Source organism: Eumetopias jubatus, unplaced genomic scaffold, assembly GCF_037043125.1.
Source record: "Eumetopias jubatus isolate StellerSeaLion01/CBP00866 unplaced genomic scaffold, mEumJub1_p1.0 scaffold_6, whole genome shotgun sequence".
Taxonomy (NCBI): domain Eukaryota; kingdom Metazoa; phylum Chordata; class Mammalia; order Carnivora; family Otariidae; genus Eumetopias; species Eumetopias jubatus.
The window spans coordinates 146,362,474-146,502,990 of record NW_028274812.1 but is presented as its reverse complement, the minus strand read 5'-3'; the positions used below and the strand labels follow the sequence as shown (position 1 = coordinate 146,502,990).

Below are 140,517 nucleotides of genomic sequence, written 5' to 3'. Positions count from 1 at the left end.
AAATTGGACGGGCCTGGGGTACCAAAGGGCACATGCGCTGACTATTGTAATATGATTGCGCAAAATAGGTTAATTATTTTTAAGTTGCCAAATGAAACCACAGAGATAAATGCTCATGCATTTTCACAGAAGCATAGAAACGGGGCAATTTTCCAACTCCTAGTGATTAGAAAAGGCTTTCAAAAGAAGTGATATTTGATATCACTGAGATGAGATTTGATAGAGGAAAAGAAATACATTGGTGGAGGAGAGAAGGGGGATCCGGCACCAGGAGCAGTATGGTACGTCGGGGGTCAGAGGAGATGTCCTGGGACCTAGAAATAACGAGGATCCATTCACTTTAGTCAGTAGAGAAAGAGGATTTCAGTTAAAGACAAGACACTTCAGTGAAGACATACCGGTGAATTTCCAGATCTTATTTGGGATCAATTTGTAGAGAACAAACACTCTCCAGTTATTTTATTTAAGCACTCACCTCTCCCAGCAGTGTTTCGTATCACTGTTTATCACCTTCATTTCTTACAGTAGCCAGCATTCCACTCCGAGAGATCTATAAAATAAATCTTCTGACACACAACATTCCTCCCAAATGGCTCACGAAAGGAGAAATCAGCCTGTTACACCACTACGGGAAGAAGCAAGAAACTCATTGAAATGAAACCCATTGTTTGAGAAAGGCTGTGCACCATGAGTGGGACGGAGAGCATGATTAATAAAAGTATTTCTTAGAACATCGAAGAAACAGAGCACATAAGAAAATCTCAAGTCTCGGGGTTTATTTTGTTTTTATTTTTTCCAGGTTTACTATTTTTTAGAGTTAGGTAACTAATAAATGCACCAAGAGTTTTCAGGTTTATACTTTTATTTCCACTTGCCTCCAGCATTCTTTAAAGGAATGTTGTGTGCTTTGCCATCAATTCTTCTTTCTTATCCTCTTCTCTGCCTTCCAAAGTTTCTGGTATATCCTCGAGTCCCTTACCGCATGAAAAGGAGAGAACAGTTATAACACTACTTGATTTACACTAATTTATATTTGAATTTTTACCTTGTCCTTTTCTTTCATTTCTTTTGAATTGGATTTGACAAAAGGCAAATGAGTAAGCACAACCCCAGGCTCACCAATGGGTGTGGAAAGTGGCTATAAACGTATAAAAGAATAGAACCTCAAAACCACAACCATTGAGGTGCTGGGAGAACCGGACAGCCACATGCACCAGAATGAAACTAGACCATATTTACACCACCCACAAAAAAGAACTAAAAATGGATTAAAGACTTGAATGTAACACCTCAAGCCGTAAAATTCCTGGGAGAAAATATAGGCAGTAAGTTCCTTGACATCAGTTTTAGCAATGTGTTCCCGGATCCGACCCCAAATGCAAGGGAAACAAAAGCAAAAGTAAACAAATGGGGCTACATCAAACCACAAAGCTTTTGCACAGCAAAGGAAACCATCCATCAAAATGAAAAGACAACCTACTGAATGGAAGAAGACATTTTGGTGGTGATCACTGTGCACTGCATACAGATGTGCACTTGGAAGGTATATAATATTACATGCCAGTTTTACCTCAAAAAAAAAAAAAAAAAAGCCACAACCATTGAAACGATCACTAAGTCACTAGTCTTTCTACACAGAATAGGGTCCATGTACCAGCAGAATAACTATCAATTACCAGGGAGCTTGTACAAAGGCTGAATTTCAGGCCCCATCAGAGATGTAATGGATTAAATCTTTCATTTTAATGGATCACCAGGTAACTCATGTGCTCACTAAATTTTGAGAACCATGGTGCACTATTCAGTGGGCCAAAAAGCTATTTGGTGCAAACTTGGGGCTGGGGGAGGGGGAAATAGCTATTCAAGGAGCCATTCAAGAAAAATAAATGTGGGCAGTGTTCTAGTTGGTAAAGATTCTAGGAGGCAAAAATAATTAAGACAGTCACAGAGATCACATAAAACCGAAGTGGTGAGTGCCTGACATTTGATTTCAAATGGTAGAAGAAGACCAAGAAGCAAACCTCACTTATGCTAGGCAATTCCAGTGCTCAAAGCATAACAGTAGAACAAGCTCTCTGAGTTTTTCAGTTCTCAGCATAGATATTTTGGTTTTTCTATCACTGTACTCTTGGGAGAGATTTTGTTGTTGTTATTTTTTTTTCAAATAAGATTCTTCATCTGACTCTGTCCCTCCCACTTCTGGGGCTTTAGGGATGTAAATTCAAATTATCTCCAGTTCTCGGACTACTAAATTACAAAAGCTCACATTGGAAGGCCCCACTGGGAGTCGAACCCAGGATCTCCTGTTTACTAGACAGGCGCTTTGACCAGCTAAGCCACGGAGCCCACACCAGAATGTGGCTCGCTTGCATATAATTTGAGGGTGACTTCACTGTTCCGTCTGACTGCTGTGGTTCCCAAGAATTTTTGACCACCAGAAGTGCATCCAGACTAATTCTCAGGATTATTATCATTTTTTTTTTTAATTCTCAGGACTTTGATCAAGTTTTCTTACTTTCTCCTGAAAGGTGCCCAGCAGTTATACACTGTGCAGGGAAGAGAGACTGCCTCAGCCCCCGGAACCCTTGCAGCAGGCAGCCAGACCATTGGCCTTCCAGGAGCGTTTACAGCTCCACACGGAAGATGGATTCAGCTTCAAATCTGCAATAGGGAGACAATGGTGCTTCTCAGCTACACGGGCTCAAGCGATGCGGATTGCCCTGAGACTTCCCTGGAATGACATGTAAATCACTTGGCAAAATGCAGTTTTCTTCTTTTTGTCCCTAAGCGGTTGCTTTTTAATCCCACGTGAAACTGACCATCTTCTGTATTTTCGGAGACTGGTAATTTGCTGTAGCAAAGGAGATGCATTAAAAATACACAGCGCTTCTAAAATTCCACACCTGAAACTAATGTTACGTTGTCTGTTAACCACCTGAAATTTAAATACAAACTTGGAAAAGAGTTGTTTAAAAAAGAAATTATATATAAATATCAACACACATTAAAACTTCACTGGTATATTAGCATCCTTACATTTTTCCCACCAAGCAATATTGGATAGATGTCTTCTTACTCTCACCTTTTTCCTGATATTGATATTAAAACTAATAATTATCCCTTTCTTTCTGAAAAACAAATACTAAAAATGATCTGGAAAAGGCACACGTTCTCATTCCAAGAGACTGGAACTGGACAAACCCTTTAGATGATCTCGTCTATCCTTGAGACAAACGTTGGAGGAGTGTATTGTAACAAACACCAATTGAACACACATATCTATAATAAAATTCCACAAACTTCTATAAAAAATACACAGTGCTTTGTCGGGAGCAGCCTCGCTGGGCTGTCGCTGCTTGCTGCCCCCCACACCCCCTTGCCCCTGCCCCCTCCACCCTCTCCGTTTCCCCTTCCACACACCCCCACCCTGACCCCCAAGCCAGTGTAGCTGAAGAGGCACAAGATCAGTAAGGGCGACATCCAGTCCTGGTCCTGCAAAGACGAAGCTAAGCTGAAAAATTTGCAGCCCTTCCTGGGGGAGAAAAGTGCAAATAAAACAGAAAAGAGTGACCCCAGGGAAGCAGAGCAAAGTGATTGACCGAGAAACCAAGGGTTGAGACTGAAAATCAGGAGCGTCCAGAGTCAGATGAAGCAGGAGGGGGCCAAGACAAATCTGAGGATCCCCAACCCACATGGAGTCTCAGCACTGTTCCCTGTTATCCTGATGCTTGAAGAGTGCAATCAACCACTTGCAAATGTAAATAACAGCCTATAAATACAGATATAATAATCAGGAAATTCCACCCCCCCCCCCCCCCCCGCCTCATATGTAGAGAAATGTAAATGCTTTTGACACCGGTGGAATCAAGTGCTTGTTGTCTTCCTGTACAACCAGGAACTAGTGGATCTGGGGGTCAAGAGAGGCTTTGTCTTGCGTGTGAACCGTGCACTGCGCCGTTCACTGGGGTCGGCATCAGGAGAGATGAGGGTTCAGCCAATTCTTCTCCAGGTTATTCCTTGGACCACGTAAGATCATTTAGGAAGACATGTATTTTTTAAAAAGGACAAGAGCAAGCCAGCCAGTTGTTGAATCTGGAAAGTTTGGGTTGATTTTTAGATGACATACCCACTGTGTCACTGAACCTCATCCAGGAAATACCTTCAAAACGCCTTTTTCATTAGAAACCTTCAGTTGAGTCCAGGAAGAAGTGACTGGCTTCGAGATGGAGACAGACACGAGATGCTCAAATGTATGATTCCAAGACTCAGACCAATTCACTTTAGGCTGTTTCCAAAATCCACATTCATTTATTTCTTTCGTAACAAAAACAATCTGTGTTACCCTTTAGAACATTTTTACGTGTGATAGGACGGGTGTAGTTCCCTGAAGGTCTTTTTGCTTGTCTATATACTTTTGTGTCTGTCTACTTCTGAGCCTGTGAAATATCATTCTGCAGTTGGTTGATCTCTGTACTTCCACCTAAATTCCGTTTCTCATATTCTTGAGAATGTGGATGAATCCTTAATTCAGACCTACGGTTTTTAATTCCTAATGGTAACTCTCAAGTAGAGTTATTTATTTCGTTGGTATTCTATTAATTTAAACAGATCAAATACTGCAAACAGATAGCATCTATGTTATTCCAACTATCGTTCAAGAAATTAAACAAGAAATAGAGCTAGCACGCAAAAAATTGTAGCAGAGGAGAGAGAAATAGCATATTTTTCAGTGGACTACGACATGTGTGGGAGAAAACATGTTTTTTAATATGGTAAATTAAATAACAATTCAATATCATGGTGTTCTTTTTTTTTTTTTTTTAAAGATTTTATTTATTTATTTCAGAGAGAGAATGAGAGCTAGAAAGCACGAGAGGGAAGAGGGTCAGAGGGAGAAGCAGACTCCCTGCTGAGCAGGAAGCCCAATGTGGGACTCGATCCCGGGACTCCAGGATCATGACCTGAGCCGAAAGCAGTTGATTAACCAACTGAGCCACCCAGGCGCCCTCAATATCATGGTGTTCTATCCTTTGTGTTTATCTGTAAAACTCTACTGCAAACAGAGAGGCCCAGAAATTACATTAGTATCCTTCCCTCAGTGCATTCCTGCATATAATGGACACCAAAGACATTCAAATATCTATAGCTGGTGAATAACATCAAAAATTTTTAGATGCACAGAAAAAATAAATAAGAACCCTCAATAGAAACCTTCAACATTCCAGCCTACACTGAAAGTAGTCATATTTAATGTTTTTTTCGGAAGTTTCTTGAACTATAGATCTCACTTGTACAGAACTGCCTTGACTGATTGAAATTAACTACTCGAGTTTTATAATAAATGATAATCGCAAGTAGAGAAACTGCTTCTAATAAAAATACACAAAAGAAAGAATGCCTAACACATAAAGGGAAAATGCAGTTGCTTAAGAGATCCTGATATTATTACATACAAAAAGCAAATAAATGGAAAAGAGAGGTTAAGCAGTTGATAAATCATGTTCATTCTTGAGTATTATCGCAGTAGCTCAATGGAAAAAGATTGGCAGGAGGTGTGAGTATAAGTGTATTTTAACTATTTGAAATTCAGTGATGTTTTACAAACATTCCATCCTCCTTTTCAATTTGTTCTTCCTTTCTACATAAATTGGAGTATTGAAATAAGGCACTGTGTTTTCTTCTGTTGTACATTTTTACAAACTATGCTATCCTTCCGAGGATGTGGGAACTCTCTTTATGAGATTATGGGTCTTCTTGGTCTGGGCCTCTGTTGAGCCTCCACGGGCAACCCTGTTCTTCCAAAATTCATCTTTCTCACTACAGCATCTGAAGTTCAAGTGGCCTCCACTTTGGAAGTTGTACTTCTACCACATTGATTAAAGCCTCCGCAGTCTTTCCTAGACTTTCATTCTAAAAGGCCAATTTTCCCCGTCCAGTGAAAAGTGCCCTGCCGACTCTCGCCTCTCCACAATTTAACTTTATTTCTGTAATATGGATGTCTTGAGACAAAGCACGTTTTGGAACATGACATGTGCTGAACTACCTGTAAGGACTCCATCACGTCTTTGGCTACTGTTACAGTAAAAAAAAGCATGACCTTACAAAAAAGAAAAATGCTTGCCACTACTTATTTTAAAACAGTGTGGCAGATAAAGGCATGAAAAAGGAAAAAAAGAAACAAGATAAGAATTCAGCAAGGTCTGTCTGACTTATTTCACTTAGCATAATACCCTCTAGGTCCATCCATGTTGCAAATGGTAATATTTCATTCATTTTTTATGACCGAGTAATATTCTAGTGTGTGTGTGCGTGCGTGCACGTGTAGTATCTTCTTTATCAATTCATCTATCAAAGGACACAGGTTGCTTCCATATCTTGGCTATTGTAAATAATGCTGCGATAAACTTAGGTGTGCATATATCTTTTCAAATTAGTGCATTCATTTCATTTGGGTAAATATGTAGCAGTGGAATTACTGGATCACAGGGTAATTCTATTTTTTAATTTTTTGAGGAACCACCATACTGTTTTCCACAGTGGCTGCACTGATTTAAATTCCCACCAACAGTGTATGAGCGTTCTCTTTTCTCCATATTCTCACCAACACTTGTTGTTGCTTATCTTTTTGACACAAGCCATTTTGACCGGTGTGAGGTGATATCTTACTGTGGTTTTGATTTGCATTTCCAGGATGACTGGTGATGTTGAGCATCTATCTCTTCATGTGTCTGTTGGCCATCTATATGTCTTCTTTGGAGAAATGTCTACTCAGGTTATATATAGGATTTTCTACACAGAAAATCATGTTATTTGTGAACAGAGAGAGCTTTATTTCTTCCATTTCAATCTGCACATTTTGTTTTATTGTAGTAGCTAAGATCTCTAAGTCTTTCCTTGACCAGGAAAAGTGAGAAAGAGGACTTTTTGCTTTGATTTAAATCTTAGAAGGAAGCATTCAGTCTTTCACCATTAAGTATGACGTTGGTTGTAACTTTTTCTTTCCTTTTTTTTTGTAGATATCCTTTATTTGATTAAAGAACCAAAGCTCCCTTCTATTCCTAGTTTGCTGTGAATTTTTATCATGAATGGATGTGGAATTTTACTAAATGCTTTTTCTGCCCCTATTGATACGATCATATTGTTTTTTGTATTTAGTTAGCTTATTAATATGTTGAATTAAAAAAATATGGTGAATTGCCCTGATTGATTTTTGAATGTTAAAACAAACCGGGATAAACTTCATGTAGTAATAATGTATTATCCTTTTTATATATTTCTGAGTTTGATTTGCCAATATTTATTTAGGGATTTTTTGTGCCTATATTTAAGAGAGATGTTGGTCTATAGTGTTCTTTTAACGGCTTTGTCTCATTTTGGTATGCATATTTTAATATATATCCTAGAGGTAAATAAGTCCGTTTCTATCTGGGACCATTGGAGAGTTAACCAAATATACTGGTTCAACACTAAGTGGAAATTTCCCACAGACAGACAGTGTTTCTATCACTCAGTGGCTCATGGCTGAACGGGTGTGGACACATGATGTGTAATGGATATGCCTTCATCTCAGACTGGATGTTCTCAAATTCTGTCTCCTTCTGTGTCAATCCGCTGCTACTGCATAAGAAATCACCCCAAATATCACCAACGTAAAACATAGTTATTTATTCCCAAGAGACTACTGGTTGGCTCTGGGTCACTTGATGTAGGTTGGACTCAACTGGATAAATCTGATCTCAGCGGGGCTTGCTGAAACATCTGAGGATCATTTGATAAAGACTCAGACTGGGGTAGAGGGAGAGTGCATTCTGTTCCACGTGAGTCTCATCCTCCTCATGGAGCTAGCAGACTGGCTAAGGCATGTTCTGCTGCCTACGGGAGCACAAAGAAACAAGCCCAACAGCACAAACATTTGGTTATGTCAAAGCGGCTAACTTTCTATAGTTAAGGCAAGGCATATAAACAACCTCAAGACTCTTTCAAGAGGTCTGCAAGTTCTAAACTAATTTCATAGTAATACTAGATACTGATGATGGGCTTGATAGTGATCTTAATAAATGCGTTTGTTGATCTTGTGAACTGAAATGTGCAGTAGTTTCAGGACAAGGGGCAAAGGAGGAGTTAATGTAGTTAATGTAGTTAATGTCATCTCAAGAAGGGATTTTTTTTTTTTTAACTATGTATGTACTGTGTATCCCAGAGCCTTGAAAAGTGTCTGGAGTATAGTAAGCTCTCAATAAATATGGGTAGAAAAACAACAAATGTTGACCAGACTAAGACTGTTCCAGGAGAATGGAAATGGAGAAGTCATAGTACTCATTGAGACTTTCAAGGTTGTGTATGTGAGATGCAGATAGTTCATTTGTTCCACACATCCTCCCTGGGCCAAGTTCACAGGAGTTAATTCTTAGTCATAATAACAATTGTTACCTAATTTTGGTCTTCTTTTCTCACCTTGATTCTAGTAAGAGCTCTTAGGAAACTAGGTTGTCTTCAGGTTCCATGGTGTAGTGGTTAGCACATCTGCCTTACACGCAGAAGATCCTGGGTTCGATTCCCAGTGGAACCACAAGGTTACCTTTGGCTTCTGCTCAAAAGAAATTTGGGGAGTTTTCCTTTTCCCTCCAGATACTGAGATAACCTAGGGCCCAGTGGGTTGCGTCCTCAGTTTCCCCTGCTGGACACTCACTTGACTGGGCACGCGGTGTGGGGCCACGCTGGCTTTCACTATCAGAGGATTTCTCTGCTTTTCATGATGGCCAGGGAGAAAACAAGTTACAAGCAAGGCCTGATCAACAACAAATATGGATACTTTAAAATAGTACACAGCCAGGGCCTGATTGAAAAGATTATTTTAATTCTGTGGTAGTTACAATATTAAGGACTTATAATTGCAGAAACAGCATCTACTTTGGCAATTTTAAGCAGTAGAGGTGGAGAAATGTAGTTAAAGGAAACCCCACGTGTTTGATCTCAGAAACTGGAAGACTCCAGTTTTCATGTAATTAGACATGTGCGGTTTCCCACAGAACCAGATTTTAAGGAGGGTAGATCAGACATTCTTTTGTGGTTTTGTAAGGAAACACGAACATTCACATGCTTGTGGACAGAAAGTTGCTACAGGACCGATGTGAGAAAATTTGACACTATTAAATAAAATGGAAAGCACACTTTTTTTTTTTTAAAGCACTATGTAATTTTTAAATGTCTCATAATTTGGGTAGTGATTTAAAACCTGAGGATAGTAATAATCGCTCAGATCTGAATTTCCCAACATATTAAAACACACGCACACAACAATAAAACCATACCTTCTCCCAGACTAGAAGAGAGAACACTACAAACTTCAGGTTACTTGTCGGGAGAACTAGAAACATCCAATCCAAGCAGACCTATCTTTCGGGAGCTCCCAAAGGCAAGTCTCTGCAGAGATTGAAAGAAGGTCCAGAAATCCATCTAGAAGTAAGAAAATGGCAACTGAGATCTTAAGAATCAGGTAAAATTCCCCTCCTTTCAAATAGAAATTCCACTCTGAGTGAGAAAACATGAAAAGGGCTCCTGGTAGATCAAAGCACCGTTTACAGGGAAGGAATGTGAACGTTAGCCAGAAATAAGGCAGTAGCCACACAAAGGAAGGACCTATGAGTGAAAAGAAAACAGGAGGGAGAAGCTCCCTTTGGAGATTGGTTGGTAAAGGAAAACCAAAGAAGGGGATTCAAAATCCTGCAGGACCAAAGGAGACAAAACTCCGAAGACACAGCAACTTCTCCCCTTGGGCCCCTACTCCCTCTCCCAAAGACATCTATTAAAGTTACTGTATTTTTATGTAGGGATAGAAGAGGTTGGTCTTGAACAAGGAATTGTGTAAATTATCCTAAATCTCTTCACACAATATCTGAATAAACGTTATACCAATCAAGTATAAGAAAACACAAAATCAAAATATTTTAGCTGTTGAAAATTCTTCCCAAAATGAGAAAGCAGAAGAAAAATTTAACACAGCTCCCGTTTGAATGAGACATTTTCCTTGTTTTTTGCATTTCAAAAGCAATTTTAATGAAAATATATGAAAACAAATGTACAAATTTGTATCATGACATTACTGAGTATTAATAACTATAATTTTATACTGAAGAAAATAATCCGCTAAAAATAACACAAAGTTTATTTTCTGAAAATCAAAAACGACTTGTGCATAAAAAAATAATATTATAAAAAAACATATTCTAAAAGTATAACCTAGTTTCAAAGTATAGTATTCACCTAGTTAACCTAGTTTCAAAGTGTAGTGTTTCTCAGGAACAAATTCATTTTGATTAGACTATTTTCATGTATACATCATCTCCCAATAATGTGAAGTGGCTATAAGTATTATTCATATAAGTATTGAGTAAAGAGCCATTTTAACTTAAGCCATTATTTTCATATAAGAAATATTCATGACATACAATAATTTCCTTTTTTTAACACTTAAAGAAAATTTTACATTATCACTTTAAGATTTCATAGAATCTCATTTACTGAAGGAAAAGATAAGGTGCACCAACAAACTAAAGTGAACATAAATAACATTATATACTTGTTAAATATATGTTGCATTTAGTAATTAAGAAAATCTCACTTTGTGATCCTTTTATTTATTTCACCTTTTTCCTCTTTTTCTTTGATTTTTATTTTTTTAATTTAAATTCAGTTAGTTAACATATAGTGTATTATTAGTTTCAGAGGTAGAGGTCTGTGATTCATCAGTCTTCTGTGACACCCAGTGCTCATCACATCACGTGCCCTCCTTAATGCCCATCCCCCATCCCCCCACCCCCCTCCCCTCCAGCAACTCTCAGTTTGTTTCCTATGGTTAAGAGTCTCTTATGGTTTCTCTCCCTCTCTGATTCCATCTTATTTTATTTCCCCCTCCCTTCCCTATGATCTTCTGTTTTGTTTCTTAAATGACACATATAAGTGAAATCATATGATAACTGGCTTTCTCTGACTGACTTATTTCACTTAGCATAATACCCTCTAGGTCCATCCATGTTGTTGCAAGAGACATTTTCAAACAAACATTTTTGGATTAAAAAAAAAATCACAGATTAGAAATTCAAAAAATTAAAACAAATGGACAAAAATGGGAAGACATGAAATGAAAGTTGGTTGAATGTAGAAAAAAATGCAAGAAAAAAAGAAAAATCACATCAGAAATGAAGACTACATTACAAGGCGCCCAAGGGACAATAAATTTACAACACAAATGTTTGGTAATGGGAATTGAAGAAAGAGAACCCGCTGAGAAAATGAAAAGGAGAGAAAGAAAGAAGTAAAATGGGTCAGATAAAAATGATTTAAATAAAAAGCAGGCAAAGAAATGCCAATATATGAGTAATTGGAGTTTCTGAGAGAAAGAAAAATGGTCAATAAAATATAAATAATAATTAAATCTATAATCCCAGAAGTTTCTATAAATAGAAGAAGCCTAGCATCAGACTTCTGAAGAGCAATATAAAAAAAATTAGATTAGCATGAAAAAAATAGAAATAGAAGAGTGAAGCAAGAATTCTATATCTAGCCAAGCTGAGACCTTCAAGAATCAAGACTATAGAAGAGCGTTTTAAATATGCCCATACGGGACTCTTCTTGCAGAGTATACGATAGGATGGGTTCATTTAGTTAAGAAATAAAGAAACTTCATTGGGTGAACATTTAATATATTTAATTGTAGATCTTCGACTAAAATAAATGCAAGGGCAGAGGTGGGAGCATAATTTTAAATGTTTCTCTTCTGGCACAAAATAAATAATGCATGTAAAAATAGGAAAAGGAGGGAAAGGAAAGAGGAAACAAAATAAATGTACAGACCACCACATAGACAGTGAGCAAGAGTGAATGGCCAACAACAACAACAACAACAATAAAACTGGGGAGAAAACAAGTTAGATAAGGTAAATACACGGGGAAACAGGAGAATTAAGGTAACTGCTAGGACAAAAATTGAAACCAGGCTAGACGTCACAAGAACCTCTTTCAATGAGAAAAGAAATACCAAAAAAGAAATACAAGAAATACACATTATAATGATAAAATGTGACAGAGTTAAGAACAAATGTATCGATCATATCATTAGATATTAATGGGCTTAAGTCATACGTTAAAATGTTTTCAGATTGGCTCGCAGAGCAAAATGTAACAATATATTGTTAAGATGTACATCTAAAGCAGAATTGTTCAGAGAGAAGAAAATAAAGAAATGGGCTACACCACATCAAAAACTAATGGAGTACTGTATGGTGACTAACACAACATCATAATAAAAAAATACGTTCATTTAAAAAAAAAGAAAAGAAATGGGCGAAGATACACCAGGAGGAAACCATAAAAAAGCAGGGTTCATGATCTTGACATGTGATAATTTTGAATTCAAGGCCCCCCCAATTAAACATGACAAAAGAGATCAGTTTTGAAGGTTAAAGGCTATGAATCCAATAAAGTCAGAACACTTACATATATAGTTGCGTACTAAAGAATGTACTAACTACATTTATAAAATAAAAATTACGGAAGATACAAGAAATAGCTTTAAAAGCAGGAATCATAAAGACTTTAAAAGGGCACCTTCAGCACAGGATAGGCGAAGTGAACCTAAAATAAGAAAGGATATAAAGAACCAGGGCAGCATAGTCAAGAAGGTAGACTTTTTGGAACCTCGTATAGAGACTATGCATTTTTCCCCGGGGAACACTGACAAACATGGTGACGCGGCATGTCCCAAAGGGGGCGTCAATGCAGAGGAGGGCCATTAAGCAGAACAGTTACAGCCCCCACTCCGGTCCTACCCCGAGCCGCTTTACAGGATCAGCCGGGCCCTTGAGGGGTCTTCTGCCACGTGGAAGCTCGGCGTAACTGTGCGCTAACACGAAGCAGACACTGGGCTCTGCCCCCAGTTCCTGGCACAGGGCTCCTGAAGCCCTTGTCACTTCCCGGGGGACGGGAGTGTCTTTTGTTCCAATGAGGCGACTCCGGGGGGGCTCCTGGGGGTGGGGGTGGGAGGGGTCATGGGAAAGACCAAGCCGTGCCTGGAAGCTGGGAATTCTCCGTCCCACCCTCCATTCGCTTGAGAAGGGCGAAGGGCTAGAAATGGAATTAATGATCGCGCCGACCTGATCGCGAAGCATTTATAAGACCCCAAGGTGGGGGTTCAGAGCGCTTCCAGGCTGGGGAAGGGGCGGAGGTGTGGGAGGGGCGCCCCAGGGCAGGGCGTGGAGACCCCGTGCCTTTCCCACACACCCGATCCCGCCCGCCCTTCACATCTGGGTGTTCATCTGCCTCCTTTATCACATCCTTTAATAAACTGGTTCGCTTGAGCTCTGTGAGCTGCTCTAGCAAATTAAGGGAACCAGAGGAGGGGGCCATGGGAACGTGGGATTTTAGCCAAATCGGACAAAAGTGGGGGATGACCTGGAGTCCTTTGATTGGCACCTCAGTGCGCTGGGAGTGGTGTGGGACTGAGCGCTTAACCCGTGGGGTCTGAACTATCTCCAGGTAGACAGTGTCAGAATTGAGTGAAATCGCGAGACACCCACTCGGTGTGCCAGAGAACGCCTTGTTGTGGGAGAGACCTCCACACATTCGGGGACCAGAAGCATCAGAAGGGGGGTGCTTGGTATGAGGGGTAAAAGAGACCCGCAGGGGAAAGACTCACGGTAAGGAAGAATGGGCTTTCTTTACACAGAAATGAACAGTGACTGCGGGAAGTTGGGCTTAGCTTCCCAGCATTGCCGGAATCCCTGATTCTCTTCGAGGTGCTTCTCTCTTTTCCCGTTAATAAAACAGATCGGAGATAGTGGGAGCTAGGTTTATCTGCTGGCAAATACAGAATAAAATAAACCCTGGGTCGTTGGATTATAGTTGGAGACAACCCTGTGAAATCATGGTTCTATCTATAGATAGCTAGATACCAATATTGAAATAGACATAGATATGCACGTGTACGTGTGTGCAGATTTCTTGTCTCCATCGGTGAGAGGGCCTGGGGGCAATGAGCTTATCCAGAACCTAGAATTTGATCTCTAAAAACCGTTCCCTGGTAAGAGCATCCGGAGCTCCTTTGAAAAATAGCTGATCTCAAGATTGGGGCCCCCCAAATTACAATATAAATGTGGGGCTTTTTCTTGTCCCCCAAATTAAGAACTTCCTAAAAAACTATGATACATGTCAGGAAGACACAGAAGTTAGTTTGAAGGGTCCACATCGGCCAGATTTGTAACAATCTGAGCATCAAAATACATGATTAGTGATTATAATTCTTTGAGCAGGAATCTGTGAGTTCATTTGAGATAGATAGACAGACAGACAGACAGATGGCTGAGAAGGGGAAGCTCTTCCTTATAATGGAATTTCAAACAATCCATGTAAAAAGAAAAATAGGCTTTTTACATTGTTGATTTGAAATGATTGCAGGAACAATTGATTCATACTAGAATTATGAATGGATGCCAAACTGGTAGGTACAACTTTGAGGAAGATGAAGCTATTTACATAGTTCTCAAAGACTCTCTACAAATTTCTTTTTAAAATACTGATTTTTTTATAATGATAAATTATACATAACATAAAATGGATCATTTTAACAATTTTAAGTGTACAGTTCAGTGGAGTTAAGCACCTTCCCGTTGCTGTGCACCCATCACCAGCATCCACCTCCAGAACGCTTTCATCTTCTCCGACCAAAACTCTTACCCATGAAACACTAACTCCCGTGCTCCTGCTCTCCACCCCCAGCACCCAGCTCTCTGCTCTCTCTCCCTGTGATTTTTACGATGCTAGGTACCTCATATAAATGGAATCATCCACTATTTTCTTTTAGTGACTTGTTTATTTTATGCATAATGCCTTCAGGTTTCATCTATGTCATAGCAGGTGTCAGAATGTCCTTCCTTGCTGGGGCTGAATAATATTCCATTGTATGTCTATAACACCTTCCGCTTATCCATTCATCCGTCAATGGGTACATGGGTGGCTTTGTGGTTCTGGCTATTGTGAATAAAGCTGCTGTTAAAATAACTGTACAATATCTGTTTGAGTCCCCCCTTTGACCTCTTTTGGGTGGACATCCAGAAGTGGAATTGCTGAAGCATATGGCAATTTTATGGTCAATTTTTTGAGGAGTCACTATATGGTTTTCCCCAGAGGCTGCACCATTTTATGTTTCCACCAGTAATCCCTAAGGGTCCCAGTCTGTCTACATCCTCACCAACATTTGTTCTTTTCTGTTTGCTTTTTTTTTTTTTTTAAATAAGAGCCATCCTAATGGGTCCACATATTACTTTAAAAATATGCATAGGATAGCCATATAGATTAATGGGACACAATAGAGACTTCAAAAATAGAGGTATACATATAAAATAAATTGACTTTTGACAGAGTTGTCGATATAATGGATGGAACAAGAACAGTCTTTAAAAAAAATAGTGCTGCAAGGTCAGGATAGCCATATGGAAAAAAAAATTAACTTTGATCTTTATTTCAGTATCTGTAAAAGTTATAGTATATGTGAAAATTAGATGAAATTAGACTATATGCCTAAACAAAAGCCTAGTTTATGTAATTCTGAGAAAAAAACATAGATCATCATGACCCTGGAGAATATCTTTGCATGAATTATAAAATACAAACATCTGATCAAATGTTCTCCATCAAAAAATGAAAAGGCAAGTCACAGACTGTGAGAATATTCAGATACATAATTAAGAAAGGACATGTATCCAGAATATATAAATACTCTTACAACTTAGTACTAAATGACAAAACCCAAGAAAAACATTCTCAAAAGACTTGAACACACACTTCAAACAAGAAGATATATAAATAGCCAATAAGTATATGAAAAAATACTCATTATTAGTTATGGCAAATGCAAATTAACACCACAATGAGATAATACTTCAAATCCAGTAGACTGTCTAAAATTTAAAAGTCTGACAGTATCAAAGGTTGGAGAAGTTTGGAACAAATGGAACTCTCATAAAGTATTGTTTGGAATGTAAAATGGTGGTACCATTTTGGAGAACATTTGGTGGTTTCTTATAAAGTCAAACATACATTGACCAAGAGACGCAGCAATTCCACTCCTAGGTATTTTACCCCAAAAGAAATGAAAACATATGTGATGGTTAACTTTATGTGTCAACATGGCTAGGCCACAGTATCCAGATATTTGGCCAAACATTAGTTTAGATGTTGCTGTGAAGATATTTTTCAGATGAGATTAACATTTAAACCAGTGGACTTTGGGGCACCTGGATGGCTCAGTAGGTTAAGCATCTGCTTTAGCTCAGGTCATGATCAAGCACCGAGTTGGGCTCCCTGCTCAGCGGGGATTCTGCTTCTCCCTCTCCCCCTGCTTGCACTCTCTCTCTCTCTGTCAAATAAATAAATAAATTAGTATTAAATAAATAAATATTAAATAAATAAAATCTAAAAAAAAATAAACCAGTGGACTTTGAATAAAGCAGATTACCCTTAGTATTGTGGGTGGGCCTCGTCCAATCAGTTGAGGTCCTTAAAAGAAAAAAGACCTTCCTTTCCTGAGGAAGAGGGAATTCTGCCAGCAGACTGCCTTTTGACTGGAGCTACAACATCAGTTCTTTTCTGGGTCTCCACTCTGCTGACCTACCCTGCAGATGTGGATTTGCCAACCTTCACAATGGCCTGTGCCAATTCCTTAAAGTCTCTCCCTCTCTTTTTCTGGAGAACCCTGACTAATGCAACATATGTCCACACAAAGATTTGTTCCATTAATCTTCACAGCAGCGCTCTTCATAATAGCTAGAAGTGAAAATATCCATTTATATGTGAATGGAAAGCAAATGTACAGATGTATCTGTACAATGGAGTACAATTCGGCAATAAAATGGAATAAGCTACTGGTACATGAATGAATCTCAGAAGTATTGTGCTGTGCACAAGAAGCCAGGAACACAAGAGTATATAGCCTATGATTTATAAGATATTCCAGAAAACGCAGAACCATCATGACAGAAGGAAGACCTGTAGTTGGCTGGGGCTGGGATGAAGGTATAAATCACCGGAAGGGGTATGTATCAGTTTCCTATTGCGATTGTAACAAGTCACCACTAATTCAGTGGTTTATAACAAAATAAACTTACTATCTTATAGTTCTGGAGGTCAGTCTAAAATGGGTCAGCAGCACTGCATTCCTTCCAAAAGCTCTAGAGGGAAATTTGTTTCCTTGCTTTGTCCAACTTGTAGACGCTGCTGGTATTCTTTGGAGAATAGCCCCGCGTCTCTCCAACCTCTGCTTCTGGGTCACATCTTCTGTGACCTGGACTCTTCTCACAGACCCTGTGATTACATTGGACCCATTTCAGATAATTCGGGGTAATCACTTCCTTTGAAGATCCTTAACTGCATGTGCAAAGTCCCTTTTGCCATGAAAATAGCATATTTGTAGACTTCAGGGGTTACGATGTGGCCATCTTTGGGGGAGGGCATTATTCTTACTACCGCAGAGCACGAAGGAACTTTTGGGGATCATGGAAATGGTCTCTACTTTGCCACGGTTGTTACTTGTGTATATAAATATATCAAATTCTATGCTTAAAATGGGTGCATTTTATTGCATGTAAATCGTCTCATAATAAAGCTGATTTTAAAATAGAAGAATCAGAATCTTATACAAAGCGTTTTGAGCTTCTGCTTTTTTCACATAACAATATATCCCCAGCATCTACCAGACACAGAATAACAGCTAATTATCACGTTCTAAAGAGTGGAGAGATTTTTAAAAAAATGTTAAATAATACATAATTTTCTTTTGGGGTTCTTTTAATGCTCATAGTTTCGGCAGAACGTACTTTGAACATTATGGAGGTCATCTTCCCCCGTGCTCTCAAGTTTCCCGAAGCCTCCCCCTGTGCACATTCCCTCCATCAATGACGCAAAAGGTTAGAACATTTCAGATTCAATTTCTGAATATGTCATCCCTTCGGAAAATAAGCTCTAACGTTAAAAAGCGACTTTTTCAGAAATTAAGCATCTAAATAAAGGCAGTGGCCCGTGCGGGGATCGAACCCGCGACCTTGGAGTTATTAGCACCACGCTCTAAGCAGCTACCGAGAAAAAAACAAAAAACAAAAACAAAAACAAAAGCAAGAAATAACCTTTCTTAGTCTTTACTGAAAGTGTAATATAAGCCAAAATCATTTCAGCTTTTTTCCCAACACAAAACAGGAAATTCTCCAACTCTTCCTATCCCCCTCTTGCCTAACTGTGCCCGCTCTACTTTTGCTCAATTTCCTTTAAAAATACTCTCCACTTTAGCTTTCGTCGGTTACTTCTTAAAAAAAAAAAAAACAAGACCAAGACGCTAGGTCAAAACAGCCCTCACAAGAATTTCGGTTCAGCAGTGGTGTCCTCTGGGGAGGATCCTTGGGGACTTCTGCTCAGAAACGGTAAAACGGGAACAGACGTGGCCCGTACGGGGATCGAACCCGCGACCTTGGCGTTATTAGCACCACGCTCTAACCAACTGAGCTAACCGGCCCGCTGCTGACGAGACTTCCCCTATTCCGAAGATGTAAACAAAAATCGAGGGCACCACCGGTTCTTCAAGTGGGGGGGGGTAGGAGAGAGGGGAGGGGCACCAAAACAAAAACCTAGAAAGATGAACAATTTTTTTTTTTTTAAATCCCACATCCTTCCTAGTTCGCGCTCCCCCACTGTGGATGACGGGAAAAGGAGAGAAGTTTGACATTTGGTTTGAGGGAACGAACCCTCTCGCGCATCTTCCTCAAATTCCAATTCTGACCCGAAAAGATTCTGACCAAAGTCGCCGAGCGGGGCTTCCTCTCTCCTATTTGTTACTGGCTCGTCTTTTTAAAATTGATTTCCAGGAATTCTTTAATCTGGACACAGATCATTTGCCAAATGTATGTAGTGTGCATGTTTTCCTTCAGTCTTTTCCTTGTCTTTCCACTCCTTAATGTTTTTTAATGAGAAGTTTTCATTCTGATAATGTCAATTTATCCCTTTTCGTGTATCTTACGCTATTCTTTTCTCCCTAAGAAATACTTGCCTACTACAAGATCATAAATAATTTTTCTGTTTTTTCTAGATATTTTATAGTTTTAGCTTTATGTTTAGATCTATGATGCACTTGTATTAATTTTTGAGTATGGTATGAGTAGGGGTGAGGTTACATTTTTCCCCCAAGCTCTGAAGCTCAGAGAATGCTGGGGAAGAGAAAACAGCCTAGCAGCACCCAACCCAGACCCATTCAGATGTCAGGTTGCGAAGAAGTTTGCAAAAGAGATTGAGAGAAGGTCTATAATTTATCCAACTGTTCTAGAATCATTTGTTTTAAAGACTTTTCTTCTTCCCTGATTAGTGTTGGCATCTTTGTAGAAAAGTAATTGATCGTGTGTGTGTGTGTGTGTGTGTGTGTGTGTGTGTGTATTTACTTCTGGACTCTGTCCTGCCTCATTGATCTATTTGTCTACCTGTAATGCCCAAACCACATTGTCCTGATTATTGGAGCTTTATAGGAAATCTTTTGATGAGGTAGTACTAGTCCTCCACCTTTGTTCTTCTCTAGATTCAACATGAGAGATCCGTGTCATGTTGAGAGTATGGTCTACAGAGGGTGCGTAGACTAGGCATGTTCACAAGGCCCCTGGAGTTCTCACTTTGGGATAAGGTTATGCCTGCATCCGCACCAGAGCAGAGACCTCCAGAGCAGATCGCCCAGGAAAGAAGCCCTACTTGATCATGTTTAAGGGTGGAATTTGCATGAGACAGACCAGGGGTCTTCAGAGCACAGTGCTTCTACATTCCTCAGAACTGTTTATCCTCATTAGAATTCAAATATTTTCTACGCTATAGAGCATAACTGGTAAATGAAAGTAATAAGCAGGGGAATCATGAATTTACCAATCTTCCTGGTCCTGAGAAGTATTTTTGCAATCTTTGATCCAATTTTGCATTCTTTGAGCTTCTAGAAAAGAGAGTTCACATGAAAATTGATGAGGTTGTGAAACATGGAACCCATACGGGTGTGTTTGCTGGGATGGCACAAGTCCCTCTCTCAGGGAGTGGGCATTCTAGTACAGAGGAGTTGAACAAAAATGAAAATAAAACAAGGTCATTTCAGCTAGTGCTGGTGCCTGGGAAGTTCATAAAACAGGTAATGTGACAGGGAGTGACTGGGACCTGGGAGCAGTCAGGAAAGGCCTCTTGGAGGAGGTGACATTGGAGTTGAGCCTCCATGTTAAGAAGGAAGAAGTCACTTAAAGGTCATTAAAGGGGGCTCCTGGGTGGTTCAGTCGGTTAAGCATCTGCCTTCAGCTCAGGTCATGATCCCAGGGTCCTGGGATCGAGCCCCACCTCGGGCTCCCTGCTCAGCGGGGAGCCTGCTTCTCCCTCGGTTGCTCCCCCTGCTTGTGCTCTCTCTCTGTGTCAAATAAATAAATAAATAAAATCTTTAAAAAAATAAAGGTCATTAAAGGGCACAACCTCTGGGCAGAGGGAGCAGCTAATGTGAGGACTTGAGGTAGGAATTGGCTCTAGATGTTAAGTAATCAAAGAGGCTACGTGGTTGGCATGCAGGGTTGAGAGTAGTAGGAAGTGAGTTCAGAGAAGAGCTCAAAAGCCAAAGTATGTGTAGCCGCGGGAGGGAATTCAGACTTTATTCTGGTTGTAGCTGGAAGCGATCTGAGGGTTTTAAGCAGAAGAGTGACATGACCCAATTTACCTTTTGAAAGCATCACTGTGGTTGCCAGGTAGAGAATGGATAGTGGGGACCAAGTATGGGCCAGGGAGGCCAGGGAGGGAGAGCACCTCAGAATTTTCCATCCTTTTGTAACAGAGACTGATGCAGGCGGACAGTGATGCTGTCAGCACAGCAATCTTGGGTGAAAACAGTGGGCTGCCTGGTCACCGGCAGCCAGCCTGGGGACTCAGGCCACCCCAGAGCCACGATGCACCCCACGACGTGCACCCGATAGTTCAGCCTGGCGCCGCAGGCCCCCTGCCAGGGCAGCTCCGAGAATGCTTGAGAGCAGAGCCTCGCACCAAACCCAAATGCGTTCGGATGTCAAGTTGCAAAGAAGTGTGCAAAGGAGATGGAGGGAAGCTGCATCCGGCCAAGTGGAAGGAAAACCAAAAGGGTGTGAAGAGCTGAGGTTAGACCTCATCCTTTCATTTCCCAACAGGCACTGAGCGCCCCTGATGTGTCAGACCGTGGTGCCGGAGCTGAACACATAAAGGGAGGCACTGAGGCTAGGCCCCGGCAGGAGGGGCTATGGTTCAAGGTCAGTAAGGGGGACAGGGTAGCACCTGCTGAACAGGGCTGGGGTAGCTCTAGGCAGGAAAAAAAGAGTTCGTCCTCAGGGTTTGGAGTCAAGATAGGCAAGGAGGGACTTCCTCACAGGAGTGTGGCCTGTGGTTTCCCTCACCCCTTCTCTCATCCTGACTTGTCTTTACTTCTGCCCTTCCCAGCTCCCCAGAGACGCTGTCCCCCTGACTTGCTACTTCCTGCCCTCCCAAAACCCGGGGCGTCCCTATCAGGATGTCAGGGTAGCGTCTGGTGGTGGGAAGTGATGCTGAGTGAAGGCTTAGGAAGGCAGACTGAGAGAGAGAGAGAAGGAACTGTGAGAAGCAGGGACAGCTCAGGGTCTGAGGTCTGAGCAGGGTCTGAGCAGGACTTGGGCCGGGGCACATTGCTCTGACATTTGGCATTTAAAATACCAATATTCCTTCTGCCGTGCGGGGGACACTGAGAAGACAGCTGAGTGTGAACCAGGGAGCGAGGTCTCACGAGACACCTGATTTTCTGGGGCCTTGATCCCACACTTCCCGGTTTCCAGAACCGTGAGAAATGCCTAGCAGCGGGCCATGAGCCACCCCATCTACAGTGTGTCTTCTCACAGCAGCCGGAACAGACTGACAGAGAAGCTGACTCCTACCAAGACTGCTGTGTTTCTGAAAGTAGGAAAAAAATAAATTGATGTGAGATCGTTCCAGAATTCTAAGACACAAAGCAACTTTACAGAAGATACTTTAAACAATAAAAAAGGATAGCCATGAAATGATTAATAAAATGCTCTCTAAAAAATAAAATAAAAATACCAGTATTCACAACGAGAATGATTCTCCGCTTATATTTATCCAACTCTTGGTTACACAACACATGTTCAGTCAGGAGTGAGGACGTTTGTGGAAACAGGTGCTGAAGCCCACTTCCCGGAAATTTCCTCATTCAACACGAGCTGCTTTCTCCCGTCCCGTGACGACGTCCAGGACTGAGGTGGCCGTGCAGGGAGTGGCAAGGGTACGGGCCCCTCAGCCGCCCCTGCTCCCCCGGCTCTCCTGGCTCTCCTTTGCCGGCCCGAGCCAGGTCTGCAGCTGCTGGAAGATGCTCTGCCAAGAGGTGCGGACAACTGTGAAGGTCAGACTCCGGCCTAGCAGAGGGCAGGTACATGCAAATCGATATGCAAATGACATGCTAATCACCCGAGCCTCTGCTCTCTTACCTGGCGCCCTAGGCGGAGGCTGGGGGAGTCTGAGGGCCTCTTGGGTGCCATGTCCATGCAGTGGGAGGCACCAGGGATGAGAAGGGCTGACTCCGAGGGTCCCGAGGCTTGTGTTACGCTCAGCACGTGCCAGGGGTCTGTGTCCCCTGGTAAGAAAGGGAAGAATGGTGTGCTGCCCCCGGGCTAGGTGGAGATCTAGGAGGCAGGATCTGATGGCAGGCTCACCATTAGTGAACAGCACCTGGGTGGCCCCCGGGGTCTGGCCACCATAGTAGGAGTTGGTCTGGGCCACCGCCTGCGCGATGGATGAGGTTGAGAGCCCGAACACCTGCTCACATAGCTCCAGCTGGGAGGGCAGCGCTGGGAGCTGGGAGAAAGGGCATCTGGGGTCCTCACAGGTGACATCTGTGGAGGGAGATATCTATCAGTGTGGGGCCTACAGCCCTCCCCTTTAATAATCATTTACAGAGCTTTCCCTGGTGATGACCAAAACTGCTCCATACCCTCCCTTCAGTAAGTTCACGGTCCCGTCAGAGAGACACCCCCGCCCTCAGATGGTGACCGCCCAGGAGGTCGTGTCTGTGATGGACAAGGCCTGGGGTAGAAGGAATCCCAGAGGAAGCATGACAGGCTCCAGGAAAGCATCCTGCCAGGGCTAAAACCTTCAGGAATTAGGAAGAGTGAGCCAAGCAAAGACAGAAAAGAGAAAGCCCCATAAAGAGGGGAGACAGCATGTGTACTCAGCTAGAGAGACAAGGGGACATAGGAGCGTGAAGCACAAGCTGGACCACGTCTCCCTCGCTTAAAAATCCCTAGCTCCCCTGAGCCTTCAGCCTACGTCTAACTCCCTTAGCCTTACACTCACTCATTCCTTTCTCCACCATTCATTGAGCACCTCCTGTATGCTCGGTTGCCTCATGAACCATATTGGGAGCCCAGTAGCAACTGAGATAGCCCCAGGCTCTGCGGTGACAGGGCTCAGTGCAGAGGGGAAGATGAGCAATAAGGTCTGTATGATGAGACTGTGGGAAGCGCTAGGGAGAAAAACGCAGAGCTGTGGAGGGGGCAGAAGGGGAGGCCAGGAGGCAGACTTAGCTCCAGCAATCAGGTAAGGCTTCCTGAGGAGGAGGCATCTTGTATTGAGACTTGAAGATGAGTGAACTGTGTGACGAGAGGAAAATGAGTAATCCAGGACAAGTGAACAGTATGGGCAAAGTTCCTGAGGTGTCAGGAAAACTGGTAATATTGGGGGGTCAAAATATGTAAAGTCTTGTAGTAATAATAATAATAATAATAGTAAGTACTTAAGGAGTACCTGCTATGTACCAGTGTTATTCTTAGCATGTGACATATATTACCTCCCTTAATCCTGGAAATAACCTTATGAGAGAAGCACTATTGTTATTCCCATTTTACAGATGTGGAAACTAAGGCACAGAGGGAGAGCTTAGGTTATTTGCCCAAGTTTGCACAAGATCACATAGCTATGAAACCGTGAAGTTAGAATCTGAACACTTTGCTTTAAACCATATCTTCATTGCCTTCAGGCGATGTGGAAAGGATCTGAACTCTGGGGTAGTGTACCCAGATTTAGCAAATAAAATTACAGGATGTCCAGTTACATTTGAATTTTAGACAAATAAACACTTTTTTAGTGTAAGTATGTCCCATGCAATACTTGGGACATGCACTAAAAAAAAATGTTTATCTGAAATTCAAATGTAACTGGGCATCCCGTATTTTATTGGGCAACCCTACCCTAGGGTCACTGCGGAGCCATGGGTTTTGAGTAGAGAAGGGACAAGGTCGTATTTAGAAAGATCTCTCTCGACTCGGTGAGGAAATTGGATTGTATGGGTGAAAAGAAGGCCTGGAGACCAGAGAGGAGGCTCGGTCAGGGATGGAGGCAGGAGGGGCTGGGGGCCTCCACGGGGACAGCAGAGCTGGGAATAGAGAGGGGTTGAGGTGAAGAGCGGGCAGGGCTCAGGGACGGACAGGCTGTGGGGACAAAGGGAAGGAGGCATGAGAAACACTGCCAGGGTTTCTAGACGGTAACTAGGGAGCCCGGTAGGGCCCTTCCTGGGACAGGGACACGGACGAAGCGTAGATTGGAGGGATGATCACCCACCTGGAGGGCTGTGTGTGAGAGAAGGTATGTGAGGGTGCCGGGCACAGGCACACTCTAGTGGAGTGTCTACCCTCCAGCCCCACCCCCACAGGCTAAACAAGGCCCAGGAGTCTGGCCAGTTGTCCAAGCGAAATGATAACCAGTCCAGACCCCCATGAGACAGCTCGTCTGGGCACAGCACAGAATGTCTGTTTTGGGGGTGAGGGTGGGGCTGGTCACTCACAGAAGCCGAACTCTGTACAAGTCTGGTACAACCACTGCCGGTCACCCACACTGGACACGTGGGGGTCTGTGACCTTCAGTTGTGCCACTGTCTCGGCTCGGGAAAAGCTTAGACACCTCTGGCCCAGGCTGTGCATGACAACCTAGGGGACAATACACATACATACATAAATTCCTCCTGTCCCCCCGGCAAGTCAGGGCCCAGGGCCTGAAAGCATACATAGGTCCTTGCAAGTCAAAGGTCAGAAGTCAGAAGAGCTGCAGAGCTCTGGGAGTCAGGGGTCAGAGCGAGTGGGTGCATGGGTCCCTGTGGGTTACAGGTACTGGACAGCTGTGAGACCCTGGGCAAGTGATCATCTCTTGGGCCCGTTTCCTCATCTGTAAGTGGGGATAAAAATAGTGCCTGTCTCCTAGAACTATTGCGAGGATTCAATGAACTAATATATGTGAAGCCCTTCGTACAGCATTTGGTCCAGACAGGGCTGGAGAAGTAACAGCTGTTTGTAACTGCGGATGCCGGGGCTGGAATCCCCGGCTCCAGGGCGAACTCTGTCCGGAGGGCTACATTTCCTCCTTCCTTCTGTAAACGCTATTTGCTATGCTACGCATTTGCTACGCATTTGCTCTGCGCTAGACTCTGTTGCAGGCCTAGGGAAATGGACAGAACAAGATGGGCAAAAGAGGTAACAGTCACAGTCGCTAACACCTGCAAACTGCGTGCTTCTCTTGACCGACTTCACTGCACCTCCCTGAGGGCCCAGAGGTGTCACCCCTATTTCACAGATGAGGAAACTACGGCTCAGAAGGGTTCACGCTGGCCCAAGGTCAAGCAGAGGAGCAGGAACCCCTGCCGGGTGACCCCCCTCCCCCGCACCAAGCCGCGCGCCGGGCCGCTCACCTGCACTGCCCGCCGGAGCCCGTGGTAGGGCGCAGAGCGGCTGCCGTTGCTCCGGCCTTCGAGGAGGAGTCCGCAGAGCCGTTGCACGCTCAGGGGCACTCCCGCCTGCGCGTCATACTGCACCACGCCCCCCACCAGGGCCTGCAGCGCCCCCAGCAGCTCCGCCTGGTCCTCGGTGCGGCCCAGCGACGAGCAGGCGCCCAGCTCCGCCCGCAGCGCCGCGCGAGCCCCCCGGCCCGCGCGCAGGCGCCGCTCCACTTCCGCGAAGGCTGCGGACGCCGCCGCCAGGCACTGCGGGGAGCGCGGGACCGCGCTGCTGAAGACTCGGGCCTGGGCCTCGCCTTTCCTTGCCCAGGACCCGCGTCGTTCCCGAGCGCTCCACTTTCTGGGAGCGGCCGTCTCCCCGGGCCCGCCCCGCTGAGCCTCTCCCTCCTGGTAGGGTCGCCTCCCAAACCCCCCGCCCCTCGCGGAGCCTCACCCCCCTGGTAGGGTCGCCCCCCGCCCCGCTGAGCCTCTCCCTCCTGGTAGGCTCGCCCCCCCCAACCCCCCCGCCCCGCGCGGAGCCTCACCCCCCTGGTAGGGTCACCCCCCGCCCCGCTGAGCCTCTCCCTGCTGGTAGGGTCGCCCCTCAAACCCCCGCCCCGCTGAGCCTCTCCCTCCTGGTAGGCTCGCCCCCCCAACCCCCCGCCCCGCTGAGCCTCTCCCTCCTGGTAGGCTCGCCCCCCAACCCCCCCGCCCCGCTGAGCCTCTCCCTCCTGGTAGACTCGCCCCCCCAACCCCCCCGCCCCGCTGAGCCTCTCCCTCCTGGTAGGGTCGCCCCCCAGGCCCGCCCGCATCAGCCCCGCCCCTGCTAGGACGCCCCGCTTTTCGGTGCCCGCCCCACATCTCTGAGTTCCCGCGTTCTAAAGTCCACCCACCTTCCGGGTCTCCGACCTCCCTCAGACCCCGCCCCCTTGCAAGCGTCACCCTCTGGCCCCCACCTTCCAAGACCTCCTGTCCCCCTACCCGCTCGGACTGGCCCCATCTCCTACCTCCGGAGACCCGCCGACAGCCGTGCTCCTTAGGCTTCTGGACACCACCTGCAGTGGGGCGGCAGGAGAAGGAATCAGGGGGCTCCCCGCGCTGAGGACCCCTCCCGCACCCGCCGCCCGCCGCGCTGACCTCGTTATACTCGGAGAAATCCAGCACGGCCCGCACCGGAGCGGAGGAGGCGACAGAGGCGAAAATGAGGTGGGGGAACTGAGGGAGGACAGCCGTCAGCCTGCGGGCGGGGGGACCCGGGACGCCACGCTTCCCGCTCCCGTGTCGCTCCCGCCTACCCTGCCCTCTACTCGCGGACTCTGGTGAAGACAGCTCTTGGACAGCTCTTCTGGGGGGAGGGGAGGGTGCGGGGGGGACGAGGGGGGACGGGCTACACCTGTCCTCTGAGATGGGCCCCCCCCCCCCCAGCCCGCCGCGAGGGTCCCGGGGACCTTCAGCCTGGCCCAGGCAGCCAGGGAGCCGGCGTACGAGCCTCCGAAGCAGATCCAGGGGCTGGAAGTGGAGACGTTGAAGAGGCGGGCGAGTGCCAGGCGGGCAGAGGCCACGTCCGCCAGCCTGGGGGGCCGAGGGGAGGCTCGGTGGGCCCTCCTGGCCAGGAGTCCCTGGAGATTCCCCCCCTGCGCGGGCGGGGACCCAGAGACGTGACGGGGGCGGTCTGGCTCTTCTCACGGGGTCGGCGTGAGGGCTCCCCGCGCCCCGCGTCCATCTCAGCAAGTGCTCACCTGCGCCAGGGGAGGCCCCCCCCAGAAGGCCTCCACCCTCCTTCCTCCGGGCAACATGCGGGAGGAAAAATCTCTGAGGCATTTTAAGCGGAAAGCTGACAAGTCCCGCGAAGGGCTGGGGGCAGAAAAGGAGAGCTGCTTGGAGAGGAGGGGCCCTAGGCTGGGGGCGGGGCAGAAGCCACCGGAGGAAAGACAGACACAGTTACAGAGAGAGACGTTGGGGTGCGTCTAGCATCCCTTTTCCATCCCAAGTCTTTTCTTTCTTCCCGGACTTTCTGAAACGGTTAGCGCCATCCTCCTGCAGCTAGAAACCGGTTTAGCTTGTGAAAGATGGAGAGACAGAGAGAAAGAAGCACAGAGGCAAAGAGCTAGAGGTGGAGATGGGGAGGGAGGCACGAGGGAGGCAGAGAGCCGCCCGGTGGGAGAGGGAGAGCTCAGTCCTGCGCGGAACGGCGGAGCAGGTGAAGGACCCCCGGGGACCAGAGGGGCTGTTAACCGGGGGGGGGGGCAAGGGTGGGAGGGAAGGAGCCCTACAAATATGTGGGGGAGACCCAGTCCCTGCAGAGGGAAGTTGAAAGGCTCCAGGCAGCCCTGCGCTCGAAGTCTGGGCAACAGCAGGGATCTCTGGGTAGCTGGAGGCCAGGGAGTGTGAGAAAGTGGAGGGCGGAGGGTTCGCTGCGGACCCAGAGCCCAAGGGCCCCGTGTCCTCTAAGTGAGATGAGAGGCATGTGAGAGACGTGAGCGAGGGGGGTGGTGAGCTGGTGTGTGCTCAGCCCACCCCTCGGCTGCATCTGTACAGTAACTGAAGGGCTGGGGGCGGAAGACCAGTGGGTGGGGAGGCTGTGTCCTCCAGGGACCAGACGTGGGCGTCTGGACCAGCAGGCTGCCGTGAGACAGAAAGAGGTGCAAATATGGCCTGAGAGGAAGAAAGGGGCGGGGGGGGGGGGGACAGAAACCCAGATATGGAGAGAGAAAGCATGAGACACTGAAAAAGCGAAGAAAACATGAACCAGAGACCCAGGGGCCCACTTCAGGCGGCACAGGACCACCACCACAACACAGGGAGGCGGAGATACAGACCTCCTCAGGCCCACGGCCCCAGACAACTTCCCGGCCCTCACTCACGCATGCCGGCTGGACAGGAAGCCGAGCTGGGCCACGTCCAGGCCCCCGGCAGGTATACTCAGGCCGTAAAACCTGTGTTCCAGGCCTATCACCAGGGCCCCCCAGGCTGGGGCCAGGGCTGCAGGGTGCCCTGTGAAGAGTATATGGTTGGGGGGGATGCAAGCTGCCCCCGTCCCAGCACCGTAAGGCGCAGCTCCCCTCCCTGCCCCCCGCCAGCTTCCCAGCTGTGTCTCCCCCCCCACCTTGCTTCTTACCTGTCGTCACTGAGCCAGCCCCGAGGCGGCTCTCGCCCCCCAGGTGCAGGAACACGGGTCCACGCTGGCTGGCCCAGTGCTGGTCATTCACCCAGTACCGCTAACAGGCGGGGTGGGCGAGAAGTGGGGTTGAGAGTCCTGACCTCTCCTCTCTTCCCGGTTTGTTGAGGTCTCCCTCCCTTATGGGTCTGTCTTTATATATTTGGTAGTATGTGAAATAGGCTTGTTTATTTATGTGTTCTCTTCTCTCCTGTTTGTCTCTTCAGCTAGAATGTAAGATCTGTAAGAGCCGAAAGTTTGCCAGCTTTTCGGTCCTGTGTCCCCAGGGTCAAGGGTAGGGCTAGCATATTGAAATGAGGACCATAGAATAAGTAAGAAATGCAGATCGATTTGCAAGTGGGACCTAGGTGAGCTGACCTCTGCAGACTGGGCAGAGTAGGTGTGAAATCTGGTGAATTTGTTCATTCATTCATTAGAGCTCTTCAGGTTTCTGTTGTGAGGCAGGTCCCGACGTCTGCTGCGTACTGAGACCCTACATGTTGGTGGTGGATTTGATGCTCGGTCTGAAGGACAGCGCCGGAGGGACAGAATGGGGAGGCAGAGGGCAGAGAGGGAGCCGGGGGACCAAGGGCACAGCTAAGGGCCCCGGGGACGCTGACAGTGGGCAGAGGATGAGCTTGTGGGGCTCAGCGATGCGGGGACTGGGGGCTCCCCTTCTCCTGGCCTCACCTGCAGGAAGGATCGCCTGTCAGACGTGTTGAAGGGGTCCAGTGGCTGCCCCAGCCACCCTTGTTTTGGGAGGGCCCCAGCACCTGGGCCTAAAGTCAGGCTCAGGCCCGAGCTCTCTTGAAACCGCTGAATGTGCTCCCTCAGGCGCCTCAGGAGGGAGGCTGTGGGACGCAGAGGGGAAGGAGTCAGGCCAGGCCCCCCGGGGAGCCCCTGCCTGACCCTCAGTGTCTTCCTACCTGGAGCTGAGGAGCCCCCGAGAGAAAGCGGGAGCAGGAGGCCCAGCCACAGGGCAGGCCTGCCGGCCATGCTGTCCCCTGGTCTGCGCTCGCCTCTCTGCGCTCTGTTCACCCCACGCGCTGAGGCCCTTTGTCAGGTTCCTAGGACTGGGCTTCAGACTTATAGCCTTTCACCAGGAGCTCAGGTTTCTTTCCAGATGCCTCTCCCGGGCCAGGCCAAGCGTCTGTGGGAACCACCGCAGCGGGGCAGGGACGCCTGCTGACGTGGCACCTGCCGATCCAGTTTCTCGCTCGCTCGCTGCCCCTCTGTGCCCCAGCCTCCCCCTTTCTAGGCCTTATTCTGCCCTTCAGATGGCACCCCGGGACCTGACCCTGCCCACTCGCTCTGGTTTCCTCTCCCTGGGCCTCGCCTGTCCTCAGCCCCGGCCCCTCGGCCCCCCTCAGCTCTTCTGTCTTCTTCTTCTTCTTCTTTTTTCTTTTTTTGCTCTTCCGTCTTCTTGAGCATCTGTCTCTGTCCTGATCTCACCCTGTCTGCTTCCTAGTCTCCCCTCTTTCTGCTCCTTATCATGGCCCCATGTCTCACCACTCTTTAAAAGTCTCCTTTGGAGAGGAGAAGGATTTCCCTTAGTTTTAAAGAAACACAAGAAGGCCAACAAACTTTTTACTTTTTACTTTTTTATTTTTTTAAGATTTTATTTATTTATTTGAGAGAGAGAGTGAGCGAGTGTGAGAGAGAGAGAGAAAGAGCATGAGCAGGGGCAGAGGGAGAGGGAGAAGCAGACTCCCCATGGAGCCGGATGTGGGGCTGGACACGGGGCTGGATGTGGGGCGCGATGCGGGGCTCCATCCCAGGACCCTGGGATCATGACCTGAGCCAAATCAGACACTCAGCCGACCGAGCCACCCAGGCGCCGCAACTTTTTACTTTTTTAAGTAAAAAGAGGGTCTGGCCAGGTGGCTGTTAGCTCAGGTGGGTAGAAGGTAACGTTAACAACACTGACGGTTGTGGGTTTGATCCACAGACAGTCCAAGAAAGGCATTCGTTCTTGTGTTTAAAAAAATTAAGTTTGCTGCAGTCACCTCAGGCATTGGAAATAGCCTCTCCAATGTACAACTGAGATTCAATGTGGACTTAATTTCTTAGTCCTCAACAGTGACACCTGCCTTCTCTGTCCCCCGCTCTCCGAGGCAGGGGTGGAGGGAAAGAGAGAAAAAGAAGCAACAACTTGAGAAAAAGTGGCTTAACGCCTTCAGATAGAAATCTGAGTAAAGAAAACGAGGTACCAGAGTAGGGGTGGGACTGGAGGTGACACGGGAGTCTGGTGGCCACTGGCCCCCCCCCCCCAGGGCGCCACGCGTCCTTGTCGGGTTCCCAGAGTCCAGCCCCCGAGTCTCCTCTGGCCCTTCGGTGCTTCACGTACCTGATCGGCTCCTCGTCTTCCCGCTGCCTCTCAACACCATTGAAGTTGATATTTCTTATTGTTAAAAAACTCAAATCGGACACAATGTGTACCTTCCTTTCCTTTTCTTTTTTAAAAAGTTATTGGTTTGCTCCCACCAGAATTTCTTTCTACAAAGACAGTTGTGTTTTTGTTTTTGTTTTTTCTGGATCTCTAAGACCAATAACGGTTTTGAACCTAAGATAGGCATTCAGTAAATATTTGTGGAGTGAGTGTATGAAGCCTTTCCATCAGTGTGTTTTCAAATGCCGGCATTTTGCTTGCTGCGTCTGATTAATACAATACACCTGTATAAAGGACTAACGCCTGCCCGAGTCTCTATTTGTGACAAGGCAATATGTTGGAAAGGCCACATTATTGTATAGGATACGCAAGAATATCAGAAATGAGACGTGAATAAAAAAATATAATCCCAGCAAAAAATGAAGGGCAGATGTTTCAGATTTGAATAAAGGGGCATTTTTAAAGGATGATGAAATCATCACCCAATACTTGAAATATGGAGCCAAAGCTCACTTAGGGAGAGAGCTAGGCTGGACAGGAAGTGGTCCTTTGAGAGAGCCAAGGGATGATGTTTTTTGGGGCAGGGGGCTCAGGGAAGCGAGAACTTTGGGGGGCTGAGTGGGTTGATCTTCCACACTGTGGAAGTGTGATTTTGGGGAGAGACTGCTGTTTTTGGTTGGCACTCAAGGGCCTGTTTCTTGACATGAATGTATCTCTGACTGGCTGATCTTCAGAAGGCAGGGTTGACAGTGATTCCTTGCCTTGAAAACAATTATCACTGATAGACTGAATTGGTTTCAAATCGGTTCTGGTGGCTGTTGATATGGCTACAGAATACTCAGTCTTTTTCTAAGTTTGTGATTAGTTTATTTTCTCAGCATTTTACTTTGACCTAAAGGCAAAATCTCTTCCTTCCTTCCTCCCTCCCTCCCTCCCTCTTCCCTCCCTTTCCTATCTATTTATTTATTTTAATATTCAAGTAATATATAATACAACCGATTTTATCTATGAGCCTCTCAGTCCATCTTAGACACCTTTAGCTTGTAGTTCAGTGATGAGATGAGTAGCAGAGATGGAGTTAAGGACATGTTGAGGGATGGGTGAGGCTTAGGAATGGTGTAACTGGTGGGGATGGGTCGTGATCATGGTGTGGGTGATGGTGGAGTTAGGGTAAGAAGCTGGAATATATGGAGCACATAACCGGGTAATAAAAAAGGTGATTTTTATTTTGATCTTTTTGCATCAGATGAACTAGAAATAATTAACTGCTATAGTGGGCTTATTACATGAATAACCCCAATTCTTCCCCCTTCCTTTCATTCATGTTGTTTTTCATGTGACCTTGTAGTGCCTTCCCACTCTCTCTTGGCTGAGCACAGTGACTTATGGAGGCTGATGGGATATTAGCAAAGTTGACAAAGAAGATTCTTGAATATGCCCTTTGCTCTTTCTGCTTGCTTGTTTTGGTTGCTGTTTAGTTTTTTGTTTTTTAAGTAGTCTTTATTTTTTTATAGCAGTTTTAGGTCCATAGCAAAATTGAGTGGGAAGTTCTCATATACCCCCTACGGCACCACACACACAACCTCCCCCACTGTCAATATCCTGAATCAGAATGGTACATTTGTTACAACTGATGAACCCACACTGACATGTCATTATCACCCAAAGTCCATAGTTTGCATCTGGGTTCACTCTTGTACATTCTATAGGTTTTGCCAAATATATGATATATGTCTACCGTTATAGTATCACACAGAATAGTTTCATTGCCCTAAAAATCCTCTACACTCTGCCTGTTCATCCCTCTATCCCTCCTAATCCCTGACAACCTCTGATCTTTTTACATTTGTCTTTTCCAAATGTCATATAGTTGAGTCATACAGTATACAGCCTTTTCAGATTGACTTTTCACTTAGTAATATCCATTTATGTTTCCTCCATATTTCTCCATGGCTTGGTAGCTCATTTCTTTTTCGTGCTATATAATATTCCGTTGTGTGGATATACCATAGTCTTGAAGTCAGGTACTGTCAGTCCTCCAAATTATTCTTCTCTTCTAATATTGTGGTGACAATTCTGGGTCTTTTGCTTCTCCATATAAACTTTAGAATATCAACTTGCTAATATTCACAAAACAATTTGCTTAGATTTTGGTTGGGATTGTGTTGAATCAATAGATCAAGCTGGGAAGAACTGACATATTGTCAATGTTGAGTCTATCCATGAACATGGAATATCTCTCTATTTAGTGCTTCTTTGATTTCTTTCATCAAAGTTTTATAGTTTTCTTCACATAATAGATTTTATACAAATTTTGTTAGATTTGTACCTAGGGATTTCGTCTGGGGGGTGCTAATGTAAATCACATTATGTTTTTATTTTTTTTTTAATTTTAAAGATTTTATTTATTTACCTGACAGAGAGAGCACAAGCAGGGGGAGCGGCAGAGAGAGAAGGAAAAGAGGCTCCCCTCTCACCCCGAGCAGGGAGCCCGATGTGGAGCTTGATCCCAGGACCCTGAGATCAGAGATCATGATCCGATTTGAAAGCAGCCACCTAACCAACTGAGCTACCCGGGCACCCCTCACATTGTGTTTTTAATTTCAAATTCCAGTTTTTCATTGTTGATAAATAGGAAAGTGATTGACTTTTGTATATTAACCTTGTATCCTACAACCTTGCTATAATTGCTTCTTAGTTCCAGAAGGGATTTGTTTTTCCTGGTTGCTTTTGCCCTGAACTATTGTCTTGAGAACTTGCCTGGGTTTAGCATGCTGGAGGATATGAAATGTATGGAGATTGGCTGATTGTCTGTTGCTCACCACACATGTGAGTCAACCCAGCTGGGACATAAACAGTCTGGTCAATCCTAACCTATATTAGTTAACCACAGACTAGTGAGCTAAATAGATTAACATTGTTAAATTCCCTCCTAAAAAAATCCATGTGACCCCCTCCATCTAAATAGTTGAGTCACTTTTGGGGCAGAGATTTTTAGTGAGGATCAGGTTATAGGTCTCTTCCTAGGTCACTTGCCAGCCCCTGGGCTGGGCTGCCTTTGAGAACTTGGCCCAATCATATGTGGCTGGAAGTTGGGTGTCCACATTACGTGTTAGAAAATACGGCTCAAAGAGCATACAGCACTTCTGTGAATGCAGGCTGATGATGGAGCAGTGTCTATTAAATGAGACTGAAGACATGACAAGCTGGGGGGTTGCCAAGTCTGGTACCATAGTGGACATCTCAGGATTCCTTCAACTATTTTGAATTTTAGCATAGTTCCAGAACCAGTCTTCACGTATCTTTGTCCTGAAAAGGGAAAATAACAGAGAAGAGAAACAGGGAGTCAATATCTATTTGTGACATGTTGCAATCATAGAATTTTGGAAAATTCTTCAGTCTCCTCAGGAAAGGAATTTTCACTCCTGTCAGTGAATTTCTAATGACTTACAGAGAGTTTTATCTGCATTGACTAGAGCAATCTCCTGACTACTGGATTATTCTCACAAATGTTCAAATATGCTATTCGACTCCTGTCTTAAAAAGGCTTCTCTTGGCCCCAAGATTTTCCTCTAGCTACTGACCTATTTGTCAGATGGCTTTTTATAAAATCTGTACAGAACTATACAGACATACGGTCTGCAGTTTCTCTCCTCCCAGTCTTCAAAACCGCTACATCCGGGGTTTTTGGCACCACCACTTCATGGAACCTTCTTGTCAAGATCACCAATGACCTCTAAATGTCTAAAATTAATCACCACTGCTAAGTCCTTGACTTCTCAGGGGCCATAGGCACCTCATCCTTCTTAAAATATTTTCTTTGACTTTCAAGACACTGCTGTCCTGGTTGCATTTCTACCTCCCTGGCTGCTTCTTAATACCCTTTGTTTCCCCTCTTCTCACGCACCCTTTTCTATAATGGGATGTCTCAGGGTTTGGTCCTTGGACCTCTTCTTTATAAACACTCATTTCTTGGTGATTTCATCTGTTCTATGGTTGAATAATGACAACAACTCAGAAACTTGGATCTGTCATCTAACCCGCTCCACTGAACTCTGGGCTTGTATGCTCAACTGATCTCTTAGCATCACCCTGAGTGTTGACAGGCATCCACACGTTAGCCTGTGTCTAAAACAGAACTCCCACTCGCCCCAATAATGCTGTTCCATCCAGTCTTCCCCATTTCAGTCGATGGCAACTCCATCCTTCCTGAGGAAAACCCTCAAATCCATCACTGGTTCCACTTTTTTCACTCTTCACATCCATTTTCTTAGGAATTTCTTTTGCTCTCTCTTTAAAGTATAGCTAGACTGTAGCTACTTTTCACCTGTCCAAGCCACGGTTCTCTCTGACATGCAGCTCGATGGAAGGGACTTCACAGATCTCCTTGCTTCCGACCTTCTCTCCACACAACACATTCTCCACAGAGCCGGCAGAGGGTCCTTCTAAAAAAGGTAAGGCCTGTGGAGTCACTTCACGGCTTGAAATCCAGCGTCCTCCTGCTTTATCAGCGTGAAGGCCGGAGTCCTTCGACAGTGGCCTAACAGGGCTGGACTCGACCCGTGGGCTGGACTCGACCCGTGGGCTGGACTCGACCTGTGGGCTGGACTCGACCTGTGGGCTGGACCCGACCTGTCGGCCTCCTCCCGGAACCACTCTCCGCCGGGCACCTCAGCTGCAGTCGGCTTCTGGGCCCGCCCTGCACGCACCAGCCACACTCCCGTCTTGGGGCTGTTGCCTGTCCCTTCTGCCCCAAGCGGATGCGGACCTCGCTTCGCTCTGAACAGCCCCGCGGCCCAGCGCAGAATCCTCTCTGACCCCCGCCAGAGGATGCAACACGATCCGATGGGGAGAGGAAGCCAGTCCCAGCTCTGCTCTTGTTATAAAAGGTGATTCCTGTAACTTAAAGTTTGGGGCTGCAAAGGGAGCCATGAGCATTTTGAGACTTGGTAGAAAAGTAGGCAAATTTAGGTAGAAAATTTCTGGAACAGAATTTAGAATTTATGGGAAAAGAGGGGCACTTTGTTTCCGCCCGGTTTCGAACCGGGGACCTTTCGCGTGTTAGGCGAACGTGATAACCACTACACTACGGAAACCCGAGCGCTTGCGGCTCTCTTCACTCTCGAATTAGTTAAAATTAACCTTCAAGTTTTCCTTTCCTTGCGGCCGTATCCTTGGCTGAGGCACAGTTTCCCCCTCCACACTCCCTGATTCTCAGAATCCACAGTATCGGAGCCGGACAGTTTCACAGCCAGGCCAGCGCCCCCCGCCCAGAACCCCGTTACTTTGCAGGCACGAGGGGGCGGGGGACTGCAGCAGACGCCCGGGAAATGTCTTCATCTGTCCTCGGCTCGTGCCTCGGACCTTGTAAGACGCCCTGTCCTTCATCTCTCGAGGAAGATTGTCCTGTAGGAACCAGAGCCAACTGGTGAGCCCAGGACTTGTCGCTGGAGCACGCGCTGGGGAGCCACAGGTGGAGTGAGCGGGGCCAGCACCCCAACGCTGGCCTCGGTGAAGGGCTGGGCAGCAGGGACAAGCCGTCTTCCCCGGACAGGTTGGGCTCACTTTCTTTTGACTGCCTGGGGGAGGCAGGGTACCAAACGTTCTTCTCCCTGCCAAGGGGACAAACGGCCCACAGGCTCCTTTCTCTTTGAAGCTGAAGAATCTGGAGAATTGAAATCTCATCAGACAGGACACCCACTCCAGTGATTCTTTCTCATGCCGGCAGCCTGTCGGGAACTTGGTCGTGGTGAGATTCATTCAGACACCTGCTTTTAACACTCCTAAGACACTTTCTTGAGGTTTGAAAATGAAAGATAGGCAGTGCTCATGCAAAGATGTACAGCAAGAAACAAATCGCCTGAATGGGTTTGGGAAAGTTTAAAAAGCACAGCAGAAAAAAAACACCTAATTCATGGGCTCCTCACCAGCGAGGAGTCCTGGAGGAAGGATAGTGGTAGCCAAGTCAGCATGTGTTAGAATTTAGGACGAGTCATCGGAAGTAGCAAGCAGCTTGCAAATGAAGTTGTGATTATGTCCTACAAGACATTTATTCCTTTAGCTTAACCCCATTAGATTGAAATGGTCAGTGGTGAAATGAGAAATGGGGAGATCTGACATAAAAAATTCTTCTCTAGTCTCTTTAGTATTTTGATCCCAATATAAATAGTGGCTCCCTATCACCACCCACTGTTCCAGGAACCCTTTGGGTTCCATAGTGATGAAAAATCATAGTCAGTCAGAGACGGACCTGAGTATAATATGGAAAATTAAGCACAGCATTTGCTTTCTCTCTATCCCAAACTGTGCTAGAAAGGGCATTAGGGGTGTTTGAAGGCATAAATGCACAAGGACAGAAAGAAGAAAAGTGGAGAGGAACAGTAAGATTTTGAGAACCAGGGAGCAGAATGATTACTGGAATGAAGGATAAAAGTTTATTAGGTATCTTTAAAAAAAAAAAAAAACTTTCTTTTTAAGGTTCACAAGTGTTGTTACATGAACATCTAGTCTATTACACCTTATAGTTTCATAACTTTCATGATTATGCTTTTACCACACTTACCTGTCTACTCATCATCTATTACCTATTACCAATGATGGTGTCAAGGCTGAGTCTGATTCTGAAGGACCAAAAATAATGCTGCAATTAACATCCACTTATGACTCGATCTGTGCCTTTCTGAGATTTTTGGGGGCGATGAGGAGTGAGAATCGTATACACCTAGGAGCAGAACGTCTGGATCATTGGATTTGATTGATCTTGAATTAAAATTATTAGACTGCTCTCCACAGTGACTGCATCAGCATAAACTTCCATCAGCAGGACATGTGGATTCAGATATCCTCAGACCTGCAATAATGGACACATCCAGGCTTCTAATTCTTCAAACTCAACGTAGGTAGAGTAATATCTCATTTTAGTTTGCATTTTCATACATTACTAATAATATTAAATGTTTTAAATCTTTGTTAATCTTTTCAGATTCTTCTTTATCTTGGCTTTGATGAGCATCCTGTTCCTATTCTTTACCCATTTTATGTTGAATTTTCTGCCTGATTTTGCTGATTTTCATGGCTTCTTACTACATAACATGGATGAAGCTGTCTTTGTTAAATGTTTCAGATATCTTCTGCCTGTCCATTGACTTTTCCACTGTGGCCTTCATTGAACATACTTTTGATTTGGATGAAGTAAACTATACCAACTGTTTGTGCTTTTAGAATTTTTGTTTAAGTCCTCTCTGACCTCTGGGTCACAAAGACATTTCTCTACATACATTTCTATTGATTTTTACCTCTCACATTTAGGTATTTACACTCTCTGAGTATATTTTATAAACTCTATAGATATTTCTACTCTTTGTTAAGAATCACAATAATAGAGGCAACAAAAGCAAAAGTAAACAAGTAGGACTACATCAAATTAAAATCTTCTGCACAGCAAAGGAAACCATCAACAAAATAAAAAGGCAACCTATGGAATGGGAGAAAATATTTGCAGACCATGTATCTGATATGGGGTGAATATCCAAAAAAATTATAAAGAACTCATGCAACTAATATAAAAAAAAAACAAATAAAGTGGGCAGGGGATCTGAAGAGACATTTTTCCAAAGAAGACAACCAGATGGCCAACAGACACATGAAACGATGCTCATCATCACTCATCATCAGGGAAATGCAAATCAAAACCACGGTGAGCTCTCACCCCACACCTGTCAGAATGGTTATTACGAGAAAGATAAGAACTAACAAGTGTTGGCAGAAATGTGGAGAAAAAGGAACCTGTCAGGGATTCTAGAAGCCATCACAAACTTTCAATACAACCCCCCAAATGCCCATCTGGAACCTGCTTTAATGAGTTCTTAAATCCAGTCCCTTGACTGAAGTGTTTGAGTGTTTTACTGACTTAGTAGATTATGTGCACCTGACTCAGTGCCTAGTTCATAGTAGGTACTCAGGAAAGAGATTTCATTAGTGGAGAGTTAGAACTCTTGGTTACAATACTTCCTTATTAAAACCAGTATCACGTGTTAAACTCCAAACTCCATATGTGTGCAGTAGGGTTTTCTAAACTTACTGTAAGGGTAGTTTGTCTCAGTATTAACTGTCCTCTGGTTCCAGACTCGAAACCCTCACCTGGACAGTCAGAGTCACGGGTTTGGAATGGGGGCTTAGATTCAGCAGGCAAACCAGTGTTGTCTGATGAGTAATGAGCAGTGTAGACACCACCTTTGTAGAGTTATGAGACATAGTTCATGCAGCTGCATTTTCTCCACCTCTTACTCCACTCCCTTTCCTTTGTGGTTTTCTTTCCAAATCCATTAAAAGAAGGGTCTTCTCTTGAGCGTAAGCGGTGGCAAAGTGAGTTGAATCTGACAACGTGAGTATTCCGGTAACATCATGTGCTTTTTCTGTCATAATATTTCTCATTTTACTGCAAGTCTGTGAGATCAGGGATGTTTCAGTCTTTCCCTAACACCCATTATAATGTATGGTACAAATTAGTGATTAGAATAATTGCTGAAAATAAACATTTCTGCTAGTCCCCCCCCCCCCCCGCCCAAGAAGCATTATAAGGACTTGTTTCCTCCCCATACATTAAATAAAGCCTGGTCACAGATTTCCCAGGTATATTCAAAACCTTCTAGGGACTAGGAATTCTATGAATTCTAATTTAGTAATTTTGACAAGAAGGTTTACATGTGCCACCGGGATGGCCGAGTGGTTAAGGCGTTGGACTTAAGATCCAATGGGCATGTGCCCGCGTGGGTTCGAACCCCACTCCCGGTAGGTGTGCTTTATGTGAGATTAGAATTCCCTTGTTAAGAGCTGGGACTCGGTCCAGCATTGCAACCGGGTCTGACTTTTTATTACCAAAAGTTGACAAACTCTATCATTGGTGCATTCAAGTAATCTGCATATAATGTCATCACTGATGTATTTCTATTAAAATCCACTGTCTTCTTAAATTGTTTTTAGGTGTTCCTTTCCTTTATCTTCTTGTCTTTGAAATTTATGAGCATTTTACATGGTTTATTTTTATCTTCACTACACTATTGTGAAGATAAAATTGTTTTTCATGTCTTATTTTTTTTCATGTCTTTTAAAACGATCTGGACTAGTTTCCCAAGGGTTTTCTAGACACACCTGCAGTTAGCCTGGGTCTCCTTTCAAATGGCATATTCCGCGGCTGCTTGTGTGGGGTGAGCAGCTTGCAGCAATAGACTAGCCCTCTCTGTTTTGGGCTATCCTTGTGGTATTTGCTCTTGTGTCTACTGTACAGCACATCACTACTTCTGCTTTATGCAGTCGAGCCTATCGAGAGTGATTAAAATTGGGGACAATACGCCTTCTGTGTGCCTGCATTGTAACCATTTCTGTGGACATTTAGTCCTTCCTATCTCTCTGGCTTCCTGTTCCTTCGTCCTGAATTCCTTCTCACATTTCCTGTGGTGCAAGTCTGCTAGATTTTGTTTGGACATATATTTCTATCTTCTTCATTTCTGAAAAATATTTTTTGCTTGGTAGGGAAATCAGGGTTAACAGTTTTTTGGGTTTTTAAAATTATTATGATTTTTGGTCTCTCATCACTTGGAAGTGTCATTCCCTTGTCTTGTGACATACGTAATTTCTGGTGAGAAGTCTGATGTAACTTTTATCTTTTTCAGCCATATATAATATGTATTTTGTTCTTTGACTGCCTTCAGTATTCTCTCTTTTATTTGTTTTCAGCATTTTGTATAGCAGGTTAATATGGTTCCCCCCCCCCCCAAATATAAAATGCTTAGGGTTCTCTGATTTTGGAGCTGTGGCTTTATTTCATTATTTTGGGAAAGTACTCAGCCATTATCTCTTCAAATATTTTTTTCTGCTCTTTTCTCTCTTGCTTTGCTGTTTGGGATTTCAATTACAAATATATTAGACCACTTGACATTAATCAATAACTCTTCAGTGATTTTTTTTTCTTGCTGTTTCAGGTCAGGTAGATTCTATTGACCCCCCTTCAATTTCCCCTCAGATCTGTGGAATCTACTGATGAGCCATTAAAGGCATTCTGTAGCTCTGTTACCATGTGTATTTTTTTTTTTAATTTAGCATACCCATTTGACTTTCAGTTTCCAACAATCTACTGAAATTTCTCATCTGCTGATGTGTGTGGTCCATCTTTTCCACTGGAGCCTTTAACATAATAATCGTGGCTATTTGAAATTTCCTTTCTGACAGCTCCATTATGTGGGACATCTCTGAATCTCCCTTTGTTGATTGCTTTTTCTCTTGACAGTGCATGGTCTCTTCTTGTGTTTATGAGTGTCTGATGATTTTTCATTAGCTGCTAGACGTAGTATTAGGATGGTAGCCGGTGAGGCAAATAGTATTTAGGCTGGAGATGGATATGTCCCTTTTACTAAGCTATTGATGTGTGAGGTTGAATCAATCTAAGCAGGAGTTATGTTTGTGGTTTATCATTGCTATGATCTTCTGGGCACAACTGGCTTTGAATTCTTTTGGCACTATTTGGGTTTAGGGTGAGGTTGAATTTACCAGAGTCCTATTTCAGTGGCTTTGTGCTACCCTCAGCTTTAGGCCTTCTCTGTGCGGGTTTCAGAGAGGGTTTCTCTCCTGGGATTTCTTGCCTTCCCCCAGGGCTACCCTTCCGTTTCTTGGTAGCTAGTGTTTGCTAGTCCAGTGGGTTGTGCAAGAGGCTTTCTGTCACAGTTCAGCCCCAGACTTGTGATATTCCGTGGGTCTCTGGGTCTCTGAGGTCTGACTTTTTCAGTCAGCCTCTCCTCCTTCCCCCTCGCCCCCCAATCCGGGAGTTGACATTCTCTAATATTCTGGGCCCATATGGTTTTTTGACACTCCCCCAGGGGAGAGATTTTTATTCTTTTGTACTTTCTTCAGTTTCTAACGGTATTTGGTGCTTTTCCCTCAGTGTTTAGGACTTCTTTATTTGGGTGCTGACGCTCCCCTCTGCCAGGCCCCGACCCCTGAAGGAGGCTTTCTCTTCTCTCTTCCGTTGTCCCAGCCTTTCTTGTGAGTGCTCAGCGAAGTGTGTGCAACCTCCCTCCAGTATACCCCTGCCTGCCCACACCCGGACTTCAGCAGTTCATCACACAATGATGACTTTTAGCTGGATTTTTCTTACCCTCTTGCATGGAGGCCCCATCTTCATCCCACGGGTTTTGGGTGAGCCAGTGCTCATGTCCCATTTCTACTTGGAAGTACCTGTTTTCCTTAGATTTCAAACTGTTTGGTTGCTCTGAGACCTCGGCTCTCTCATGGGTTCACAGAAGATTATGAACTGAGAAAAGTTGTTCTTTGGCAGTGATATAGTTCTTAGACATCTTCAGAATGACTAACCAATTTCTCTGAGTGGAGCATAATCTTATTTTGTTTGGGGATAACAAATTATGGAATATTTTTAAGGAAAACTGTTGTATAAAACTCTACCATAGTAACCTTAGACCTTAGAGAGGTAGCTTTGGAATAAAACCTTGGCTGCAGTAGGCTACTTGGGCAAGCCCTATGTGCACATCAGGGGAGAAATCAGTGCAGAGCTAAGAGTGACATCAGATGAGGGCTGTGGGACCCAGACTTGAAGACCCAATAAAAATACACAACTTAAAAAAAAAGATTATGATTTTTTTAAATTGTCCAGATTTTTGGTTGTTAGGTTAGGAGCAACACTCTTTCCAGCCTTCTTCATGTGAGCTGGAAGCTGGAGTCCTGTAGGACTGTCATCTGAACATAAGTGGTGTCATACTATTCATTGTCTATGATATTATTTTACTGACCTCCTGGGTGTCTCGCATGATGAGAAATCACAGTAAGTCAGAGATAGATCTGCCTGTAAAGATGGCATATTTAAGATGGGCATTTGATGTCTCTTTACCCAAAAATCCACTAAAAAAGAAAGAAAGGGGATGTTTTGAAGGCATAAATGCACAAGGACACTAATGGGAAAATAAAGAGCTAGCACCAAAATTTTGAAAACCAAATGGCAGAAGGACTAGCATGATACACAGGATGGTTTGTTCTAAGCCAGAATTGGGAAAAGCTAGATAAAAATATAACTTATCTTGTGGAAACCAACCCCCTAAATTAAAAAAATTGTTGGCCGCAGGTATTTAGACATGGACAGTGAAAGTAAGGTGAAGAACAAAATTTATTTGAGTGTCACTTTTAAGGAATTTCAAGCTGTAGAACCTCTCCCTCACTTTCAAGATATGGGGAGACTACCCCTCCAAACTGTGGCAGAATATTTGGAAGTGAGTGAAACAGCAGCTCACCTGCCTGGAAGACTAACAAATTTGAAAGGTGTATACCAGTCTGTGAACCATTCTATCTTACCTTGGCTCCAATTCATAGTTAGGACTGTAATATCCTGCAGCAGACTGGACGATTTTTGTCTCTGAAAATCTGCCCAGCCCACTTATGGATGCTGACAGGAAAGATTTTTCCCAACCAAATGGCCCAGCCATGTCAACCAAAAGTTAATTTCCCCTTTAAGAGCTCCACCCGAATGCCCTGAGCTTCTGGTCTGGCAGGAATTGGATGTGGGAGTGGGGTCTGGGCAATGGGCCTTGATATTGCCAATCTTACCTTTGGCCTTCTTCAACACCACCCTCACTGCTGGTCGAAGTGGGGGTCTAAGCTCTCCGCTGGGCCTTTTCAGATGGTGATGAGAAAGTGGGGGTTTGAGACACCGTGTTTTCTGTGGTGTGTTATTGGAGTAGTGTTACTGTCTGAACGTTGTCTATCTTGCTAGGCTGCTCTTTTCCTCGTCTTGTGGCTAGAGAGAGATGACTTTCCTGTAATTTTCTGGGTGGCAGGTGCGTCTTTTGTTCTACTGAGGCAACTGTGGGTGGGTTCCTGGTGGCTCCTGGACGAAGATCACCAGAAAGACCAAGCCATGATTAGAAACTTGGAATGTTGGGGCACCTGGGTGGCTCAGTTGGTTGAATGTTGAACGTCTGCCTTTGGCTCAGGTCATGATCTCAGGGTCCTGGGATCGAGTCACACATCGGGCAGACGCTTCACAACTGAGCCACCCAGGTGTCCCATAAATAAAACCTTAAAAAAAAAAAAAAGAAACTTGGACTGCTCTGCCCTGCCCCCAGTTTTCTTAAGAAGGGAAAAGAAAGAAGAGTTAATGATCAGTCACCACATGATGAAGCGTCCATAAAAATCCCAAAAGTATGGGATTCAGAGAGCTTCCAGGTTGGTGAACTCACCTCACCTGGAGGTACAAACCCAAAGTACTGGGAGGGTGATGTGCTCTAGCTCTTGAGGGACAGACACTCCTATGCTTGAGACTCTCTCAGAACCCCCTGCCCCCATGCATCTCTCCATGTGGCTGTTCATCTGCATCCTTTATCATACCCTGTAATGAACTGCTAGATGTATGGAAGTGTTCCCCTGAGTTCTGTGAACTGTTCTAGCAAATAATGGAGTCCAAGGGAGAGGAGCTCCTGGGAACCTCCAGTTTGTTGCCAAGTCAGACAGAGTTGGCGGTCACCCGGGGCTGACTAGTTGCCCTTGGCGTCTGAGGTGAGTGCGGTCTCCTGAGACTGAACTCGTAACCTGTGGGATCGGACACGACCTCCAGATAGACAGTCTCAGAATTGAGTTAAATCCAAGATATCAGCTGGTGTTGAAGAATTGCTTGGTGGGAGGAAAGAACCCACACATCTGGTGACCGCAGATGGAAAGGGTTCTAGGTAAGGAGTAAAGGAGACACACAGGAGAAAATTTAAATACGCCTCTCGCTCTCAAATTCATCCTTTTAGACAGCTTTTTGAAAAGGGATCTGGGCCTTCACTTTTTTTTTTTTTTTTTTTTTGTACCTGCAGGCTCTGAAATTCTGACAGTAGGGGGCGCTGGAAAGACGCTGCAGGAGGAAGGGGTTTGTTTTCTCTGTGGGGAGCTCCTACCCCCTCCCCCTCAGCTCCAGTGTTTGGCTCAGTTCTACTGACTTCCAAAAAAGTGGAGAAAGGAAATTGGATATTCCCTGATCCATTTACAAACAGTTACTGGACATCACGTATGGTGACTCTTCCTGGATGCAAAAAGAATTAAGAGCAGTTGTGGGGATCATATAAAATAAAAAAACAGCATTTCCGGTAACTGCTGGAGCTCATACTACAAGCTCTCAGATGATAAAGTCAGAAGTCAAAGACAAAATATTTCAATTATTGCAAAGCAATTCACTGATAATCTCATTGCATAGGGAAGGGGCATTGTCATCAGATGAGAATTCTGAATTTTCTGGTGTCTAAAAATAGTTTATGGTGCTTCAGTCATGCGCTGTGAGGAGTGATTTTTTCATGCAAATTTTTACACATTCCATCCAGTCTTTCTGTCTCTTCTTTGAAAACTTCTCTTACTGCTACCTTCTGAAACTGAAGGCATCTATAAAGTAAACATCAAGCTTTTAGTCTTCCACATCATATATAACAATTGAGTAACTCAGGTTTCATCAAGAATAAATCCTCCAAACTGTTTTCAACAAAACTAGGCCTAACATTTTCAAAATGACAAAGCCTGCAGACAGAGCCTCACCAAACTGCAATCCAGGCTCTTCTGTTTACTAAGCAGGTTCTTTCACCAGACAACTCACAGAGCCCTCTTGCATAGAAAAAAAAAAAGGCAGGTAAAGAAATACAGTATGAAAAATTTTCATGTTCACACACTAGGAATTGCTTTCGGAGAAGAATACATGCATTTTTTGGAATAAAAAACAGATTCTTTGGAATGTGACACCACCACGGAGTCTGCCCCAAAGAACCACATCCTGGCAAATTAATTGCACTTTACTGATGTTACCACATCAATAGCCACAGGGAACATGTGAGACTTAAAACTATATAATTAGTAATTTTAATTTTCCAAGTAGCCATATTTAAAAAGTATAAATAAATAAGTGTAATTAATTGTAATGTTTTATCCCAAATACTATAATCCAACATGGAATCAATAAAAAAAACCCATGAATAAGAAATCACACTTTTTTTTGGAATTAAGTTTTAGAAACATGTGCTAATGGCTATTGTTTTGGACAGTGCAGCTCTAGAACATTCTGGGGGAAAACGAAAAAATTTTTCTTCACCAAATAATCTCTGTTGATGTTTTTATGGGGAAGAGAAGTTCCCAAGCTGCAGATTTAAAAAAAAAAAAAAAAAAAAGCCCAAGTTTTCTCCTTTAGGTTCAAGAGTGTGATTATTATATCAAAGTTCTTTTTGTTTGTTTGAGGGGGACATGGAAAGAAGCCAGCCAGGACTTCTTTCTAAAATGAGCCACCAAAAGTGGGCGGGGGGAAGTATTCGATGAAATTTACACGTTTCTAACAAAAATCTTGAGGAAAACAAAAATCTTGAGAGTAGACACGGTCGGTTACCTTAAAATTAATTACCTTGGAAAAAAATTAATTACCTTGGTTCAAGCCTAGTGGAATAGTGCTAAAGTAGTGATTTTCCTCTCCGTACGGACGCTCTTTTTTTTTTTTTTTTTTTTTTTTCACTCTACCGTGCAAGTTCCGTGTTGGTGTTAGTGGTAAAAAGCGGGTGATGAACTACAACGCACCAGTCCAGCAGTGAAGTACGGTCCGCGGGCCGGTCGCGCCAGCATCCCGTTGCTAAAACTTCACCAGCTGCATCCCAGGAACCCATGTGGCATCTCCGGGATCCAGGCCCAGAAAACTGCGTTTAATCCTCCCTCCCAGTGATTTTCCCGCGCGCTAAAATTTAAGAAGCATTTATTTTAGGAAGCTCCAAATCCTTTGGACCATTCTTCCGTCTTTCCCCACCTTTTAATTCGCTTTCAGCTGGACAGACCCTGCATCCAACCGGGTCTGGACGCGTGGCAGGCTCCCCAGCGCCCACTCACAACGCACGCTGTCCTGCGCCAACCCATTTTTGTAAGATGAAGACGTGTATGTCCGCACCTGAAGGTCTCCTTTGCTTGTCTGTGTTCACCCCCACCCCCCACGCTGCCCCAGGCGTCGCGCGCTGGTGCACCTGCAGAGGAAGCCCCCCTGTTTGGAGAGACCCCGCCAAAGGCTGCCGCTCCCTCGTCTCCCTAACATCCTTGGCCTCTTGTCTGCTCCACTTCTGTCTGGGATCCTTTACGACCCTAAACAGTTTCCTAGTGCCAGCCCTCCGCGGGGAGGTGCCGGCGCTGCGGGCCACACCGCGGGGCGGGGCGGGGACAGGGGGGCCCAGTCGCTTTCGTGGGTGTTAACGTGGATCTTTGCGGAGATCGGCGAACCGAGGGTCTAAGCGAGGCTCTGATTTCGTTTGTCCACAGCCGCGTCTTTCTTGGTTCGACGTTTTTCCGGTGGATGTCCCTTCTCTTTCCTCCGGGACCGATGCTCAGGGACAGAAAGTGTGCAGGAGAGAGAGAGAGCCCTGCCCAACGGGGGGAAACTTCGTGAAGAAAATACTGGTTTGTATTGATTTTTTTTCCTTCGATGCTTCTTTGATTTTTAAATATTAAGGTATAATTTACATACCATAAACTTCACAGAAAAGTGTATGATTCAGTGGTTTTTATGCATCCCGAGTTGTGCAACCATCACCCTTATCTAACTGCAAAACATTTCCATCACCCCCCAGCACATTTCGTACCTTTCCACCTTTCCCAGCTCCTGGCAGCTACCATCTCTGTGGATGTGCCAATTCTAGACATTTCCTATAAATGGAATCATACCCTGTGGCCTTTTGCGTCTGGCTTCTTTCACTCAGCAGATGTCTTCAAGGTTCATCCAGTTTGTAGCATGTATCAGAACATTCCCTTTTATGGCCGAATAATATACCTCATTTGATTCTTGAAGTTGTCTTTCCAAAGATCTTTCAGTCAACCGTCTGACAAAAGTATGGCAAAAGCAACTTGAGGAAGAGAGACCATTTGAGCCCTCATTCCGATTCACCGGATAGCCAAGGCTGCCCCCGAGGTGAGGAGCCAGATCAGATGAATTACCTTCCAAAGCACTTTGAGAGTTTGTTTCTCTAACCAATTTGAAGAACGTACACAGAAAGACATTTTTTGAGAGTTTGCTTCTCTTACCAACTTGAAGAAGCACAGAAAGACATTCTTTCGAGAAAGAAAAGAAAGGTCGAGCCAGCCAGGAGTCGAACCTAGAATCTTCTGATCCGTAGTCAGACGCGTTATCCATTGCGCCACTGGCCCTCCTGCTTCAAAAGTGTTGATTATTTATTATTCATTAGAATCACTGAGTTGCTTCCTGATGTAGAAGTGAGCCAAAGGAGACAGACCTGTGGTTTCCGGTAAAGCGGACTGATTGGGATTAGCTTGCATTGAGTTACATTCTGGTAAAATAGTTGCATTTCTGAAAGGATTTCCTGCCTTGAAACATTATGTGTGTGACAGAAAATCGCTTGCGTTGTTTTTTGTTTTTTGTTTTTTTTATGTGCATGCTTGTTTCTATTGTTTCTACCTATGAACGCTTCAGTAGTTTATGCTGTCGGTTCACTGGTCCATCAGCAATCGCATTTTTCTTATGTACTTAATACTGAGGCTATGTGTGGATCAATCTTTAGTAATCCACATCATTTAAAATTTTGATATAATGACAAGGGAAGTGGAATAAAATGCACTACTGAGTTATTAATCTTATGTTTTCTACTGCACTCTCCAAAGAGCCAAAACTCGTGCTGGAGGAGATGATTTCAGACTCTATGAAGCAGAACAGACATTCAGAAACACCCACCCTCCCAAATTAGGCCACGGTGCGGCAAGAATTCAAAAAAGGTAAACATTTTAAGAACCCAATTCACATAGGAACTTAGAAGTTTGGATTTATAATTATAGAATTAAAGACTACCGGTCATTATTACGTAAATCGGCTAGGTGTATTAAAGTGCTCAATACAGGCGGAATAGACGCGTGGAAACACAAAAGCATCTGTAAGTGAGGCCGGTCCTCTTCTCTGAAGGTGAGAAGCACAGGGACTTGGGTCCTCAGGCAGCCGGGGGGCACCCAACTCCTGCCCCGCTCCACCTACTGCCTTGGCCAAATCTTACTTTCTCCTTGCTTCAATTTCCTCATTTCTGTACGATGATTTCAAGAGCGCTTGGCGCACACACACGCACTAATGGATTTTTATGATCCTAGAACTTTATGTTTTCCACCAGTCTGTTTTAGGTTTATTTGCTTGCTTTTCCTTTTTCTTTTTTTAAATACCAGAGAACTCTTTGAGGAAGCTTACCTACATTTCTATTATCAGCACGGGGGGGGGGGGAGGTATTTCATCAAAGAGTTTTAAAAATAAAATTTCCTGGTTCTCTTTGCCCCTGGCGTCTGCCTCCGGATTTCATAGTCCCAGTACAGAACAAGCAGCTATTCTGAGCGCTGAATCGCAGGCTTTGCTTACTGGGGCCTAAGGAGGCAGCGCCCGCGCACCGGGGCGAGGGTTCACAGGCGCTCGGCTTGGGGAACGATACCACTGCCAAAGCACGCCGAGCGGGGCTTCCGAAAGGGTGGGGAAAATCAACACAGGCCTCTGGAAGGAAAGCTGCCTTCCTACTTTACAGTTTGCGGAATAAGATGAAAAGCTGAAAATACAGCTGTTGGTGAGAATTTCATTTTGCAATTTGGGTAGAAAAGGCACCACAAAGCGCTGTGAGCAGGATTTGAACCTGCGCGGGAAACCCCATTGGATTTCGAGTCCAACGCCTTAACCACTCGGCCATCACAGCTCCAGGTGGGTAGGATGTTTATACACTAGAATACACATTCATACAAGGCCCCGATTCCACTCCGGTCTTACCAATGCTGGCTGCTTCAACTCATTCGGCATGTTCACTTTAAGTGGGACACAGAAAGAAATCACTCCCAAGCCCCTTCATCAGGTCTCCCCCCCCCCCGCCCCCCGCCAAGCCCTTTCCCAGCTTCCTCCAACCCAACCCCATTCCGCCAGGCCCCAGGCTGCAAAATCTCACCTCTCCGAGAGAAGGCAATATTCCAGCATCACAAGAATCCTTGATTTTCAGCATTTTTCTACAGTCTTCATGGATTGCCTGGTTGTACTTCATAGTTGGCAGGAAATGAAGTGAGGAGTTGTATCCAGAAGCCTAATCAGTTGTGCTCTCCCCAGAATATACTATAGGCTTTGCTGCTGTGGAGGACAATTTGTCAGGACCGACCAATATTCCAAACGCAAATACCCTTTGATACAGCATTTCCACACATGTACAGGATATACTTGCACACACGAGAGGTTATGTTGTGCTTAAGTCTATTCTCTGCAGCATTAAGGGTAATAACAAGATCGGGAAAAACCTAATTATTCAGAATTATTTAGTTGGATAAATCATGCCATAATTACACAGTGGAGTGCTGTGCATATTTAAAAGAAAATGAGAAAGTTCATTGTGTACATACATATATTTTAAAATAAAAACAACAGTGATAGCAATGTGCATAGAATGCTACCACTGGAAGTATATTTGTGTTAGATTATACATGCATTTTACAAAAAAAATCTCTCAAGGATAATCAGTAAACTTATGACAACGGTAAGCAGTTGAGGGGCTGGAGACTGAGCAGATGGAATTGTTCAGGAGCAGGAGGGAGAAAGTTACTGCATGCCATTTTAGACTTTGGATGTACCTACTAAAAAATATTACATAAAAGCTCAAGAAAACACTACAAATGAGGAGGGGACAGAAACTGTTTTTACCAGAGGCCTCCTCTGAATGGTGAATGGAGAGCTTCCTTTCTGGAACTCAGCAACACAGAGGGCTCTGAAGGAGCCCTCACCCGGAGCCCCAGAGCGAGTGAATTGCAATTTGGAGTCAGTCTGGAGTCAGTCGAGAAGCCTGAGGCAACAAGGCAAGAAGGCTCTGGAATGGGGTTCTAGCCTGGCCCTACTCAGGGCCAGCGAGACCTGGAACGCACACCCTGATTTCAAAGCTTGCTGAGGGGAGCTGTCTTGATTTGCTCTAGGGTGTTCTGGGAGAAGCAGAAGTCCTCTCTCCACAGTGCAGTCTTGGACTATTTTGTCCAAATTCACAGAATTTAAACAGTGTAAACGTCCTCCTTTGGATCTAGGAGTAACAACTTGCAAAATCTGTTTTTGTGTGTGTGTGTGTGTGTGTGTGTGTGTGTGTATTTTGTTTTTGCAGAGAAAGTAGTATTTTTGGTCTGGGCCAGAGTGTAGTTCTTAGAACAGTTTCCAGGAGTTGTTTTTACAGGAAATCCTGTCTTGGCTTTAGGGGCAAAGAGCACTGAGTGGAGTAACTCTGTAGCAATCTCCAGTCCCCGCCCCCAGCTCTGCCATTTACCCAGTCCACAGCTCTGCAACAGACCTGGGACCAACCAAGGCTAGCCGTGGGGCAGTTTCATTGGTTTGATTCTCAGGCCTTTGACAGAACCCTTTGGAGACTCAAGCAATCTTGGGATGAAGACTATCAAGTCCATCCATAAATCAAAGGCTCCTTTGAAATGTCTGTGGTTCTTAGCTAGATCTTGATTTTCTCCTAATCCTTCTACTCTACCAAGGAATTCAGGAGTCCCTAAGGAAAAAAAAAACAGAGAAACCAGGACGTTTGTTTAAAAGGACACCATCCAAAAGCTGTCACAGCTCATCCCTTCCTTCCTGCTTCCTCCTGGGGAGTTTAACTTTTGTCAGAGATTCTTCTCAATCCCAAACGGCTTCTCAGACTCTGTGCCACTGGGAACCTGCCGCTTTCTTGTGCCCATCGACACCCCCCAGGAGATGCTCTTTTCTCTTCCCTCCAACATCGACCCCCTGGACGGGGAGCCCTGAGAAGCCCAACGCATGTGGACGCTGCCCAATGGGGGAAAAGTTGGTAGAGAAAGGACTGGTGAATTATTATAGTTTTCTTTAGAGCGTCTTTGATTTCCAAATTTGTCCCAGAAACTTTCTCAGTCAACGTCCTTTCTCAATGTCAGGAAGAAGTGGGAGGTAAAAAGAAATCTTAGAAGATGGCTCCTTTGTTGTCTCTCAAGACCTTCAGACTTAGCGGACCCCAGCGGGTCCGGATGTGCCGAATCAACTCAGGATAATTTCCTCTCAAAATGTTGTAATAATTTATTTCAGCGTCAGATTGAGCATCACAGTTCAGTATCACTTCTTTGAACAATATAGGAAGAAAGATGTTTTTCACAAGAGAGAGGAAAGAAACCAGACAGCCAGGAGTGACCTGTGACCCCAGTCAGACCTGTGACCCCTTGAGCCATTGGCCTCCCTCCACAGGACGTCTGTGTCAACTTACTCCAGACCAACATGGTTTGAAGTCAGAAAAGGAAGGGGATGTTTTGGGGGTTGCTATAAACTGCTTGTGCTCCTCCAAAATTGGTATCTTGAAACCTAATCCCCAATAGGATGATGGTGTTTGGAGGGGGGCCTTTGGGAGGTGCTCAGGTCCTGAGGGCAGAGCCCCCAAGAATGGGAGAAGGCGCTTATCAAGGAGACCGTGGAGAGTTCTTTCCCGCATGTGAGGACACAGTGAGAAGTTTGCCCTCCAGGAGCCATGAGGCCAGGAGGCAAACTTTCACCAGACTCAGAATCTGCACGTGCTTGAGCTTGGACTTCCCACCTCCCAGAACCTCGAGAGGTAAATGCTTGTCATTTCGGCCACCGAGTCTCTGGAGTCTTTGTTATAGCAGCCCAAGGGCACTACAGCTGGGAGACACAAGAGAGGCCGACAAGACTAAGCTGTCCTGGAAAGGCAGATCCATTCCCCTCGTGAGCGGTTTGCATGGTATACATTTGCCTGAAATGTCCGTATGTAAGACAACGATCAGCTTTCCACGTTGGAACATGCTGACATGGTAAGGGGTCTCTGCGACTCATTTATAACATGGGACTGGAGTACCTATATACCTGTGAGGTCGGGTGGGTAAGGGGGACGGCTGGCCCAGCCAGCCAGAAGCCCACTGCTTCCGATGGGTTTTAGGGTTCAGTACAAAGAGCACAGACCTCATCAAGAGCTGTGTACTGGGTGCCCGCGCACGTGTTGATTTTCTCCGCTGATGACATGACACCCGAAGAGCAGATACAAGTGGAATAATCCCTTGACTGAATTTGCAGCAGCTCACTGTCATTCTCCCTAGCGCTCCGACAGCTGAATAAGCAAGCTGAAAGGAGATATGGAGGCAATCTCCGGCCCTGTGTCTTTCTGGTCCCTGATGTTGGCACCACACCCCGCTACCCCTCCAAGAACACCCGTGCTGCTTTGGGTTTACTACTGTCACGGTTAGAGGAATTTCTAGTGGCTTCCCCTTGGCCTTTTCTGCCATAATAGCATTCCCTCAATCAGTCACAGAAACAATATTAGGGGCGCCTGTGTGGCTCAGCCAGTTAAGCATCCGACTCTTGATTTCGACTGAGGTCATGCTCTCAGGGTCATGGGATCCAGTCCTACATCTGGCTCCATGCCCCAAGAGGTGTCTGCTTGGCATTCTCTCTCTCCCTCTGCCTCTGCCCCTCCCCCTATGCTCTCTCTCTCTCAAAATAAATGAAAGAAACGACGCTAAAGAGACTGTCTGGAGTTAGGGAAATGATCTCAGGGTGGGTGTAGAGACCCACTGTTCCCACAGTGAAATGGACCAGAAGCAAACATCACTGAGTCTCTACCTTGCTTGGTGGACAGCAGTGGTGCTTTGTACCTCTAGGAATTAATGCCAATCATTTTCTAGTAATCCTAGAAAATTCTATTTCCTTTCCCCTAATGCACTGTCACTTTGGTAAAAGGACACACGTCCTTTTAGGAAAGGCTAGGAGGAAGACGAACAGTATAAAATTTTGGCAATGCGTCAGTGGTCTTTCTCGAGGGAAACTGGACTTCACTACCTTCAACACTGGCTCCAGTGTCTGGGAGCTCACACAGATCAAGCCCTAGATCAAGGTGCATGCAGGGCTGGCTTCTGATGTGACGTCTCTTTCTGGCTCGTAGATGGCTGTCTTCTTGCTGTGTCCTCACATGGTCTTTTTCTCTGCGCAGACTCGGAGGGAGATTTCTGGTATGTCTTTGTCTCCGTATAAGGACACCAGTCCAATTGGATGAGGGCCCCACCCTTAATGACCTCATTTAATCTTATTTACCTCCTGAAAGTTCCTATCTCCAAATACAGTCACATTAGGTGTTAGGGCTTGAACATGTGAATTTTGAGTTCGTAACAACACCCATCTAGTCTTTGGCAATTCCTTGCCAACATTTGGCTCCTATCACCCTGTGATCCAGTCATGTCCCTTATGTTCAGGGATTCCAGTTTAGTGGTAGCAGGAACCCCTGTAATTTCTGGCCTGTGAGGGAAAGTCACCGCAGAGCAAATCGGGCAGTTGAGGCTCTCCTCATGAATTTCCTTCTCACAACCTTGGTGAAAGTTCCTCTGGAGAAGCCCACGATACATTCCTTCTAGAATTTCAATCTCCTTATGCTTCTAGTTTGCTCTGCATACACTAAGGAAATACTGATGTTTCAATTTCATTGTGTTGGTTCACCCTAACTTTGGGTCTATATATTAATCATTTATTAATTATACTTTTTTAATGAATAAAAATTTAGAGCTGTTCCCAGATCCTTGAGTTAAAACACTGAATTGGGTACTTCTGCCAAGTAAGACTGTGTCAGTGAGCGTGGTCTGATGCATTCCTGCTACCTTGATCCTATTCACTTAAGATCCATTCCCATTCACACTTGGCCAGGTTTCTGTCAATATAAATTCGGGAAATCATGCAATTATTTTGATGTGTATCACACTCCCCATGGGTCACACTTTGTACTTGGCCCTCTGGAGTCTCAAAAAAGGAGAGAGGTGGTAGTGGTAGGTGCTAGAGAGTATCAGCTGAGCTTAGCAGGTAAGTACCTCAAAGAGGCCATTACAAATATCTCAGACAAGAGGACACTAACCTCCTAAGGCTGGGCTCAAAGGACCGCTTCTACCAGTTAGCACTAGGGGGTTATAATCTGGAAGTGTAGAATAACTTCCCTAAATATGGTTGAGACAGGTGATAGTTCCCCTCTTCTAAGCTTATCTCATTCCAGAAAACAAAGTCTGCAATATTTCTGACTTTTAGCAAAATGTCTGACTAAAATACAGACCCACGTATCACTAAATTATTGTGCCATTTTCTCCTTTCCTTTTTTACTATCCTATCGTTACCCATTCCCCAAGATAGGAATTTATCTTTTACCTGAGTCAGTTCATTTTTATTTGAGTCATTTAATGAATTTAGAAAGACTTGTTCTCAGTCTGAGTCTCATCAAGAGTAACTATGGCATTACATTTTGTTGCCAAATATTGCCAATTTGGTTGGCATAATACCTCATATTAATTTTTTTTTGCTTTAATATGTGTCCAGTTCAACTATGATGGAGAGAGCATGAGATTTGAGAGTGAGGTGACATAATCTTGTCTTGATTCCTGTTTGTACCTACTGCTAAATTTGGGCAATAAAACAGTAGAACAAAGAGATCATGCTTCTATAAGGAAGACTAACTACTAGACTCTGAGTTCCTTGAGGACAAAGGCTTTTTGCATTTGCATTCTTTGCCAGCGATGGTGTTCTCGAAATATTTCATCTGCTCCCTTATGGGTCTCAGAAGCCTGGTAGTGAGATGGAGCCGCGTGACTACTTCTAGTCAATTATCTGCAAAGGAAGAGGCTATGGCAGAAAGTGCTGCGGCTTCTGACCACCTCCTGAGCTCAAGCCGCTCAATTCTGGTTCCCAAAGAGTCATTTTCTGTCACCAAGAGATGAGTATCAGGCTCCATTGCAGGGGCAGAGAAACGGTGTCGACGGCATGCGGAGGTCTTGAGATCAAATTCTGGGGTTGTGGTCATCATTTAATAGTATGTGTGAGTCCAGTCATTATTCTGTACTCCTTAAATTTATACAGTGCTGTCTGTCAAGTTTTTTTTTTTAAATAAAACCTTCTATTAATAGTCCAACTCCCCCCCCCCACCAGGACTCCAGGATGCTGCCTAGGCTTTTCATGCCTGAAGTTTGTGCAGGAATTGGGGCCCTGGGTGAAGCTTTTGCTTGGATACGAGGGCTTCCTTTCTTTGTAAGCAGAAGGGAGAGAACCGCCCCGGAGCCGTCAGCCCAGGCCCTGGAGGCAGAGCCGCCTCGCCACGTGGGCTCGCTCAGAGGCGCCCCCGCGCCGGAACGGGCGCGAGCGTTTCCGTGGTGTAGCGGTTATCACGTTCGCCTCACACGCGAAAGGTCCCCGGTTCGAAACCGGGCGGAAACAACTCCTTTTTCCCCGAGACGCGCTTGACTTGATTTCAGAGATTTGGACTTAAACCCACAAACCAAATGTCAAGCCGTCGCCCTTCCTGTCTGTTAGGAATGAGTTTTCCCGGGCGGCCTGCGCTCCCGCTGCGGGCCCCGGGGCCAGTGAGCGGCCGGGGAGGCGCGGGGACAAGGAGCGGGGCGCGGGCGCAGGGAGGGTCGCTCCCCCCGGGGTCCGGGTCTCCACGGAAGCCGAGGGGCAGGGACACCGGCCGCCAGCCCCCCTGTTTCTTGGCAGGCTCCTGTTCTCACCCCCAATCCGCGGACCCCGGCGCCGGGGGAGCAGGTGCTGCGGGGCGCCCAGGGGGTGCGCTCCCCGCCGCCCGCCTCGCGCGCTCCCCCGAGGCTCGGAGCGAGGACCGCGGGCCCCGCGCTCCACCCGCGGGGGGCGACACCTCCCTCCGCGCGCAGGCGCCCGAGCGCGGGTCCTGCAAACAAACCCACGTGGCCCCCGACGCCCCGGGCTCGGTGGGAGGAGGGAGCCCGCGCCCCCTCGCGGTGGGAAGGGCGCCCGACCGCTCTCCCGGCCCCAGGCCTGGGCCGTGCGGGGCTCCGGCCGGCGGACTGCGCGGGCGCCAGCGGCCGCTCGGAGAGCGACCTAGGACATAGCCATTGCAGCGCAAAATGCACGACCGTAGTCACGAAATACAAAAGGAATGATTATACACGTATGTATCATTACTGTAACATAAAAATATGGAAAGCAGGTGTGTGTTTGAAATTATATCATTCTATTCGCTGTTCTGTTGCATAAATACTGTTATTTAATCAAAACAATAGGACTAGATCCCGGTCCTAGGACTAGTTAAAAGGAGCCATGAGTGATTAATAGCAGAACTAATTAAACAAATAGTACATGTGAGGAAATATAACAATACTTTTATAATGTTTCTGTCCTCTGACAAAGAAACTTAAACTTCTTATTTGATATTTCAGTTTTGTAGATTGTTATTGTGTATGCATAAAGTACACACATGTAGTATTTTTTAAAAGGAAAACAAATACAATAGGACAAATTAAACATGTTACCTATATTTAATAAAAAGTAATGACATGTTTTTTTTTCTGTCCCATGATACTGTAGGATATTTTTACTTTTTGTTTCCTTTTCCAGTAATATTTCACTGAACTGCTTGCAGCCCTTAGGGCATTCTTCTTTTCTCTAATGTCGTGGTAAAACCAAGACCAGTTAAAGATAAAATTCACGTTGACATGCAGTTCTGTTCCTCTCAAGCCTGTATTACACTGCTTTGTGTCAGTTCAGTGTGATGACATCCAACTAAATGTCCTCTCAATATGGCTGAGCATGGAATCCTCAGGATTTTACTTAATAGCAACAGCAGGTTCCTGGACAGGTGGGAATTACTTTCTAGCTCTGCAAAAGTGTCCACCTACTTTCCATCTTGTTTGGGTTGCCCGGCTGTTTGACATCAGTCGTCTTCTGCATCCGTAACTTCGTCATATCATCTCCATGTCAGAAATGTCCACTGGTTAAAAACATTCCATAGCACACTGGACACTACTGTAGCTCAACCTCTCTTTCTTGGGGAAGATGGTTTTAAAGCACAGACATAATTTGAACTTGTAAAATAAAAGTTGGATTCCAAATAAGTTACAGCTTTACTAAAGAAATGAGAAAGTCCCGTTTAACATGACTGGTCTTTGTGGTGGCATTTTTTGAAAGGTCTGTGCGAACCAGTCTTATTTCCCAAAAATGGAGTCATTTTTTCACTGTATGAGTTTTTTTGTGTCAATCTGCATGTGACATTGGACAACTCCGGCTCATCCGGTTGGTTCTTCCTTTCCTAGTCTTTATATGCCCTCTTCAAAGACCGTCAGCCGGTTTTGGAGCATCTATATTTCTGCTTTGCTGGAATCTTTTTCTACATTCTCATCCTCAATGTATTCCTAAATTAAAGGAGGGAATTCTCCTTGTCCCCAAATTTGAAACTCTGATTTTGTGATTTTACAAAAGACAAATATTTTTACATCTTTTCTGTGGCCAGCAGCAGCGATATTCATCCTGTAGGCATGTGTTTAAAGAGGCGAGATCCTTTCATTTCTATACGGTCAAAAAATCTCTTTGTTTCTGCAAATTTTGAGAAACTGAAAAGCGACCCAAACCTTTAGTTACGGAAGCTTCACTCTCATAGGTGGACAACGCACACCGCTGTTTCGCATGAGGTGTGGAGTACAAGACGTGATGCGTGGGGTGAACGGGACATTTAGCAGGCATCGGCTTCTCATTTTCTTTGGTAAGACATCTGTTGGCTGTGTTTGCCAAAATTTACATCTGCGCTGTGAGATGAGTATGCAGATCGACAAACAAAATCTAATTTTTATTTGGGCAAAAGATCATGAGATTACAAGTGATGTGGGCCATTCTGATGGATCCAATAACCGGTTACCTTCAACCAGTTGGATCCAGGACCTGGAGGATGAGGAACTGTTTCCACAAAAGATTTTTACTGAGACCAGGAGGGAAAAGTTGTATTTCATTCAAGGAGAAACACTTTAGCAAAGATAGACATCTCTGAGTGTCTTGGCCTTGTTTAGGCATTGTTTGGTAGGATAAAAATATTTAACAGTTGTGATGGTTCATTTTATGTTTCAACTTGAATGGGCCATGGTCGGCCTGGATGTTTGGTCAAACATTATTCTGGTTGTTTCTGTGCTGATGTTTTTGGGTGGGATTGACATTTAAACTGGTGGGCTTTGAGTCAAGCAGATTGCCCTCCGTAATATGAGTGAGCTTCATACAATCAAGTGAAGTCTTGAATAGAGAAGAGGGCTGATCTCCGGGGGACGAGAGGGAATTTTGACACCATGCTGCCTTCACATTTTATTTGTAACATCAGTTCTTTCTGGTTTCCCAGCGGACTGCCTTTGGACTCAAATTATCACTCCTTCCTGGGTCTCCAGTCGGTCAGCTTCCCCTATTAGGTTCTGGACTCACTGAGCTGCCACAATCATGTGAGCCGGCTTCTTAAAATGAATCTCTTTCTATAACATAAACATCCTACCGGTTCTGTTTCTCTGGAGAAACCTGACCAATGTACCAGTTATTATTGTAAAGTATTTAACTCTTCAAGAGTTCGTAGGTGGCACCCCCCTGCAGTTTCTACAGTAGTATTCTGATGCAAGTAATTTTTTAAAAGGGGGTCTTGGTCCCCCTGTCCATGCAAATAAGGAGTGTCATTGGCAGCACAAGACAGCTGATGGTCAAGGAAAAGGGCAACATGAGGAGTCCTCAGGCTGTTGGAAATGTTCTGGATTGTGACTGTTTGAATGTCAATATTCTGGTTGTAATACTGTTTTGCAAGATGTTACCTTTGGGGAAAATGGTAAAGGGTACATGGGATCTTTCTGTATTATTTCTTACAACTGTATGTGAATCCACAGTGATCTCAAAATAAAAAAAATTATTAAAAACACTTAAGTGCTTCTCTAATACTTTCAGATCTCAAAACATTTTTTATATTGTTTCATTTGCTCTCAGTCTTTTTGTTGTATGTTTTTCCTTCTGCTCATCCGGTATTGCCAAACGATCTCTGTTCCTTCAAGATACCATCTGGTTACTTCCGGGGTAAGGTTTCACAAGAGCCAGAACCGAATAGGCCATAATTTTCCCAACCAGCTCACATCCGGTCCCACCTTTACTCTTGATGCCCCCCTACGAGTTCCGTCCTCCACTCTTCTGCACCTGGACGGGCTGTGGGGCGCCGGTTCTGCTCTATCTTCACTCACAGCCAACCTGTGAGTCCTCTTTCCTTGCTTCGCCCAAAGTCACTATTCTTTGCAGTGCTAAGGGAACCGTGTGTTGTTACTGATGACATCTTTCATGTCTAGGTACCGGTCCTAGCAACAAACAAACGGAGCGTGTGTACTCATTTGCTGTCCCCAAATGATCATTTCAGATACAGATTTCTTTGACTTATTGCTCAAAATGCCTTTACCTAATTTTTATCTGAGCTTTGGACAAGTGATGGGAAGAAGCATGACACTTTCAACTTCTTTCATTTATTTATTTATTTATTTATTTATTTATTTATTTATTTATTTATTTCAACTTCTTTTAAAAAACGACTTAAGTTTTCCCTGCTCCTGAGGCTTCAGGGAGATTAGTTCACAGGAGGGAATCCTAATGGGAGAAGTCAATTTATACAAATGATACCAGATTTGTTTACTTTTTTATTTTTCCTCACGTTCCCTAGAGATTAAAGCTCACATTTGTGGGACTTGAAGCTAAGTCATTTGAAACCGTGGGAAGACACATTAGAAATCTTACATAAAACCAATTTGCGTACATGTTCTCTTTCCTTACTTGAGACTGAAAGAAGAAATCAGCTCTTCGTTGTTCCATTTTCAGAAGTTGGTTGAGTGGTCGCTCACTGTAGTTGTGGTTGATGCTCTGATGGGGAGAAGAGGAAGCAGGAACAGTCAGAAGAGGCTGTTGAAGTAGACCAGTAATGCACGGAGACCAGTGAACTTCTCGCTTGTTCCATATGACAAATACATACTGAGCCCAGGGGCCAAATCCTACATCCCTACATTCAGCTTGTTTGGATTCCAGCATTCAGACTCCACTGCTCTCCGCAATTTATTGGTCGTCACAGAAAGAAAATTCGCACTCCATGATTTCCAAGACAGAATTTAAGGTACTCTCTTGAGGCCCCACTGGGAGTGACTTTTCATAGACCTTTTAGAGAGACCAATCCTTCATATTAGCGTTTCTGTACCAAAGACCCCACTGTCATCTCCTTAACTCAGAATCCTAATTTCTAGGTGACATCAAGGTTCACAATTCCCTCTGTCAGTTAACTTCTAAACAATATACAGTATGCTCTGTCAAACCGTCTTCAACATTGCTGGTGACAATACTCTCCAAAATTACAGAAAAGAAAGGGAGAAACATTCCAACACGGGATATTCTGTTTAAGCGGCTGTGCCATGAAGCCAAAATATGGACGTTTTCCATGGCACGTAGTGTAAGTGCTTTCACTGGACTGTGCTGCTAATCTGTCCCCATCATTTGTCAGAAAATACATCAGTATCAGACCTGAAGAACAAGAGAAGATCCTTCTTAAGGTATAATGAAGATACTGCCTCTGTGGAGAAGATCATGCCTATACTTTGCTACTCAGAAATTGTGGGTGCTACTGGATTTTAAACTCTGGGAGGTTGTGGGGGGGACCGTGTGTGGCTTTGGGCCATTATGGGCTACCATGGTGAAAACCAGACTGGATCATGGCAAGATGTTCATAAACATTTGTCACATCAGTGAACAACATTATGGGTAATTTTCTGAAATATATCCTAAATTCTATATGACATTCCTTTCCCCCCAGATGCCCAGCAATCTCCCCCAGAAGTCTAAGTAAAACCTGGCAATGCACCTGTAAGGGGTCAGCCACTTCACTTCTGGAAGTTTCCATGTCAACAAGTACATATTATTTCTCATTTTCCCCAACTTCAATATAAGAACAATCGTGGCTATCTCTTACTATCGATTGAATAAATGATGTATGATGGAAAGTTTACTTGAAACAACACGCAAATCACCTGGCACAAAGTAGGCCCACAAACGGTTAGCTTCTTTATTGGTAACATATATTCCATGCAGGCCAAACCACTGCCGATTGTCGCTGCTGAGGAGAGTAAGCCAAAAGGGGCCTGAGGGAAAAGGCCAGAATGTGGAGAGAAATACCCACGGAGGGCAAAGCCTTCCAAAGGCAGGGAGCATGGCAGGAAAGCTAAGGGCAACCAGTCCAAGGCACTTTGTATTACACTGCTAAGAGCCGGACCAAGAGCTGAGGGAAATCTCTCCAAGGCTCTCTGGAAGGAGAGGGATCTCCCAGCCAAAAAAAAAAAAAAAAAAAAAATAGCCCGGGGAAGACTGGAGAGCAAAGCGGATGCCCAGCAGCCCAAAGAGCAGACCCCCCCACCGCCCCCCCCAAGCAGGAGAGATCTCCCAAGGTTTGGAAAGCTAAGGGAGCAGCAGTAAAGTGCAAAGAGAAAAGGGACCCGAAGAGCAAAAAACCTGGTTTTTCAATTCACCTTCTACTGAATTTCTACTAGAGGACGAAGCAAAGGCACACAACTCCGAGTTCACATGGAGGATGCTGACGCAAAGAAATGTGCTTAATATAAGGAACATGATCTTATAGCACAATCTTACAGCTTTTATTTTTACAATGGCATAATGGAAAATAAGTAAATAAAGAGTTGATCCGCCTTGTCGAAAGATGGAGCTCTCCTTTCTGCAAAAGAGAAAAAGCGTCTTTCTCAGATACATGTTTGTACAAAGCAGGTCAATGAACTTCAGAAGCAACAAAGGGTAGTAAGTCAGCAGAGAGACATGGGAGGGTTGTACGGTCCGACGGAGAAGAGATAAAGGCCCAACTCCGAACTCGCCCTGGGCTCGCCTTCTTTTGTCTTGGATTTAGGACGCCTTAGTTCTTTTGGGACGGAGAGGGGTCAGAGGCTGTCGAGGGCCAGACCCCCAGTCCTCGCGCCCCGCCGACGCCAGCCCTGCCCTCGGGCGCCACCACGCGTCCGCGAGCCGCACTGCAGCGCCGGAGGCCGGAGGCCGGACGCCGCTCGCGATTGCGGCTGGGGCGAGCGCCGACTAGCGGAGGCCGGGAGGCGGGGCCGCAGGGTCCGGGTCCCCAGGGTCCGGGCGGAGCTGACGTGCCCCGAACGGTCCCCAGGAGCCGGGAGCCTGCGCGCTGGCGGCTCCGCGGCGGCCCCTCCCAGGAGAGGGAGCCCCGCTCGGGACTTCTAGCGGCCGCTGCCGTCAGTGCGAGGGCTCAGTTTTACCGGGAGGAAGCCGGTTCGGCTGTGTCGGCACGGGGAAGTCGCTCCTCTCTTTCTCTGTGGAAGGAAGAACATTTGTCCCGACCTCCGGGGCGGCAGGTGCCGGTGGAGCCGGGCCGGGCCGCACTTTAACACGTGTAAGTGAGGCGCGTGCCCCGACACGGCCGGTTAGCTCAGTTGGTTAGAGCGTGGTGCTAATAACGCCAAGGTCGCGGGTTCGATCCCCGTACGGGCCACGTGCGCGCGCTTTTTCCCTTTCCGTCCCCCACGTCCGCGGGGACTCTGCTCTCTCCCCGCCGGGGACAGATGGTCCCTCGTCGCCGCTGCCGAGCGGGGGGGTGCGGAGGCTTTACTCTTTATTGAAAGAAGAAATCGCGTCGGGGGAGCGGGGGAGAGGTGCTGCCTTTCGGGTCGGGTCAGGGGCGAGCGGAACGCGTGCACCGCTCCGGCGCCGTTGCCGTGACACCGCGCAGGCTTCCGGACGGGCGGGTGGCGCGGAACGTTCACGAGCTCCCGGCCCCGCCCCGCGGCTCCGGCGGCGGCGTCCGCGCGGCTTCGGCGCCGTGGGGGCGGGGCGAGCCGCGGCCCGCCCCGGGTCCTAGCGCCCGCCCGGTTCTGCCCCCGACGATCCTCCCCGCAGGCTGCCGGCGCGCGCCGCTCCGCCTCCGGTTTCAGAGTCTGCGGCTGCCGCGGAAGGGACGGGAGCCGTGCGCACGGTGCCGGGGACGTCGGAGGTGCCCAGTGAGTCCCAGAGGGCAGGGCTGCGTCTGTGCCCGGAGCTGCATCCTACGAGAGCCGCGACGAGCTCAGAGCTCAAGGCTGAGAAACCTGTTTAAAACATTAATAAAGGACACCTCCTCCTCCGTGGTCTGTTAAATACTGTACCCCCCGAGACTTGTACGAGGGCCGACCTCGAGGTGAAGGGGCAGCCCGGCCCGGGACGCGGACCTCCCGGCCCCACCGCTGCCGCGGGCGGCCGGGGCCGGCGACACCTTCGAGCCCGAGGCGCCCCCGGGGGTTGTTTTTCTTGGCTAAGGTAATAGCTCCACGTGGTCAGCAACTAAATGGGGGCGTCCCCCACCTGTCCCTTTTTTGTGCCTTTTCCACCTGCCACCGCTCAGCCCTGCCGCCCGGGTGTCACTCCTAGTCTTAGTTTCACAGGTGTGTGCTCCCTGATTTCCTTTAGGCGTGGACACGTAGATACGAATATAGATTTTCTTTCTAGTTACGCACAGTGTCACATTGTACACACTGTTTTGCATCGTGCTCTTTTCACTTGATGTACCTGGGGGTATTTATTGATCAGCATATCCTGAGCTGTCGAACTATACGGAAACAGCCTATTTTCAAATGAGTCGGTCCAGCTAGCCAGAAGTTGAATCGGAACGTTTAAATCCATTTTTCCCCTGCCTCAGGAAGTATACAGGTAGGGCTGGAGATAGGGCAGGAACAGGACACCTTTAATGTTCTGTTATAATGTGAATAAAACACTTTCTGTGTGAAACCATAGTACTGAAGTAGGAGCTCCAAAACACACTGCTGATCACAGGAAATAATGTATGGATTTGTTCAAAGATAATTTTCAGAAAAAGGTAAAACTGTGACTCAGACAAATATAAAAAAGAGCATGTTGTTAGACAATAAGAGATTTTCCATTGTTTTAGTTCACAAAAATGAAGTCTACGAAATTGTTACACAACTCACAGCATAGATGGAGGAAAGAGAAAGAGCCTCTTTGTAGATCTAGAACATAAGAGCTCTGTAACAGCATCAGCAGTATTCCAGACAAACACAGCAGCCATCCCTCAGCCAGTCTTCTGTAATTCTTGCTCCCCTGGATCTTGAGTTAACAGTTGTAAGGGTAAATGGAAATTATTTTCTCTGTTTATATAGAGAGAAGTCGTTCCTTGCAGTGTTTCCTTGGATATGTAGTGAATCTGCGTCCTTACTCAAATCTTTAGAATTGAGATAAAAGTCTCTATGGATTAAGTCCAGTCTTCTGTTTTTACACTGTAGAATATTTCTAAGGTTGTGGGCCAAATAACCTCTAGATATATAAAAATGTACCCGCCAGAATTAGGTCAGGGATCTCTCAGGAGATTGACGGGAGACTCACAAGGTGCAGCACTTTGCTTCTCAAGGAGATAAGGAGAAGTCAGTATTCTTTCTTCAGCTTTGCTGTAAACAACGAGTCAGGTTGCATCATAATTTTGTCGTCGCTTTGATGCTACCTTATATACATGTAAAAACGCTAATACTTCATAAAGTGTCTTCTCTCTTCTATTGAAAAGGAAACATCTTTCTGCTGGCTGAGTCATTTTATTTCCCCAACACAGTTTCATGAACCCATGAGCTTCTTGCGCAGAATTCTGGAAATCCAGACTCAGTAGAATGGTTATGGTCTTAAAGTTGTTGAATCCACGCCATCCAGAGTCTGTAACCAAGTGTATCTGGTATAGTCATCTTTTCCTATGAAGCTCTGAGATGGTCTTTCTTTGTTGAAGATGAAGCTGATTGCAAGTGTTTTCCCAACAGAATGACTATATAGAGAGATGGCAAAAGATTTTAAATGGTTGTGATTGATTTATTACTTATAATTTTCCAAGGCAAAAGGGCTGATGAGAATTCATGATAAGAATAATGCCACTAACAAGGAATTTTGGTTGTTTCTGTGGCATGCAAAACAAGATAACAAAGCCAATCCCAAATAAGTGCTAGACAAAATAGTTGTAGACATAATGACCTTCCTATTTTTAAAGAAGATAGAAAACACTGCATTTAATTTATAGAAGTGGATGAACACAATTTCCACAGAGAGAAAGTCTTGAAATGGACATATGATAATCCTGAGACATCATCATATGCCACAAATATACAAGTCACATAGTAAGAATATACCAAGACCATGTCAACAGTATGAAGCAAAGAGGCTTGGTAAGTCTGGAGTAGGTTCTACATATCTGTACATTAATAAGACTTATTAATAATTAATTACTGTGGTAAGTCCTCAGTGGCCCAGAAGATGCTAGATTCAAATTAAAGAAGTAGAGTTGCGACCAAGTTAACAACAACAACAACAAAAAAGCTGGGATTATGCCTGATTGCATTCTACCCCTGTTGTCTACTATCAGGCAAAACGACACCAGGATTTTATATGTTGATAGAAATATCTCATGGACAGTAAGAGCCTTGATAAATCTCCAGGAATTTCCCATTCAGTGTACAATTTCTGAAATACTTATGTTCACATTCTGCCCGTGCAAATGTGACGTAGGGAAGACTAAGTCTTTCTCCTGTTCTCCTTCCTCCTTCTTCTCCTTCTTCTGATTTTCAGCTCTTCCCGTGCAACTCATCAGTAGTAACACATCAAATAGCTCTGGTTCTTTCTGGCATCTCTCTTTTTTGCAAGGTGAAAGAACAAACCTTTATGATTTTCCAGGTACCTCCTGGGAAGTCTCAAAGACAGTTGTAGGTGGAAAAGATACCTTGAAAGTTTTATTGTACATTTAGGAGTTGATTTGGGGAAGGTAAAAATTAAAACCTCTCAGGACACTTGAACACTTAGGAGAGGAATCAGATTATGATTGCTGGGGAAAATATTTGGCTACTTGTTTCAAAGTTGCAGTAAAACATTTTAAAATAAACATAGAAGGTAACATGAGTGTAAAGAACTGTACCTCATTCCTATGTGAGAAACCTTTGTTGTCTTCAATAATTAAAGGCAGCACAATCAGCATAAACTATAAAAGGTTATACTCGAAAATACAGAATATTTGCTCTCCAAGAAGATGACACAAGGGAAAACCAAAAGGGACCCTGTCATATTATAGGGGAAGGCAAGAAGCAGTAAACCAAGGAAACAGACACGTCAAAATGAAGTAAACTTTCCTAGATTTTAATACAGTTCATGGCTTTTCAAACTCAGGTATTATAAATGAGGGTAAATAAACTTAATTTTCAAATTCTGTCCTTCGTTATGCTCCCCCCCATCCTGGAACACTTTGACACTGTATTTCAGGACTGGCTTCAGGAATCCACAAGGTTGGAACTAATTTCATACTATTACCAAGCTGTTATCAACATGGATTGTGTTCCACTTTGTTAACTTCAAATGAGTTAATAAGTAGGGATTGTAAACATCTGTGTTGGAATTGTTTGTAATGGAACAAACATTCCAAGTTTGTATTTTAGATACTTAAACCTCCGAGGCCTAGTTTGTCCAGTTGTTTAGTGTTTTTCAACAGCAGTTTTCCAGTGTAAAGGACCCTGAAATACCAAACTTCTGACTGTTCCCCCAGGTGAGTGGACCGGCCCATTGAAGCATGAAAGCAAGGAACAGGAGGCTCTTGAGATGTAAAAGAAATATTTGGCCAGGTCCAGCATGTAAATAAGTAGATAAACAAACCAACCATTAACAACCATATTTCAGGATTTGATTTATAAATCTGTTAAAACCCAAGGCAACTGCTTATAAACTGCCAGATATCCTTATTTTGGAACATTTTTCCTTTCGTATGCAGCCTTTCTATTTGTTTATTTTGATCTGCCTGCCTTGTTTTCTTGAATTTTTTTAATCGTTATCTTTCTAAGAAGATTTCACGTCAGCCCACCATAAAAAAAAAAAAAAACTTCACTGAATCCGTTATCTTGCAAAACTTAAAATGTATGTTCTGTCTCATCTTCTGTCCTTCCTCCTAACTTCCTTCCTCCTTCTCTTCCTAAGTCTGGCAAAAAACATAGGAGAGAGGATTCAACTTCCTTGTCCATCACCCAGGCTGTGAGGGGGGTCTGGGGATGTATTAATAATGGTATTAACAGTGGAGAAGCCTCCCTTTAATCTGTTGTGAGTTTGGGGCAACCAACAGTGTTATGCAGGCAGGTTTGGCTCCTGGTTGTCCCGCTTCACGTTTCAGACAAGGACTGACAGGTACCCGACAGCATGTCTGTTCCTCCCTGACGGAGTTTTTGGTGGGTAGAGGGCAGGAATAACACTTTAATATATGATCGGTAGGTCTAACGGTATTTTCAACCTTCCCTGGATTTAGTTTCTGCAAAGAGAGAATACTGCAATATGAAAGTTACATGAGGCTTGTAACTGCCGGGGGTGGAAAGACATCTCCCTTCTGCCTTTCTGAAATCTTAGCTGAGACCCCTGTAAGGAAAGATTAAGAAGGGGAAAACAAACTGAATTTTGTTAACACGTTTATTCCAGGTATAGGAAGGAGACACTCAGGGAAAGATGAGTAACTGTCGAGATGGCTCAGAAGTCCAGCTCCTACAGCATCTTTGCCAAAGGACAATAAATCCGCCGTGAGATGATGTAACAAAGGGAAGGCAGATTCAGGCCAAGGGCAAAGATAGAAGCTAGTTAGTGAAATTTCTGATATCATTGCTGGGCTGATAGGCTCTAAAGTTGTCTCTGGGGCGTAACCTTTGTCTTTCCCGGTTGAGAGGGAAGAAGGGACCTCTTTGTAAACGTCTGTCCTGCTTCTAGGTAGGTAGGGGGAGGGCAGAGAACTTCTGGGGAATCTGCTTCTTCTCACTTGCTTTCAGCTCACAATAATCCATATGCCAAAGTGGCAGATTTTGGGGTGGTATCATCTGCTACCCTTCACCGCCATGTTTTTGTTCACGCTCCTTTGAAAGTTGGGAGGGGCAGAACTGCTAGAATAAAAGGAAGATGAAACCAGGTCTACTGTGGCGTATTAAGTGGGATTTCAGGCACGGGGCGGGACCTGGTTAAAGATAGTGACTCTCAAGGAGCTCCAGTCATAAGCTTTGAAATCTCTTCGTATAAGATGGAAAAGCAGCCCAGTGTGTAGGCCAGTGCTACACAGGCCTTTTAGCTTAGCTTATGTTTTATTTCCTCAAAAGGTCACTGAGCTCCGGTCTTGCCCCTTGCACTCAGATGCACAAAGATGACAGTTCTTAGGGTTGACCAAACCAGAATGGTGAGAGTGTAAATGTCCCCCGTGCTCTCTTACTTGTCCTCATAAACTATGAGTCCGACAAACCGGAGGCCATGGCTTATTAATTCTTCATCTGACACTGACAACCAAACTCTGTCATTTAGCTGAAAATGTTGGCCATCAGATTTAGAGATTTGGAGACTGAACTTCCAAGACAGAATGTGAGATGTTGCTTTCTATCAGCTACTGCAAGACAACGGGTGCTTGGTTCCTAACCTGGTCTTATTCATCAGCACAGCCACCGCTTTGATCAGCTGTGGAAATGTGACTCCTTTCCCTTCATCCCAGTCCCTCATCATGTGATGCAATCACCTAGCAAGAGACTCTCAGTTGGAGTAACAATTGAACACAGGCTCTACCTGCCATATAAATTCTTCAAGGCGTCTCCAACATATTCCAAGACAACGACACTGTTGAAAATAGAAAATGAAACAAAGAAGGCCCCGCTGGGATTCGAACCCAGGATCTCCTGTTTACTAGACAGGCGCTTTGACCAGCTAAGCCACAGAGCCCCTTTTTGCATTTATGTTCAGTTATATCATATTTATACCATTTTCTGTGAAGTGTAGCAATTTGTCAGAAATTTATTTGATTTTGTGACAAAGAGAAGGTATCTGTGTTTCTGAGCTTTTACTAAAACAGAATCTTCAACATTTAAAAAATGCATTTTCTTCAATGCAAGGTTTTAAAAATTTCAAATTAAAAAAAAAATTGGGTTAAATTCCTATTTCGTGGCGACTATCGCCATCTAGAGGAAATATTGGATATTGCAGCACCTTTTTAATTTTGTTTCTGCTTTAATTCATTTTGTCCACAAATATTGAGTAGGTAATGTATGTCAGGTACTTTTCTAGGTATCGAAGATAGAACAGTGAACAAAAAACAAACTTTCCTTCCTTATAGAATTTGTACTCTAGAGGGAGGTCAAGAAATCAAGTGTAAACAATTTACCCTAACACCTACCCCCCCGCCCAGCCCCCAAACAAACAATGAAAACTAATCCCACTACCACCAGGTTACAAACCCACAGTGCTACCTTCTGAGCTAATTTACTGCATTTGAACAATTGTGCTTCCTTCCATTTTGCTTCCTTCCATTTTATCTAATTGGGCCGAGATGAGGACACACTGATGCAGAGATTTTCGGCCACCCTGCTTCCAACTTGCCCAAACCAGGCAACGTCAGACCCTTTCTTTCAAAGACGGTTTGGAGCCCCACACGATGTGTTGCTCAGCGCGGAGTTCCGCAGGAGGAAACGACTTTAGGCACAGTCTGGTTCTGTTCATTGACCCACTGGGTTAAAACTGACTTGATCTCTGTCTTCATCAAAACAGAAAAACTGAGTGGAGGGTACAGAGAAGTCAGGAGAAAATTGGGGCACAATGTGATAACGACCCCCCGCCTCCCACCCCAGGATGCCCGTGGGATCTGGGCTTGGCGCAGGGAGGGGCTTAGTCCAGTCACATGACCTCTCCTCTAACAAGTTCTCCCGCAGGTGTTGGAAAAGCAGAAGGGGCTGTGGCCGGTGTAGCCTGAATTCAGCCTAGCGTGGAGGAAGAACAGGTGGGGCCGTCATCCTGAGGTGTTTAGATACCCACTTTGTGCTTTATGAGTGGTGACGGCTGCGCGTTCACTGGGCAGCCACAGGGGGCAAGGCTCTGGTGGGGTGAGAAATCACGTGGGAGAGATCCTTGGGGCAGGTCCTCTGCACACCTGCTTTCCTCTGGACATCTCCGGCTTTTCCAGTTTACCCTGTATCTGACCCGTCTGCCCTTTCTTACAACACTTCAAGGTTTATGCATTCCCTTTGTCCCCGGGTCCTGCTGCCATGGCTCTCCTTATATAGGCTAATTTGTTTATTGTACATCATTTCAATATGTATTTTTGGTAAAGTTGACATTGTGTGCACATATATAATAAATTTACATAAATGGTATATATGTTTATATCTTTTAAAAACATTATGACTTTAAGATCCATCAAAATTGTCCTGTGTCTACCTAAATCATGGCTTCCAACCTCTATATAAAATGCCATGGTGGGCACTCGCGATGTGTTTCCTCTCTTCTGTCCCAGTGGTGGACTCACAGGTCGCCGCCACTGTCCCCCGAGTCCAAATTACACCGCCTGTTCCTCCACCCCCTTTATGTCCATGTTTGAGAATTTCATTGGGTTGTAAGAGCAGAATAACTAACTAATCCCCGTCTGTTCTCCAGCCCACACTCCACCAGCTGTGCATGCCCCATTTTTCTTGTCTACGCTAGACACTATTCAGCTTTCTACTTTGTAATCTAATATGCATAGCGTAATGAATCTCATCATTGTTTTTTTTAATTTGCATTTATGCCTTCTAAAGATTCTGAGCATCTGTTTATATGTTAGCTACTGGCACTGCATCTTAGGACATTGACTCTTTTCTTATAATTTGCCTATGTTCTTATTGAGGTTGGTGTGTCTTTCATATTGATGCACGGGGCCGGGGCGGGGGGGGGGGGGATACTGTGTATTGTGGTTATTAGGCTACTGTGAATTTTAGATCTTGCAGTATCATCTCCCAGTGTGTTACCTGTCTGTTGACTTGTCAGTGGAGGAACTTAATGACAGATCCTTGATTTTGTTAAGGATTTCTCTTCCCCCCACCCCATGGTTTGTACTTTTGAGGCTATGCTTCAGTGGTCTTTCTCTGTTACCAAGTTAAAAAATGTCCTCTCTAAAAAAACAAAAGATGTGTGGATTTTCTTTTTCACATTTGAGACGTTGATCCATCTAGTACTCTAGATAAGCTCATTGGTTTTTTTATATGACAGTCTATTAGAACTGTGTCTTCTGGTTCTCAAAGCTTTGGTTTGGTAAGGGTCTCCAAGATGTGTAATTGCTTGTATGGTGTCCTTTATCTTAGCCCCTTCATATTTTCATGCAATTAGGCATTTAATAAAATCATGTGTTTTTCCTGTTAGAATATCTATCTGCAAGGTCAGGAGGAATCCAGGTACTTCCTAATACCCTGTAGAAGTCATAGCATGGAAAGAATATATTTTAATAAAACAATTGTTTGACTTATATTTTATGAATTTCCCATCAGATAATCTTCCATAGATTTTTTTGTTTATATTCTTGTAATCCTGGGCCTACGTTTCACAGACCTATAAGCTCCATCCTAGGTTTCCCAAACTGTTCTTACAAGAAAAAGGTATGAGAATACAGATTCTAAGTTGCTGGGATGCATGAGTGGGCAAGGTACTGAACTTAAAGTTTGCATGAGTCCAATCCTTGCTTGTGGCAAATAATCTTATCTTCTAATTTGTCCTCTTCAATAGGAACTGGAAACCCCTCTTAAGAGTTGGTTCCAGAAAACCTATGAATTTCTATTTTGCCCTCAGGAAATTTGATTATATTTCTCTCTCCTATAATCCTGCACCTTACCACAACCAGAGTTTGGGAAACCAATCCTACAAGGCAGTGTTTACTAGGTACATGATTGGATCTTTCTACCATGGTCTTAGGCTACCGTGGATTGGGCATAACTGCCCAAGTCCATCAGTTTCTAAGTCTACTGGAATTTTATCCTAAGCTAAAATGTTAAGGGAGAAGACCTTGGGCGACACAGAAGGATTATGTGGCCCACAGACAACCTCCTCGGCCTAGGGGTGCTCACTAGTGACTTGACTTTCAAAAGGCTCCTAACTCTTCAGTAAGGCTCTGGAGAGCAGGGCCCAGAGTTTGAAGGAGACCCTCAGACCCATCCTGTGTCCCAGGAAGGAGGAAACGGAGACTGTGTAAGTGAGGTAAAATTTCTCTTCTATGCTTTTAGGGTTTCTGGCTGGGCCTAAGAATTAAACGGACATAAAACAGATTAATAGGAAAAAAAACCACACGTTTCACGAAGTCAGTTTTACATGGCCGTGGGGGCCCTCCCAAGAAAAAACAAAGGCTCCAAGAAGCAGAGCCCCTTGCCTACATACGAGGTTGGGCCAACGGTGTGAAAATGGGACAAGACAGAGGGGTTGGGGGGAGGGCAGTTAACCGTGGACAAGTGACTAGGAAGATAAGGGTTAGTTTAACCGGGGTTTTGGCACAGATTTCTCTTGGCCTGGACGGCCTGGCTCTGGCGATAAGAAGGCTTCCTTCCTCCGGGGGCAGGGAGGGGCTCCTTTACGGGGGTGTTCTGCCCCTGGCTTTCAGGAGGAACAAGGAAGGTCACGAGTTCTCTTTCTTCCACCTGCTGTTTTTCAAGTGCCTTTAACTCAAAATAATCAATATGCCAGCGATGCACATTTTGGGGTGGCGTGCTTTGAACCCCGGTAGTCGAAAACCTGTATTTGGGTCCCATCCTGATGCATAAACGCCCTAAGCTTAATCCCAGCTCTGACGCAGTCGCAAGTAACGGTCGGGACAGTGCTCCCCGCTTGGTCTGTCGTCTCCTTGACCTAAAGACGCGCGCACCGCGCAGCCGGCACTGGCGGGGACGTGCGGTGGAAGGTGCGTACCCGCGGGGGTGCTCGCCCGCAGCCCCGGCACGCGGCGTGGCGCGTGGGGGGCGCCCCGAGTCCCTGGTCTGGCAAAGAAGGGATGAATGCGGGGCAGTCTAGAAGTGTTCAAAGGGGCGCGCGTCAAGAAGGCGGTTTTACCGAGGTTTTCCTCGCGCGCCCACAGATGGCTCTGCTTGAGGCTTTTCAAGCTCGTGCGCGCGCCGGGAACGCCGTTAAAAGTTCCGTGTGTTGAAACAGTCGCCTGTCTTTCAGTTGGATGATTAGAGGCGTTTTTCGACGTGTTTGTCCAGGAACTTTTGGATTCGGGGACAGGCGAGCTCTCAGCCGCCTGCGGTTCCATAGTGTAGTGGTTATCACGTCTGCTTTACACGCAGAAGGTCCTGGGTTCGATCCCCAGTGGAACCAGTGACGACAGCGCTCTTTTCGGCCCCTGCTCGAAGGCCAGCGGCGGGTTCGCTTCGCGTTTTGTTTTCAGTGCTTTCCTTTCCTTTCTTTTCCTTTTTTTTTTTTTTTTTCCTCCTAAGGCTTTCTGAGAGCGCTGAGAGAAACACAGACTTGCGGGCTGTTTAGTAGGAGATGCACCTTCCTACGCCGCTCAGCCGCAGGCTGGCGTCACGGGATGGTCTTGTTCCTGCCGCGTCCAGCCACCGGGAGGGTCAGAAGGAAGCCTGCGTGCTCGAGGCGGACCTGCAGGAATTCCCACGACTGTGCCCCTGGGCGCGGGGCGGGGATGGGGCGCGGGTCAGGACACAGCCCAGGTGCCCGGCCTGGGGGCGCTGCACGCGGCCAACGGCTGCGCTGGAAACGGGGCCCGTCTGCAAAGACCTCGGCCCCACACGGAGCCTTCCCGGCCCTCTTCAGGGCCGCTTGCCCTCCCGGGGAACCCGTGCCGTCGAAGGGCCCGAGCTGCCGGTCACCTTTCCAGTGTCCTGCTCTTAGCTAGGAATAGAAAAGTCAGAATTGTCACAGATTTGAAGACTATATTACAGAAAGGAACTAAAAACACAGAAACAAACGCAACTTGAGGGATAAGGGCTCGGTCGATGGAACAGTGCTGAGAATACACGGAGGTACTCAGAGAGGTGGGGCACAGCGTCGAATACCCAAACAACAGGTGATCCCTCTGCACAAGGAAGGAGGCTTCTGGAAAACAAAAATATATGATCAGAAATGAAAAACTCAACAAGTGGATCGGAAAGTGTGGGATAGTCTGGAATATCAAGCAAAAACATAGTGCTGAAGGAGAGAAAAAAATTATAGTTGAGGAAAAGACGAGGATGTGTTATAGCTAAATATTACTTCAAAAATAAATAATAGGGAAAATGCAAGGAAGATAAACTTCGAAAAATCGGGTACATATCACAACCCTAAAAAAAAAAAAAAATTCTAGGCAGTCAGGGATCACTGAATATTCAGTCAAAAGGTTAAAAAATAGTCCGATCCTTGACTACCCAGCAAACAGAAAACAACATAAAATCTTCTGGGTGTGTGGAGGGGACCACAAGTCACAAAAAGGATCAGTTAACAGAACAGCTGATTTTTCAAGGTTGACACTGAAAGCTAGAAGACAATGAAGCAACGGCTTCCAATCTTAAAGAAGATGAAATCCACCCTAGATTCAGTGTGAAACCCGAGTATCCATCAAGTAGGAACATAAAAGAGAGACGTTTTCAAATGTACTTTGCTTTGTAAAATTTACCTTTAGTACCCCCTTCCCCAGGATCTCTGTAAACATGAAATGTCAGTTGAGAAATAGGGAGACTTGAGACACAGAAAGTATGAGGTATAAATACAGCATAAGAGATGAGCGAGGGATGGGCCAAGATGACAGGAGCCTCACGTGTTCACAGGGAGCCAGACTGCAAGAGGTCAGGAATGTCTGGGGAAGACAAGCTCAAGGAGATGAAAAGCAGAGAGCAGCTTGGATGTGGGTAGACATCCTCAAAAGAGATTTCGATAACTGGGGGATGAATGTGGGGTTGAAATAATAAGATCTATTGAAAACTGTGCAAATAAAAATAACATTATTCATCCCATGTGGGAGGAGAATTCATAGTCTGTTAGGACGATTTAAAATTGGAAAGGAATAGATAAGGAATAAAAAGGAATAAATAAGCAACTGTTAGTTGCCGATGATGTGACATCTATAGAGAAAACAGAATCGATAGGTGTTTAAAAATCAATGAATGAGTTTAGCACATTTTCTAGATACTGTTCATAATTTTAATTCAGAAGCATATAGAAAATAAGGCTTGAAACACTATACCTAAGAATTAATCTGACAAATTATGTGTGATATTTACACAGGAAGAGTTAGGAAATATGGAAAGATCAAAAACTGCTCAAGTAAATATAGAGATACACCATATTAATGAAAGCAAGAGCTTTATAAAATAATGCAAAGTTTCTTTAAAATTATAATATATATTAAGTGAGAGTTCAGTCAGAATTCCAACAGATTCTAATACTGGGAAGGACTAGAGAGCTTTGGCAAGCTAAATCATTTTTAAAACGAAGAAAAATGGTAGAACTGCTTCCTCTTTCTTTTTTTTAAAGATTTTTAAAAAAAATCTTAAAAAAAGATTTTTAAAATTTATTTATTTGAGAGAGAGCAAACATGAGCAGTGCGAGGGGCAGAAGGAGAGGGAGAAGTGGACTCCCCGCTGAGCAGGGAGCCTGATGCAGGACTCAATCCCAGGACCCCGGGATCATGACCTGAGTGGAAGGCAGACGCTTAACTGACTGAGCCACCCAGGCGCCCTGAAATGCTTCCTCTTGTGAATATTACAGGTGCTGCAAAGGATAACAATGAACATATATGGTATTTTTGCAAAGGTATATAAGTAAACCAATGGAACAGAATAGATGGCACAATATAGACCAAAGCAAATAATGAAACCATGGTATCTGACCCAGGTGGCAGGACTGGGCAGAGGGCAATGTCAACTATTCATTAAGTAGTGCGGACTCAATTATCCATATTTGGGGGAAAAAAATCCATGCTTTAAAATAGACATAAAAATGAATTATAGGCTGCTCACAGGCTGAAATGTGAAAAGCAAGGATTTTAGATATTTTAGCTAAAGCAGTGGAGGAGAATTGCTAAAAACTGATTCTCAGCCTTGGGTCTACCAAGAGCCATGAGGGAGATACCACGTGAGTCACCCTTTCTGTCTCTTCTCATTAGGACTGCTGTACCTGATCTGCTCCGATCTGCCCCCCTCCTTTTCCACCCTCTGTCCTTAGGAGTCTGTCCTGCCCTGGGCCTCACACTTCAAGGGAAGACTAAGAAGGCTGGAGGACACAGAGCAGTAAGAAAGCCTCTGGAGGCCTGTGGAGGTTAAGATCCTTAACCAAGTGTAGGGCTGCTTCTAAATCTTGTTGCTGGGAGCCGGGACCTTCTGCTCGCCACCTGGCTCATCCCAAGGCCAGCACCTATACATGTCTTAAGCTTTCTCTCCTGAGGTTCTTTGTGAGGTCCTGGAGGAAAAGCCCCTCGTTTCTCCTGTTGAAAAGCTTTCCAAAATACGAGCAGCCATGCTGGCATAAAGGAGATGCTAGAATGGTCCGAGTACAGACAGATGATGGCTGCACACTCCAAGCCCCTGCCTAGTGTGCTAGTCCAGACTTCTGCTCATAGTAAAAGAACGTTTCTTGGACGTCAGTCTTTCCTTTTCCTGATTCCCTGATTTGTGGCCTTCTTCCTACGATCTGCCTTTCTCCAAGACCCCTCTCCGTGCCTTCCCCAAATCGATAGCCTATTGTTGGGAAACATTTTGGCGATGATCAGCTTTAGAAATAGACTAGCTGAAATCTTGAAGTAAGCCTTAATCCCGAGGATGGACAAAACTCTGCCTGCCGTGGTGGGAATTAGCTCATTACCATAAAAATAGCACAAGATTGCAGGCATTTGGAAAAGATGCTGAGGTTGCCTGGGTGGCTCAGTTGGTTAAGCGACTGCCTTCGGCTCAGGTCATGATCCTGGAGTCTCAGGATCGAGTCCCGCTTCGGGCTCCCTGCTCAGCGGGGAGTCTGCTTCTCCCTCTGACCTTCCCCCCTCTCCTGCTCTCTCTCTCTCTCTCTCTCTCTCACATAAATAAATAAACTCTTTGAAAAAAATAAAAAAGATGCCGAGTTTACACTGGTGTTTGCAACATCACTGCTGCACAAAGGCCTTCATCCATAGAAGTAGCAATGAGATTTATTCTTTTAACAATAACAACCATGGCTTATTTGATCATGTTTTTGGTTTGTACCTCAGTAAGCTAGTGCCATCATGCATATTAGGCCCTTAAGTCTTTAGAACAGTTGTAAAAAGTGGTCATTCTCATTAACATCCCCTGAGAGATGAGGATGATGAGGCACAGAGAAATTTAAAAACCAGATCATGAATGCCAGAGAGGAGGGCAGTTTTCTCTTTGCAAAAGTTGTCAGTAGGTTGTGTAGGATGCTCCCAGACTGACATTCATGCACTCATAAAAGGATACCTGGAAAATGCAAAGTTTTTGTCACAATTCCCCAGCTCAGTTTATACCAGATTGGCTGATGCTTATTCAAAGCTACACAATATACTCATGAGCCAGAGACCTTGATACATCTAATATAGACATGTGCTTGGCGCCAAGTACCATTTGGTACATGCCAAGCAAGCTCTCTCTTTTTTGAGCAAATCCAGAGTATTGGTCTTCTTTATCCCCTCACTCACCTGGTGCTACAGGTTAATTCAGTACCAGATTTAGGACCCTAACCCTGTTATGAAGAGGTAGCCTCTGGGCCATAGTCTGTGACTTCCTGCGACTCAGGCCAGTAAGAATGGAAGAAAATGTGTGCAAGATTCAGGGGTTTGTCTCTGTTCGAAATCAGACGTTCCTCATTCACTGGTGGCAGAAGAATCGACAGGAACTGGTCCTTCTGGGTCAATACATACTTGATTCCTGTCCTCACCCAGGGAAAACCGAGTAGAAATAACACACATGAAAGAACAGATGTGATACAGGTGACCATGGATGACACCGTGAGTGGAATGAAGCCTCTGGGGCCACCAGAGGGATGACATCCAAAGTATAAGCCACTTCAGCCCAGTTACAGTATCTCTGAAGGTTTGCTGGTGCGAGTTTCAGAATCTGTGTCAGACGGTTGGGGGAGGAATGGGGGCTAGTTCAGCCTTTAAGAAGGGAAGGCTTTTGGAAATGGAAGATCCTCATGCAGAAGATAGTCATTGTGGGGCCTTCAATATCTGCAAGGCTCAGGGGGAGATGAGAAGCAACTTGTGCGTTGTCAGAGCGCTGTGCCATGGCAGAAGCAGGCTTCTGGAAGTTCCGTGGGGGTCTGCTTGTCCCCTTCCAGCCCCCTCCCACCTCAGGTTGGCTCTCCTCTACACCCACCTTACCCGGTCCACCTGCCCCTTTCTAAATCGCTCTGGCAGCTGAAGAGGCTAGATATACTTCTGAGCCATAATGTTTCCCCCCAAAAGTTCTTCCCATTTTCTCCAGACGTTCACAATTGCTCCGCACCGGCCCAGCCCCGACGGGTGGCATGTGCCGTTCGTGCGCTAGGACAGATTGCCACCATCAACCCGGGGGCGCATTCCCTGGCGCTTAAAAGGAAAGGATTTCTAGGTTCATTTCTATTACCTCAGTTTCTTCTTGGGACTTCCAGCCGGTGCCAACAGCACCGTGGGACTTGGGAATGGCTGGGGAGAGAAGCACCCCCACGAGAGCGCGGGCATCTCGGGTTCCGCGGACGCGCGCGGGAAAAGGCGGAGGCGTGCCGAGGAGCCCGGGACTCCTGCCGTGACTCGGCCTCGAGCCGAGGTTGCTGCGGCCACCACTATACGATCAGGGCGCGCCGCCGGGGGCCGCCTGCCCCGGTTCCCGGGACCACGGCCCGCCCGCCCGACCGCGCGCCTCGGCTGGCGGCCTGCCCCAGAACGGCCCCCGGGGGCCGCCTCGTCCTGCTGCTCCCCCCAGGGTCGCGCTTCGGGCAAACAAACCAAAGGGGAGAAGTAAGTGTCCCCGCAGGGACCTGGCCGACGCCGGCGGCCCCTCGCACTCACGGACCCACCGCCCGCACGTCCACTCCCAGCCGCGCGCGTCTCTGGCCGCCGTTCAAAGTGCTCCGACCTCTGGCCCCGGCTGGAGAGGCGCGGCTTCGAAGAGAACCTTCCCGGGAACCATTTGTGGCCCAAGTGGTGAGGATCTGCGGGGGCCGGGCGCGCAGTCCTGCCCCTCGCGGGGGTCCCCGGGTCCTGAGGCGCGCACCTGCCCGAGGCCCGCAGGCCACGCGGCCCGCACCGGCTCCAGCCGCCTTAGGACCGCTCTCTCTCGGGCTTACGGGCTTGCCAGAACCGGGAGGGAACAGCGTACGGCTCGTGCGGCCCGGAGGCTCCACGGGGCACCCCCCCCCGCCCCCGCCCCGCCCCGCAGGCTGCCCTGCCGACCTGCCTGCTCTTTGCCCGGTCCGATTTGCTAGCTTCAGTCCGTCGGGGAAGCTGCCCCTGACCTCCCCGCTCCACGCAAGGCATTCCTTGCCAGTGTAGGTTAAATTGTATTTTCTCTGTTCCGTGATCCCTTTTTCTTCTCTTTCAGTGCCCCTTATTATGACATTAGGACATATTACTTACTGCAATGACTCTAATTAACAGGCAGTCTGCTCTCCCCTCCCTACCCCACTGTGCCCCCAGAAGAAATAACTGTTCTGTTCAGTAGTTCTGCTCCGGGCTCCACTTTTAGCAGGTTCTGCGTGAATATTGCTTGGCCGCAGAATGAATGATGGACAGAGACTGCAATTCCATGCTTTATGAAAGCGGCTTCTCCCAACAGCCGGTGGCCACGCACCGAAGCCTGGTTTTATTGTGTGTGGCCGGTGGATGCCGGGTTAGGGCCACGGGTGGGAAAAGATCCACAGAAAATGCAAGCGAAGGAGTTCAGAAGCATGTCAACAGCTGTCTACATGACGCTTCTCAGCAGAGCCAAAATGCTGTGCTTAATTTTCTGAGAGTTTCTTTGTCTCTTTTCTTCTAGGTTACACAAAGCCACATCCATCCTAACACTGGCAGGTTTGCTGAAGAATTACCTGCTCCTCAGATGAAGTTTTTTTTTTTTTAATATTTTATTTATTTATTTGACAGAGAGAGCGCACAAGCAGGGGCAGTGGCAGGCAGAGGGAGAAGCAGGCTCCCCGCCGAGCAGGGAGCCCCATGTGGGGCTCCATCCCAGGACCGTGGGGTCATGACCTGAGCCGAAGGCAGCCGCCCAACCGGCTGAGCCACCCAGGCGCCCTCAGATGAAGGTTTTGATCCCAGAAGGGAAGTAGGGATTTTTCTGGTCTCGGGTCAGCCGAAGGAGGGGAATGCGGACTGCTGCCTGCTCAGGCCTGCTGGAGGCGGCCCTCTTTTCCCTCTCCTTCTCTTGGGGGCTTCTTCCAAATCCCCCGATTTAGAAAGCTGCTGTGGACACTCGTGCCCTTCGGCATTCTCCACTGGCCTGTTTTTGGCAGTTGGATTGATCTGCGTGTGTCTCTCTCTGAGGAGACGGGAAAGCCAATCCTGTGTCCCCTGGTCCTCGGTGTGGCAAAGCCCCGGAGGACAGCCTCTTTTCTTGTGCTTTTTGTACTTAAAGGCCTTTCTGAGGATCTTGTCTGACCCGTCACCACGCTGACCGTGCGGATAAGCCAGGCTGGCCTAGTCTAACCTACGAGCTCTACATTCACCAAGGCCAGGCACTTACCTCCTCCTGACATTCTTGCATTTCCTATAAGAAATAAATTTCCAGGGGCGCCTGGGTGGCTCAGTCATTAAGCGTCTGCCTTCGGCTCAGGTCATGATCCCAGGGTCCTGGGATGGAGTCCCGCATCGGGCTCTCGCTGTGTCTCTCTCTGTCAAATAAATAAATAAAATCTTAAAAAAGAAGAAGAAGAAGAAGAAATAAATTTCAGAAGCTCTCTCCTACGCAAGGGCATAATAGTTTTAGCAACTCTTCCCTCTCTCCTATATTATTAAAAAACAAATCTCTAGGGGATCCTTCCTATCAGGATTCAGAGATGCTTTTATTTCCTTCATCTGGAAGACGCGTTCCCTTGCTCCCCGATTACCCTTTGAGCGACTGACGTCACTGTCTTTCCGGTTTCTGAAAGTGTCATCACACTGTCTTCTTTCCTTCATCGCATTGCTTTTAGGGAATGGATTTCAGCCTGCGTTTCCCCAACACTCCGCTTACACGTTCACATTTCACTAACTAGTACTTGATTGCCCTCATTGTGCTTGACTTCCGGACAGCACCTGACACGGGTGGCCGCTCCCTTCTCTGGAAACATTTCTTCCTTTGGACCCCGCACCCTGACGTTTGTCCCTTTTCCTTGGCCCCCAGTCCTCAGCTTTATGCACTGGTTCATGCTTCCGCCCTCAAGTCCTCAAGGCTCGGTCTTGTTCTCCACCTTCTCTCACTTCCTTGGGGATTAGATCTGGTTGTACCCACACTCTGGGATTTCAGCCAAGACCTCTACCCCCAACTCCAAATGTGATATTCAGCCTCTTGGTTGGTACCTCCCCTGGATGTCTGATACGCGTTTCACATTTAATATGTCTGGAGCTGAATTCTTGATCTTTTCGGCAGACTTAAACTTCCTCCTCCTCTCCACTTGGTGCAAACATTGGATGGGTGGTAAGAGATGAAGAATAGCTGACCACACACTTGGTCAGACACTGAAATCAAGCGCCACTGCACCGTCATACCTGATGCACTGGGGGAAGAGAGGCAGCTCACCATGATTTCTAGTCGCTTCTGGAAACACTGGTGGGTTAGTTCTTGAGGGTAGAGTGGGGGGAAATGACCACTGTAACACAGTACTACTTCTCCCCAGGAGAGGGACGGGACAACTCTAATATTATCTCTTTATGTAAACTGACCTACTGAAAGGACATTTTGGAGACTGACTAGTATGTTCAGGGAGCCTTCTGATTTATTTAGCGGTAGTGCCAGACCACATCAGAAAGGCCGATCCCTGACAATGCTTTGTAGTTCTGGTCTGATAATTTTATTAATTTGTAAACTTTTGAAGCAAACAAAGTAGGAGATGCAATGATTTCCCCACAAAAATATCAATGAGTTTAGCAATTCTACCATGAATAGAAGGAGGTTAGCTTTTGATAGGCCAAACAATACTCATTTGCACGAGCAATTTTACCCTCAGAGTTCTTTTGATATTTTCCTTTATATATTCCAAGGAAGACTTGGGATCTTAAATTCATATACCAACAGCCAGTTATGGATCTAGATGTCAGTCAGGCATTCTTGTAAATAATCAAAACTCCTATCGGGTGCTTAGAATAGCACACCTAGGATTGAGATTCCCTGGTAAGTGAAGCCATGTCAACAGTCAGCCTGGTATAAAGTTATATTCTTTTGTCCTTAGTCAGGCATCCTCATTATCCATAACCACATGTATTTCTGAGATTTTTGTCATTATTATCTGAATCATGCAGTTACTTTGGGGTATAAATATTTGATTTTTTGATATCAAATATTAGATTTGACCTTACAATTGTTCCCTATCCCCAGTGCGTTACAACAGCTCCATCTAGTGATAGGAATGATGATGAGGGGGTGAAGAATGGAACATGGGGAAAAGTATGTATTAACTGGGATCCCCATTTTCAGTAAACATTACTTGGATAATTAAATCTAGTTTTTATTCTTTCTCATTTGGTATTTGTTAATGCAAATCTGATAGTGATACTCCTGCTAAAATTTTCTAACATCTTCTTTTGAACATTCTCACCCAAGTTTTGCACACTTTAGACCAAAGTATGTAAGACCAGGTAGTTAAGAGAAGGCAGGTATGTGCGGGCTGGGTGTTGGGGTGGATAATATCCTGATTTACACATTTCCCTCTTACAAAGTGAGAATCTGACTGAAGAAGTAACACTGGACTTTCTTGTCTTCCTCAGTTGGAGATGGTATGACAAATGCCACAGGCTGGGTGGCTTAAATTGATAAGAACAGATACTACACTTGATCTTAGCCAAAAGGCCGAGAAGCGATAGGCTGGGTGGCTTAACAGATGTTAGACAGTTAGTGAGGCTCTAACAGGATGCCCGGAGGCCAGCAAGGAGCTGTGGGGAAGGTCAGAGGCCTGTCCTGGCAGCATCCGCGAGAAGCCGGATCCCACCAGACAGGCCCACGATGGCAGCACCACGACAGGAAAGCCCTGAGCAAGTGAGGAAGAAAAGGCTGGAAACCCTGCTTCCAGCCCCAAGTAATAAATATTCTGCCCCCTAGTTAACAACTGTCAATAAAAGACAGAAACCCAGCTCCTGGGGCACACAGCTCTTTCCCTCTTGAGCTGCCTGCTCTCGTATCTTGAGAGTGTTACTTTTTGCTTTAATAAACTTTCCTGCCTCTGTCACGTGTCCCCTGTGTACATGTCTGTCCTTGAATTCCTTCTCAGGACAAGCCCAAGAGAACCTTCGTGGACTTCCTTTGGGTCTGGCTGGGTCGAGGCCCTAGGGCCCAGGATCTCCCCAGTTCATGCAGCGACGCAGTTATTTTTCACTGTTCTGGAGTCTAGGAAGTACAAGATCAAGGTGCGGACAGACTCAGTGTCTGCTCAGACCTGTTTCCTGGCTTGTAGGGGTTGCCATCTCCCTGCATGCTCACGCGATTTGTTTGTGGGCTGTGGGGAGGGAGGTGCGCTGGTCTCTTCCTCTTCTTGTAAGAGTGCTAATCTCAAATCTCATCATGGGGATTCTACCCTTATAACCTCTCCTTAAAGGCTCACTCTCCTCTCCTTTGGGCCTCAGCTATCCATCTTGAAACTTTCACCTAATGGGGCAAAGCTGGATTCTTTCCCAGTAGCAGATGCGTGAAGTGATTTGCTGGACCTGGAGGCAGGAGAGCAGGCCGGTGGAAGATCCTCTTGTAGACCTTAGAATCGTTTTATGTCACCTTGCATTTGCAAGGATGGAAGCATCTAAGACTCTTACGGGAGTATATAACGTTACTAAAGGTTTTCAGAAAGTCTGTTGGTTTTCTCATTCTTTCTCTAAAAAGAAAACACATCCCTTTTGAATTCCCTGATGAAAGTAGTTAATACTAGCTATATATGCTAAAAAGTTTTTCAAATACCATCATTGACGTAACGTTGATCTTCATATTCATATTAATGTATGTCAGAGACATCAAAATGTGGTGTCCAGAGGGCGCCCCCCTCGCCCGCCCCCGCGATGACTTGCTGCCCCGCTGCGGAGTGAATGCGGTCTGAAGCTGGGCAGCCGCTGCGCTCCCCCGGGCTTTGCTTTACTCCACTCAAGGTCACACGCTTGTCCAGGGCAGCCCACAGCCCGGGCGGAGCGAAGTGGGGCCAGAAAGACTGGTCCAGGGGGATTTTCACCCAGCCTGGGGAATTGCTGGCAGGCCACCCCGGAGTCAGAGCGCCCGCGTCTGTCTGCCATTCTCTTTCCTCTTCCTCCTTCCACAGCTCTTGGTGCCTAATCCCACCTTGCGCCCCAAACTCCACCTCGGCATCTGCTCCCAGAGAACCTCACCTGCATGGCTATGTCACCGTAATCTTTTTCCCAGGTCTCTTGCCTTTTATGCTTATCTTAGTCAATAGGGTTTCTGCACGCAAAGACTAGGAGTAGTGTAGGAGCTCGGGGCAGGCCGCCCCAAAGTGTACCACGATGCATAGTGATTATTTTCAAATGGAAACTACTCGGGAAACAGCAGGTGCAAGGACATCACACCCTCCTCTGGCCCCGGAAAACAGGAAACACATCTCCACTATTCAAGGTACCTTCCCAGGGCTAAGAAGTAAGACATCCTTATCACCAGAGGTAGGGAATTTGGAGCCAAGCAGGCTGTAGAAACAACCCTTGTTGCTTCTTTACTAATCTACTACCTTAGCCCTACTTTTACTTAGAATTCCTAACTCAGGCTCCCAAACATCTGTTTTCTTTATCCTGTCAAATCCTCACAACTTTTTTTGTCTCTTTGTCTAAAATGTATAAAAACTGCCTGCTTTGATCATTCTTTCAGGTCTCAGGTTCATTACTGGGCCTCCCCAGGCACATAATAAAACTTTGTTTTTTCTCCCGTTAATCTGCCTCATGTCAATTTAATTCTTAGTCATGTCAATTTAATCCTTAGAAGAAACTTGGACAGAGGAAAATTTCTTTCTTCCATTCAGTAACAAAAAAATCTGTATGTATTGAATTACAAACTGCATATTCCTAAATCTTTGTGAACCACATCATAAAGTTACTACTTTTATAGTGTCTTTTTTTTTTAAGGGGGTTGGAGTCCATAAATTTTCACATCTGATTGGCATTATCAAATTTATTATCTTGGAGATTAGGATTGCTATTGCTTCTGGTTACTCATACACATTAATTCACTCACTCTACAAAGTCCTATATTGTGCTCCCCACCTCCTGCTTTTCCATCATACCCTTAAGGGCCTGTTGGCTGTTCCCAACAAAGGCCACATGTTTTCTGTCTTAGGCCTTTGCATTTTCAGTTCCCTCTACTTGGAATTCTCCTCCCCTAATATCTACCTTGTTCATCTCTTCTGTTGATTTATGTAGGCCTCTGATCAAGTAATACCTTTAAAGAAATTATCTACACTTACCCTTTATCTAAAGTAGGCATCCCTGTTATGCTCTATAGCTTCTCTGTTTTCTTCATAGGATTTTTATCATCTAACCTGTTGTATGTCTCCTCCGCCTAGAAGTAATTTCAATGGAGGCAGATATTCTAGGTTGCATCCATTGTGTCCTGAGCTGTAAGTGAATTAAGCAGATACATGTGCTCCTAAGAAACAGGACCAAGGATTTACCAATACGGGACTCCATAAGTTCTGTGTATCTTTAATCAATAAATCAGACTAACTCTTCAGAATGAAATCCTAAAGAAAATGGAAATGACCACTAAGAACTCCATCATCTGGTGAAAATTGTATCTAGTTAGACCACTTAAGTCAGGTCGTCCTTTTCCAGGACCCTTCTACTATCCGCAGATCGCTAAATGTGTCCTGGGACTGCATTCTAGCTTTTTTACTTTTGGCCATTTACAACGGGTAATTGACAGGACCGTCATCAAAATGGACTCAGGGGCTTGCTCGTCTGGTTCCACCTGCAACTTTTGGACAAGCTTTTCTGAGCCTGTTAGCCTCACCCCTGACAATCTCCAAATTGCCCTTTCTGTACGTTAGACTACATCTATGATTACCAGTAGAGTTACTCCTTTTTCTCCCTAGAAACAGCACCAAAAATGTGAAAACGCCGATCGTGTGCATGAGCCTTTTCTTTGAAACTATAGGTGGCTCTGAAAAGAGCCTTTGTTTTGCAACGTCCCTTAGTCTTATTTGGACTTGTGGTGGCTCTCGGTCTTCTTGGGCAGCAGCACGGCCTGGATGTTGGGCAGGACGCCGCCCTGCGCGATGGTCACGCGGCCCAGCAGCTTGTTGAGCTCCTCGTCGTTGCGGATGGCCAGCTGCAGGTGGCGCGGGATGATGCGCGTCTTCTTGTTGTCGCGCGCCGCGTTGCCCGCCAGCTCCAGGATCTCGGCCGTCAGGTACTCGAGCACGGCCGCCAGGTACACGGGCGCGCCGGCCCCGACCCGCTCGGCGTAGTTGCCCTTGCGGAGCAGGCGGTGGACGCGGCCCACCGGGAACTGCAGGCCGGCCCGCGACGAGCGCGTCTTGGCCTTGGCGCGAGCCTTGCCGCCTTGCTTGCCGCGTCCCGACATCACGGCCCCAAACGCACCGCGAGCAGCTGCCAAACCTAAAGCGCCAGCCCAGCACTTTTTATAACCCTGTTGGGCGCCAAAAGGGAGGTTGTGCATTGGCTAAGACTGTGGCTTCGTATCGCCCAATGGAAATGCAACTTTGGGATCCTTGCGTTCCGATTGGGCAGGACTAACTTCTGACGTTGGGTTGAACAGTCACCAATCAGACGCAGGGTGTCATTTACGCCTTATTTGCATAAGGGCTTCTATATAAACCGGACAAGGTGCGCCTTGCTTACGCTGTTATTTCGTTTTTTCGTGAGCCCTTTTTGGCGTTGTCTGCAGCATGCCCGAGCCCGCCAAGTCGGCTCCGGCCCCGAAGAAGGGCTCCAAGAAGGCGGTGACCAAGGCGCAGAAGAAGGACGGCAAGAAGCGCAAGCGCAGCCGCAAGGAGAGCTACTCGGTGTACGTGTACAAGGTGCTGAAGCAGGTGCACCCCGACACCGGCATCTCGTCCAAGGCCATGGGCATCATGAACTCGTTCGTCAACGACATCTTCGAGCGCATCGCGGGCGAGGCGTCCCGCCTGGCGCATTACAACAAGCGCTCGACCATCACGTCCCGGGAGATCCAGACGGCCGTGCGCCTGCTGCTGCCCGGGGAGCTGGCCAAGCACGCCGTGTCCGAGGGCACCAAGGCCGTCACCAAGTACACCAGCGCCAAGTAAACTTGCCAAGTAAGCGTGCTTAAATTTAACCCAAAGGCTCTTTTCAGAGCCACTAAGTTGTCGGTAATAGAGCTGCAAATGCGCGATCGGTTCAGGCAGTTACCCTGGGGCGGTTATGCGGATTCCATTCCTCCGACTAATGCGTGCTGTGGCCAGAAGGACCCCGACGCACTGCGGTGTCTGCTGTATTTCTGCAGTAAACGGGGCCCTTAACGGATGTTAACACAAGTGTGTGTTGTGTGTGAGTACAAAATGATTCCTGCCTTTGGCGCGAAAGTGGATTCTTTGGTTGTGTGCGAGTGTGGCTTCCTGTTTAAATCCTAACAGCATGGGTCCTGTGGCCTTGCTCCGTTGCAGTTCTAATCTGCATTTATACATTAGTAAATTTAGCCCCCAGTGATCTCCCGAAGTCAGCCTTTTCGCCCAGCGGTTATCTGATATGGGCCGTAACGCATAGCGGAAGGGGCATGACATTGGCAGAGCAATGGTCTTCAAGGCAAAGATAAACCTCCCGAGTAAGAAAATGGAATGCTACGGCTCACAAAAAAGGTACGTTAGTATTGTCATACGTAGGGCTAGAGAGTAAGCAGTAGGTGGTATAACGGGGGAAAAGGGCACATAACTAGCAGGTTTGAGCAAATTAAAGTCTGTGCAACTGTTAGCTTATTTGTACAAGATTGATCTGAACTTTGTGATTTCAGCTGCTAAATTCTGTGCTCTCCAGAGAGACTATGAAATCTGAAAAGAGAAAAGTGACTTTCTCAGGCCCACAATCAGACCTACTGTAGAAGACATTGGAATAATTGGTCAGATTGGGATGGTCAGAGGCACCTCTTCCCTCAGTTCTGCACTCTAGGAAGGACCAGGACTGCAACCCACTCTTCGTGAGGGCTTCTCCAGCTGCCCAGAGAGTGGTTAAAAATATTACGAGGCTGGGTTATAAAATAGAACATTTGTGACTTGGTTATTTGATTTGGCCGTCAGTACCTTTTGCCAATTTAAAATGAGAATAATAAAACCTACCTCAGAAGATTATTACATGAGAGAGTCCAAGGAAAGCATTTAGCACAAATTTGAATAAACTGTTCCAGGCATGGCATGGTTTCTTCTCTTCACCCTACCTTTGTCTTTTATAGTGCCTTGCAAATTTTAGGCTTTCGGTTAATCATTGTCTATTAAGAGAATAGGAAAATCAGTCTGTTATCAGTGATTTCAGAAAAGACTGTCCAAGCCAAATCATGAGATAAGCAGCCTAAATTTTTTTTGTCTACTTATGCCTGCAGTTCTTTGGGGAATTAAGGGAGAGGGGAAATAATTACTATATGAACAGGCAGCATTTGAAAGAACTACTAAAAATATGAACCCAACTTTATGACGTGACTCCAAAGTAGCCAAAAATGTAAAACTAGGCAACATAAGCAGAGATGCAATTTAAGTACATGAGATTTAGTTTAGCAAATGCTGACCAAAAATTTTTAGTCTGCCATTAGTGAAATGTTGAAGAGGAACTCTGAGTACTTGTGGATTATGGGGGTGTAAACTAAAAATACAACCTTGGAAAGCAAGTTGCTCATTTCATGTTGAATATGCACAGACCCCATTATCAAGCAATTCCACTCCTAGATCTGCAACCAGAGAAAAGCATACAGCTGTGTACAATGCCCATAGCAGTGCTATTTGTAATGGGGGAAATAACAGCAATTTAAATTCCAGCAGTTAAATGCGTATTTTATCTGTGTTCTACACTGTAGAGAAGATAAAGTACTAACTAGAGCTCTCTGCCACTCCTCTTAACCAAACACTATTTTTCAAGGTTCCTATTCCTTTTGTTTACACCCTTCGCCCTGACATTAAGGAACATATTCGAAGGAACCCAGGTTAGTGTTAGAGGCCTGGTCCTTCAAATCTAAGGTCTCCAGATCCCATGCGGTTCCCACCCCGCTGCGAAAAGCGGTTGGTAAGCAGAGGCCCTGGCCCCCGGCCACTCAGTTACCATTCTCTCCCCGTCTTCAACGCCCCACGCAGAACCAACCTCGTAAGCATAACCAAAAACTTACGCAACGGCTCTACCCAGAGCTGTTTGTAGACAAGCACTAAAGCTCTTTCAGGGAAAACTTGGGGGCCCTAAAAAGGGCCTTTTTGTGTTTGGAAATACGGGGGATTCGGTGCGCTCAGCCCCCGAAGCCGTAGAGGGTGCGGCCCTGGCGCTTGAGCGCGTAGACCACGTCCATGGCCGTGACCGTCTTGCGCTTGGCGTGCTCCGTGTAGGTGACGGCGTCCCGGATCACGTTCTCCAGGAACACCTTGAGCACCCCGCGGGTCTCCTCGTAGATGAGGCCCGAGATGCGCTTGACGCCGCCGCGCCGGGCCAGCCGCCGGATGGCGGGCTTGGTGATGCCCTGGATGTTGTCGCGCAGCACCTTGCGGTGGCGCTTGGCGCCACCCTTGCCCAGGCCCTTCCCGCCCTTGCCGCGGCCAGACATCCCCGAGAAGCCGGACAGCGGAAAAGTGCAGCCAGGACGCGCAGCTCCTTTTTATAGGCAACCTCTGCGGACCAGAGTGAAAACCGGCAGAGCTGTGGCGGGACGTGCCTCTGGGTTGGAGGAGGGGATCTGGAGAGGCACCGCCCGCTGCCGTGGGGGCTCCCTTTTGTTCTCCGAGCGCTTTCTAGCCTCAAGACCTAAGGCTATTTTTTTCTCCTCTTTTTATGTGTTTCCCATTCCATCCTCATGAAACAAGGCAACTTTAACACTGTAGATACATTTTAAAAAGCGCAGAGAATAAAATGTGCTGTTTTTATCTGCACGTATATGCATACATTTTCTTTTTCTAACGGTATTTGCACAGACTATACCATTTTGTAAAGGTTTTCTCTCTGTTATGGGGGGGAGGGGAGAATATGCTCCAAACACTAACTTCCTAGAAGTAGAACAAGATGTGCTAATAAAATAGAGAATTTTAAGATCTTCCAGGTGTATGGCTAAATTCTCTTCTACCACCAAAGGGGTACCAGTTTTCATTTTCAACAGCAATTCCTATTATAACTTATAATGAGTAGAACCGATTAAAAAAATTTTTAACTATAATAACCCAGACTTGGTTTCTTGTATAGAGAATTAACTTTTTAAAACTGTTAACAGGCTGGCTAATCAGTACAACATATTATATATTTTCTCCACTGATTTGAGGAAATTAATTGTTCATATATTGAATAGTTCACTTATTTCTTGAATTTTCACTGTTCTGCTGATCAGTCTGTACTGCTGAAGTATTAGAGTTACTTGTAACATTGAAAAATATCTTAGTATTTGGCTATACATTCATTATGGTAAATTTGTTAGCTTTGAAATATTGTGTCCTCCTAACCTGAAAAATACTGAATCTCTCCATCAACCTAGGTCTTTAAGTGTTTAATCTCAGTAGCGTTTTTTTCTAGATAAAATATAATTAAAGACATTTTTTTAAACTTGCATTGATTACAAGAGCAATTAATTTGTCATTAATGAACAAGTAGAAAATTCAAATGCAGGGAAAAGAAAGTATACTTTGGTCTAAGAAAATCTTTATTAAAAGAATATACTTAATATTATATACTTAGTTAAAGTATATATATATAGACAATTTTACTGTTGCTTAAATTCTGAGAAAATTTAATCACTCTTCAGCATTAGCTTGTAATCCCCTTGTTATCCAATTATTTTCTTGCTATCGTTTATTTCAATGAGTTACTTTTAGCAATGTTACATTACAGTATTTCCAAAGTATCCCATTTAAATTTCATAAAATATATAAAAATAATTTTTAAATGTCATTAAAATATTGAGAATTTTTTCTGCATTTATGTTGCAATAGAAGAAAACTTACCAAACACTTGAAGAAACAAAACTGATTCAGACAGTGGGAGGCGAATTCAGTATATTTTATAGAGGGGGGTAGCATAGATTAGTTTAAGGGCAAATACAAATAGAAAATAAGAGACTGACTTCTCCCTGAAGGTCCCTCTATTTACTTTTTTCTCTTTCAGAATTTCTTTTTCTGTCCTTTCCAAATGTAGGTAAATCCTTTCGACTGCTAAATAAGTCTTTGGCCAGCCTCTTAACTCAGGAACTTTCCTCAAGGATCTTTGAGTCCTTTATTTTGAAGTGTCATCATCAAGGAAAACAGCACTCTATTTGCCAGTTTCTTGAAAGGGAAATTTAACTTCAGCTGGTATCTGAGTCCACATTGCAAATCCTACCTGATGTAAAGGGTTGTATCCACTTAGCTCTAAAAAAGTGAGATTTCTTTCTGTCTTTGCCATTTCTTTAGAAGATTGCCAGTGATGAGCATAATCTGGCTTTATGCTTAGTGAACAATAACATTGTTTTTTTTTCTTCCTCATATTTCCCCAACGTTAGTTCATTGGAATACATTTTACAGACCCTACCTTCTCTACTTTAAAAATCAGTAAAATTCCCATCAACCAGTAGCCTCCCTCTTTATCTGATTTCATGGATATTTGCATAGCCACTAGTCATGATAAAAGGTAGCAATGGATGGATACCTGAAAAGTTGGTCAGGCTCTCTATAGTTTCTGAAATTGATAGCCAAAGGTATTTATTTTTCTATAAACCTACAGTATATTATTTTATAAAAATACAAAGCTATTTGGGCTGTTTTCTAATACTAACTGACTTTAATAGATCAAGATAAACTTCATTCGAATCAAGGTATTTTCCATGTATCTTTCACGGTTAAGGGTAGCTGAATATGCCACCCAAACTATGCCTCTTTGTCATAAGGATCATTTTGAACTGATTATTTTTGAGAAATGGCATATACAGGAGTATGTCTGAAAATAGAAGTTACTTTTTAGTAAGAGACATTTACATTTATAAAGGAAATTGGCACTTCTAAGTACCAGGAAGGAGGACTCTTAAATTCCAGGAGAATTTTAATGGAGAAGGCACCTACTTTAATGTGTATATCAAAACTTACCCTTGTTTATCTCGTTTTTCCTGGTATTGTCTCATAACTGTCACCCCCCCCCCCAACACATACTCCTTTCTTTTGTCTTTAGCTGAAGATGGTATATAAGGGGGTAGCTTGGCCATCTTGGGGAGTTTATTCATTTTTCCTATCTCGCATGTCTACAGGAGGTATACATGTTGATAAAATTTTGGTTGTTTTTCTCTTAATAATCCCAAGAACTGAAACAGGTAGAGGGAAAATTCTTTTTTCCTCCGCGACACAGGACACCTCACAGCCAGCGGCAAGCTTTCTTAGTCACACTTGTAAAGTACATCCTGTGCCTACTGCTTGCTTTAGGCCAAGCCGCCACTGTGTCTCAGACTTCCACTATTTAGGCTAATTTATAGCCTTACTTCTGAGCTTTGTATTCACCACACACTTGCCTTAATGAACTTCCAAAGTTATGTAAGTTGGGTTTATGCCATTCCCGTGTTCAAAACTTAGAATGGTCATTTAGAAGGATTTGCAGAACTCCGCTTGGCATGATCTGACCTCTGCCTGTGTCTGTGAACTCACTTTCTACCCTTGTTCCCTCTGCTCTTGATCTTTCTTACACATTCTTGACCGTAGACTTGATCTTTACCTTCTTTACGCTCTGTGATCCTGCTGAAACACTTCATGTATATGATGGCTTCGGGTATTTGCATTATCTTCTTAGAAGACCTCTCCCAGCACACCTGGCAGAATGGCTATAACCAGTAACACGGGAAACGACAGATGTTGGCGGGGATGCGGAGAAAGGGGAGCCCTCCTACACTGTTGGTGGGAATGCAAGCTGGTGCGGCCGCTCTGGAAAACAGTATGGAGGTTCCTCAAACAGTTAAAAACAGAGCTACCCTATGACCCGGCAATTGCACTACTGGGTATTTACCTGAAGGATACAAAAATACAGATTCAAAGGGGTACATGTACCCCGATGTTTACAGCAGCATTATCAACAATAGCCAAACTATGGAGAGCACCCCAATGTCCATCGACTGGTGGCTGGATAAAGAAGTTGGCGTATATATACAATGGAATATTACTCAGCCAGAATGAAATTGGAACTAGAGGGTTTTATGCTAAGCGAAATAACTCAATCAGAGAAAGACAATTACCATATGGTTTCACTCATATGTGGAATTTAAGAAACAAAACAGATGAACATATGGGGGAAGAAAGGAGAGAGGCAAACCCTAAAACAGACTCTTGACTATAAGGAACAAACAGGGTGGCTGGAGGGGAGGTAGGCAGGGGGGGATAGCCTAAATGGGTGCTGGGTATTAAGGGGGGCACTTGTGATGATAAGCACTGGGTGTTGTATGTAAGTGATGAAACACTAAATTCTCCTCCCGATACTAATCTAATATTTATACTCCATGTTAACTGGAACTTAAATAAAAACTTGAAACAAACAAAAAAAGGATACTTTCCCCAAAAGAACAACATAATTTACCACCAGGTATGATTCAGATCTCTGCTTAAATACTCATCTAGTCAGAATTTTTCTAGGATCATTGTATTGGTTTGACTCATGTTCCCGCTCTTACCCCCAGTTTATGTCTACCTGGTTTCCTCAGAATGTCACTTTATTTAGAAATAAGGTTTTTACAGATGTAATTATTAAAGATCTTGAGATTTGGTGTGGGCCTTAAATCTAATGACTGGTGTCCTTACCAGGGGGAGGGGAGGGCGCAGAGACAAGCAGGGAAGAAAGCTCAAGGAAGATGTTGGAGATGAGCCGCCACAAGCCAAGGAACACCAAGGATTCCTATCCACCACCAGGAGCTGGGTGCGAGGCATGGAATTTCTCCCTCAAGGCCTCTAGAAGGAACGCAACCCTGGTAACTCCTTCATCTTGAGCTTCTGCTAAGCCATCCAGTTGGTGGTAAATTGTGACAAGCAGCGCAGGAAATGAGTATTGTCACCCAAAAGGGAAGACTCACAGCTGCACCTGCCTCTCCACAGTCCATGAACCTGATAGCACTGATCACAACCTAAACTTTAATTTTTTTTTAAGTTCATTTTGTTTCTTGCTGGAATATAAGTGCTCTGAAGGCAAGGAAATTGTCTTGTTCGCTTTGCATGTGCAATGTCTAGGGTGTGTCCTAGGACAGTGGTCGAAGGAACGAATGACTTCTCTGAAATAGGTGATATTTTTCCATTTCATGGAGAATTTTATAATTTATTACCTTCTTCATTGAATCTCATGTTTCCAAGTTGATGCTACCATAATTTTGAGTCTAAAATGTGTGTGATGTGGGTGCCTGGGTGGCTCAGTTGGTTAAGCGACTGCCTTCGGCTCAGGTCATGATCCCGGAGTCCTGGGGTCGAGTCCCGCATCGGGCTCCCTGCTCAGCGGGGAGTCTGCTTCTCCCTCTGACCCTCTTCCCTCTTGTGCTCTCTCTCATTCTCTCTCTCAAATAAATAAAATCTTAAAAAAAGTGTGTAATGTAAAATAAATGGCATATTACAAGTGTAGTTAGCGTTTCATTTTTGTGTGTTTCTTTTTTAAAAAGAAAACCACAGGCCCAAAATGGCTTCCCTTAGGTTAAGGCCCCAGGTCAGCAAACCAGGGCTTAATACCTAATCGAATTGCAGTTTCAACCTTCCCCAGAAATGTAAATTTTGACCAGTCAGAAATTTTCTGGTAAGCACCAAAGAGGTAATCTGTCCCAGGGACCTCCTTCGCCCCCAAAAGTAAGGTGAGGTGATCTGCGTGACCAGACCCCCTGGCCTTTCCGCTAACAGGTGATCTGGCCTGAAACAACCCTTTTTCTTTTGTTTATACTTTCTTGCCTCACCCTTCTTATAAAACATTCCATTTTATATATTTCCTCAGATGCTGCCCAATTCATGAAGCATTTAATGAAGTCAATTAGATCTTCAAATTTACTTGGTTGAATTTTTTTAACAGGTTATTGGCTCATACGGTCTATTTTGCTTGCCTACTTGGGTGTTTTAGATCTGATGAAATTTGGTACTGAATGCTGCAATCACCGTGAACATGTGTCTTCGTGCCATTTGATCAAATAGCTCTTCGGAATAAACCCATAGAGGTTCATCTTAACCAAAAAAAAATTTTTTAAGATTTTATTTGACAGCGAGAGACCAGCTGATCTCTTAGCTCAGGCAACAGACCCGAAGGGCGGAGTATCCCGTGATGGAAAGTGGAACTACCCTCAAGCATTAACCACCACCCAGACCAGTCTGAACTTAGCCCAACTCCGCAGGTGGGCCACGGAGCGACCCACGCAGTGACTTGACAGTCACCTGTACCTCATTATCATACTGAAATCTGCCCAAGGAGGGGTGCAGGGCTCGTTTCCGTAACACGCAATGTGCGTCTAGGCATGTTTACGGTGCATGTGCAATCTTATGCCACCTCTACATTCAACGAGGAGGCCCGTCTTCCCAAATACTCATCCTAACCCTAAATAAAAGGAACCCATTCCCCCTTGCCTGGGGAGTCATGGCTTTGGAAGTTATCCCCCTGACCTCCTTATTTGCTGCAGATAAACTTTCCTTTGTGCGACAACTCACCTGGTGCAGTTTTTACTTGAGAGAGAAGAGGGAGGGAAGAGCAGAAGGAGAGGGGCAAGTGTGACCCGTGCTGAGCGCCCAGCCCAGGGCCGGCTCGATCCCACGATCCCACGATCCACGATCCACGACAGGAGACCATGGCCTGAGCCGAAACCCAGAGCCAGGTGCTTAACCGACGGAGCCACCTGGGGCCGTTGCTGTCTGCGACTCCCCAAGAAGTGAACTCACACATGAGTTCCGTTACAACGATAGAGGTTTTGAGTGTGTATTCCGTTTGCTTTCAGATGTTATTCCACATGAGAGAAATCCAGGGCTCCTGTTTCCCTTTGGTTTGGGTTGCAGCCCGCAAATTAGTGATGAGGGAGCAGAAGGCTCGCTGAGGACGAAGCAGCAGCTGACACCCCACACCCCCCCATGTGATATATGTGACATTCCTCAGGCACTCCGGGCTGCCCTAAAGGAAAAACAAATGGTTCACTGATAAGATCACAGTCCTGCAGGACTGGAGTCTCCCTCAGTTTGCAAATGTCGGAGTGATTTACAAGGAAGAAGCTTTCTCATCAATAGCCTAACTTCCAGAGACCCATACCTCGGTTGCTGAAGCCCTAACATCACCCTCCCCTCCATAAAATTAAGGGAGGCTGAGGCGGAAGGAAATGTAAATAAAACTGAATTTCTTCTAAACCCGAAGCCCATTGACAAGGACGTGTGATAGGAGGAACGTAACATTCCTCCAGGAAACCCCCAACCGTCTTCATGCTGGTGCCTCATTAGAGGGGAACCAGCCTTGGCTGGACGATGACCAGGCCTCCAGGATCCGCAGGGTCTTTGGCGTATGACAGTCCTTCCGGACTCTCCCCTCCCCAGCTCCCAAGTGTAAAGTCAACCACACGGCACAAACCAGAGCAGCTCTGCCTGCCCCTGGGCCCTGTCCCTGAGCTTTAATAAAACCACCTTTTTGCCCCAGAGACGTCTCAGGAACTCTTTCTTGGTCGTCGGCTCCGGACTCCACCCCACCGAACCTCACATATATTCTAAAACTTCATCATTGCGGGACATAACGGGAAAGGAGCAGAATCCAGCCAAGGCAAGGGCAGGTCATCAGGCTGAAGGAAGGAGTGATCACCGCCCTTCCCCCTTCCCTCCCAACCTCCCCACCATAACCACGGGGTTTTCTTACTGTCTCTCTGCACTATTATAAAAAGTCCTCATCAAGCCTACGGAACTTGAAATGAGTACATCATCCCAACTGTCTGTAATGGATGTATAATATCTACAAATAAAAGAAAAAGTGCTCAGGGCGCCTGGGTGGCTCAGTTGGTTAAGGGACTGCTTTCGGCTCAGCTCATGACACTGGAGTCCCGCATCGAGTCCCGCATCGAGTCCCGCCATCGAGTCCCGCATCGGGCTCCCTGCTCGGCAGGGAGTCTGCTTCTCCCTCTGACCCTCTTCCCTCTCGTGCTCTCTATCTCTCATTCTCTCTCTCTCAAATAAATAAAATCTTAAAAAAAAAAAAACTATTTAAAAAAAAAGTGCTCAATTACATTAACACAGAACATTAAATTTAAAATGAAAAAACAAAAAGCCTTAAAAGTAAAGAGAAAGCTTTCATTTGCTTTAAAGTTTTTGTTTAAGAAATATTGTGTATCATTTAGAAATAATGCAGATTTCAGATTTTTTATTAATAGACCCAATACTGTACTAATACTCACAAAATATTAGCATTAGGTATTGAGAAGTAGCAGAACAGTCCACCCCAAAATATTCCATTCTGGCATAAGGTTGATTTTGAGCTGAAGGCATTTGAGATGAAGCCGATAGAAGAAACGCTCTTTGTCAGGAAGTAGATTTACAAAGCTGTCCCTCCTTCCCTCTACCTGGAAGGACAAAGGTTAATCCCAGTGTCAGAGTAGACAGTTGGGGAGGCTCTAACGGGATGCCCGGAGGCCCGCAAGGAGGCGGCCGCGGCCCGCTGTGGGGAAGGCCAGAGGTCCGTCCTGGCAGCGTCCACGAGAGGCCGGATCCCACCGGACAGGCCCACGGTGGCGGCGCCACGACGGGAAAGCCCTGAGCAAGTGGGGAAGAAAAAGCTGGAAGCCCTGCTTCCCTCCCCAAGTAATAGATATTCTGTCCCCTAGTTAACAACTGTCAGTAAAAGACAGAAACCCAACCCCCAGGGCGCACAGTTGAGCTCACGATGCTCTCACAACTTGAGAGTGTACTTTTGCTTGAATAAACTTTCCTGCTGGTAACCCTCATACACTGTGTTGTGTCTGCCCTTGAATTCTTTCTCCTGAGGAGACCAAGAGCCTTCTGCGAAATCTTTGATACGGGTTGAGTCCAGACCTCAGGGCCCAGGGTCTCCCAGTTCACCCAGCAATACCAGTAGACAGCTTTAAACCTTTATCAATGGAGAAGGTGCCAACTTAAATCTACCTAACAAACTTTATTCTTGTTTTCCTGGTAACCTTCCCATAACTGACTTCCCGGCACCTTTTGTCTTCGGCTAATAGGGGCCGAGGGCAGGATGCCCCAAAGATGTGCCACTTTGCCGAGATGATTCTGAGCTGAAGACAATAAAGACCGTGTGGTCTTGAGAGAAACTTTTGTCCCTCCCTTAACTGCATAAAAGAATCTAATTTGGGGTCTTTCCCAGAAGAGGATTATGAACAGAGATAAAAGTTTATCTGAGTGACCCATCTGTTCGGCAGGGCAAACATCTAATTACAAAACACCTGCTCTTCTTATTGCCCCATGAAGGTCATCTCCTCTCTTCGAAACCCCAGACCCCTTTTCCTTAGTTCAGAATGAGACAGATGCCGCCTTCTGCCTGTCTTTGGAATTTCCAGGTCTGTGTGGATTCCCTGTACAGATGCTATTAAATTAGACTTCTCCCTTGTTAATCTTCCTCATGTCAATTGGATTCTTAGTCCAGCCAGAAGGACCCTTGAAGGGGACAGGAATTCTTGCTCCCTGACAAGCTGAAGACAGTATTTAAGCGGTATTTCTAAGGCACCTTGGGGGTTCCTCGTTGTCCCCAGTGTAGCTGCCATGTGTACACGAGGTACACATGTTAGAAAGGAGACAGCAGGCCCCAAATGGAGTCCGTGGTATAAACTCCACATCAGCAAAACAAGCTTTAACACCTAATCTCCTCCTAAGTCTCACTCCCGGATTCCCACGCCCACCCCCAGGAATGTAACCTTTCACCAAGTGCAATTAACCTAGACTGCGAGGGAGATAATCCGTCCAGCGGCCCGTAGGGAGATAATCCATCCAGCAGCCCGTCCAATCCCTTGAGGAGGACGACTTTGCCTGAAACAGTGCATTCTTTGCTAATAATTTCCTTTTTCTGCCGCCTTTCCACCTTTAAAAGCCTTTTCTTTTCTATAGCTCAGGAGAACTCCTTTGTATTGCTGGATGGGATGCTGCCTGATCCATGAATCATTGGATAAAGCCAATCAGACCTTTAAATTTACTCAGTTGAATTTTTGTTGTTTAACAATGTTAATAAACTTCTGTGTGTTTTTCTCTTGGGAAAACTTTTATTACAGGGATCTCAGCCAAACACTCAGAAGAGTAGAGGAAAAGTCATTTTTCTTTCCCTATAATGGGAAGACATATTTAAGGACAGAACACGTAAATAATGAGTAAAATTATTTGTGTTACACAGCTTCTATAAAGCCCATCAAAAAGTCAAATATTCTATGGGGGGGTGCATCTGAGTGCCTATCATTATTAGATCCTGTTGTCAGCATTTATTTTTATTCCAAGAAGTCGTATGTATACCAGGATTAGAAGTAGTTATATTTTACCTTAAAAAAAAGTAGTTAAGTACAAGAAATAGGAAAAAGGGTATGAATATTAATATGACAATAGACTTTAAGTGTTAAAGAAATCCCATATAGGAAGGGGTGCTTTCAGGGAAAAATTACAATTGGGTTGAAAAGTCATGGGTAGGTCAACCAAATTTTAGAATAAGGGTTTTTAACCTGGAGTCCAAATACGCCACAATACCTCCAAGGATAAAAATCGTCAGCGCATGGTTGGGTGGGGGGTGGTAGTGAGGAGAAACCCCATAAGTTGGGATGGGGAAAAATATAATTTACTTTTGACTGATCTTTAGCATTTCCCTTTATAATGAATTTAGGCCACAACCTTAGTCCCTGTGAGTTTGTCACCCCATGGAAATCACAGATAATCTCATTTCTCATAACAATTGCCAAATTACCTTGAACCGTTATTTTACTTGTCTAATTACTGATGGCAATTGGGCTCACCAATATTGTATTATGTAGTATGTTCACAGTTTAGGCACATATGTCAGTCCTAGCAAATTTATTCTTAAAAATATGTTGATAACTAATGGGATTTTTTCTTGCAATGTTTGCATTTTATGCACTTCAAATATTCTGAGAAGGATTTCCATAAATGTCACCAGGCAAAGGTGTCCATGGCATTCAAGAAGAAACCGCTAAGAATGCTTTTTTTCCCCCTTTTTGAGATTACATCATCAGTGAACAGGGAGTAGGAGGCAAGAATCTGTGCCTTGGGCAATAAAAACCGTTGGCAGGGGTTTTCCTTATTTCCTTACAAAAGCAACAAAAGTTAGGTGTGATGCACATCAATCGACCTTTCTCCATACCTAACCCTGCCCGCTGGGAGGAGGCCAGGGGTGGTCAGGAGCCCACCACACACTACACTCCATTTCTAAGCAGCCCTCTTTCAAAGCAGACCAGAATCCTCTATTTATAGTATTTTCCTTACTAGCACCTTTAAGTCTGTAAGGCAGAACAGCCTTTGTGATTAGCAACACTTTACATTTCAATAGCACGAGTTATAGGAAACATTCTTTATATGTTAAGGTGTGACAAATTACGCTGTGGCAACAGCCTTGACGACTTCAGGCTCCAGAATGGTGTCATAGCTACCCATGTAATCCCAGTATTTTATTCATTTGGCAACATCGAGGGTGGTGGAGGGCCTATGTACTGTTAGGAAAACTGGATGCGACTCTTGGCAGCCTTCGGATGGGGGAAGACTATCCTGCAGTGAAGCTCTCCATTGACCGGTAGGAGACCGGATGTCCTTGGGCATGATGGTGACGCGCTTGGCGTGGGTGGCGCACAGGTTGGTGTCCTCGAAGAGCCCCACCAGGTAGGCCTCGCACGCCTCCTGCAGGGCCATGACGGCCGAGCTCTGGAAGCGCAGGTCGGTCTTGAAGTCCTGCGCGATCTCGCGCACCAGCCGCTGGAACGGCAGCTTGCGGATCAGCAGCTCGGTGGACTTCTGGTAGCGCCGGATCTCGCGCAGGGCCACCGTGCCGGGCCGGTAGCGGTGCGGCTTCTTGACGCCGCCGGTGGCCGGCTGCTAAACTCAGCCAGGGAGGCTTTTGTGCACCAGAAAACTTAATTGACAAAAGCTAATAGCTCCCTGTGGACGCTCACTGACTAGGTAAACAACTAAACAAGGTATGCAAGGAGTGTTTTCCAATTACCGCCAATTCTCAAATGGGGGAAAACCTATCGTTCATCGCAGGCCTAGGCTTTAATGTACTGTTCTGCTTTCAACCCGGGATACAGGATAGATGAGAATGGCTCAAGTTTTCTACGTTCCAGTTTCTCTTCTCATTTAGTATATAAAACACATGTTAAAGTTCTTTTCCAGAAAATGTAAGTGGCCCTGAAAAGAGCCTTTGGTTTGGACTCGACTTACTCGAGCTACAGTAAATGGTTATATAGACCGCTACTTGCCCTTGGCCTTGTGGTGGCTCTCGGTCTTCTTGGGCAGCAGCACGGCCTGGATGTTGGGCAGGACGCCGCCCTGCGCGATGGTCACGCGGCCCAGCAGCTTGTTGAGCTCCTCGTCGTTGCGGATGGCCAGCTGCAGGTGGCGCGGGATGATGCGCGTCTTCTTGTTGTCGCGCGCCGCGTTGCCCGCCAGCTCCAGGATCTCGGCCGTCAGGTACTCGAGCACGGCCGCCAGGTACACGGGCGCGCCGGCCCCGACCCGCTCGGCGTAGTTGCCCTTGCGGAGCAGGCGGTGGACGCGGCCCACCGGGAACTGCAGGCCGGCCCGCGACGAGCGCGTCTTGGCCTTGGCGCGCGCCTTGCCGCCTTGCTTGCCGCGACCTGACATGGTGACCTCAAACTCACGCCAACACTGTTATCAAAGTGAAAGTGTCGGGGTAGCAGTTTTTATAACCCTTATTGGGCTTGAAAAAGAAAATTTTCCATTGGTTAAGACTGCAGTTTAACCAATGGAAATGCAACTTGGGATCCTTGCGTTCTGATTGGGCAGAACTAGCTTCTGACGTTACCCTGAACAGCCACCAATCAGAGAAGAGTGTAATTTACGCCTTATTTGCATAAGAGGTTCTATATAAATGGGACCCATTACGTTTTCCTCCTATTTCTTTAGAGAGCTTTTGGTCTGTTGCGAATCATGCCTGAGCCCGCCAAGTCGGCTCCGGCCCCGAAGAAGGGCTCCAAGAAGGCGGTGACCAAGGCGCAGAAGAAGGACGGCAAGAAGCGCAAGCGCAGCCGCAAGGAGAGCTACTCGGTGTACGTGTACAAGGTGCTGAAGCAGGTGCACCCCGACACCGGCATCTCGTCCAAGGCCATGGGCATCATGAACTCGTTCGTCAACGACATCTTCGAGCGCATCGCGGGCGAGGCGTCCCGCCTGGCGCATTACAACAAGCGCTCGACCATCACGTCCCGGGAGATCCAGACGGCCGTGCGCCTGCTGCTGCCCGGGGAGCTGGCCAAGCACGCCGTGTCCGAGGGCACCAAGGCCGTCACCAAGTACACCAGCTCCAAGTGAACAGTGAGTTGGCAAATTGAAAACTAACGGCTCTTTTAAGAGCCTCCATATTTTCAAAGAGAGGGCTGCTGCTTGTTTTTACTCCGTGCTGAGCTGTAACTACAGTAATTGGTCTGCGAGGTACGGCAATCACTGAACAATGTCAGACTTTTCCTGTCGCGATAACTAAACGACAAGAAACGTTACCAGGCCCTGGCAAAGGTCTGTAACGCCTTTGTGCAAAGTAACCGCTCTGAGCTTGTCACCGCCCCTTGGGAACTATTTTCAAAACGGCTCTGCCACCGGTTCTGATAACCGTTAGGATTAAGTAACTGGCAGAGAAAGCTAAGCTCGAAGCAAATTCAAATACACCCCAGTTATCTGTCGAGAGTAAAGAGCTGGGCGCGGGCGCAGGGTTTGCGCGGGCAGTTTGAATTTGCCGCCCTCCCTCTCCGCGCCCTGATTGGTTGCCGGCATCTGGGAGGCAACCGCGGGTCTGGATGCGCGGAGACCCCGGCCCCTCCGGCCCGCGAGCCCCGCCCACAGCAGCCCCTGGAGGAGACACTCTCCCGAGTCTGGGCTGCTTTTCATTCTCCTCGTCTTTAGTGTTCTATCCTTGTGGGAATGACATTTATACTTTTCCTCTTGGAATTTTCGTTGGAGAGAAAGGAATTTGGAGGATGTCATAATCAGTGTGAGAAGTACCCATGCTTTATTTCTAATTAGGGTGCGCTTTCCCTTTGCCATATATCCATATAATGGAAAATACTACAAGACGAGACAGGACTGGGTTGGGGGGGGCGGCGGTCAAATGAAGGCAAAGAAGCTTGATGGCTATCCTAGATTCTCCTGAAACAAAAATCAGTATCTATTGTAAAGTTCCTTTCGTTGGTATTTTAAATCCTATGTTTGACATTGCCTGGAACCAGTGAGGAAGACCACACTCCGTGTCAGGTTGTAAATAAGAACCCGTCACCCAACAATAGTATGTCTCTGGATTATAACTATTCAATATTCTGTATCTCTTAGCTTAAAAGCCACGATCTATAAAGCATTAGGAAGCTTCCACTATGGCTGGTTTGGGGTTTACGTAATTTTAAATGGATTTAATTTAAATCCATTATCTAGTTTATCTAAAACGGATCTAAATTTAATACAGTGGTAATGCCTTAAACAATATTTTGTTAATTTCAGTGTCAAATATACATTTCTCCTTTGTTGATTCAAATCCTACTCATGTTTCAATGCCCACTTCAATCTTGCCTGCTCTGAAATTTCCTTCCGTTTTTGAGCTGCTTCTAGCAGTTTGTTCAGCATTTGGGAACTGCCTCCATATATATGGATTTGAATTGCTACTAATTGGTTTGTTGTATGTTTCCACGTAGAAAAATATAGTCATGAAAGGAAAAACAAAGAAAGAAAAGAAAGTTCTTTCCTTCATCTCCATCCCACACTAATGATAACTGAGTATCTGTAAATAAACAGAACATAAATAATTTTAGTCTCTTCTGTCATATGAGACCCCAACCCTCTCCATTAATCCAAATAGTCAGATGATAATTTCCAAGCTAAATACTTTTTTTGCTGTTTGTCTTACAGGATATAGAAATCAGAATAAAAAGCCGGAATTTGTGAGAAAAGGACAGGGATTGAGACAGAAGATAAGTCAGAGGCAATAGTCCATTCCCAGATGAAAATCTGTAAAGACTAAGTTTTCGAAACTACGATGTGGAAAAGATCCCAGCTGATTCTCCTATTACTCAGAAAATTAAACTTAAGCCATAAACAAATCAGGTAAATAAAATTTTCATCTTTGGGGTAATCTGTACCTTGAAGGAGTCCCCTTGTAAATCAGGCAAGGTTTTCAAAAATTGTTTTTCCTTGAAAAACAATTACCACTTTAACCATTGCTAAATCAGCTTCAGAAGAACTGGTTCAAAGCTAAACTAACAAGGTATATCATTGAAAAAAATGTACATTGTGAAATATCATATCCCAAAATAGTTATTTGTTGCTCAAAGTACTTACGACTATTTGACAGGTCTTCCCCAGAAATCACAAACCAGAATGATGCCTAGAACATTGTGTTAGAACTAGCTGTTTGTAAATAGCCTTTTTTCCAGTTATATCAAATGATTATATTTCATTTTTCTACTGTGTACATATTTCTTTTTAAACTAATCTCCAACAGTTGTTGAAATCGAGGCACCCATTCCCTAGGGAATTAATAGAGCCCCACTAACAAAGTCTATGGAAAGATCAGTGGCCCTATATCTAGACACCATGCAGATATCTCTTCTTCCATTATACCTTTGGTGTGTTAAAGTTAATTCCATTGTAATATAACTTTGGTTAATTTTATTTTCAAGTTTTGATAATATGTGGTAAATATCCAATTAGTAATAACTATATTTACAAACTGTCCATTGATTTGAATGACTTATTCTAAGCTTTAATTTCGAAGTGTCACTTTTCTTGATATTGCCCCCAAATGTTAGATACACAACTCTCTTTATAGAGTTTGCATTGCATGAAGACATATTTGCATTCTGCACATAAAGTAAAGCAGAATTTTTTAATTTTAATAATAAAAAGGGATTCCTGAAGAACTTGTTTTGCACATTATTAATATTTTATCTCGTCTTTATAAATGAATCTGTTCTCATTTACTATGGAAACTATCCTATACACTTGACATTGGGAAACCCGATGAACATGTGGTTTGTGCTCTGGCACACCATCAGATCTATAAAACTATGATGTATACATCAGTATTTGATTGTCACATGGAAGCGATGTATACCAGGCCCAGCCCGAGCAAGTACTGAAGGAAGAAAATAATTGTTAGAGCAAGTAGCTCGCACTCCAGTTATTTCTACTTCTGAAACATGGGTATGCTTTTTATTTTTAGTAACATGAGTTTTCTATAAATTGTTGATTGAGAAAGACTAGGTTTAAAAGTAGGCCGTGGCACTTAAAATTTGCATTTACACGTTAATTTCTCTAGCTTTTTTCCTCATTTAAAAAGGGGGATACAGTAGTGCTTGTGATGAATTAATTTTGCACATGCCTAGAACCCTGCCTGCGTATGGTAAGGATTCAACATACGGGGTGTCATATGCCGCTGCCGACGCCCGTCAGAGACAGTAATAACACCGTGCCACTCAGGAGGATCGTGGAAGACGGAAGAAAGGAGGCTCGCCGCCACTGGGAAGAAGTGGAGCATTGCCTCTCGTTGTCTACTTTGGCTGGAGAGAGAAATGATCTAAGATACCGATCTAAACTCACTCGTGTGTGGCTGATTTGCCTGGCGAGGCACAGATGTGAAGGCGACAAAAGTGGAGGTTTGTTGACAAGTTTTGGGGAACAGTGAGATGGATGAACTCAGAATGGTTCCGGAGTATAAGAATAACGTTGGCCTCAGACACATGAAAAAGTGCTCAACATCGCTCGGCATCAGGGAAATCCACATCAAAACCTCCATGAGATACCACCTCACACCCGTCAGAATGGCTAGAATTAACAAGTCAGGGAATGACAGATGTTGGCGGGGATGCGGAGAAAGGGGAACCCTCCTACACTGTTGGTGGGAATGCAAGCTGGTGCAACCACTCTGGAAAACAGTATGGAGGTTCCTCAAACAGTTGAAATTAGAGCTACCATACGATCCAGCAATTGCACTACTGGGTATTTACCCCAAAGATACAAATGTAGGGATCTGAAGGAGTACGTGCACCCCAATGTTTATAGCAGCAATGTCCACAATAGCCAAACGGTGGAAAGAGCCAAGATGTCCATCGACAGATGAATGGATAAAGAAGAGGTGGTATATATACACAATGGAATATTATGCAGCCATCAAAAGGAATGAGATCTTGCCATTTGCAACGACGTGGATGGAACTGGAGGGTGTTATGCTGAGTGAAATAAGTCAATCAGAGAAAGACATGTATCATATGACCTCACTGATATGAGGAATTCTTAATCTCAGGAACAAACTGAGGGTTGCTGGAGTGGTGGGGGGTGGGAGGGATGGGGTGGCTGGGTGATAGACATTGGGGAGGGTATGTGCTACGGTAAGCGCTGTGAATTGGGCAAGACTGTTGAATCGCAGATCTGTACTTCTGAAACAAATAATGCAACATATGTTAAGAAAAAAAAAGGGAGCAGAAGGGGAAGAATGAAGGGGAGTAAGTCGGAGGGGGAGACGAACCATGAGAGACGATGGACTCTGAAAAACAAACTGAGGGTTCTAGAGGGGAGGGGGGTGGGGGGATGGGTTAGCCTGGTGATGGGTATTAAAGAGGGCACATTCTGCGTGGAGCACTGGGTGTTATGCACAAACAATGAATCATGGAACACTACATCAAAAACTAATGATGTAATGTATGGTGATTAACATAACAATAAAAATTTAAAAAAAAGAATAATGTTGGCCTATGTCAATGCCAGCCATGAGGTCCATGCTTCCATGGAAGTTCTCAGTAATCAGGCAGACACCACCAACAGTGTGCATGGCACTAAGTTTCTTTTCTCAGTACCTTCTTACTGCCCAAGCAATTTGTAAGCAAGGTGGCCCACAGAAGAGGTTATACAGGAGCTCTTCAACATAGACTCAGCTCCAGAGAGCTGACGCAGATGCTGACGCTGCCAAGCGTCCCAAATACTAGGACAAGTGTTCTTGGATCCATTTTGTCTTGGATGAGGCAGATACTGGACTTCACTGAGATAGACACTTATTCTAGATTTCGTGTGCTTCACTCTCAGGCCATTGCTAGCAAGCTCACCTATGAATTTCCTGAATACTTTATACCTCCTATCTCAAAACACTATTTTGACCCATTTCAGTACATCATAGAGAAAAGCTAAGGCAGCACAAAGATGGCCCCGGGACTACCTAGTCTTCCCGCACAGCACAGCCTTCATGAGCAGCGGCCTCAGCAGTTCCTGGGAGACACTGTGGAAGCGGCATCTAGGAGTTTGGCAAGTTATTGGAGTCCTGTTCAGCTACATAACGTATAGGAACTGAATAGTGACAAAGAAGAGCCATAATTTCTGCCATTGCCAAACACATTGGTTAGAGAACAGAGAGGCGGAAATGGAGGGGGTCCCTCTGCTACGGGGCTTAATCACCGACTCGAACAACCTTCACTTTCCATCCTTGCGTCTCAGGGCTCACCCTGTTGAGTTTATTGGATTTTTGGTTTTTTGTTTTTAAAAGTTGTAGTATTCAAAGGAGGAATGCCTCTGCCTGTGGACACTGAGATGACTCTATTAAATGGTTCATTTTTAATGTAAACTTAAAGCAATTTTAATTGGATTCACTACCTGGCTTAAGAGCTATGTGGTAAGTCCTGACTTGAGGGATTTAGACCTTTGGATTCCCCTGTTGCTCAATCTTCTCTAAGTTTTTGTTTTCCTTCTTCCCTCTTGCACTTTCTCTTTTTAGGAGGATGGGCAGCAGCTGGAACAGAGACTGTCTGAGTGTTCTTTAAAAGGCTGTCATAAAAAATACACAATGAAAGCCGGTCAACTTAGTCTCAGAAATCTTCAAATACAAGTTAAACTACACTACTGTAAGTTACTATAAAGTTGATAAATACACAAAGTTTCAATAATTCTTAAGAATTGGTCACTTGATGAAACTGTTTTTAGACAACTGAGTTGAGAAAAATTGGCCTGTTACCCATGTTTCTTCCTGTGATATTTCACATATTTATCTATTTAACCTAATCACTGATTTTTCCTTCCTTCTCCGTTCATATTTTATTTAGGATGTCTTGGTGCCACATAACTCTATAAGTTACACAATATATAGATGGCCTAACAATAGAACCAGGAGAGCAGTGAATTCTGGATTATGAGCTATTTTCTATAACTAAAAAGATTTTGCATGCTCTTAAAATGTGACTGAGACATGCAAAATGGGCAAATCATCATCATTATGGAGAAGCAATATGTGGAAAAGAGTATATTCTGGTTTTTGGTCATTGTTTATTTCTCAGCTTACAAAAATTCATTGCATTTCTGTATAACAAACTTTTTCAGAAATTATTAAATATGTATATATATAGAACCACATAATTGCTGCATTGTAGGGTTAAGAAGAAATCCAATGCTTTCAGACTCTTATTTAAAGGTATTAAGTGAAAAGATGTAGTATGTTCATGGATAAGAAATATTAAATAGCATAAAGATGTCAGTTCTTCTAAAATTGGTATAATTATTTAAGGTACTTCCAGTCAAAATCCTTATGTTAGTTTTGGAATTTGGAAGTTAATTTTAACATTTATTTGAAAAGCAAAGTGATAAAAAAAAATCCAAGAAACTCTCAATGTGAGGTACACATGATTTAGTGATAAAAGACTTATATAATACTATGTGGTACTGCACAGAGATGGAAACATTCACCAACTGAATTAGATAGGAAGCCAAGGATCCCATCTAATTTTTTGTTGAAATTTCAGAAAAGAGAGAGGTGAGATTTCAGGTTAGTGAGGAAAAGACGGGTGGCTCAAAAAAATTGATCGGGGCAACTGGTGATGGGGTGGTTGTGGGGGAAGACCCCTAAATGTAAATAGAACACCACTAAGGCCTTCCGAAAATAAAATAGGAAAATATGACTATAGAGAAGGACTTTTTAAACAAGAAACAAAGGTACCATGAAGAAGAGTGTTAATTATATATCTCATTAGAGAGGCATTTTCTCTTAAGCGATTTTGGAACATCAAGACGTCTAGGTTCTTTCTTCCTTAATGTGGGAAGGAGAAAATATTAGTCAATGTCAATTGAAAGTGAAGAAGGGATTGAAAAGTCTGTTTCCCCTGAAATCTGACCTTGACCTCTGAGGTCAGATCTTTAGGTTCAAACCTTCTTTTCTTTTCTCTTTCCTTCTGGTTCCTAATTCAGAATAATGAAAGTGTTAAGGTATCTTTCCTATTTTGTCTATAGATACAGAAAACAAGTTTGTTTGCTTGTTGTGTAAAAAACTAAGGTTTTCAGAGGAAAAGTGTTTCAATTATAATCTTAAAGATGCTAACTTTTATGTAAATGAACTATGAATGGAAACTATCAGTATGATACTACTTTTGTTTTTTAGGAAACTTCTCCCCGGCACTTTTCACAGAAAGGCTCTACAATGACAGTCCATGAACAATGAGAATTGCCATCACCCAGGTTATCTTTTCTCGACCCTTTTCCAAAGAGCAAACTCGACTATTTGGAGATTTAGTTAAGTGATACGAATTGAGACAGATTTGGGAGACACAGCCATCACCGGAATCCTAGTTCAGGAAAATCATTGTAAAAAAGTATTTGAGGCAACTGAGGGTTGTGGTTTTTTGTTTGGTTTGGTTTTAAAGCACTAGATATTGGATGATGTTACAAACGATCACTTCTGAGTTTTTTTCGGTGCAAGATTCTTGTATTTTGTTTACCTCTGTATCTGTTGGGACGCCTGTGACAATACTCGAGACTGAAATGGCGAGCTTGTGTGCCCCGCCCGCCCGAGGAGGCGCGGAGAGCGAACCGGTGCCGGCAAGATGCTGGAACTCCCCGCAGATTCGGGGTGTGCTCCCGGCCTCCCCTGCACACCCCCCCCCAAAGTTTTTTAAGATGTCGGATCTCCTTCACTTTTGGTCAACAAAGGGTGACACAGGGGAATCCAGACACGGAGAAATCACCACGACTTAAGTGAGGAACTGGAAGAGGGGTGCGCCGAGGGAAGTGTGTTACTGGAAGGCTCCTCCTTCCAGCCCGCCTGCGGGAGAGCGCCGCACGCTGTCGCCACCTGCTGGCCGTCTGGGACAATGCAGATAAAACTTGGTTTTGTTGTATGGTTTCTATTAGGCAGTCAGTTGCAAGGGCTTCACAACTGCATACATAAAGAACACAAGAAGCAAACACAAGAAACAATCCTGCTCCCAACGCAGTCCTTCACCGCCCAGTAACAGGGAGCCACATTTACCAGTTTTGTGTGTAGTGGTCTGGAACTTCATACAAACAAACAGAAATGTGGACTCCTCCCCCCCCCAACACACACACTTTAATTTAAATGGCCAATGGTGATGTTCTCACGGTTCTACCCATTGCTTTTCTCATTACCTAGCTTAGAACCCTTTCCTTAATAACTAGAGCGGCTGAAAATTCTCGGCAGGTGCACCCTAGTAAACTAAGAACGGTAACCCGAGGCCAAACCTGTTCCTACACTGGGAACCCCTAAAAGTGAGCCTGATGCTCATCTTTGAGAGGGCCGAAGCAGGTCAGGACAGCGGTGGGATGGGACCTCTGGGCTTTGTAAGGGGAGACACTGAGATCCTAACACCGAGCATCACCTTGTCAGTGGGGCCGTGGTTAATAGTCATCTTTTATCATTGAGCGACCCCACCCTAATTTCCTATTCCTACTTTCTACTCTGTCTTCGTAATATGTACCAAGATCTGACATGCTGCATGTTTTACCTATTCTTTGGCTTCTCGTCACCCTAACACCCTCCCCACTGGAATGTAAGTTCCTTGAGAGATGTATTTTTCTGTTTTAGTCTATTTTGGTCACTACTTATATTTCCCAGCTTCTAGAACAGTGCCAGGCACAGGGTACATCTCTGAATAAACGAGTGAAGTCATATTCCTTGGTTCCACGGTTGCCAAATGGGAGATCCTCAACGAATTTTCTTTACTTCCTTTGGTGGATGATCCAGAAGATCAGGACCTTCCTTCATTAGGGAAGACCCGAAGCCTGCCAGTTTCAGGGAGTGAAGCTAATGGGAAATTCGAAATCCCCTTCTCTGAGACTGCCGCCTTCTGGCTTTCCATTTCTCCTGGAGGAGAAACCCTGGTGTCTAAGGACGTCTCCCCTAGAGCCCCCAGAGGTCCATCCCACCCTGCACCTGTGGTGACTGCCGCTCAGAGGCGCTGCTGTTCAGGATTTCCCTGCTCATCCAGCCGAGGGACCTCATGGCTTTCTGGGTGGGCACGGTTAATGTGTGCCTTTGCCTGGCCTTTTTCCTTCTCTTTCACTTACCTCCAACTCACTGCCTTCTGAAAGTTCCATCACTCTTTCACTGGCCAGACTATGAAGCAGGCCATCTGGTCCAATGAGTGAAGGCACACATGACTGCCAAACCTGTCTCCAGCCTCAACTTCTCCTTCCTTTAAATCTGCACTGGTAACCGTGTGACCTGGGACGTTCTTCAAAATACCACCAAAACCACCGCGCAGGGATCATCGATCACCACCGCCATTCAGGGCTGTGTGTCAGGGAACCAGAAAAAGGGAGTCACTCACCTTGTTTTATTTAATCCAATTTATTATTTTTTTCACAAACATATACTATTACCCTCATTTTAGAGATGGAGCTGAGGCTGGGGCAGGGGTGGGTGTGGAGTAGCTTCCTAAAGTCACGTGGCTGATACCCGGCAAAGTCAGCGTTGGCAAGCAACACGTGTTACCCCCAAATCTGTGCTTTCTCCACCCGAGTCCATGTCCCTCCCCCTCCCTTCTCCACGAGTGCTCACCAGCTCATTGAACATATTTACACAGCTGTGGGTTTCTTCATGCACCAGAAAGACATCCCCACCTGCAACGGCTTGCCAAATCTTCCAGATTTTGCTCCTGCAAGTTCTCTTTCTGTTCATTCATTCCTTCATCCAGTTGTGGTACGCAGTGTTGTGGAGGAAATGCCATGTCACACAGAGCTCACCTCTGACTCCAGAGGCTGAGAGAAGGCACGTGGCCCAGCATCTGGGGCTCTTCCGTGTTGGGAATGTGCTCTGGTTTCTCCACCCCTGGTGGCCCCTTTCTGATGGCCCACAGCTAAAGAAAGAGACCTCAAAGCTCAGTCTGACCACATGTAGGAGTGCTGACAATACTGACTCCATTCTCGACTCCGCCCTCTTCGGGGTTGCAAGATGGCCTCTTTGGGGGCTGTGTTCCCAGCCCTTGGAGACTAATAGACATACTTTAGGAATGACTGCCAAGGGCAGGATGCAGCGGGTCGGGGGGCTTGCTGTGGCCTCCCATGAATCTATTAGAGATAACATAGTCTCTCCCCTTCTTGACACACAGGTGGGGTCACAAGATCTAATTAAAGGTTAGCTGTCAGTTAGGTGCAGGTGACCCCTTTGATCTCACTACAGTGCCCTTCTGCGAGGCTCCCCCTTGCTCTATAAAATCTGGGGACTACCGTCTGGACTTTTCAGAAAATAGCCATGCAGCTGCCCTGTCTCCTTTTCCAGCAGATTCTCCGTCAGTAAGTTACCCTGAGTAAAGTTCTGTATAAACTGTACGGAGCCCCCCGTTTAGTTTTCTAGTCTCAAAGCGCCTTCTCAGTTTGGGGCACACTTTACTGTCCCCTCCCCCACCACCTAACAGGCACGTCACTCCTCTGCCCCGAGTTCTTCAGAAGATCTTCTATCAACTTGACCTGCATTTCAAACCATGACTCGACACCATCTACAATTTCCCAGCTCATTAAAAAAAAAAATCATTTCTACCACGAACGACGGTTTCATACCGAGTTACTAAACACGTTCTTTCCTCAGAGAGAAATTCCCATTCCCAGGTCTGTGGCCTCTCTGCTCTGTTCTTGCTTCAGCCTTACCCTTCCGTGTTCATTCTTGATTCCTTTGATCTGATAGAGTGTTTTCCTCTCTCCCCACCCAGCTCTTTCTTTAAACTTGTTTTGTGTTTTCGCTCTTTTGCGGGGGGGGGGGGGGCTGGGTGGGAGGGTGGCTTCTGTTTTGAACATTTCCCATCTCCTCAAGAGCAGTAACTATCACACTGGAACCTAGTACACATTCCAACACCTAACACGTGGACTTCAGAAATTGGTGATTTGTCTTGGAGAGTGGAAAGAACTGGTTTTTTCTTTGGAACAACTTTTTATAGGTGTCAAGATAGGAAATAAAAAAACAATTTGTATCTCTCATTTTCCCTAATTGACAGCCTCCTCTGTTCAGGCCTTTGTGATGTTTTGTACCAAAGAGGTTTGTCTTGGTATGTTTCCTGCTGGAAACAAAATGTGACTTCTCAATTAAAAATTCCAAAAGTGTACTGGCATGCTCTTAAATGTTGTCCATAGGGTGCATATCAAATAAATTATTTTCTAGGACAATAGCTTGTTGCTTTGCAATCCATTCTACTTACCTGGTAAGCAAAAGACATTGGATTCAAATCCTCACAGGATTTTGGTTTTGCATGTCTAGTACTTCTTGATACTTACTTCTTCCCACAAAACCTGGCCCTGGATTAAGCCTCATTTGCCTTATCTAGTCAGCTCCACACCTGACCTACAAGCACCTGGATAATTGAGAATAATATAATAGTGTATAATGGTGCAGGGCGTGTGGGTAGCTCAGTTAAGCATCTGCCTTTGGCTCCGGTCATAATCCCAGGGTCCTAGGATTGAGCCCTGAGTTGGGTTCCCTGCTCAGCAAGGAGTCTGCTTCTCCCTTTCCCCTGCTTGTAGTCTCTCTCTCTGTCAAATAAATAAATAGACTCTTTTTTAAAAAATGGTGTATAATGGTGCAATAAATAATAACTGTTGAGTAAGTGCCTATTTGCCAAGAACTGTTTCAGGCATCTGGGAAGCAAAAAGGAGTGAGACATTACCCTTCCTCTCATAGTCTAATAGAAGAGACCAAAGATGCTCTTATACTTAATCCCAATAATCCCGCTGCCAGGAACAGAAGTGATGTGTTCAGGGCCTTCCGCAACTCCACAGTCCCCGGCTCCAGGGACCTAGGACTGCGATGCCATTTGTTTCCACGCTCAGTCCTTCGGGCTCCCAAGAACACAACCCAGGAAGAGGCAGAATGGCCTCCTCCACGTAGAAATAGAACCAGACCCTCCAAACTACTAGAGTAAACTCAGAAATCATCCTTTGCCAGTTTCCTTCTATTCCATTCTGATAACAGGGCAGGTCACAGTGTAACACTGTGTTTGGGCTTTCCAGCATTATTTGATTCAAATACCATTTTGAAATATTTTTATTTATATGCTTGATTAAAAAAGTTCATCCTTTGTAAAATATTAAGCTGAGGATTAACAAACCATAGTATCTTTGAATTTATGTTTACATTAATTATGTTACAAAGTCAATACTTTAAAGTTTGTAGATTTGAATTCTAAAATTTCTTTATTGATTAAAAATAATATACACATGCTAAAATGTTCGATTGACTCCTAACGGCCTGGAAGTTATGGTAACATCTTATTAGGGCTAAAGTGTTAATTTGTACTTTAAGAATGCTTACAAGACAATTTCAGGAAATGCTAACAATTTAAAATGTAATGTCCCTGGTTACTTTTCAGTTGCTTTTAGTTTTTTGGGGCATTATAAGCTCCGTGAATATTTTTGTGTATGTCTTTTGGTGAACTTATGCATTCATTAATTTCAGGCATATAATTAGGAGTAGAACTGACAGTTTATAAGGTAGTCATACGTTTACTTTTCATAGGCACTGACAAATATTTTTCCAAAATAGAGAAACCAATTCAGTCTTCTCTCAGCAACGTAAAATGATTTTAACTGCTTCATATCTTTACCTTTATAACTTGTTAGGCTTGTTGACTGTTGTCCTTCTGAGAAGATGTGCAGTGGTATTTCATTGTTTTAATTTGAATTTTCAGTTCCCGGGTGAATAATGATGTTGTATACCCTTTCATATGCTTCCTGTACCTTGAATGTCATTAAGTGGAGGAGATTATTCATATCTTTGAGTATTTTTTATTGGGTTATTTAACACTTATTTGTTGATTTTTAAGAGTCTTTTCCATATGCATATTTCCATACGGACATATCACTGACCCAACACAATTTATTAAGAAGACAACCCTTTGGGGCGCCTGGGTGGCTCAGTTGGTTGGGCGACTGCCTTTGGCTCAGGTCATGATCCTGGAGTCCCGGGATCGAGTCCCACATCGGGCTCCCTGCTCGGCGGGGAGTCTGCTTCTCCCTCTGACCCTCTTCCCTCTCGTGCTCTCTATCTCTCATTCTCTCTCTCTCAAATAAATAAAATCTTAAAAAAAAAAAAAGACAACCCTTTGCCCATTACACTTCAGTGTTTGTCACAAATCAGGTGACTATATACATGTGGGTATATTTTTAGTCCACTACCAATCACCCTTACTACCATAGCTTAAGATAAGGATTAATATTAATTTAATAGTCCCCCAAACTTGTCCTTCTTTTATGATTGTCTTTGCAATTTTCATAAGTATTAGATCAAAGGAGACATGCTTCCTAACTCGGGGGCTGGCAAATAATGGTATGTAGGCAAAATCTAGTCCATCAGCTGATTTGAGTAATAAAGTGTTACTGGAGCATGGTTATGGCAGTCACTTGTGAGTTATCTAAGGCTACTTTCTCGCTACAACAGCGGAATAGTGACAGAGACTCTAAGGCCTGCACAGCCTAAAATACCATCTGGCGTCTTAAAGAAGATGTTTGTAAACCCCTATCCTAACTCATTTTATAACAGGGTCATCACTTTGATACTAACATCAGGCAAATATACTACAAACAAAGAAAACTCCTGACCAATATCCTTCACAAACATAGATGCAAAAATTCTAAACAAAATTTTAGACATTAAATCTATTCATATATTAAAAAAAATAATACAGCATGATCAAACATTCCTGGTTTATCCCCACAATGTAGGGTTGGTTTAACATGAGAAAATCAATCAGAGTAAAACACTGCATTAACAAACTAAAAAAGAAAATTCATATGATCATCTCAACAGGTGCAGAAAAGCATTTGACAAAATCCAATATCCATTCCTGATAAAAACTCTCAGCAAACTAGGAACAGAAGTTCCTCACCTTGATAAAAGGCATCTACAAAAAACTCAACTAACACCATTCTTAAAAGGGAATCACTGTTTTCTTTCTCCCTAAGATTGTGAATAAGGTACCTATGTCTGCTCTCACTACTTCCACTGAATGTTGTGCTGGAAATTCTAGTTAGTGAAATCAGGCAAAAAACAAAAACACGAGAGAAGGAGAAACTGAGAGAGAGACAGAGAGAAAGGAAGGAGGGAGGGAAAGAAAGAGTCATCCAAATTGAAAAGGAAGCACTTGTACTGAATTTAGAAAAAGCTAGTAGTACCATTGAGTGAGTTCAGGAAAGTTACAGGATGCAAAGTTAATATACAAAACACAACTGTACTTTTATATACTGAGAACAATCAGAAATTGAAATTTTTAAAAATTTAATCTATAATATGATAGGAAATATGAAATGCTTAGAGATAAATGTGACAAAAGATGTTAACTGCCTGTGCCATGGAAAATACAAAATGTTCCCGAGAGAAGTTAAAGAGGCAACTCAATGTGAAGATATAGTTTATACAGGAGTCAGGAGACTCATATTGTTAACATGTCAGTAATCCCCCAACTGATCTATAAATTCAACAAACCTAATTAAAACCCAGGAGTTTTCTTTGTAAAAACTGACAATATGATTCTAAAATTCACATGGAAACGAAAAGGATCCAGGATAGCCAAAACAACTCAGAAAGAAGAACAAACATGAGTGGCTCTCAACTACCTATTTCAAAGAATTATTATAGAAAGCCAACCCACATGGTGTCACAAAACAGGCAAATAGGTCAATGGAACAGAATGGAGCGCAAGAATAAACTAACTCATATATGAACAACTGATTTTTGAGAGAGGCCCAAAGATAAATTGGTGGAGAAAGGATATCCTTTTTAATAAGCAGAAAAACTGAATATCCACACGTGCAAAAAAAAAAAAAAGCCCATAGTTTACAAAAACAACCTCAAAACATATCACAGACTTAAACGTAAAATGAAAACCACAAAACTCCTAGAAGAAAATATAGGAGAAAGTTTTGTGACCTCGTGTTAGGCAAAGACTTCTTAGCTATGACACCAGAGATACAATCCAAAAAGGAACAAATTGATAAATTGGGCTTTTTCAACAAAAAAAATTTGCTCTTCAAAAGATAAGAAAATCAAAAGTCAAGCCACAAACTGGGAGAAATCTTTGCAAATTCACTCATTTGATAAAGACTGTATTTATAGTATGCTCAACATTCAACACTGAGAGAATGAAGGATCCAATTAAATAAATGGGCACAAGATATGAACCGACACTCCATAAGAAAGTATGTGATTGTCAAATAACTACAGGAAAAGATGTTGAGAATCATTAGCCATTAGGGAAATTCAAATTAAAACCATAACCAAAGACCACTACACACCTACTGGAAAAGCCAAAGTTAAAAAGACTAATCATGCAAAGTGTTGCAAAGGACATGAGAGAACTGGAACTCTTGTAGTAAACTTGTGCTGTCAATGGAAAATGGAAAATAATTTGACTGATTCTTAAAAAGTTAATCATGTATTCTACGATATGATTCAGCTATTGCACTCTGAGTTTCTACTCAAAAGAAAATGAAATATATGATCATTGTCGACATGGAAAGATTTTTCCCTTTTTCCCTTCTAGGTTCTTTGGCTGGTCTAACAATTAAACTGACATAAAACAGATTAACAGGAGCAAAACAAATTTAGTTTCATAGGTGCGGGAGCCCCATAAAAACATGACTCAGAGACGTGAGCAAAGCAGGTAGCTTCTATACTTTGGAGACAAAGAAACAACAAATTTGTGAATTGACAAGACAAGCTGGGCTTGGGGTAGTAAATTAGTGAAGTAACAAGATTTGTCTATACAGCCTCATTGGTCCTAGATTCCCATCTCTGGTGAGAAAGAGGTCTCCTACCCTCCTGGTACAGGGAGGGTACCTTTCACGTGGAAGATTTATTTCCTGCTTTCAGGGGGGAAAATGAGGGTCAGAGAGTTCTTCTTGTACCAGCTGTTTCTCAAGTAAATTTGTTCAAAATAATCAATATGCCAAAGTGGCATATTCCATGAGGGTCTATTCCATTCCCCTTCATCATACAAAGACTCATACACAAATGCTCACAGCAGTCCTCTTTGTATTTGCCAAAATCTGGAAATTGTCTAAATGTACATCAATACAAGATGACTACAAGATGTGGTATATTCATGCAATAGAATTCTACTCAGCAGGGAAAAGGAATGAACAGCTGCTAGACAAATGTGTTGGTTTCCTATTGCCCTATTGCAGCATGATATATTACCACTGTTTAAAAGAAAAAAAAAAAAAAGACAACAGGCGCCAAATCGAGTTGCTCTGCCAGATTGACTGGGCTCACTGAGGCAGACACTAACACTAGGAATTAAACCTGCCAACATTAAGAACTTAACACCGAACAGGCTCAAACACTATAGCCAGGACCCTAGTCTCTCTCATTTCCAAACTCCCTCTCTAGCTACAAGTTCCCAGTCTAGGGGGGGGGGGGCAGGGGTTGACTTGACGTGAGTGTGATGCTGATAATCTTAGCTCCCCCCACCTTTTAGATGACTGACTTTCTCTTACACAGAGAAATGTAGTGAGCTACAGTTCCACATGTCATCTCAAGAGGCAATGTAGAAATTGCACCAGCCTCAAATATTTATCCTGCAGCTTCTCTCAAAATTCACTGGGCCCTTTAAGTTAGAACAACGATCCCTCCCCTCCTGGGCAAAAATAATGGAAGTTGCCTCTCCCTGTCAGGGATGGGGGACTCACGTCCAGCATCCAGGGGACCACGCTCATCACCAGCATCCTCGCCTGGATCTCAGCCGCCAGCCTCCCCAAGATCACGCTGGTCCAGATCCTTCGAATTCGACTGATGTCAAGACGTTGAGGACAAGTGAAAAAGCCATGCTTGGTGCTCCCTCTCCAGACGCCCGAGACAAGTGAAGAAGCAGAAGCTGTGTTTGCAGATTGTCAAACAGGGATTTTGAAGTAGTCCAGGTGAACGGGACATGTCAATCAATGCCTTTCCGATTTTTTCTGCCAGGGTAACTGGGAAAAAGAAGGATTTACCATTGTGGTAAGTGATAAGGACTGAGAATGTTCTTGTTTCCAAATGATGTAATACATGCATAAAATGCATACACAACACTAGAGAGAATATTTGAATTAATAAATTTAGAGAGCTTGCTGGATACAAAATGATATACAAAAATCAATTTTATTTCTTTACATATTACGGTTACAGAGTGAAAGATGATATTTTAAAGAGGTTGTTTCTCCTCAGTTTAATCAGTGGAATCAGTTGTATGCCTATTAACACACCAGCATTTTCCTTTCTTGGCAACTGAGAAGAATAATGTAAAATGATGTGGAAATGAACAGGGTCCAGAAACCTCAAGACCAACACAAAATGCAAAAAAGCCGAAGGAATTGCACTAAAAGTATCATTTGTGATAGGAAGCCATCCTATCTATAGCCACCTGGGACTGTTCCACAGACAATAAATCAATGAAAAGCAAATTTCAAAAAGGCAGAAACGTATATAGAACCCGAATGAAAGATACAGCAGGCGCTGCAGAACACGGGGGAGGGACCGCCTTTTCAGTAAAGACTGCTGGGCTAACTGGACAAGAAGAGACAACAAATCTGAAAATGACCCCTCTAGGTCACCTTAAAAATTTCAGTTCAAAATGCAATGTATCTGGAACGGGAAATGAAAAACAGGGAACCTCACATAAGATAACCCCAGTGAAACCTAGAGGACCTCATGGAGGGAAGGACTTTTCCAGGGGAGAGAATGCCTTCACCATGAAGCAGAAGACGGAAAATCGACAGCTATTAAAATTATGTTAAAAAAAAAATGAAACCACTGACAGTGGAAAATGACAAACACAACATGGCAAAGAGCTCATTTGCCAAAAAATAAAAAAACAAGCAAAACACTCCTTAACCAAATAAAGATAAAGAAGCCCATTTAAAAAAAAAATTGTCAAGACTTGAAAAGGCACTTTATAAAAGAGAATTTCTAAATGGACAAGGGGCCCAAACTCATTAGTGTGTTCAAGTAAAAATCACAATCTGATAACCCTGCACACCAACCCCACGAGCCATGCTAACCACGGGGAGCACACTAGCCACAGAGACACAGGTAACACTATGGGACAGCGAGCAAGTCAAGCGAAGGGGACTCTCCGCACCGAGGACACGGGAAAATGGCAACATCCACATTGAAAACCTGTTCATCAGCGTGTACGGAAACTAAACACGTCTGATCTCTAATTCAGCAGCTCGCATAACTGCAAGCTCACGGCCTCGGAACGACTGAAACGTTTATGCGGCAGCATTGCTATAATCGCCCCAAATACGCAAAGGCCTCTGTGGGAACCTGTTAACTGGTATCTAGTAAAAACGCCTACGGGGCGCCTGGGTGGCTCAGTCGTTAAGCGTCTGCCTTCGGCTCTGGTCATGATCCCAGGGTCCTGGGCCCGAGCCCCGCATCGGGCTCCCCGCTTGGCCCGAGGCCTGCTTCTCCCTCTCCCTCTCCCCCTGCTTGTGTTCCCTCTCTCGCTGTCTCTCTTTGTGAAATAAATACATCTTTAAAAATATATATCAAAAAAATAAAAAATATATATTAAAAAAAAAACAAAACGCTTATATATACACACACACTAACACCATCATCAAGGAGGCAGGACTCCGGGAGCAGACACTGTGTTCACACATCACAGCGGGGCTCCTCAGAGTCCCCGAAACAGAGGCAGGTCAGTGCTTTCTGGAGGTTAGCCACGGATGCTGGGGAAGGAGACCCTACTGATGCCAACTCTTTTAAGGTTCTTGGATCCAGTTCCAAAGGGGGGTGGTTCCTCCCTCCAACTAACACCAAGCAATTCTGGGACACCAGTAGGGTCCATTCAATTCTGATACTGTATATGGGGAGACAGCATCAGATCCCACAAGTTTAGGGCTCAGTCCTATAAGACTGCCCCTCTAAGATGCCAGTTGTAAGTCCCAAGCTGTTACCGGCGCTTCTCATTGACTGGCTACAGACTGGAGTTTCCCAGGACCTCCTCCTCTTTTGGTTTGCTAGAATGGCTCACAGAACTCAGGGAAACAACATTACCAGTTTATTAAAGGAAGTGATAAAGGATAGGAATCAACAGCCAGATGAAAAGATACATAGGGCAAGGTGCATCCATGTCACACCAAACACCCTGTGTCTCCACATGTTCACCAACCTAGAAGCTCTTTAAACCCAGTCCTTTTGGGTTTTCATTGCATAGTCATGATTGACTAAGTCACTGGCCATTGGCTGATTCAACTTCCAGCCACACTCCAATCCCCAGAGGTCTGGGGGCAGGACTCAAATTTCCAACCCTCTAATCACATGGTTGGTCCTCCTGGCAACCAGTCCTGCGCTAGGGTGGGGTCCAAAAGTCACCTTATTAATAACAAGACACCCGTTACACTTTTACGGCTCTGAAAGCATTTACAGCAACTGTGGATGAAGACCTAACATGTCCTATCATTATATTGCAGAGATACACACAGCCATGAGGGTGACACCATCAAGAAAGACTGAGTGTCCCATTACTATTTGAGATTCTTTCATTCCTTTGCAGATGGCTTAATGCCCATTTTTGTAGCAGGATGGGAGTTCAGTGCTTAAACCAAAATTTAGGAGTTTAAAAAAAAGCTAACTGGAAGTTGCAAGTGAAGTATGATTGACAACATTGAGCAAAGGCAGGATATATATTCCATATAAAAAAATGCTTTGAAAAAGGGCCAATTTTGTTTTTATTGAATTAAGTCATACTTTACGTGCAATTATGCATTCTTTATACTCTCTTTCTCACTGTCTCACTGCCTCGTAAGATTGAGCTCCATGAAATCTAGCCCATGTTTCTGTGACTTTACATTTTAGCCCATGTCAACAAATAACACTCAACATTACTTTAAATGGTTCTATGATGTGGCAGAGCCATTTATACTTTTAAGGAGAATCCCCCAGAGTTCTTATTAATGTTTTCTCTAAAACATGCTCAGGGTTGAAGGGGTAGAAGGATTCCATTACCGAAGGAATGGTGTAAGACAATTCCTATACCTTCCAGACCATCTACTTACTGTGTTTATTTTTTTAAAACAAATGCCGCCAATGGTCAACACATATTCCTCAACATATTCCTCATTGAAGTGATTTCTAATAAGGTATAGAAAGAATGCAAGAATTAAAACTCACTTCTTACACCGAGAAGCTCTCTTCAGGCATCCAACTCTGAAGACTGCGAGCCAAATGTAAAGGGCTCTGGTACCATGCTGCCATTCTATTGGGGCAAGTGAGATCACACCTTTTACTCACATCTTGCCACACCCATCTCAACTACTATCTCCTTTGATTGGATTTTCCATTAAAAAGCCAATCAAGGGGCGCCTGGGTGGCTCAGTCGTTAAGCATCTGCCTTCGGCTCAGGTCATGGTCCCAGGGTCCTGGGATCGAGTCCCGCATCGGGCTCCCTGCTCAGCGGGGAGCCTGCTTCTCCCTCTCCCACTCCCCCTGCTTGTGTTCCCTCTCTCGCTGTGTCTCTCTCTGTCAAATAAATAAAATCTTTAAAAAAAAAATAAAAAGCCAATCAAAATAAGGCAAGAAATTCACCAGCCCATTAAGACTCCAGCTACATACACTAGTAAAGGATACAGAGTAATTTCAAATACTCACCTGTTCTTGGATTCAACAAAGCAAGGCAATGTTGGATTTTTAAATATGGTGTCTTTGAAGGCCTCTTAGACCTGATCCCTGAAGGAGGAGGAGGAACCAGCCTCAGGGAAAGGGACAGTTTAGAATAGTGGATAAGGTAGACACTAGATTTCAGACCAGACAGGTAAAAATTCTAAACCCCTAAGCCAATTTATCAGCTAGTGAACTTGGGAAAGTTTAAGTTCTTTGTGCCTTGGATTTATTAAATTTTAAGTGGAGATCATAATTGTATCAGATATCTTTTTAATGAGAATGTGACCCACATTTGATTAGGAAGTGCACATCTCAGCCCTCCATGCCTTATTTAATGCGTGTGGGTGTGATTGTGACTGCTCACACGTCGGTTTCTCACACTGTGTGTCCCTGTACTATGTACCACTCTAGGTCTGTGTGTTTCTTTCAGTAGTATTGTGTGTGGTTTAAGTTGTGTTTCAACAGCATGAGTTTGTTTCCTGTGTTACAGTCTGTGGGGTCGCGGTCTGCATCACCTACCAGAATGGACTTCCTCAGGGTCGTGCTGGGTCACTGCACCGTGCCCAAGATTGCCCTGCCCAGAACCACGTGCAGAGAGGACTTAGTAATGGTGCAGGAAATTAATACAGGAATGGATGAGATTTGCTGTTTTGTGCCTGTCTGTTGCTGTATGTCCGTGTCATTGTGTGTCTCGATCATTTTGTCAGTGACAACCTCGGAGGAGGACCTGATTAGATGAATGTCTGATGTGTATCTTGTTGTCACTGCGTAGCAGTATCCGTGTTTTGTCCTTTTACAAACGTGTGGCTTTTCAGAATCAGTGTGTCTGGAGGTCATGAACCCTGGCTCTAGATTTGCCATCATGTGAGCCTCACAAACCCCACAAGGGGTGCTAGCTCCTGAATTTTTGGGTTTTGCTATTCAAGGACGATATATACAAGGGCCATTTCTGCTCTCTGAACTTGACAAGACCCCAGACCTAGGCCCATGTACCTATGTACCCAGACTCAGTACACAAAAATTCTATTCTGGAAGTAAATTTTTCATTTAATATTTCTTTAGAAGTCCATTACGTACCAGTCTTGATACCACGGACACACTACAGAGTGGGACACAGCCCAGGCCCTTACAGAGAAAGGGAGACAGCTATTATGGGAGAGAGATATTAAACAAATGGCTGGGAACATTTAACTGTAATTCTTATATATGCATAAAGAATTATCAGGGGCTCTGAGAACTTATCACGAGGCATCTTAATCTTGGAGACCAGAAAAGACCTCCCAGGGTGGTTGGCATTAGATCTGTGTAGCTGAGAATGGCAGAAGAACAAGAGCACACTGCAGGGTGTAAGCATACAACTAGTTTTAATTGGTATATTTTCTGCTTGAAGAAAGAAATCTCTTGAGAAGTTCTCATCCTATCAGAAGATAGTGCACTGAGAACAGATTACTATGATTCTTCAGTGGTCTAATATGCTAGGAAGGGTTCTACACATTTCTGTATACATTTGATAGAAGCGGACTAACTGTACCCAAGTGAGTGGGGAATGGGCTTGTTGAAGAAATATCACCCCAAAGCAGGTGCGCTTGGGCAGGTGTCTAATCAGCTGGGTCCATGACAAAACACGACACGTGTTACAAAATGCAGAACCAAACTCAAAGTTGAGAAGCAAACAATCTGTCCCTTGTCTCTACAGCCATTCTACAGAGGGTAAATCTGGAAATAGTCTTTGAAAAAAATATAAATCAGTCAAAGCAAAAGGAGCAGTCCAGATTGCACAAACATCCTAAGAAATGGGTTAGGTAGGAATTCATAGGACACAGGTGAGAGAGATCAAAGCTTCACTCTGAGCAGTATTAAGTTAAGAGCGTGGAGGGTCTCGAATGCTGACATAAGGAGTTGGGTATTGATCTAAGAGACAGTCAAGTAGATATATGCATGCAAATAATATATTATTATTATACATATGTGTGTGCATTATATTAATATCTATTACAACATGTGAGGATTTCTCAACTTTGATACTAATAACATTTTGTGCCAGAAAATTATTTGATGTTGGAGACAGTCCCGTTGGCAGCATCCCTGGCCTTTACACACTAGATGGTTCCTCTCTAGCTGTAACAACCAAAAATGTCTCTAGACATCGTTGAATGTTCCCCAATGGGGGAACATAACCCGTGAGTGAGAACCACTGCTACAGATCCTTCATTCATGAGAGAGCAATGCTGGTGGGGCAGGAGAAGCCTCAGCCCTAACTTAAAAAAAAAAAACAGACAGAAGGGCCAGAGGCCGGCAACTCCTTAGGTTTGTTTTGTTCTCCTGAAGATCCAAGAAGTTTGCAATGAACTTTGGGGAATGAGAATCTCACTGAGCAGGGTGCTATGTGTTCCTATCAAGGAGCAATGGAAGTCCACTAATTAAAATAGAAGGTTCATGTCATATACTTTTATATTGTCAATATTCAGTGAACTCATTAATACTTCCTAATCAATTTTATAACTGCAGTAAAGTGCATGTATCACAGGAAACTTTACCTAGTGAGCAGATGATGGAGTGGAGAGATTCCTCTATAATGGTGTCAACAGATTTATTCAAAGTAAAGCTTTTACATGTGTAAAGTAAAGGTGGATCCTTCATTGTAAATAGCAATAATCTTCCTTCATTGTAAATAGCAACAATCTTCCCTCCTCGGCACTCACCCACTTCATGGTGCCAGAAATTAACTAAGGGTTGACTCCTGTCCAGAATGTTCACAAGCTTATTAAGAGTGCCTTTCAGTAGAATATTTTTTCTCTCAAATATAAATGTCCCATCTCAGTTTCAACTTCTCTCACCCCACTATTTCTTTCCCTAGAATTGTGTGCACTGGTTTGGTGGTGGAGTGTCTGGGTTAGGCCCCTCTCGGTCCTGTTAGCATGGGAGAGCATACTCGTTGCAGACTGAGCTTTCCCTGCGCCCTGATGGTCTCTACACATGCGTACCCTCATCCCCTGATGTGGGGTCAGCTTTTCCCAATATAACAGTTCTGATAGCGGGCCTGCTTCTCCAAAAAATCGCATCCACATGATGAACTAATATCAGCCTTTCTATGACGAGTATATAAAAATAAATTGGATTTAAATGAATAAACAATACAATTTCAAAAATAATAGCATATGTAATAGCAAGTTTATATATACCATATTTAATAGCATAATTTAGATATTTAGATAGAAATATCTAAAATATATCTAGTAAAACATGGGCTATATTTCCACGTAGAAAAATCATATAAGACACTACTGAGATACAGAAGACATAAATAATTGAAGGGTATAATATGCATTGTCAGATTCAATAACTAAAGATGTCTATTATATTCAAATTGATCTACAGATTCAAACAATATTATCCAAAATTACATCAGTCTTCCCTTTTTAGGGGGGGCAGAAATTTACAAAATGATTCTAAAATGTATATGGAAATACAAAAAGGCAATTGAGAAGAGGCCAATCCTGAGTAGGAACAAGGGGTCAAGACATCACAGTTATAGTAAATGAGACAGTAGTGTAAACTAGGCAGATGAGTAGGAACCTGAAAAACACCACACATACATGGACATTAGATGTAAATGGCAAAGGTGATTTTGTAGAGCAAAGGGGGAAAAGGGAAGTCCTTCCGACAATGGCGTTTGATTATTTGACTACCACAATGAATATATTTATCTACAGGTCAATGATAGGTCAATAAATAGATATTCCGATTGATTTTTCCTCCCACTATCAATAAATATTAGTTGCAGGTGAATTGCTGATCTACTTATCAGAGGTAGAATAATATAGCCTGCGCGTGTTAATAAAGGGCAGTATCTGTGATTTCAAGATTTTCTCAACCTCACCTACCTTTCACTTTCTCTCCTCCTTCCCCCGCTCCACCCCCTCCTTTCGCAGGAACCAGAAAAGATGCACACCAGCCGGCACTTGATTCCTCACAAAGAAGTACCCACAAAGACACTCAGCACCCGGCCAACCATGAAGGGGAGAATCCAGTTTACCGCAGGGAGAGTCCGAAAGTAGGAAAGGGAGGGAGCCGCGAAGTCAACCTTTTTTTGGCAAATAGGCTTAAATTGGAAGATTTCTTTCCCCTCCTCCCTACTAAAATACCTGACCGACGAGGGTGGGATTCGAACCCACGCGTGCAGAGCACAATGGATTAGCAGTCCATCGCCTTAACCACTCGGCCACCTCGTCACGGCACTCCTGCGCTTCTAAGTACCTTATTCCAGAGCTTACCCTCGGGAACTCCCGGCTGCCCTGGGGGGAGGCCAAGGAGGAGACGGCTCGGGGACGTCCGGGGCGCATGGGGATGGCCGGCTCCCACACGAGTGGACCAAGCACTGGACTGGAAACCTCGCGATGGGGAGAAGGCAGGCTCCGCTCTCCCAGGACTCAGGACAGGGGTCGAGCGGCGACCGCAGCCCCGGGCCGGGGTGGGGGTCGGGGCTCCCTGGCGCGGGCGGCCGGGCCCCCGGGGGCGCATGCGCGCAGGCGGTGGGCGTGGCCCGGCGGCGTGGGAACCTGGGGGCGGTCGGCACCCGCGCGCCGGGGGCGCCCACCTGAGCCCGCCGCGGGCGGGGGCTGCCGCGGCCGGTGCCCCCGGAGCCGACCCCAGGGGCCCTGGCGAGTCCCGGCTGGGGATTCGTGGAAACTGAGACGGTCTGGGCGGTTAGACGGCCGGTCCGCGCGGGGCCGCGCCGCGTCTCTGCTCCGAGCCCTTAGCGCCGGGACGCTGCGGGGTGCGACTGCGCAGAGAGGGCCCCTTCCGTCGGGGGCGCTCCTGCCGCTGCTCCGCCTCCGCGGAGCCGGGAGTCCCCCCGCCCCATACCTCTGTGCCTCTTGGGTGATTTTCTTGGGGCAGTTTGCCCAACTTTCATTCGATTTTCCAAGAGGTGTGGTGCTAAAAATGTCAAAAGACTCACTGCCAGCGAGAAAATTATTTGGAGAAAGAGTGGAAAAACAGGAGCTTTCAACAGCTTTTTTTAGATTTTTGATTTGTTTCACGGAATGAATAAATGCACATAAATGAACATGGGTAGGGCTGAATACTGACTAATCTGAATGAATCATTTATGCCTGGGGAAAGAAGGTCATATTAAAGGTGAGTCTTGCAGGGGAGGTTTTCTAGAGGTGGCCGGGAGAGGGGGTGTCCCACGCTGAGCAAGGGGCCTGAGCACAGAGGCAGGGAGGCTCGCCGGATCTAGACATGTGTGGAGAAATCACTGGCTGAAGCATGTGAGTGACTGATCAGGAAGCATCCATAAATCTGAGAAGGAAGGTGGCCATGAAGATTTTTTTTCCTGAAGCCCAAGCAAACCGATCATAAGATGAACAACAGGGAACATGGGCGAAATCCTGCAGGAATGGATCAAAGAACCATTGTCTCTTCTTACTTGAAAAAACCCTTCTATTTAAGTGTTTGCCGCATTGACCTACTTAGACCTTTATGCTCAGTTTCACCCTCTTCCCTCTGCTTGTTTTCCACACTCGTCCAGTTCCTGATTTTTTTAAATAAAGATTGTAAACATTTATTTGGGACAGAGAAGGGACAGCACAAGAAGGGACTAGGGTCCGAGGGAGAGGGAGAAGCAGACTCCCCACTGAGCATGGGGCTGAAGGCAGCCACTTAACCGACTGAGCCACCCAGGCGCCCCCAATTCCTGATTTGTAACAAGAAGGATCTATTTCCCCCTCTTTCCAGCAAGAACTTTTCCCTCATGGGGAGCTCTTGCCCTTCCTTATTTGAACCTGGATAGATTTTTTTAAAATCCATACCTTGGTTCTCAGCTTAAAGCTTATTTTTTTTAATTAACATTTTTTGATCAAAGTTAACCACACGTTTTAAAATTTTAAGTACTTCAAAACTATGTGTCCATGAAAAAATGGTCTTCTTCCTCTCATTTTATTCCCTCTTGAGAGAGGCAAAGATTTTCAGCCATTTGGCTTTTTGTTTGTGTTGTTTTTGTTTTTACCAGCAGCCTATCTTCAAATCTCATGCTATGGCAGAGATGGCTAGGTGTCCATCAATATTTGCTCCTTCCTTCCAAGAAATGGACATTTAGTAGGGCTCAGAGACACCCATTAGAAGACTACAATGCACAACTTTCCTTGATGGCTAAGCATGGCCATGTGGCCAGTTTCTAAATTAGGGCATTGGAGAGTAACCGTTCGTGAAACTTGCGGTAATGTCCAGAAGAGAAAAGAAATACCATCCACTTCTCTCTTTCTACTGTGTCTGCTTGCTGGAAAGAGAAACACCATAGGAATGAAGGGGCCATGAAATACAAAGGAATACCATAGGAAGGAGGGAGCCATGAGGTAGAATACTGCAACCAACACCATGGGGCATCCCCTTGGAATTGACTATACCTTCAGACAATTATGTGAGAGCTGAGTAACATCTGCTTCCTTTAAGCTACGGTAGATTGGGGTCTGTCTTTCTTACAAAGACAAAATTATGTTCTAACTAATACAATGCTTTTATTTCTACTTACTGATGTTTTAAAGTTTAGTATTTTCTTTTGATTATCCATTACACAAAAAGGAGTCACCTCTCTTTCATGAATATTAGAATTGTTTTTTCCCAAGTTACCACAAATAACCATATAAGTTTTGCCCCAAAAAAGGGAAAGAAATTGATGATTTCTATAGTTGCTATACAGTTTTCATCATGGTGTCTTCACCGTGATCCTGTACATTTTCTTCCCCTGACACTGGTGGTAGATATTCCACATCCTAAGTCTTTTTCTATCTTAATTTGCCTTCTCCTTTTGATGGGGAACATTGTAGAGTAGCTTCCTGAAAAAGAGTTCATTGGAAGTAAGATTTTTGATTATTTGGGCATTGGAGAATATCTCTTATGTTCCTCTAACATTTGACTGAATGTTGGTTGGGTATGGAATGTTAGGTTGGGGAGTATTTTCTTTCAGGATTTTGAAACTTCTCCACTGTCTTCTAGCTTCCTGTATTGCTTTTTGAGAATTAAGAAGTCATTCTAATTACTGATACTTCATTTGTAATTAGCTTCTCTCTCTTTCGGGATAATTTCTCTGTCCCCAGACAGAGATTTTCAAATGTCTGAAAAGTATGCCACCATGTGTTTCTATCTTCATTCACTGTTCTGAGAGCTCTATTACTTCATTAAATTTGGAAAATCATATATTTCAGTTTGGAAAATTAGCTTGACTTCTTTGTTGTTGATTTTCTCACTTACGTATTCTCTAGTTTCTTTCTTTTTTTTTTCCCTGGAATTTCTTTTACCTCAGATTTTAAACCCCCAGGATATTTCCTCTACTTTTTTCTTTCTTTCTTCCCTGCCCCCACTTTCTTTCTTACTAGTGGCACTCTTATTTTTTCATCGACTTTCTTTTTTTAAGGCAGTTCTACATTTACAGAAAAATTGATAGGAAAGTACAGAGTTCCCACATACTCTCTCCCCTCTCCTATAGCTTCTTCTATTATTTACATGCTATCCTATTGTGGTACATTTGTTACAACTGATGAACCAATGTAACTGAAATCCATAATTTACATTAAGCCTCACACTTTGTGTTGCCCATTCTATGGGTTTTGACAAATGTATAATGACATGTGCCCATCATTACTGCATCATACAGAACAATTTCACTGCCCTGCGCCCCACCTCTTTATTCCTATAACCCTCCCTACCCTTTTCAGAGTAGCTTCTTTCACTTAACAATATGCTTTTAAGGTTCTTTCATGTCTTTTTGTGGCTTGATAGCTCATTTCTTTTCCTTACTAAATAATATTCCATCATATGATGTACGAGTTTGTTTGTCCATTCACTTATTTTTTTTAATGTTTTATTTATTTTAGAGAGAGAAAGAGAGTGCACAAACAGGGGGAGGGGTGTAGGGAGATGGAGAGAGCTTCTCAAGCAGACTTCACACTGAGCACAGAGCCTGACTCAGGGCTCGATCCCAGGACCCTGAGATCATGACCTGAGCCAAAACCAATAGTTGGACGCTGAACCAATTGAGCCACCCAGGTGCCCACCCCATCCATTAATTTACTGAAGGACATTTTGGTTGCTTCCAAGTTGTCACAATTATGAATAAAGCTGCTATAAGCTTTTGTGTGCAGGTTTTTGTATAGTCATAAGTTTCAACTCACTTGGGTATCTACAAGGCAGCATGACTGCTGGAGTTTCCCTTTATATTTTTTACTCAATATTCTGGAAGGTGTCCTTCACATTTATTCCAGCTGCTCCATTTTCATTTCTACTCTCACAATTTCAGTTTTAAGAGGCTTTCGTAATTGAGCTACTGTTTGGTATAGCATTCTTTCTCTCTGTGATAACTTTCCTGAGTTTTCTTCTCTCTGCATAATATTTTCCTCTATTTTTTTCTAGTTCACTCTTACCTCTTTCATATTAGACACTTACTTTAGATGTCTAGTGATCTTTGGTTGCTGGTTATAGTTATAATTAAGCCCTAAAAATAACTGGAAACTGAGATTATGAGTCCCGTTCATTGACTGTGGACCTCACTGTAAAGTGATCTGCCTGTGTCATTTTCTATCAGACAGTATCTTTAGCTCATCTTTCTTGGGATAATAAAATGTCTTGAAGGAGGATTATTCGATCTCTGGCTTAGATGGCATAAAACTGACTTCCTGCATCGCCCCCAAAATTCTTGAAGGACAAAGGTTGAAGGAAGTTCCTTTTGAATTTCAAACTTAATGAATGACACCACCTGCTTCAAGTTATAAAATTATATTACAAATAAATTATAAATTCATATTTCGTGTATAAAAAGAGACAATGTATTACACACCACTTCTGAAGAAGGACCTGCATCTTCAGTGCTAATTAGGTCTCCAAAATGGACCAAAACAAGGAAAGGTAAAAAAGACCACACATTTGCAGAATACTAAGATGAGCTGGGCCAGTTGAGCCTTGAAAGAAATCGTAGTGATGTGTGTGTGTGTTCACTGTCAGTGTTGGTCACAAAACAGCAGTTACTCTAAGGAAATAATTAGCTGGCATGAGCAGAGTAACCGGATTAATACCTTCCTCTCCATCTTTTTTTTTTTTCTCTCTCTTTTGAATGTGTGTTCATTAATTTACCTGAGCGTTTTCAACAATTCCTAAATGAGAGCGCTTCCTGGGGCGGAGGAGAAAATACTGGTCAGTTTTCGGGCACGGGGTAGGGATTGCTCCTGGTTTTTCTCTCGGGTGTTCAAACCCTGGCCAGCAATATTCCCTGGTTCTCCACGCTTTTATGGGAAGCCTGTCCTTCCTTCCTTCCTAGGACGCATGCAAATGGTGCATCTTTAGTTACTCGTGATACTGAATTCCGTAGAAACGAAAGCGTTTTTATTGTTTGCCCACCCCCGCGGCCCTAGCACCGGGCACAGGCTGACACTGAATATTCACTCGCCGCCGGAGCAAATGAACGAGCTCCAACCCGGGCGGTGCAGGAGGACAGTGAGGCAGGGTCTCCTCGCAGCGGCGGACCGCAGCCGAGCGGGCAGGGGGCGGGCGCGGCAGACGCTGCGAGTCCGAGGACGCTCCGCGCGCCGCGCGGTAACGGCGGAAACTCCACTTCCGGCCCGGGCGACCCGAGGGTAGATCCGGGCTGGCGCCGACCCTGGCTCCTCCCCGCGGCAGGTGTGCGCACGCGCGTGCGCGCCCGCCGACCACGCCCCCGGCCTTCCTCCCTGAGGCCGGGGAGGGATGCGCCGGAGAGCTGGCGCCGGTCCGCGCTCCAGGTGCGACCTCTTCGGGGAGATCCCAGCCTGCGTGCCCGGCTCCTCCGGGGACACTGCCTTTGTGCATGTGGTGAAAGCCCAATCTTTTTGGCAAGAATATTTGGGAAAATACTTTTTTTTTTCTTCTCCCCTTGATTCTCTAAATTCAGTTGGTTGAAAAGGAAGCGGGCTCGTCCGGGATTTGAACCCGGGACCTCTCGCACCCGAAGCGAGAATCATACCCCTAGACCAACGAGCCGCCTACGTACGGTGCCGGCCCATATTTTGATATAAGAAGAAATAGAATCATATTCTCCATTTTATTTTGCTCACAAATAATGTGTTCCCTGAGAAGGTGTAATCCCCCACCAATCACATGGATGAAACAGTTGGAAGAGCTGTTTGTGCGCCCGGTTTGTTGATGGTTTAAACCACCGTGACACCACGTGGTTGGAAGAAAGCCTGGTCACCTGTAGGAGATTTTGACATTTTCTTTTTCCTTTGTTCTCCTTTGCTAAACTAGTCTACGTAATTGAACCCATTTTCATTTAGCTTATAATTAAATTCGGTTAGAGAAATTCGTATTCTGGAGTTTTCCTCTTCTCACTGTTACCCTCTTTGAAAGCTGGATATGACCATTACTGAGGGCCACAGAGACCATTTGCCCCGACAAGGAGTCTTTGCAGCTACCAGAAGTTCCGAATCTCGGCAAATTCCGCTGATTCCATTCCATAACATTAATTTTTCAGGGGCGCCAAGAGGTTAGTATTAGGTGAGTTTATTAAGTTACCAAAACTTCTGGTTAAAGTCCAAGTTTTCGCCAGGGGTCATTAGCTGATATCTGTAAACCACATTTTAAATCCATGTAAATATGTGTGCATTGAACTATTACACATTTCACTTTTGCTGTACTGAATTCCATAGAGTTCATACCTTCTTCAAAATTAAAAATAGTTCGCCTCATTACATTCATTCTTTCAATTATTCTATAATTATTTATAGAATGCCTGTTCAGTTTTTTTACCCCAAATGAAATTATTTACAAAGATGAATAAAAATAATGATTTTCTTGAATATGTAAGAAGAGAAATCGGTCCTTTGTGAAAGGGAGTGGATTTAAACTAGCACTCACTTTACATTTTGATTTGGATTTACTGGGTGGATTAAAGTAATTTTGAAGTTACTAGGCATTCCTCTTGCTATCTCCTACTCACTTAATGTTTGGAATAGTGTGATTCTTATTAAAACCCATCTATTTGCTTTGTACCTTGACAGTTTAAAAAATCTTGACTGATTTCTCTGAAACATCTGCCTTTGGGTAGTAGTAATTTCTCACTGCCCTCAAATTCCATTCTGAATGCCATGGTTCAGACTCAGCATTCCCCTTTCATGAAAACATGTTCTCCTCTTCAAGAAATAGTATCTATATTCATTTACAGATGGGTCCCCTGACACAGGACTATAATAAAACTTTAAATCAAAGTTTAAATACTTCATTGTGGAAAGAATTGTTCAACCTAAACCCAGAAATTTCCCAAAGAATTAATTCCTTGATACACAATTAAGAGCACTTCCCTTCATCTTGAAATCAACTAAATAGATTAGTTTACTAATTTCTGAACTCAATGCCATGGTCTTGGGGTCACACCCTCCACAGAGCGACCTACATTCTAGACCTCAAACTTCTGTTCTCCCTTCATTTCCAAAGTGTGATATATTTTCCCCTTTCTCGATCCAGTTTCCCTGAGAATAATAAATAATTTATTTACTTTTAGACCAGTAAGAACTCAGACTCCAAACAAAGGTCATTATTTAAACATTGCTAAAAGGAGCGTAATTTTGCACAGCCGATGACCCACATGTAATTTATATTCCAGTCATTTTACTGAGACATCTACTGCCCTTGTCTAGGCCATGTAGATCATACATAATAAGAGGCTTAGTTGTGTTGGCAAACATGATTATATATTCATACTTAAACTCAAGTTCCTTGGTAAGCAGAAGGCACACCATGAAGATATAGTTACAGAAGACAAGTTAGGACAATGGATATAAAATGTCCTAACAAATGAAAACAAGACTTATTCGCCAAGTTTCTATTTAATAATTACTCAGTGTCACATTTATGTTACGCTCTGGGTTACCAAAGGCAAATAAGTGTTTCAGTCCTTAGAGAGATTCACTCTAAATGGCTATGTGGGTAGCTATAATTGTCACTTTTCTAAATGTTCTCAGCTGAGATTTTATTCCATGTTGTCTCATATCTCTCACCAAAAATCTTCCTTGTATGGCTTTAATCATTCCTTTCGGACTATTTAACAGTGGTAAGGTTTGGGTTCCGCTGCCACGGACCTTCCTCAGGGATAGCTCTCATCTGTTGTAATGGTAGGCCAATACAATCTTTACACCTTTTCACTTAATACCATTATCTTTGGAAATATTACTGAATCACTAGGTTTATTATCATTTTTAGATGGGAAAATGAAGCAGTCGTGGCACCAAGTAAATAAGAGTTAGAGGGAATTTTTCTCTCCTCACACTTTCAGAATCAAAAAGATGAGCCACAATCTTCTTGGCTCTTTAATCAATGTAACTATACTTATATGACAACCAATATACTTTTGGGGGCCTTCTGATGACTTCTTAACTTAGGCTCATGTTACTAAATTTTTCATCCTTCCCATCTGTTATAAGAGAACCACTCCCACGTGAGTTCTACCTTAGACTAATCTGTGACTGACTCAACACGATCAAGTTTACGTTAGTTCAGAACTCTAGTTTTGATCTGTATTTTTATCTAAAGAATATGTTTGGGGGCGCCTGGGTGGCTCAGTTGGTTAAGCGACTGCCTTCGGCTCAGGTCATGATCCTGGAAGTCTCGGGATCGAGTCCCGCATCGGGCTCCCTGCTCAGCGGGGAGTCTGCTTCTCCCTCTGCCCCTCTTCCCTCTCGTGCTCTCTTTCTCTCATTCTCTCTCTCTCAAATAAATAAATAAAATCTTAAAAAAAAAGGAATACATTTGGAATCTATTCCAAATTTCATAATCTACTCTGTGGTCTGACAAATGATTTGAGTGACATTCATATTAATTTCCTATAGTTGACTTTCACAGAGGTAATTGCCTGACATTTTTTTGACAAGTCTCCTAAAAATTTGCTTTCTCATAAGGGGGACAGAGTGGAGCCTGCACTCAGCTCCCCTCATCCCCAACCACAAAATCCAGCATTTCTTGACTGCCTCCATAAAGAGAAAAAGCTAAAACTCTACGCCCCTGAGTAGCCTATGTTGCAGAAATGCGGGAGGAGGATGCTGACGACCGTGAAGACTGGTAAAGATAAGACCAAACCACTCGGCCCCAAGGCCAATGACAGCGCTGACTTTTCACCCAAGTTCTCCCTCATTATAATAGTAAAAAAAATCACGCCCGAGGGTGGAGATGTAACATGCTAATTAGACACATGACGTATGAAGAAGCGAGCCCTTTAAGTTCACAGGAGCCGAGCAATCCCCTCTTCTATATTCCCACCAAATCCTCTTTATTTTTTTTTTAATTTTTTTAAATTAACATATAATGCATTATTTGTTTCAGGGGTACAGGTCTGTGATGCATCAGTCTAGCACAATTCACAGCGCTCACCAGAGCACCTACCCTCCCCGCTGTCCATCACCCAGCCCCCCGTCCCTCCCACCCCCCTGCGCTCCAGCGACCCTCAGTTTGTTTCCTGAGATTGACTCTCTTATGGCTTGTCTCCCTCTCTGGTTTCAACTTGTTTCATTTTTCCTTCCCTTCCCCTATGATCTTCTGCCTTGTTTCTTAAATTCCTCATATCAGTGAGCTCATATGATAAATGTCCTCTTGAGAGCTCTCCTGACCCCCCCAGAGAGCCAGCCTGAAGACTCCTCTGTGCTGCCTCCCTCGCGCTCCAGCAGAAGACCCCACAAAACCTTGCCTGGAGCTCCCCTTCTGCCTCCTGTCAATTTCTATTATTTGGCGAGCCCCAGGGCCCAGGTAGGTGACAGAGGTCAGCATTTTCGCCAACGTATTTATTTCAATATGCGGATTGTACCTAACACCGGATTGTACCCCGAGCCTGGGTCCGTATTACTACATCTGGTTTATGACTTTGAAATCTCCCTATTCTGCTACAACTAAGCACAGAGTCCTTCAAAGTTGTGACACTTCGGTGCAAACAGCTGTCTCCAAATTCTTTACAAAATGGTGTCCCTGCTTGCTGAGTTTCTCACAAGATTTCTCTGAAAAAGGCAATGCTGGGAGATGAATGCTTAGTGTGTCTCTCTTGTGTGTGTCCTTAGCTTTTAGAAGCTTAGAAGCTTTGGGCTTTTCAGTAGGATGGAGAGGAATTTGAAATGGCAGCTCCTTTGAAAGATGGTTCGTCAACCCAATTAATTTTTTTAAAAAAGATTTTATTTATTTATGTGAGAGAGAGAGAATGAGATAGAGAGCATGAGAGGGAAGAGGGTCGGAGGGAGAAGCAGACTCCCCGCCGAGCAGGGAGCCCGATGTGGGACTCGATCCCGGGACTCCAGGATCATGACCTGAGCCGAAGGCAGTCGCTTAACCCACTGAGCCACCCAGGTGCCCAACCCAATTAATTTTCTTACAAAGTTTTTTTTTTTAATCAATGTTTTTCTGAAAATATTTCTTTAGTCAAAGACAAGACCCAGGAGATAGCTGATATTTCTGTCAACTCTTACTTCTTTCTGTTCATCAGTTTTCTTGTCTTGTATCTCGTAAGGATGCCATCTGCTTTGATCATCTCACACCTTATTTCTATTTGTCTGATCCCATTCTTCCCAAAGATCACTAACAGGCCAGTTTGGGAGAGAACAGCAGGGCACCAAATCACCCTGTGGCCCCATACACCCATGGACTCCTCAGAACCAGAACAGGGCACCGACCTCATTTTCTCCTGGGGACACATGTCATGATTGTCCTTTGGTTTTTATTTCTTTCTAGAGTGAACCGAAATATACCTGTGACTCTCAGTTTTCTGGAATTACTCAAAGCCTTAGAGGGGGACAGCATAGGATGCGGAATTCATGGCCATTCTGGATAGCCCTGAGATCAGGCACTGCCCACCGCCCAGATTCCAAGGTGACACCCAGGCAAGGAATGAGGCCACCTCCAGATCCAGGGCCATCAGCTGCCAGAGGCCCAGGGACAGAAGCACTGCTTCTTTAATTGTTTTCTCTCCACTTACTTGTTTTCTATCCCTCTGGTACTCCTTTGTTTTTAGGTTTTGTAAAGTTATCTTAGCTTCAACCTTTTGTTACCTTTGTGATGCCTGCTAAGATTGTTCTTTGACTGAATGTTCTAGTTGACTAATTTTATCTTTGGGTAGCGTGCCCATTGTCAGATTATCTGATAGTCAACTGAGTTTTCAAAAAATTCATTCATTGCCTATGTGTATGCAGTGTCTCCGGCAGGTTCTTCTTAACTGTGTATTCCAGCATCGGGTTTCCTTCTCCTTCCTTTACGACTTTAAGAATTTGTATTAGGTTTATTTTAAATCCTTATTCTAATATCATCCATAAATTCTTTCACCTCTAGTGTAGATTTCCTCATTATTGTCATTTTAAAATAGGGCTTGCACCCTGCAGCTGTCTCCTGCCCCACCTCTGGAACCATGGTCTCCCTTTGTTGATAATAAGTGTTTCTGGTAAAAGGAGCAAAACCCCCTCCCTGGTTGTGCAGATCCCAATGATACAAGGTGAGAATGGCCACGCCAGGTGGCAGACCCTTCTGTTTTACCATGTCAGCCACACTACATCTCATTCTGCCCCCTCACCACAAGGAAGCCATCCACCTCTGCCAAGAAATTTTCCTGTACCATCTGCTACAATACTGTGGTTTTTCTGAAGTATGTCCCTGTCTTTCCTGAGATGTATGTGAGGAGATGTTGGTTGGGTTGAGAGCAGGGAGTTGCTCTCCTCGGAGGTTACTTTGTCTGCCTTTTAAACATAGGGTTCAAAGTCCTAGCCTGAGTGAGAGCCTGTACCTAAATTACAACTCTGAAATTGTTTCCACCACTGAGCATTCTATGAAATCTTTGGGACAGTTAGTGACTCTGCAACAGCCTAAAACTCCAAGGAAGTGGCTTTCTTTCTATCCCTCCTCTCGTTCTGTATTTCTTGATTTTCATTTTGGTTATTGGTTATTCTTAAAGAAATACACCCAATCTCCTCTTGTCTCCAGCCTGCTGGGCTATCACATAGCTTCCAGAAGTGACTGATAAAGGTGAGAGGTAACAATGGAAAAATCCAAACCTCCCAAAGGCGTATTTTAAGGAATATCTTTGGATTTAAATACTTTGCAATAATGAGTTGAGTCTTCCTATTAATGAACCTGGTGTCACAAAACTGTGTCCTTTCTCTTAATTACAAGTCCCAGCCTCTGTATTCACACTGATTTCAGCTGTTCAAAATTTCATGTGCACTTTGCCCTAATGGCCCCGGGATGGCAG

At 44.7% G+C, this 140,517-nt stretch overlaps 7 protein-coding genes, 13 non-coding genes and 1 pseudogene across 25 annotated transcripts; 7 read left to right on the top strand and 14 right to left on the bottom strand.

The window, feature by feature from the left end:
- Nucleotides 1–2,272: 2,272 nt before the first annotated feature.
- On the bottom strand, nucleotides 2,273–2,346 carry TRNAT-AGU (transfer RNA threonine (anticodon AGU)). The gene has a single exon. It is a non-coding gene; the product is annotated as a tRNA-Thr (tRNA).
- Nucleotides 2,347–8,496: 6,150 nt separating this feature from the next.
- TRNAV-UAC (transfer RNA valine (anticodon UAC)) lies at nucleotides 8,497–8,569 on the top strand. The gene has a single exon. It is a non-coding gene; the product is annotated as a tRNA-Val (tRNA).
- Nucleotides 8,570–18,482: 9,913 nt separating this feature from the next.
- On the bottom strand, nucleotides 18,483–18,556 carry TRNAI-AAU (transfer RNA isoleucine (anticodon AAU)). Its single transcript has one exon. It is a non-coding gene; the product is annotated as a tRNA-Ile (tRNA).
- A 3,794-nt stretch (nucleotides 18,557–22,350) lies between these two features.
- PRSS16 (serine protease 16) lies at nucleotides 22,351–29,966 on the bottom strand. The gene is made up of 12 exons (XM_028091751.1): nucleotides 29,897–29,966; nucleotides 29,661–29,821; nucleotides 28,932–29,031; nucleotides 28,678–28,807; nucleotides 27,262–27,385; nucleotides 26,951–27,028; nucleotides 26,821–26,868; nucleotides 25,790–26,080; nucleotides 24,893–25,034; nucleotides 22,767–22,946; nucleotides 22,542–22,687; nucleotides 22,351–22,428 (listed from the first exon to the last, which is right to left on the bottom strand). The coding sequence occupies exons 1-12, from the start codon at nucleotides 29,964–29,966 to the stop codon at nucleotides 22,351–22,353; spliced, it is 1,548 nt and encodes a 515-aa protein (XP_027947552.1).
- Nucleotides 29,967–36,382: 6,416 nt separating this feature from the next.
- Nucleotides 36,383–36,455, bottom strand: TRNAV-AAC (transfer RNA valine (anticodon AAC)). Its single transcript has one exon. It is a non-coding gene; the product is annotated as a tRNA-Val (tRNA).
- Nucleotides 36,456–40,069: 3,614 nt separating this feature from the next.
- On the top strand, nucleotides 40,070–40,152 carry TRNAL-UAA (transfer RNA leucine (anticodon UAA)). The gene has a single exon. It is a non-coding gene; the product is annotated as a tRNA-Leu (tRNA).
- An 8,324-nt stretch (nucleotides 40,153–48,476) lies between these two features.
- On the bottom strand, nucleotides 48,477–48,549 carry TRNAR-ACG (transfer RNA arginine (anticodon ACG)). Its single transcript has one exon. It is a non-coding gene; the product is annotated as a tRNA-Arg (tRNA).
- Nucleotides 48,550–49,997: 1,448 nt separating this feature from the next.
- On the bottom strand, nucleotides 49,998–50,078 carry TRNAS-CGA (transfer RNA serine (anticodon CGA)). Its single transcript has one exon. It is a non-coding gene; the product is annotated as a tRNA-Ser (tRNA).
- A 6,451-nt stretch (nucleotides 50,079–56,529) lies between these two features.
- On the top strand, nucleotides 56,530–56,602 carry TRNAV-CAC (transfer RNA valine (anticodon CAC)). Its single transcript has one exon. It is a non-coding gene; the product is annotated as a tRNA-Val (tRNA).
- A 7,019-nt stretch (nucleotides 56,603–63,621) lies between these two features.
- On the top strand, nucleotides 63,622–63,695 carry TRNAI-AAU (transfer RNA isoleucine (anticodon AAU)). The gene has a single exon. It is a non-coding gene; the product is annotated as a tRNA-Ile (tRNA).
- A 6,171-nt stretch (nucleotides 63,696–69,866) lies between these two features.
- On the bottom strand, nucleotides 69,867–69,940 carry TRNAT-AGU (transfer RNA threonine (anticodon AGU)). Its single transcript has one exon. It is a non-coding gene; the product is annotated as a tRNA-Thr (tRNA).
- Nucleotides 69,941–74,250: 4,310 nt separating this feature from the next.
- TRNAV-UAC (transfer RNA valine (anticodon UAC)) lies at nucleotides 74,251–74,323 on the top strand. The gene has a single exon. It is a non-coding gene; the product is annotated as a tRNA-Val (tRNA).
- A 9,507-nt stretch (nucleotides 74,324–83,830) lies between these two features.
- On the bottom strand, nucleotides 83,831–83,958 carry LOC114199812 (U2 spliceosomal RNA; annotated as a pseudogene).
- Nucleotides 83,959–87,236: 3,278 nt separating this feature from the next.
- LOC114199796 (histone H2A type 1-E) lies at nucleotides 87,237–87,675 on the bottom strand. The gene has a single exon (XM_028091803.2). It carries the CDS (start codon nucleotides 87,658–87,660, stop codon nucleotides 87,274–87,276), a length of 387 nt encoding a protein of 128 aa, XP_027947604.2. The 5' UTR covers nucleotides 87,661–87,675; the 3' UTR covers nucleotides 87,237–87,273.
- Nucleotides 87,676–87,930: 255 nt separating this feature from the next.
- LOC114199797 (histone H2B type 1-K) lies at nucleotides 87,931–97,864 on the top strand. Of its 4 annotated transcripts, none has more exons than XM_028091808.2 (2): nucleotides 87,931–88,375; nucleotides 97,183–97,864. In XM_028091808.2, the coding sequence occupies exon 1, from the start codon at nucleotides 87,986–87,988 to the stop codon at nucleotides 88,364–88,366; it is 381 nt and encodes a 126-aa protein (XP_027947609.1). In that variant the 5' UTR covers nucleotides 87,931–87,985; the 3' UTR covers nucleotides 88,367–88,375; nucleotides 97,183–97,864. The 4 variants fall into 4 exon arrangements, with proteins under 4 accessions (XP_027947609.1, XP_027947607.1, XP_027947605.1 ...); XM_028091806.2 differs by lacking the exon at nucleotides 97,183–97,864 and adding an exon at nucleotides 95,036–95,836; XM_028091804.2 differs by having other exon boundaries at nucleotides 87,932–88,375; nucleotides 96,273–97,864.
- Nucleotides 90,492–90,854, bottom strand: LOC114199799 (histone H4). Its single transcript, XM_088024169.1, has one exon. It carries the CDS (start codon nucleotides 90,847–90,849, stop codon nucleotides 90,538–90,540), a length of 312 nt encoding a protein of 103 aa, XP_087880295.1. The 5' UTR covers nucleotides 90,850–90,854; the 3' UTR covers nucleotides 90,492–90,537.
- A 3,962-nt stretch (nucleotides 97,865–101,826) lies between the features above and the next one.
- On the bottom strand, nucleotides 101,827–102,268 carry LOC148164194 (histone H3.1-like; the record flags this gene model as incomplete). The annotated part of the gene is made up of 1 exon (XM_088023782.1): nucleotides 101,827–102,268. A coding segment is annotated over one exon (417 nt), but the record flags the coding sequence as incomplete, so codon positions are not given.
- Nucleotides 102,269–102,547: 279 nt separating this feature from the next.
- LOC148164193 (histone H2A type 1-E) lies at nucleotides 102,548–103,074 on the bottom strand. The gene has a single exon (XM_088024166.1). It carries the CDS (start codon nucleotides 103,034–103,036, stop codon nucleotides 102,644–102,646), a length of 393 nt encoding a protein of 130 aa, XP_087880292.1. The 5' UTR covers nucleotides 103,037–103,074; the 3' UTR covers nucleotides 102,548–102,643.
- Nucleotides 103,075–103,322: 248 nt separating this feature from the next.
- Nucleotides 103,323–111,199, top strand: LOC114199739 (histone H2B type 1-C/E/F/G/I). 3 transcript variants are annotated; one of them, XR_003607345.2, is made up of 4 exons: nucleotides 103,323–103,726; nucleotides 105,302–105,496; nucleotides 109,152–109,278; nucleotides 110,802–111,199. XR_003607345.2 is itself a non-coding variant. In XM_088024167.1 (2 exons), exon 1 carries the CDS (start codon nucleotides 103,343–103,345, stop codon nucleotides 103,721–103,723), a length of 381 nt encoding a protein of 126 aa, XP_087880293.1. In that variant the 5' UTR covers nucleotides 103,323–103,342; the 3' UTR covers nucleotides 103,724–103,726; nucleotides 105,302–105,499. The 3 variants fall into 3 exon arrangements, 1 of the variants encoding a protein (XP_087880293.1); XR_015768412.1 differs by lacking the exons at nucleotides 109,152–109,278; nucleotides 110,802–111,199 and adding an exon at nucleotides 106,777–107,254; XM_088024167.1 differs by lacking the exons at nucleotides 109,152–109,278; nucleotides 110,802–111,199 and having other exon boundaries at nucleotides 105,302–105,499.
- Nucleotides 111,200–128,433: 17,234 nt separating this feature from the next.
- TRNAS-GCU (transfer RNA serine (anticodon GCU)) lies at nucleotides 128,434–128,515 on the bottom strand. Its single transcript has one exon. It is a non-coding gene; the product is annotated as a tRNA-Ser (tRNA).
- Nucleotides 128,516–134,219: 5,704 nt separating this feature from the next.
- On the bottom strand, nucleotides 134,220–134,291 carry TRNAP-CGG (transfer RNA proline (anticodon CGG)). Its single transcript has one exon. It is a non-coding gene; the product is annotated as a tRNA-Pro (tRNA).
- Between the last annotated feature and the right edge of the window lie 6,226 nt (nucleotides 134,292–140,517).

Coding starts and splice junctions, on each gene's coding strand:
- PRSS16 (XM_028091751.1), bottom strand. CDS start 29,966: ATGGCCGGCAGGCCTGCCCTGTGGCTGGGCCTCCTGCTCCCGCTTTCT. Junction 29,822..29,896: donor CGGGGGCTCCTCAGCTCCAG/GTAGGAAGACAC, acceptor TGCGTCCCACAG/CCTCCCTCCTGAGGCGCCTG. Junction 27,029..27,261: donor CTGCCTGGGCCAGGCTGAAG/GTCCCCGGGACC, acceptor GTCCTCCCTCAG/TTCCCCCACCTCATTTTCGC.
- LOC114199796 (XM_028091803.2), bottom strand. CDS start 87,660: ATGTCGGGACGCGGCAAGCAAGGCGGCAAGGCTCGCGCCAAGGCCAAG.
- LOC114199797 (XM_028091808.2), top strand. CDS start 87,986: ATGCCCGAGCCCGCCAAGTCGGCTCCGGCCCCGAAGAAGGGCTCCAAG.
- LOC114199799 (XM_088024169.1), bottom strand. CDS start 90,849: ATGTCTGGCCGCGGCAAGGGCGGGAAGGGCCTGGGCAAGGGTGGCGCC.
- LOC148164193 (XM_088024166.1), bottom strand. CDS start 103,036: ATGTCAGGTCGCGGCAAGCAAGGCGGCAAGGCGCGCGCCAAGGCCAAG.
- LOC114199739 (XM_088024167.1), top strand. CDS start 103,343: ATGCCTGAGCCCGCCAAGTCGGCTCCGGCCCCGAAGAAGGGCTCCAAG.